Source organism: Pseudophryne corroboree, chromosome 6, assembly GCF_028390025.1.
Source record: "Pseudophryne corroboree isolate aPseCor3 chromosome 6, aPseCor3.hap2, whole genome shotgun sequence".
In the NCBI taxonomy this organism is placed as follows: domain Eukaryota; kingdom Metazoa; phylum Chordata; class Amphibia; order Anura; family Myobatrachidae; genus Pseudophryne; species Pseudophryne corroboree.
Genome location: NC_086449.1, coordinates 578,213,619 through 578,357,797, shown reverse-complemented (window position 1 = coordinate 578,357,797; position 144,179 = coordinate 578,213,619).

The window sequence follows — 144,179 nt, the reverse complement described above, 5'->3', positions numbered from 1 at the left end:
GAAATAGTCCCTGTTGGTCGGCATGCCGACCATCGGGAAAGTGAGCCGTTGGGCTCGTGGAGGAGGTCATGTGACTGTCGGTCAGCTGACTGGCGGTCACATGAATACCACCCCTCCAATATAGCTTCATCTCCACATATACTTAAAGCACCGGGCAGCCATACAAGTTCAGGTTTAGTCTGCACCTTTATTTTTTGTGCCACCATAGATAATTGGATGGAAAGTACATGATAGTAAAGGAGTATTAAATATCTTCTTGTAATGCCATTGCAAAGTGAGAACTAGAGCCAAGATTATAAATTTACATTTTTTTCATAGAAGCTAGCAATCCAAGCATGAACACACCAACTTCTATACATAATGGATTTACTGAAGAAACATATTCCTTTTTTAAAAATTGTACAGTAATTCAACATCATCATTGTAAGTGTTTCTTGCGTCTAGCAAATGGATCTTCCCCATGCTGCATGATTTAATGAGAATCCTGTTTTTATCCAAGTTCATCTGATAAATCTACAGATTCATTCTAAGAATTTGAGGAATTGTTTGTGTTTTCACAGAGATGAATGTGTCCTTTCATTTTTGAAACCAAAAGTTAAGACAGAAGGCAACTACATTTGATGCCCTATTGGTTCCTCAGATTTCTGATCCTGATGATTGTAGTAAGGGATGTTGACCATAGTACTTGTAGATGTGACATCCCTAGAATTGCTGGAGAGAGAGAAGAAACATTAGGGTTCCAACTGATAGGTCAACATGCATGGTTTCAACACCATATGGTCGATGTGCATTAGGTTGTCAAGATAAAAAGGTTGATCGGGTCAAAAGGTTGACAAGTAAAAGGTAGACAGTACTTAAGGTCAACAGGTTCAAAAGGTCGACAGGTTCAAAGGGTCAACATGACAATGGTCAACATACATATGGTCGAAACAAGTTTTTTGGGGAGTTTTGACATGTTTCAAAACTTTTGCTTGATTTACCATCCACATGGACTATGATTAGGGGTAGTAGCCTGTGGCAAGCACAGTGGTAGTGGAGCGAGCCACCTTGTCTGAAGCGTGGCTAGCTAAACAAGCCTGCGAGGGTACATGTTTACACTGATTATGGTCACATATGATGAAACATACAAAATAACACCCATAAAAACTTGTTTCGACTATTGTTGTGTTAACCATTGTCATGACGATCTTCTGACCCTGCTGACATTTTGTAACTGTCGACCTTACCCACTGACGGCCTTTTGACCCTGTCAACTGTTTGACCCTGTTGACCTAATGCATTTTGCCCATTAACTGTAGAACTTCTATATCACACCCAAAACATTCAACGTGATAGTTTCTGCTATTGTGACAAGAGACGTATGGTCTCTCCCAATAAGTATCAACAGTAATGAAGTCATTATAAGTACTTCTTATCCTGTAACTCATATGTGTTGATATTGCCATAGACATTGTGAGCCAGAGAGAACTTAGATCCATAAGAAAGAATGACTTAAGACACTTTTGCCTTCAGAGAACTAAAACCTAAACATTTTGCCAGACTTGCTTAATTACAAGTTCTCAGCACTCACAAAGTTAAATGGCATTACCTCTGACCTCTAACATGAGGCAAATACACCCTCAGCCATGATGGGGGGTATAAGTGCTGGGAGGTGACAAGAGGTCAGAACAATATTACTGTGCACAGGTCCCTGCTGTCTGAAGCCGCCACTGATCTGCAATCACCAATTTTTATATCAGTTTTTGGTCTGACAGTATGATAATATGTTCTACTTACCCAAAGGCAACTGCTTTAGAGTATTAAACATAAATCAAAGCTACCTCTGAATTCCCTTTTATCCATTTAATAACTTGATTAAATTATGTCAGACCTCTGATACTATTCTGCCAATGACTGCAATTATTTTCATACTTTCAGTTTAAAAAAAATCTGTGTTATTTCAAATATCATGTAAAATCATAATTTATTTCATTACAACATTTTTTTTTAATGTTATCAGAATTCCTGACAACTTGGGAAATGGACCCAGGAGCTGAAGGAGTGATCTGACAATTTCAGCACATTTTTTTCTTTTAGAGGTGGTGACAGCAATGACAGAAACATCTGTTTATCAGCAACTAAATCGTGCTTAATAGATTACTGTTCAGCAGTCCCTATGTTACACCCATCTATACATTTAATTTTACACTACGACACAAACACCAGCATTTGTCACTCTGCAGCTTACGCTATAAAGTTCTTACAACAAAGAGTTAAATGTGATTGATCTTGTTTTATGCTAATCAGACTCAATGTTCTCATATGATTGTCCTCCTTTACAAGTATCTATGAGCTTTGGACTGACACTGGTGTTTGTTGCATTTCTGTGTAATGTTCTGTTTACCATGGCCCTCATTCCGAGTCGTTCGCTCTGTAATTTTCATCGCATCGCAGTGAAATTCTGCTTAGTACGCATGCGCAATATTCGCACTGCGACTGCGCCAAGTAATTTTACAATGAAGATAGTATTTTTACTCACGGCTTTTTCTTCGCTCCGGCGAACGTAGTGTGATTGACAGGAAATGGGTGTTACTGGGCGGAAACACTGCGTTTTAGGGGCGTGTGGATAAAAACGCTACCGTTTCCGGAAAAAACGCAGGAGTGGCCGGAGAAACGGGGGAGTGTCTGGGCGAACGCTGGGTGTGTTTATGACGTCAAACCAGGAACGACAAGCACTGAACTGATCGCAGATGCCGAGTAAGTCTGAAGCTACTCTGAAACTGCTAAGTAGTTTGAAATCGCAATATTGCGAATACATCGGTCGCAATTTTAAGAAGCTAAGATACACTCCCAGTAGGCGTAGGCTTAGCGTGAGCAACTCTGCTAAATTCGCCTTGCGAGCGATCAACTTGGAATGAGGGCCCATGTTACATATGTACAGTAACTGCCACCAGCAAGGGTGAATTTAGTGGATACAGTGTTTTTTTGCCAGTTAGCCCTTCACTTCTACCTACAGTTATTAATATTCAAATAAAAATGTCACACACTTGTATGTAGCATGGGCCCCACAGTCTTCTAGGTTCATCAAAGCTTACAAATACAAAAATGTTTTAAACAATTACACATGCAGGTTATTTAGTTGTGCAAACCATGAAATAATAGGAAAGGAAATAATAAAATCACAATGTCACTTACACCGATGGTGAGATGCCACTGGTATGTAGAAGGCCACAAGAAGTTACACAGAGCAAGTCAGCATGGCAATGTCCTTCCATGAAATGCACAAGCAGCATTGCTCTGGGGGTCATTCCGAGTTGTTCGCTCGCAAGCTGCTTTTAGCAGCTTTGCACACGCTAAGCCGCCGCCTACTGGGAGTGAATCTTAGCTTATCAAAATTGCGAACGAAAGATTAGCAAAATAGCGAATAGACACTTCTTAGCAGTTTCTGAGTAGCTCCACACTTACTCGGCATCTGCGATCTGTTCAGTGTTTGTTGTTCCTGGTTTGACATCACAAACACACCCAGCGTTCGCCCAGACACTCCTCCATTTCTCCAGCCACTCCTGCGTTTTTCCCAGAAACGGTAGCGTTTTTTCGCACACACCCATAAAACGTCCTGTTTCCGCCCAGAAACACCCACTTCCTGTCAATCACATTACGATCACCAGAACGAAGAAAAAACCTCATAATGCCGTGAGTAAAATACCTAACTGCATAGCAAATTTACTTGGCGCAGTCGCACTGCGGACATTGCGCATGCGCATTAGCGACTAATCGCTCCGTTGCGAGAAAAAAATACAGAGCGAACAACTCGGAATGACCCCCTCTGTACGGTATTTTATTCCTGAGAAGGGGGCAACCCACAGCCCTTCTTTCTCTGGCTGGCTTCTATGATAAGATACAAATATACCAATAGGACATATCAACAGGTTATGGGGCCCTGGCACCATAGACGCCACAGTAACCTGCGTGTGAGGTACACAGTGAAATCTTGCATTTGGATGTACACTGCAGTAGCTAGCATGAGCTTCATAAAGCTGAGAGGTTCAGAGAACTATGCCACATGGAAGTTCACGATGGAGATACAGCTCAAGTGGGAAGGGCTGTGGAAGATGGAATCCAGGTGACAATACAAATACTTATGAAGTAAATAGAGCCATGGAAATTACAGTCCTAGGTGTACAGCAATATGTGTATTCCCTAATTCACAGAAAATTGTCAGCACAAGACAGGTGGATTGCCCTGCAGGCAGCATATGACGATAAAGGTCTCATGAGAAAAATAAACATGAGGTTCACACTGTACGGTACTAAATTGAGTGAATGCAGAGACATGAGTATATTGACAAGATGCTGCCCATATATCAGCAATTGACATCTATAGGAGTCCAAGTAGATGATGAGGAAGTCGCAATGGTGATGCTACAGAATTCAACACCTGAATTTGATTTCTTAGTAGTGGCATAAAAATCAAGTGTGACTAAGCTATCAACAGAGATTGTGAGAACTAAACTATTGGTGCACCATAAATGCAAACCAGTTGAGACAAATGCTGAGAACTCTGCATGGAATACCAAGCCCAAAAGGGCAAAGTACAGGTGAACGATACAAATACCACACAACAATAGAAACATGACAAGAAACATGAGTCAGCCTTATGGGGGGAAATTCAATTGTGAGTGAAGAGGGCACATTGCATTTAAACATCAGTAACATCAGCCCAAGTTTGCACCTTCGTCTGGCCCGATTCACACCCCTTTTATTCAACATTGCTTGCTACCTCATGGGGTAAGATGGTGAGTAGGTGTTGCATGGGCCCAGGTAATTAGTATCCACTTCCCTGGCACTGTGTCTACCTCTTTCTAATCCAATCTGTCCTCCAAGCTGCTGTCCGGTTCATCATCCTCTCAAAAAATACTACGTCTGCCTCCCCTTTCTACTAGTCCTTCATTGGCTCTACTACTCCTTCAGAACCCAATTAAAGCTTCTCACACTCACAAATTCATCACCCATTTCCTGTCTCATTTACATCTCTGACCTCATCTCCCTTTACACTCCCTCCCGCCCTCTTCACTCTTCATAGGAATGCCGTCACTCCAGCCAACTGATTACTTCCTCCCAGTCCCGCATCCAAAAATTTGGCTGAGGTATCTCTGGAACTCTCTCCTGGTCCCTATCAGACTGTCCACCCCTCTACAAAACTTCAAACGGGCTCTCAAGACCCACTTCGTCACCAAACCCAACAATCTCTCAGTCTAACCCCTTGTCCATGGCTTACTGTCTACCCCATCTGTGTCACCCCTGTCTGTCTACCACTCCCCTTTAGAATGTAAGTTCTCATGAGCAGGGCCCTCTTCCCTCATGTGCTTTAGCTTCCCTGCTAATACTATCATCTACTCCATGCTTCCTTCAATAGCACCTAACCATTGGTTTCTGCCACCATACTGCTTATTTTAGTGCTATTACCACTAGTGCAGCAATGTTTATAAACCATGTATTTGTTTTGCTTTGTCTTGTAATGTTATTCACTGTTTTCATGTGTTTAGGTATTTTGTTAGGTGCTGAGGAATCCTTGTGGTGCCATATAAATAAAGGCTAATAATAATAATAATAATAATAATAATAATAATAATAATGAGTGTTGTGCTTTGACAGCCTCTTATTGAAACCACTCTATTAAGCAATGGCATAGATGTCTAGGCCACCTAGAGTATGATAACATCCAGAAACTTGTTAATGGTATGGTGATTGGAATAACCGTAACTGACACAGAGAGACCGGAATGTTAACGTTGTGTAATGGGTTAAGCAAGCCTGCGGTCCCTGCCAAGATCAGCAACCAGAGCTGAGGCACCACTAGAATTGGTACATACAAACCTGTGCGACCCGATGGAAGTGAAATCGATAAGTGGATACCAATATTTCCGAATATTCATTGATGAATTCACAAAAAAGACACATAATTACATCATTACAGCAAAGGGTGAAATACTATGCGAAACTGCAGATTACAAGTGATCAGCAGAAACTCATACTGGTCAGAAGATGAAAATCTTACGATCTGACAATGGTGGAGAATACTAAAATAGAGAAATGGTAGCCTTCCAATAGAAGTATGGGACAGAGCATACACTAAACATTGCATATCTATCAGAACAAAATGGTGTCAGTGAGCGCGCCAGTCGCACAAACTGTGGAAGCATGGACTATGCTAAATGATGCTGACCTTTTTGCTAGTCTTAGCAACTACACTTTACAAATGTGTAATTTATTTAATAGACCCGGATGAAGTGGGTTTTGTACCTACGAGGAAATCATTGGACAACACAAGAAGAACAATAGGAACAATTACCCACATATATTAATTGAAACATCCCTTTGTGATCTTGGCACTAGATGCTGGGAAAGACTCTGATTATCCTGGGACTTCATGTTTCAAGCACTGAGTAACTTTTGAAAGTCCTCTATCATAAACCTATGGCTTCCGTACTGTTCAATGGTCCTGGTTTGTCAGTGTCCAGTTTGAGGTAGGTGCCGCTTGTCCGTCTGTCCGCCCCCTCTGCTATTTTTACTATTGCATAAAGTCCCTAGCTGCTCAGGTTAATTTGAATTCAGATATTCAGGCGTTTGCTATTTCTGAATCCCAATACAAGATTTCCCTTTTTGCGGATGATGTCCTCCTAATACTGCCATCACCTCAAATTTTATTACTCATCTAATTTGCATAATTAGCTTTTTATAGTATACTGTCAGGTTACAAAATTAGTAACACCAAATGGGAGCTAGTTTTCCACCTTTCATCTGCCTGAAAGAAAATTACTCCAGCTTAATTTTGATTTTCTCTGGAGGCCAGAGCCAGAATAACAATATGGCGTAAGAAGCTACAGTTCCAGGCCTCCACATAATAATTGTCCCACCTTCATGGCATCATGATGATGACTAGCTGTCTAGCTGGCCACACAGTAAGTCATTATTTATAAGTACTAAAATTGTAATTCTAGTTTTCTAAAACATTTTTTGCAATTTTTAACTTTTTTGATGTATTCAGAGAGACAGTAGAGCTGATAGTGTAGGCGTGTAGTCACCCACATGGCTCTGGCCACATCCACACAGCACTGGTCACAGTATAGGCCTTCTCAGTATAGGCCCTTGAATATTTTCTGCCCTAGGCCCATGTAGCCTTTAATCTGGGTCTGATGGAGGCCCCTGGCCACCGGATGCTTAACAATACAAACCACTAGATCACTTGACCAGCTTTTTCAGGACAACTATACCCCTTTATTAAACTTGATATAACAAGATCTGTCATCTTGGAGATCCTTATTTATTTAATGGAGTGGCAGAATAAATGCCATAAAAATAAATTATCTTCCTCAAGCTGCTGTACCTGTATCAAACCCTCCTAATTCAGCTGCCTACATCATAACTTAGACATTTGTAATCTATTTGTGGAAAGTTTATATGGAATGGAAACAATCTAATACTTAATATATCTTCTCTAACTAAATCAACAATTTATGTGGGGGAGGGGGAGAGGGGGTTGGGCCTACTCATATTTGAAAGATATTACCATACTGTACAGCTTAGCCCAGTTCTGTCCAGACATGTTAACCCAAACTCAAAAAATTAGTTGCCACCAAAATCATCTGTGTCTGGACAAGGAATAGAATTTTTACCCTGGCTCCCTGACGTACTCAGACCGGTCTCAGCTAATGTACTCTCATCAGTTAAATTCTCTCTTAAAATATGAGCTACAGTGACTAAACAATGAAATCTGTCCCAAAACTTTCAACACTCACCTGTATATACGATCAGGGAGGCGTATGATTGGGTCCAAATTTTATTCTGTAGCAGGACAACAATGATAAACATATAGCCAAACCCTCCAGAACTATCTTCAGCATAAATAAGGACCCTGGAAATTATGATATGGCTTCCACAGAGCCCTGATCTCAATCTCATCAAATTTGTCTGGGATTACATGAAGAGACAGAAAGATTTGAGCAAGCCTACATCTACAGAAGATCTGTGGTTAGTTCTCCAAGACGTTTGGAACAGTCTCCCTGCCAAGTTCCTGTGTGCAAGTGTACCCAGAAGAATTGATGCTGATTTGAAGGCAAAGGGTGGTCACACCAAATATTGATTTGATTTAGATTTCTGTTCTGTTCATTCACTTTGCATTTGTTAATTCATAAAAATAAACTATTAACACTTCTATTTTTGAAAGCATTATTACTTTGCAGCATTTTTATGCCACCCCTGCCTAAAACTTTTGCACAGTAATGTATATATAAAAATAAAATAATTTTATCATGGATTGTCACGAACATAACTTTTTTTGTTTTTTAACTCATGGCTATAGACAACTAAACTGTTGATTCTCTAGTCCTTTTTCAATTGCCCAGGTTAATAAATGCATATGGATGGATTAATGGGAGAATATATGTATAGTAATATTATATTTGCACAGGGTGGCACTATACCATGAGCCTATGGGTAAATGGGCCACTTGACTTACAACTATGGGGGTAATTCAAATCTAATCGCTGCTGTGCGTTTTCGCACAGCGAGCATTCACGTCCAAACTGCGCATGCGTATGCACCGCAATGCACAGGCGCGTCAGACAGCTACAACGGGCATCGCTGGTCAGCGACGAGATGGTGCAAAGGATCCATTTGCAAAGGCATATGCAAGGTGATTGACAGGAAGAGGCCATTTGTGGGTGGCAACTGACCGTTTACAGGGAGTGTCTGGAAGGACGCAGGCGTGTCCAAGCATTTGCAGGGAGGGTGTCTGACGTCAGCTCTGGCCCCGATCAGCAGGATTCAATCGCATTGGAAGAGTAAGTCCTGGGCTGCGCAGAGACTGCACAAACTGATTTTTAGCAGCGTTGTTAACACATAGGAACGCACACTTACACAGCGAAAATACACCCCCCCTGTAGGCGGCGACTGTCTGATCGCAGGACAGCAAAAAATGCCGCCCAGAGATCAGATCGTAATTACCCCCTATGTATCCAGAGTTTTGCATCCGGAGGGGGGGTGGTCTGTTTCTTTTCTCTACTGGCATAAAGGAAGGAGCCAGTCCCAGCATTGGTGTCCATCCTGGTGGCTGGCCTCTCCCCAGGGACCAGCAAATCTATCAAATGTCCTTCTGCAGGAACCCATTTCTATATCTTTCCTATTACCCCGCTTGGCATATTTGTACCAAATGGATTGGATTGAGTGCTCCCTTGATGTTGAATCCAGAGCTGTCTTTTTTTTTTTTTTTTTTTTTCTACACTATTTGGCTTCCATATCTTATCACTTTGCCAACACATATCAGGGACTATGTATGAAAGACAGTTGGGATGACAACATGGTTCAATATGGAGGTCATCTCTAGAGGGTTACCTCCGTTTTAAGTTTATTCCCCTTAAGGTTGGACAAGATGAATGTATAGTCCTTTTCCTTTCCATTCTATATTCATAGCCTTACTGAGGATTTTTATGAAATGGTATTTTCTATGGTTTTTATTATGTGTTATTGTCTGTAATCATTCTTGATGGTGTTCTGTATACGTTGCCCACCTACTATACTATTGGCAGGAGTGTAGCAGTGTACTTGACTGTTATATCTAATGTATACTATACCATGTATACTATTATTGTCTTGTATGACTTTCACAATAAACCGTTTAAAAAAAATGCTGCTGAAAGCGCACTGATCATCCCCCCACCTTCAGTTAGCTCCCTGTGTATTAGCCTAAGGCAGAAGGGGCACCATTAAGGAATGGTTGGATGTGCACCCTAACGCGCAAAGTACCAATGTTCAGTACTTTGCGCATGTGCAGGACCTGTTTGGTGGAGGAGAGGGGGTGGCGGTTACCTCCACTTGTAAAAATGGAAGCATGTTGCTTCCATTTAGGGGTCGTTGCATGGAGATTTCCTGGACTCTGCAACTGGCGGCTTGAGCATCACCATGGATGCTGCAAGCTGCCAGGGTGGTATGTGAGGGATCCAATGCCTGTGTCCTAGAAGTGTATTTGTTATAAACGCCTCCTGCTGCATTACCATTCAGAGCTCTCCCTGCTGCTTCCAAGGAAGTAGCAGTGACAGCATCTCCAACCTCTCTGAGTGTCCTTCAATGTGTAGACTGACGTGGGAGCATAGCCAGCCAGTAAGGACAGGAGGCCGATATGCTCTTATGCCATGATAGTCTGGCAAACTCCCATCCTATTCCTTCCCTTTGTCACTGCTACCCCTTGTTTCCTGCTTGCCAGCTTTCCCTTGATCCTTTAGTGTGTGGCAGTAGTATCGGACTGGGCAGGGCCGGCTCCAGGCCTACTAGCACCCTAAGCGAGAAAATGGAAAAGCGCCCCCCCCCCCCCCCCCCCATGCGCGCGCTCCCGGAAAAGTGGGTGTGGCCTCTGGAAAAGTGGGCGTGGACTCGTAATTTCATATCATCAAACTGTAAAAATATTTTCACACAATTAGCATCCTTACACATAGCCACAGTAGTGTTCCTTACACACAATGTCTCCAGTATAGTGCCAGATACACATAATGTGCAGTGCCAGATAGACATGACATGCCTCCCAGCAGTGCCAGATAGACATGACTTGCCTCCCAGCAGTGCCAGCTACACATGACATGCCCCGCAGCAGTGCCAGCTACACATGACATGCCCCCCAGCAGTGCCAGCTACACAGGATAGTGTTCACTTTTTAGGGCATGGTGCTGATCACAGGGAGGGCACATTTTTAAGTTAGGAGGGCAAAATGATGTACATACTGCTTGTTGTTCCCACACCTATATGTCAAAGCATGGACAGTGCGCGCCGAAGGCGCGCAGCAAAAATTAAGGGGAGTTACTTCGTGGGGAAGGTACGTGGCCACATAATAGTGGCAATTTGCAATTACACCACACAGTAGTGCAGCTAATACACACTGCACCAGGTAGAACCTCCTATACACTTTGCGCCAGGCACAGCACTGAGACACATTGCCTAGCCACAGACGCCTAGCGGGAACACTACATGACATGCCCCCAGCAGTGCCAGCTACACGTGACATGCCCCCCAGCAGTGCCAGCTACACGCGACATGCCCCACAGCAGTGCCAGCTACACGCGACATGCCCCCCCCAGCAGTGCCAGCTACACGCGACATGCCCCCCCCAGCAGTGCCAGCTACACGTGACATGCCCCCCAGCAGTGCCAGCTACATAAATGGCCACACAGTGCCAGATATGCACCCACAGTTCAGATACATAAATGCCCCCAAAGTGCCAGATACATAAGTGCCTCCACAGTGCAGATATGCCCCCCACAGTGCCAGATACATGATGCCCCCGCAGTGCCAGATACATAAGTGCCCAACACAGTGCCAGATATAAAAATGCCCACACAGTGCCAGATATGTCCCCACTGTGCCATATATAAAAATGCCCGCACAGTGCCAGATATGCCCCCACAGGGCCAGATACATAATGCCGCCCACAGTGCAGATATGCCCCCACAGTGCCAGATACATAATGCCTCCACAGTGCAGATATGCCCCCACAGTGCAAGAAACATAATGCCCCCACAGTGCAGATATGCCCCCACAGTGCCAGATATATAATGCCCCCACAGTGCCAGATACATAATGCCCCCACAGTGCAGATATGCCCCCACAGTGCCAGATACATAATGCCCCCACAGTGCAGATATGCCCCCACAGTGCAAGAAACATAATGCCCCCACAGTGCAGATATGCCCCCACAGTGCCAGATATATAATGCCCCCACAGTGCATGATACATAATGCCCCCACAGTGCAGATATGCCCCCACAGTGCCAGATACATAATGCCCCCACAGTGCAGATATGCCCCCACAGTGCAAGAAACATAATGCCCCCACAGTGCAGATATGCCCCCACAGTGCCAGATATATAATGCCCCCACAGTGCCAGATACATAATGCCCCCACAGTGCAGATATGCCCCCACAGTGCCAGATACATAATGCCCCCGCAGTGCCAGATACATAAGTGCCCACACAGTGCCAGATATAAAAATGCCCACACAGTGCCAGATATGTCCCCACTGTGCCATATATAAAAATGCCCGCACAGTGCCAGATATGCCCCCACAGGGCCAGATACATAATGCCCCCACAGTGCAGATATGCCCCCACAGTGCCAGATACATAATGCCCCCACAGTGCAGATATGCCCCCACAGTGCAAGAAACATAATGCCCCCACAGTGCAGATATGCCCCCACAGTGCCAGATATATAATGCCCCCACAGTGCCAGATACATAATGCCCCCACAGTGCAGATATGCCCCCACAGTGCCAGATACATAATGCCCCCACAGTGCAGATTATGCCCCCACAGTGCAAGAAACATAATGCCCCCACAGTGCAGATATGCCCCCACAGTGCCAGATATATAATGCCCCCACAGTGCCAGATACATAATGCCCCCACAGTGCAGATATGCCCCCACAGTGCCAGATACATAATGCCCCCACAGTGCAGATATGCCCCCACAGTGCAAGAAACATAATGCCCCCACAGTGCAGATATGCCCCCACAGTGCCAGATATATAATGCCCCCACAGTGCCAGATACATAATGCCCCCACAGTGCAGATATGCCCCCACAGTGCCAGATACACAATGCCCCTGCAGTGCCAGATACATAAGTGCCCACACAGTGCCAGATATAAAAATGCCCACACAGAGCCAGATATGTCCCCACTGTGCCATATATAAAAATGCCCGCACAGTGCCAGATATGCCCCCACAGGGCCAGATACATAATGCCCCCACAGTGCAGATATGCCCCCACAGTGCCAGATACATAATGCCCCCACAGTGCAAGAAACATAATGCCCCCACAGTGCAGATATGCCCCCACAGTGCCAGATATATAATGCCCCCACAGTGCCAGATACATAATGCCCCCACAGTGCAGATATGCCCCCACAGTGCCAGATACATAATGCCCCCACAGTGCAGATATGCCCCCACAGTGCAAGAAACATAATGCCCCCACAGTGCCGATATGCCCCCACAGTGCCAGATATATAATGCCCCCACAGTGCCAGATACATAATGCCCCCACAGTGCAGATATGCCCCCACAGTGCCAGATACATAATGCCCCCACAGTGCAGATATGCCCCCACAGTGCAAGAAACATAATGCCCCCACAGTGCAGCTATGCCCCCACAGTGCCAGATATATAATGCCCCCACAGTGCAGATATGCCCCCACAGTGCCAGATATATAATGCCCCCACAGTGCAGATATGCCCCCACAGTGCCAGATACATAATGCCCCCACAGTGCAGATATGCCCCCACAGTGCCAGATACATAATGCCCCCACAGTGCAGATATGCCCCCACAGTGCCAGATATATAATGCCCCCACAGTGCAGATATGCTCCCACAGTGCCAGATATATAATGCCCCCACAGTGCAGATATGCCCCCACAGTGCCAGATATATAATGCCCCCACAGTGCAGATATGCCCCCACAGTGCCAGATACATAATGCCCCCACAGTGCAGATATGCCCCCACAGTGCCAGATATATAATGCCCCCACAGTGCAGATATGCCCCCACAGTGCCAGATATATAATGCCCCCACAGTGCAGATATGCCCCCCACAGTGCCAGATATATAATGCCCCCACAGTGCAGATATGCCCCCCACAGTGCCAGATACATAATGCCCCCACAGTGCAGATATGCCCCCACAGTGCCAGATACATAATGCCCCCACAGTGCAGATATGCCCCCACAGTGCAAGAAACATAATGCCCCCACAGTGCAGCTATGCCCCCACAGTGCGTGCCAGATATATAATGCCCCCACAGTGCAGATTTTAACTTACATGGCATTGTCACTGCAGACTGCGGTGCTGGGAGCCGGGAGGGGGAGTACTGCTGTGGGCGCAGGCAGGCGGATAGGCAGGCGGGCGGGCGGCTGGACGGATGAACGATTCCGTCTGCGCTGCGCGGCGCCGGCGTCTAACGTCAGACGCCGGCGCCGCACAGCGCGCTGCGCACACACACACAGTTTGAAGGCTGGCTCCAGGCAGGAATATGGCGTCCGCAGCGTGCGGCGCCCTATAAGAGTGGCGCCCCGCGCGGCCGCTCCAGTCGAACATGCCTGGAGCCGGCCCTGGTACTGGGACATGAGTGGCCCACCAAGGGAATGCACTGGTAGCAGTCCATGCATATAGGTGTGCTAGGCCACCAGAGAAGGTGTGCCCAACCATCAAAGAGGCTTAGGTAACCGTTAGAGCAGAGGTTCCCAAACTGTGTGCCGTGGCTCCCTGGCGTGCCTCGGGACACTTGCAGGGGTGCCCTGGGTTAGTGGTTCAGGACCAATTCAAATTATTCATGGTCAATATAATAGGCAAAACCAGTGCAGGTGGCTGCCAGTCATAAAATATGTGGTCAAACAGAAGCAAATATTGTCCCTCACCACACAACTGACCCTAAGGATGACATATAAACGCGATCTACTTAATGTAATATTTCTTTCTAAATTTCTCAATAAGATATTTTTGGCCTAGTGGTGCCGTGAAAAAAATTCTGATATGCTAGGGCGCCATGATTCAAAAAAGTTTGGAATCCACTGCGTTAGAGCCATTGGAGAGCACATGGTCTTGGCTTCTTTCTAAATATATAGTAAATACTGATAGTACATGCAAAATAATGTCCCAGCCTGATAACAGTAATGGATGGTAGTGAATCCACCATAATCCTGGGAATGCAGTATTATTAAACATATGTATAATAAAAGTTAAGCAATATAACGATAGTAACAATTATGCACTGTACATGTCCTAAGGACAGTGTCTAAAACTCAATGAAAACTGCATCAGGTCCAGTAAAGAAGAAATACATCCAACTATGTATAGGTTCAACTATCTAAGCTCTTACAATTGGGATGTGGTAATGTGGGGTTAATTAAGAGAATGAGGCCTATTTATTATATATGTTTTAAATGCTTTAATGTCATGTATTGTTGGGTAGACGGGGGTTCCATTTATTGATTATCCAGCTGTGGTGTATATAGCATCTATAAACCTTTTCAAAATAGGGTCCAAACATGGTTGCTGCTTGGTCAGATCCTACAGAACTTAAGACACTAACACCAGCGGCAAGTAGTCAAAGCTGCAAGAGAAGTTAGGAGAGAGCAGCAATCTGTCAACTGTCCAAGTTCTCGCGTTGGAACGTTGTCCCGGGGGGGGGGGGGGCATTACAAGTAAAGATGCTACTACTGGGGGGGGCATTACGTATAAGGACGCTACTAGTACTGTGGGGGGGCATTACGTATAAGGACGCTACTACTACTAGGGGGGAATTACGTACAAGGACGCTTCTACTACTGGGGGTGCACTACGTATAAGGACGCTTCTACTACTGGGGGGGGCATTACGTATATAAGGACGCGTCTACTACTGGGGGTGCACTACGTATAAGGATGCTACTACTACTCTGGGTGCATTATGTATAAGGATGCTACTACTACTGGGGGGGCACTATGTATAAGGATGCTACTACTACTGGGGGCATTATGTATAAGGATGCTACTACTACTGTGAGTGCATTATGTATAAGGGTGCTACTACTACTGGGGTGCATTACATATAAGGACGCTACTACTACGGGTGGGGCATTACGTATAAGATTAATAAGATTGTGCTACATTGTGGCGTAATTTTAAATGGGGGTACTATTGTGTGGCCATGCCCCTTATTTGTGAGACCACACCCCTTTTCCCGGCACATGCCAATGGAATATGGGAGGGCGCAATTTTATAGTTTGCAGGGGGGCGCCGAACACCCTAGCACCGGCCCTGGCTAGAGCATCCACATCACATGCACCAAACCTGCACACAGGACAATGGGAGAATGGTCCCAGAGTATATGTGGCAAGGGGAGGATAAGGAGGGATTTTTCTTCACCATTCTCACATTGGGGCTTATTTATTATTATTTGCAATCTGCCCCTGAACATAACATTCCTTATCATCACAGTTCACGGCTATGATGTACCATTTGTGATTTACGGGGACTGGGGCACTGATAACAGCCTGTCCCAGTGATCACTGAGAAGTAATGTGATAGCATTGTGATCACATTACATCCTCCTTTGCCCCCTCAGCTGTGCTAATGCACATGCACCAAATCTGCAACGGCTAACCTGTAGGCTACTACAGGCTAATGCCATGTGGAGATGCTTCACATTTCAGAGCTTGGTAAATACAGTAGCACAGCAGCCCCCATAGAAACCTGGGGGGATTGCAGTTGCTGTTGAAAATGGATGTACAGCACAGATATCTCCTGTATCTTGGGAAAAGATTCCAATCCACCAATGTACTAAAATGAATAGGCCCCATTGTCACTTATCACCCAAATCCTCCTTGGGGGCAGGGGGAGGGATATGGTGTACACATTTTATTTTATTTTGAATATAAACTGTATGTGGTGAAGAACAGTGTCACGTCCACGACTACGCAACCTTACTGAGGATGCTGCAAAGGGGACAAAGCCACATGCGCCATTAAGTGCATAGCATCCCAGAGTGTCCTCAGGGCACTCCAGGGCGACTGCAAAGATTGGAGGTGCCTGCTAGGAGCACTCTGGCCAGCACTGCAGCAGAGATCTTGGCTGCAAGGTGCTATTCTAGTAACCCTGCTAGCAGTGGCGCAAGTCGTCCCAGATGCCCGGAGGCAAGAGAAATATTGGTGCCCCCCCCCCCCCCCACCTCTATATTTAGACAAATATATATATATATATATATATATGTATAGATAGATAGATAGATAGAGAGAGAGAGAGAGAGAGAGAGAGAGAGAGAGAGAGAGAGAGAGAAAGAAGGTTATAGGCGGCACCCAGGAGGTTGGGTAATTCAGTATTTTTTAAATGCATACAATGCATTATAGGGGTGGGGAGCACCAATAGTTATCCTGCCAACTATATTTATATCTCGCCATTCTTCGAAAGCATAACGGCATATGCTTGAAGAAAATTACAAAGGACAGTTCTTGCGGTAAGAGCTGTTCTTTGCGATGATAGGACTTCTGGGTTAATGACCCGAAATCCTATCTGCGCATGTGTGGGCTGACGCACGCCTCTGGCTGTTGCTGGAAGGGATCCAATTGGGCAATAGAACTTAGCAAAGGGGGGGCAGATGGAGCAAGGGATGAGGCAGAATGGGGTTTGTTGGTGACTAATGTGTGTATATATATATATATATATATATATATATACACACACACACACGGTATATCACAATGTAACTATTAGAATCTTTAATGACACCTTGTTCCCCACCTCCTGGTACCCCTTCTACTCTTCCCCTCCCTAATTACCAGAGACAGAGAGCAAATACAGTAGGGAGTGGTATCAGAGGCGAGCGCGGTTCTGCCTCTTCTAATAACAACATTGCCTCGCAGGGGTAAACGCTGGATTTTTAGGTGTGTGTGTGTGCATATGTATACAGTAAATTATATATATATATATATATATACACACACACACACACACACACACACACATATAGCGCCCATGCATATGCCCCCCCCCCCCCCCCCCCCACACACACACACACATGCACCTCACAAAATACAGGCTGGTGCAATCATAGCCTTCCCAGCAAACATTGGCTGTTGCAGTCATCAATTGTAAACCCCACCCCTCCATATACATACTTACCCACCCATCCCCCTCCTTCCCCTAGCAAATATTAGCTGCCACAATCATTTATAATAGATAACCCACACACACACATACAGTGAGAGCGCTGCCTTACCTGTGGACCAGCATGGAGGAAGAGAGTGTGTGAGTAGCACAAGTCTCAAAGCCCCATAGTAAGCAACTGCTGCTCGCTGCCGCTCCGGATCCCCCTGCCAGCTACATGAGGAGCTGCCGTTCATGCGCGGCAGCTCACTGGAGCTCTGTTTAAAAAAAAAAAATCGACTGTGGCTATGGATCGGCTGGCGGGCAGGGGGGGATTTCTAGGTACTCAGACTCCGCATGCGCATGCCTCCTCGCACGTGAGTGTGTCCCCCTGCAGCAGCATCCCCTCTTCCTAACACCTACAATCACTGCAACCACGCACAATAGGTGAGCGCTGGAGGGGCTTACAGGCATGAGTGAGTCTGACTCATTGCGGCCGGCACAGAACTGGAGACAATGGAGGTGAGGTGCCCCCTTGAGGCCAGGAGCCCGGCGGCAGCCGACTCCACTGCCTCCCGGAGTTCCGCCACTGCCTGCTAGCCAGGTGCAAGGGCCATTGTGCAGCGGCGAAGAAGCCAACAGTGCGATGGGCTCTGTGTGGAAGCCCTGCTTGCACACCCCTTGTTACAGCCTTGGGGAAGAGAGCTGTATTCCTAGTTATGCTTCTTACTAAATAACACAGCTGCAAAATGCACTCACAGCGTAATCTTATGTGAAAATCCACAAATGATTTTAGCCTAAAAAGAGAAATACTGTAAGTGGCACAATATTGGAACTGCCTGGATGACACAGCTATTTTTACTGCCCAACTATGTCTGGACATGTCTTCATCATTATCTTAAACAGGTGTTGGACACCAAAACAGGACCATCCAGTCTGTGAGAAGATTGTAGAGAAATCTATTGTTTCATGACAAGCTACGATTATCATGTCATTGGTGTTGTAAATTATGAGGGAGCAAATAGCGAGACAGGAGACAACCCAGCCAAATACCTTAGATTTACAATGTGGCAAAAGGAAGTACCTAGTTCACAATTCATTTTAGTAATCTCTTCTGGATGTCTAATGACTCCCCGAGTTCTTTAAATCATCAGGTACAGTATATTTGTAATGTTGCACCACCTACTTTTTACTTAGTTTAGGGACAGACAAGTAAGAGGAAAAAAAAAGTAAGTTTGGCACTTAGATATATGAAACGACAGGATATGTTCAATATAGTAACATGTTTAAATTAATTAGTAGTTGAATGGGATTTACAATGTGCCAAAGTAATGCCTTCTTTCAGGGATGTGCAGTCAGGGCATGCAGGGGGAGGCAGAGCCACCCCTGTCATACTCCAGAGTTTTTACTATAAAAATGATTACAAAGAAGAATAACTTACAAGTATCTTCTTTATATATTTCTGAACATTTTATAGTGAAATGTTGCAAATTTGCAGGAGGAGAGGCGAGGCAGTGACCAGCTCTGCCTCCCCTCCAATAGTCAAACAGTGCCCAGAGCTGGGGGTGGGGCTGTGCCGCACCCAGTAATGCTGCATAGAAAAAGGACCCCGGATGGGATGTACTAACATGGAAAATATGGGCAAAACCCACAAAATTTTGTGTTCAGACTTTGGCCGCATTTAACAGGTATACTAAGCACAAGAATGCAACGCATTCTGGGGCTGGGATGCTATGGGTAATGCCAGCTTTTAATATTAGCAGACATCGCTACACCCACTTTTTAAGCCATGCCCCTTTTACCGGGGCCCAGTGTGGCTCTCTACGCCCCTGAGTAGTTGAGAGGGCACTCTCTCTTACTGTTGCTCTGCTTAGTAGTACAGAAAGCTGCAGTGGGCTACCCAGCAGCTCAGAAGTTCTGGCATGATGTGTAATGGGGGCAAAGCCACCTACCCGATATGATGTGTAAAAAGGGCTTGGAGTACAGACATGCCCCCTGTGTGTGTGGCATAAGGCATATGCACAAAGTCCCAACCCCTGCCTTACAATGTTGAGAGGTGTGGTGTGCATAGAAATCAGCTCTGTGAGTGGTTGGGTATTTCATTCCTAATATTTGTGCTGATATTAACCATATCTAGTAATAAGCACCGAGAATTAGAGCAATCCTGTAGATGTGTAACAACAAAATCAGGACTATACTTGCAGCATCAGTGTAATACAGGTCTTTACTCAGCATGAATCAGACACCAAGTGGAAGTAACAGGAGACAAACAGGAAGTGAGTCACCTCTGAATAGATCAGCCGCAAGAATGCACCACGGAAGATCAGGAATGTCATGGAGCAGCATGGGAGCCTGCATGGCAGGTGTGGACGCAATGCATTGCAGGGTGCACAAAACGAGACAGCAGGTCAATGTCACCGTACATAGAGGGCCAGAACATGGTTTCTCGGGCCCTATGCTTGGTAGCCTCCAGGCTGGGATGGCCCTGGTGCATCTGCTGGGTGTAGAACTTCTGAAGGGCAGCCAGAATCACGAAGCGATGACCCCGCAGGATGACACCATCAGACACGGTGAGCTCATTTCTCATACAGTAGAAGGAGCGAAGGCAGTGCGGCAATTCCTTGGAAGAGGATGGCCAGCCGTTGAGAATTACAGCAGAGACGCTGGCAAAGATCATCCGCAAGTGTAGCAGCACTCAGCCCTTCCAGCCACTTGGTAGTGAGCACCTCGACAGCCATGACCTCATAGTCATCCTCAGCAGCGTTCATGTCAGTAGTCGAAAGGAAGGCTCGACACAGAGCATCAGCTATGTACATTTCTTTGCCTCACTTATATAGGACATCCAGGTTGTACTGCTGCAGCTTGAGCATCATGCCCTGAATACGGGAAGAAGCAGAGTGGATGGGCTTCTTCAGTATGGTGATGAGAGGCTGATGGTCGGTTTCCATCGTGACAGGACGGCGATAGATGAAGTCATGGAAACGGTTGCAGGCGAACATCAGTGCCAACAGTTCTTTCTCAATTTGTGCATACCTGGTTTCAGTGTCCGTGAGAGCCCTGGAAGCAAAAGCCACCAGTCTGCAGTGTTGGAGGCACACGGCCCCTAGACCACTCTGTGAAGCATCGGCAGAAAGGACTACCAGATCATACACGTTGAAGTATTGCAGGACCGGTGGATTTGTCAGCATGGTCTTCAATCGATCAACAGCAGCCGTGTGTGTGTCCAGCCAGCACCATTCTGAGTCCTGGTGGAGTAGCTGCCGCAAAGGTGCCGTGGTTTCACTGTATTGTGGAACAAATTTAGACAGGTAGTTGGTCAACCCCAGGAAGCGCTGCAGTGCCTGTTGGTCAGCCGGAAGCGGCATTTGCTGGATGGCAGTTATTTTATTCGGATCCGGTTTGATGCCTTGACTAGTGAGCACTTGGCCCATGTACGCCACTTCTGTAACTCTAAACTTGCATTTGTCTGGGTTGAGCTTGAGGTTCAAAGCACAGGCCCATTCAAGTACCTGGTACAGTCGCTGGTCGTGTTCTTCCTTGGTGCGGCCCCACACCAGGATGTCATAGACGATGATTTCACAGGGGTAGCCTGCAAACAGTTGCTCCGTGCAACGCTGAAAGACCTCACTGCCCGTAGTGATTCCATAGGGCATGCAAAGGAAGACATACTGCCCTATCGGGGTCATGAAAGCGGTGCGCAGGGACGAAGCTCTGTCCAAAGGGATTTGCCAGAATCCGCACTTTGCATCCAGGGTACTGAAAACTGTGGCACCTGGCATGTTAGCAATCACTTGCTCGATGGTGCGGAGAGGGTGATATGGACGCAGCAGTGCTTTGTTCAAGTGTACTGGATCAATACAAAGATGTACAGTCCCATCCTTTTTTGATGCGGCCACCATGGTGGACATCCACTAATTTGCTTCCTCTATGGGGGCAATGACATCCAATTGAGTCATTCTGTGGATCTCTTTAATGATTTTGTCTTACATTGCGATAGGAACCCTCAAGGGGGCACAGACAGTAGGTACAATGGAGTCATCCAGTCTTATATTGTACACAACAGGAAGCTTGCCAAGTGTACTGCAATCAAATAAATCCTGAAAGTCATTAATCTCTGGGACGGTCATCTGTATTGCGTGTACCTCAGGCCCCAATTTGAGAAGGCCTAGCTTTATACTGTCAGGGAGGCCTAGCAGTGGTTTAACCTTTTGATCCACAATGTGGAATAGTAAATCAGCATGGGTAAACTTTAGCTTTGTGGTACCCAGCATGGTGATGATCTGGCCGGGATGCAGTCAATTTACCTCCAATCAAAAACCCAATGGTCAAAATCCCGGCAGTAATTGACCGACGGTCAAAATCCCGACAAGGTCAAAATCCCAACATAGACAACAAACCGACAAGGTCAAAATGCCGACATGAGTTTTTAATTGAAACCGACTTGTTCATACTTTACCATCCCAGTGGACCTGGAGGGGGAATATAATAGTGTGCCGAGCTCAGTGAGGCACCATGCCCGAAGCATGGCGAGTGCAATGAGCCATGCGAGGGGACCCGGTACACTTATGTGGTGTCCATGTCGACCTATGTTGACACACACACACACACACACACACACACACACACAATGATAAACGCAGGTCAGTATTTTGACCTGTCGGCATTTTACATGTTGGTATTTTGACCTCATCGGTATTTTAAATGTCGGTATTTTGTCCATGTCGGGATTTTGACCGTCGGTCAATTGCTGTCGGGATTTCGACCGTCGGGATTTTGATTGGAGGTATTTCATACCGATACTATCTGGCCACCATAAGCTATCAAGTTGATCTTGTCTCGTGGGTTTATCTGTGCAGTTTGATCTATTTCATGTAGTTGTTTGTAGGATATGACATTGCATTTCGCTCCTGAGTCTGTTTTGACTATGGCCACCTTGTTCGGATTTTTTGTTCTCAGTTTGATAAATATTTCACCCTTTTCATCCAAGTGTTCTACACTATCACAAACTGTCATGCGAACCGATTCACACCCTGGCTCCGTTTCAACCTGGTTAATCCGCTGGGGTGAGCGGCTATAGCGCAACTCAGACTGTCACTTTATGGAAGTTTGATCTTTGGAGCGGCAGCACCTTACAAAGATCCCATTTGCCACATGCATTACATCGTTTATCATATGCGGGGCAGCTTTGTTTGTCAGGAGGGTGCTGTGCCGCGCAGTTCCCACACGTGGAGGATTGGCGTGGAACGGCTGCCATGACACACACCTCAGCGACCTTTCTTAGTTCCCTTGTGCCCTTTTCAGACTGCTCATTAACATACAGATATTTATGGCATTTTCTAATGTGAGGCCCTTCTCCCGCAGCAGCTGTGCACGTACCTTGTCGCTGCGTATGCCGCATACAATTCTGTCACGGATGAGCTCCTCTGTGAGGATACCAAAATAGCACTTCTTTGCCAGCAGCTTTTGCGTGGAGACGTAGGACTGTATAGTGTCATCACCCTTTTGGTTTGTGCTGTTGAAAACATGCCTGTCCATAATTACATTCTTTACTGGCATGCAGATCTCTTCAAATTTTGCAATTAGGATGTTAGGATCTTCTCTGTCTTCTCCGTCAGCGTATACAAAAGCATCTGATTGTCCACAGCATCGGTGCCTGCGAGGTTCAGCAGGGTGTATGCCTGGGCTTTTTTTGATTTGTCTGAAAGGTCCACTATGGAGTATACATGCCATTCCCTTTTAAACCTCAGCCAGTTGTCAGCCACGTTTTCATCAAATATTAGCGGATCCATTCTCCTGAGACCTTGCGCCATGGCATCCCAGTCCTGACACCATGTAGATGTGTAACAACAAAATCAGGACGACATTTGCAGCATCAGTGTAATACAGGTCTTTACTCGGCATGAGTCAGACACCAAGTGGAAGTAACAGGAGACAAACAGGAAGTGAGTCACCTCTGCATGACATCATCTCCCATGATGCACAGCATGCATTTACAATTCCAATTTTTAAAATGTGGCTCCTACTGTATGAACAGTCCTGGCAACAGTGGGGATGGGGAGGTATAAGAGGTATACATGTACTTTGGGAAGTTAGCTACTTCTTGAAGTCCTCGGGCTTAATGGAATAGCCTATGAGAAGCAGGAAGTGCAGGATTTTGGTGCAAGTCTGGACGGATTTTTCAAGTGCCAATCATTTACACGGCAAAACCAGATTGGCTATGCTGTGTAAATGATTGCCACTTTAAAAATCTGCCCAGACTCACACAAAATCCCGCAGGCTATTACGTTTAGCCCCTTGTCTTCATTGGTAATAGAGTTACATACTACTGTGAAGAGTGGATGCAGCTGCAGGGCAATCTCAGGCTTCTTACAGTTGTGGGAGAGTTAAAGACCAGGGTGAGGAGTGACCAGTGCTGGACAGCAGCATTGTGGTTTATACCCCTTTTCCACTAGCTCAAAAAACACGGGTAAATGCACGGGGGCACGCATTTACCAGTGTTTTCTGCTAGTGGAAACGACTCCCTTAGGAAAAACCCGGATCAAGTGACCTGGGAATCCTACTCGGGTAGCTACCTGGTTAGGACACGGGAATGATCCGAGTAAGGTGTAGTGTAAACGAAAGCCGTGTCGATGCAACGCGGCTCCCGTTTACACTGTATGGAAGGGCGGCGCTGGGAGATCATGTGATCTCCCAGCGCCGCCCCTGCCGTGTCACCAGCAGTGTCACCAACTCAGCAATATGCCGGGATGGTGACTGCTGATGGGAAAGGGGCCAATGCGGGTCACAGCCGGGTAGCACCCATGTCAGGCTCCCGGCTGCGACCCGCATCGTCAGATGGAAAAGGGGTATTATTCTCCTATGCCCACAACTTGGCCAGGTTACATCATCACAGTTGCTTACCTCTCCATCCTATAACCCTCTAATTCCTTGGCTCACTGTTATCAGTCCCCCACTTATTATAATGCTCATGACCCTCAGCCTGTCCCACTACCCCAACACTGTTGCACTAAGGGGTAAAGCCTTGGGGCGGATGTTTCAATCAAGACAATGAGGTCAAACCTCCAAAAACTTCAATTTTCAGAGGATTGTCTCATCACATATAGTTCACCATGTATATTAAAAGGGGACCGAAGCAGATTTCGAAGATATCCACTGTTGACCCATGGCAGAACAGTCCCCTTAGAAAATGTAAAAATTTCATGAGCTTGAGCATAATTAGTAATGCCACCTATAGAAGCCTACTGTATTCTTTCTGTAGAATTACCTGGAGATGGATCCAAAGGATTCCCTCCCCCCCCCCCGGCTTGCATAAATATTAACGCCGGTATGAATGACGAATGCGATAAGGAGCAGGATGAATTGCATAGATTATGTAATACATGATATAGCATGCCCTTGGAGAGAGATACAGTCCCAACATATCAGCTTCTGTCATTTTTCTAGCTCAGTCTGTAAAATGCAAGTTAGAAGCTGATTATTGTTACTTTGGATGGGATGCATCACTGGGTTTAAATCTACAAAAATGCTGCCTTCAGAGGTTGACCAATTCTCCAAGCTCTGGAGAGTAAAACTATAGAACTGTCATGGAGCGCATGCGCAGAAGGTCTGCCGGGTCATAATCCCGGAACTTGTTATATCACAAAGGACAGCACTTATTGGAAGATAAAGGGCCCCCCACCCCTTATTTCTCACCATTTTATCTTTCTGAGGTTTGATACATTTTGCCATTAGTAATCTGATTTGCATGCACTAGCAGAATTTACTATATATTTTTATCAAGGGGCCAAGACCATGCACTATCAAATGGTTAGACAAACCTCTGTGGTGGCTAACCACATCCCCTCTGGAGACTGGTCACACCCCTATCACTGCATTCCCCTGGTGGGCCCTTCATGCCCCAGTCCGACACTGCACATAAACCTCTCAATACCTGTGTTATCACCCTCAGTCTGTGCCTATCGCAGCACTCGGTTTGTCACCCTCTATCAAGTACCCCTCTTACTTTCTGAATCATCACCCCTTTCCCCACTAAACTGGGGGCACACTGTGGAATACAATATGAATTTGGGGCACTTGTGGCATACAATATAATATGTGAAATTAAGAAGACTATGTGGTCTATTCATGAAGCAGTGAAAAGTATGGAGAAGTAAGCCAGTGGAGAAGTTGCCTACGGCAGCCAATCAGCTGCTCTGTATAATTTTATAGTATGCAAATAAAAATGTTACTTCAATGCCGATTGGTTGCTATGGGCAACTTTCCACCGGCTCACTTCTTCACACTTTTCATTGCTTCATGAATAGACTCATATGAGGTCTATTCAAGAAGCACTGAAAAGTGTGCAGAAGTGAGCCGGTGGAGAAGTTGCCCATGGCAACCAATCAGCTGCTACCTATAATTTTATACAATGCACTTTATTAATGTTACCTCAACACTGATTGGTTGCCATGGGCAACTTCTTCACTGGTTCACTTCTCCACTCTTTTCACTGCTTCATGAATAGACCCCATATATTTAGTGCGCAGGGAGACATTTAATTCAGATTTGTATTTTAGGGGTCTATTCATGAAGCAGTGAAAACAGTGGATAAACAGACCAGTGGAGAAGTTGCCCATGGCAACCAATCAGCATCTCTCTTACATTTCATAAAATGTACTTGGTAAACGCTTCCTTCAAATCTGATTGGTTGCCATGGGCAACTTCTCCACTGGTCCGTTTCTCCACTCTATTCACTGCTTCATGAATAGACCCCTTAGTCTTCATAACCCCATTTTTTCCCTTACTTCAACAACCCACCCTATCAGGGACTGATTGCATACCTCCCAAAATTACCCTCTCCCGGAGGGACAAAATGCTCTGCTTCTGGCTTGTCTCTTAATGTATGATCGCTGGCACCTGAGTTGAACAGGTTAATGGATAAGAAAGGTGTTTCAACACAGGTGATGGCAGTCATGTATTAAGAGGGAAATCCAGGAGCAGTATATGATTGGAAGCCCCAAACACATTACTATACAAGATTTCTGTTGCCAGGTCAAACTATGACCATGCAAACACACAGTACACATCTAAAGTGAGCCCTTATTACTAGAGATGAGCGGGTTCGGTTCCTCGGAAACCGAACCCCCCCCGAACTTCACCCATTTTACACGGGTCCGAGGCATACTCGGATTCTCCCGTATGGCTCGGTTAACCTGAGCGCGCCCGAACGTCATCATCCCGCTGTCGGATTCTCGCGAGATTCGGATTCTATATAAGGAGCCGCGCGTCGCCTCCATTTTTCACTCGTGCATTGGAAATGATAGTGAGATGACGTGGCTGGCGTCCTCTCACTTTGTTTCAGGGGGCCGCATATCTTTATTCTGGGGACCAGCAGTATTATAGGAGGAGTATAGTGCAGAGTTTTGCTGACCAGTGACCACCAGTATTATACGTTGTCTGCCTGAAAAACGCTCCATATCTGTGCTCAGTGTGCTGCATATATCTGTGCTCACACTGCTTTATTGTGGGGACTGGGGACCAGCAGTATTATATATAGGAGGAGTACAGCGCAGAGTTTTGCTGACCAGTGACCACCAGTATACGTTGTCTGCCTGAAAAACGCTCCATATCTGTGCTCAGTGTGCTGCATATATCTGTGCTCACACTGCTTTATTGTGGGGACTGGGGACCAGCAGTATTATATAGGAGGAGTACAGTGCAGAGTTTTGCTGACCAGTGACCACCAGTATACGTTGTCTGCCTGAAAAACGCTCCATATCTGTGCTCAGTGTGCTGCATATATCTGTGCTCACACTGCTTTATTGTGGGGACGCTCCATATCTGTGCTGCATTGTAGTATATAGTAGGAGTACAGTGCATAATTTTGCTGACCACCAGTATATAATATATAGGAGTACGGTACAGAAGGCCACTGCTCTACCTACCTCTGTGTCGTCAAGTATACTATCCATCCATACCTGTGGTGCATTTCAGTTTTGCACAGTTTGCTGACCACCAGTATATAATATATAGCAGTACGGTACAGAAGGCCACTGCTCTACCTACCTCTGTGTCGTCAAGTATACTATCCATCCATACCTGTGGTGCATTTCAGTTTTGTACAGTTTGCTGACCACCAGTATATAATATATAGCAGTACGGTACAGAAGGCCACTGCTCTACCTACCTCTGTGTCGTCAAGTATGCTATCCATCCATACCTGTGGTGCATTTCAGTTTTGCACAGTTTGCTGACCACCAGTATATAATATATAGCAGTACGGCACAGTAGGCCACTGCTCTACCTACCTCTGTGTCGTCAAGTATACTATCCATCCATACCTGTGGTGCATTTCAGTTTTGCACAGTTTGCTGACCACCAGTATATAATATATAGCAGTACGGTACAGTAGGCCACTGCTCTACCTACCTCTGTGTCGTCAAGTATACTATCCATCCATACCTGTGGTGCATTTCAGTTTTGCACAGTTTGCTGACCACCAGTATATAATATATAGCAGTACGGTACAGAAGGCCACTTAGCTTAGTCACACAGCTACCTCATTGCGCCTCTTTTTTTCTTTGCATCATGTGCTGTATGGGGACTATTTTTTTGAAGTGCCATCCTGTCTGACACTGCAGTGCCACTCCTAGATGGGCCAGGTGTTTGTGTCGGCCACTTGGGTCGCTTAGCTTAGTCACATAGCTACCTCATTGCGCCTCTTTTTTTCTTTGCATCATGTGCTGTTTGGGGACTATTTTTTTGAAGTGCCATCCTGTCTGACACTGCAGTGCCACTCCTAGATGAGCCAGGTGTTTGTGTCGGCCACTTGGGTCGCTTAGCTTAGTCACACAGCTACCTCATAGCGCCTCTTTTTTTCTTTGCATCATGTGCTGTTTGGGGACTATTTTTTTGAAGTGCCATCCTGTCTGACACTGCAGTGCCACTCCTAGATGGGCCAGGTGTTTGTGTCGGCCACTTGGGTCGCTTAGCTTAGTCACACAGCTACCTCATTGCGCCTCTTTTCTTTGCATCATGTGCTGTTTGGGGACTATTTTTTTGAAGTGCCATCCTTTCTGACACTGCAGTGCCACTCCTAGATGGGCCAGGTGTTTGTGTCGGCCACTTGGGTCGCTTAGCTTAGTCATCCAGCGACCTCGGTGCAAATGTTAGGACTAAAAATAATATTGCGAGGTGTGAGGTGTTCAGAATAGACTGGAAATGAATGTAAATTATGGTTATTGAGGTTAATAATACTATGGGATCAAAATGACCCCCAAATTCTATGATTTAAGCTGTTTTTGAGGGTTTTTTGTAAAAAAAACACCCGAATCCAAAACACACCCGAATCCGACAAAAAATTTTCAGGGAGGTTTTGCCAAAACGCGTCCGAATCCAAAGCACGGCCGCGGAACCGAATCCAAAACCAAAACACAAAACCCGAAAAATGTCCGGTGCACATCACTACTTATTACTGTAGATTTGTTCCAGAAGCTCTTTTTACACTCATACTAGAGAAGAGATCTCAAACGTGGTCCTCAAGGCACCCCAACGGTCCAGGTTTTAAGTGTATTCATGCTTGGTGACTGGGGACTTAATTAGTACCTCAGTCAATTTGATTTAACCATCCTTGCTGAGCCATGGATATACTTAAAACCTGGACTGTTGGGGTGCCTTTGAGAACCTCTGTACTAGGGCCAATAGTACTAGGACAGCTCTTATTTCTAACAGTCAAAAAGTGTTACATATCAGAGATGAGGCAGATCTTTCAGAGAAAGTAAATGACATATATGATGCTACAATATTTAATTAAAGTACAATGTATTTCTATGTTATTCCATTGCTGTTTCATCTCATTATCCCGTATCCTGTGCAGTGTTTTGCTCTCTGTACTATTTGTATTAAAACAAATATTTTGTTTCCCATTTTGGAGTCTAAACACTGATTGTCTCCTTAGTTGCTTCTTTCATCTAGTATAATGAATGTACTAATTAATTTCTCTCCAAACAGATTGGCCTCATTTAAATGGAGCAGAGGGTTAATTAGCACACCTGAGCTACACTTCCTTATTCTAAGCGCAGTTCCTGTCGTGTTGTACATCTGCAGGCATCTGTCGTGTTATCAAATATTGTAAAAGGTAACACCTTGTTAATTAAAGCTTGACTGTGAAAACGGCTTATTTGCATAATTCTCCCTCTATGTAATTCAGAGAAGAAAAAGGAAGGTGACAATATTCTGTCATCTCACATTAAAATGCATTTTGGAGATAGAGGAATCCAATGTATTGTGAAGCTGAGTGCAAGATAAATTATCATATATAAAATATATATATATGATAATTGTAGCTGAGTATAATACAGTATGTGCGGTTGCTATCAATGTGGCATATAGATCAAGGTAACAATGATAAGTGAAAACAAATACTTGAAACCAAGTTTCTCCATATTTATATTTTACACAATTAGCCAACAAAAGATCATCAACAAAGATGCCATAAGTAGAGAACGATATTTGGTAATGGCTATTATATTATGTATTACAGGAGACCGTCATATAGATCGCCTCCCAACAGGATTAGTTACCAATGGGTGATATCAATGCATTGACAAGTGGGTTACTGATGTTAGGAGATAAGTATTTTAATGCTGTAGGTGTTGCGGGTACAAAAGATATGGAAAGGGGTAACACAACGGCTCTATTAGCCACAGAAAGGCTTTGCTGTTTATTTATACCTCTTTTACACCGCAATAAAAATCCTGGGTTTTTGCTCATGGAGGAGCAGCAACCAGGGATGTTGTGCAGTGTAAACACACATTGTTGAAATTACCCGGGTCAAGCGGGTAGCGGGGAGGGTTGCAGTGTAAACGGACAAGCTGAGTCGATGCAACAGGGGGCCCGTTCACTGTAATGGAGATCATCTGGTCATATTGCCTGGTTGGGCCGCCTGTCTGAATTAAAGATGTTGCACCAAGTTGCTCCCAGGAAAGGACCTGTGCACAAATCCCAGGTGCTGCTCGGTGTTTCAGTATAAAAGGGGTGCTACAGTTTTTCTCTATTTGTGAGTATTTTTGGCCATAATCACAATGAGAAGTGTGACAAAGCAGTGACAAGTGCTGACAGACAACCCATGACCAGATGGTCTTTATTTATTAAATGCAGCACAGGTGCACTGCTAATATGCACTTGATTTATGTGCAAGAAAGAAACATCTTCAATTTGCACGATGGGGTGTGAAAATGAACTAAGGAGAAGATTACACATTACAATGGGCATAACTGTTTCTGGGAGTATCCACGAGCCTGTAAAGGGCCACATAAATGACACCTACTGAAATTGACAACTGTTAGTACTACAGTGGAAAACCATCTGCTCCATTTAGTCACAATTTGCAATAGTGTATTTAAAAGTAAACATAAACTCATGTGTATAAACCATGTCAAACTGTGTCGCTTGAAGTAAACAAAAAAGGTTTTCAGCTGGTGTCAATAGGATAATCCTAGACTGCAGCCAAGGGAGAGATGGAGCTTCCACAAATGCCTCAAAGTCGTGTAGATTGGGCCTAATTCAAAGTTGATTGCAAAACAACATTTTACTCTAATGTGCAAAACCATGGGGGTAATTCCAAGTTGATCGCAGCAGGATTTTTGTTAGCAATTGGGCAAAACCATGTGCACTGCAGGGGAGGCAGATATAACATGTGCAGAGAGAGCTAGATTTGGGTGTGGTGTGTTCAATCTGCAATCTAATTTGCAGTGTAAAAATAAAGCAGCCAGTATTTACCCTGCACAGAAACAAAATAACCCACCCAAATCTAACTCTTTCTGCACGTTATATCTGCCTCCCCTGCAGTGCACATGGTTTTGCTCAATTGCTCTCAAAAATCCTGCTGCGATAAACTTGGAATTACCCCCCATGTTCACTGCAGGGGGGGCAGATATAACGTGCAGAGAGAGTTAGATTTGGGTGGGGTGTGTTCAAACTGAAATCTAAATTGCAGTGTAAAAATAAAGCAGCCAGTATTTACCCTGCACAGAAACAATATAACCCACCCAAATCTAACTCTCTCTGCACATGTTATATCTGCCCCACCTGCAGTGCACATGGTTTTGCCCATTAGAGCAAAATGTTGTTTTGCAATCAATCTTGAATTAGGCCCATAGACAATATGCTTCTCCAGCCCTGAATGGGGTTACAGGTTTCTGGGTGTAGGATATTAAATCCTTGTAAGATTCTGAGTTTGACGATCCCACCAGCATTGTGCTAGTAAATTATATCATTTCTATGTGCAACTTCAATAGCAAGATGGGTCAGTTCTTTATTTAATATAAATGATGAGCTTTAAGTATATATGAGTTTCCTACAATCTGTCATCATTAGTAGCACGTTCTGAGCAAGGCCTCAGCTGCTCAAGTGAAGTGTCTCAGATGTCCTGAGTTAAGAACGTATGCTCTTTGTGTTAACAGTAAATTTTCCCTATACACTCGCCCATGACATGTCTTCTTTCACTGACCTTGTTACCACCGCCATGGCTCACGCCAACCACACACCAACATTTCTCCTGCCTCTGCTCAGGTGCATGCGACAGATTAAGTGAACACAATGATCTCCATCGGACATTGCACTGAAGCTTTCACACATGTTCAGTAGGGCTTCCTTTGGAACTGCGCATGCATCAGGCTTTTTATCTCTCTCCACGGTTTGATTAATCTCCCACAATAGTCTTTCATAAGAAATGTATTAGAGTGCTAGAGCTTGACTGACTTCTTCATTAACGAGAGGTACATGCAATAGACAATCCAAGTATAGGACCCATAATTGTAAAAATAAAATCTGGAAGACCTATGTGAAGCTTTTTCCAGGCTACACAATTTACTACATTCTCCTTTAGGCCCCTAGTAAAGTAACACAGGAGCAGGAAGATATGCCCACATATCCTGTCAATTTGGGTGAATTACGAGAACATAAAGATTGTGTGTTAAATATTTTGAGTGGAAAAAGGGGGACTGTATAATGTTGTGTCCCAACCTCGGTCCTCAAGGTACACTAACAGTCCTGGTTTTATGGATAGCAATGCTTGAGCACAAGTGACTTCATTAGTACCTCAGTTATTTTAATTTAACCCTCTGTGCTCAACCATGGATTTCCTTATAACCTGGACTGTTAGTGTGTCTGGAGGACTAAGGTTGGGATACACTGGTTTAGGGAATGCCGGGACACATACAACAAAGGTTCACGATTAGGCACACCTGTGTATATCATAGGTCTCCCCGATTAGGCAGGCTTAATCTAGAGTGACCATATTATCCCTTTTACCTGGGACGCTCATGGATTACACAGGTTCTGTGGCTGGCTGAATTCAAGCCTACATTTCAGCTGGTAATCAGCCACAGAACCTGTGGAGCTGTCCCCACAGTCAGTAACACTGACATTTTGGTGGGGTGTTTTTGGCAGTTGGGAGAACTTCTCTCACCCGCTGCTCTGCTTAGAAGAGCAGCAGTGAATAGTCACTGTGTACATGGGAGAGAGGTACAGCAGCTCACAGAGCATTAGGCATGCCTCCACAGTGGCAAAAACAGGGGTATGGCCCGCGATCGCAGCCACGCACCATCATTTCAGCCACACAAATGACCCTCTCTAGACCATCAGGAAGATGGCAGGTGTGCCATAAGTCTCTAATGCAGCAGATATTTCCAATAACTCCTGCATTCCTGTAAGAAACAGTACAGTCTCTATACAATGTGGTTGTGCTATTTATCAAGCTCTGAAAGCTAAGCCTGTTCCTACCAATTGTAAGAGCGTCCAAACGTGCAGAGGGATCCATTTGGTTCCTTCTGTGTCCTCTGTCCCTCACAGTGTGCATGCGCAATCTAAGGACATGCTTCAACGGTAACACTGCTGGGATGGAAACATTTGCTGCTACTATTAATGGCAAAAGCATTTGTTTGTGGCAACAATGGGAAGCTGCTTATCGGAAATGATAAATTGAACCAGTTCTGAAATTGCTGCAAATAGCGGCGTGCTCACTGATATAATTGCTGTTGAGATAAATGAATCAATATTGCTAATAACCATGTAATTATTGTAACTTGTGAAAGGATAGACAGCATATGCAAAGAAGAGAAGGAAAAGTGGAACCCACCTGTGTGAAGCAACCTCACCATTTTCACATTTATTTGCAAATTCTCCTGGACCTACAGTTGAATAAAATCAGCTGCAACTGCCTGAAGGGCAGGGCTGCCAGGGTGCACATTCTCATCCCCAAGACAGCACAGCTTGTAGAGTGTCCCATAATTCCCAACATGTTCTCACCCCCACACATCCTCCATAGTAACAGGGGACTATAGATCTTCTGGCAGCCCTGACTAGTACGAATGCTGTTTGTACTAGTCAGGTGATATCCTCTTTAACAAATATATACAGTTTCTCTGTAGTTTATTACTGGAATGTTCCATTATTCATGGAATAATTGTGTTGCTGTCATTGTGAGCTCCATTTAAGAATGAGTCATACCCCCTTTGGGACTTGTTTTTAATGCTAAGAGGAGTTATGGGGTGGGATGTAGTGCCGCCTGAGTTTGGCGGCTGTGGGGGATGCCGCCACAAACTCAGACTTTTTTTTAAAGGGGCAATCACTTACAAGGCAAAACCATGCCAAACTTGGGCAGCATTACATCCCGCCCTACATATCAGTTCAATATTTAGCAAACAGAGGTACGGTAAGCTTAGTTTATGAAGAAATCCTTATGCCATCTATAGATAAGTGGTATAGTCCCCATTGACAGCACATTACTGCTAATGGGGAACCAGAAAGCCTTTCCGGCTTCAGTAAAGCTTTGCTGGGTTGAAGTATTACCTGGCAGTGATGATGGGCTACTGAAAAATATGCACACGCGTACTTGTCAGTAGCCCATCATCAGGGCAGGTGCTAGAACATTCGCCACCCCCCTGCAAACTATACATTTTTGCCCTCCCTCCCATAGTTAATAAAGGGATAGCCTTCAGCCCACGCCACAAAAAGGGGTGTAGTTTCACAAGGAAGGGGCATGGCCACAAAATAGTAGCCCCGATTCAAATTACACCACACAGTAGCACAATCTTATTCACATTACATCATAGTGTCCCTTATTCATGTTATGTCACATAGTAGTGGCCCTTATTCATGTTATGCTACACAGTAGTGCCCCTTATACACATTACACCACACAATAGTGCCCCTTATACACAATGCTACAGTAGTGCCCCTTATAGACATAACGCCCACAGTAGTAGTGCCCCTTACACATAATTCCCACAGTAGTAGTGCCCTTCACACATAATGCCCACAGTAGTAGTGCCTTTTACACATAATATCCACAGTGGTAGTGCTCCTTACATATAATGACCACACTAGTAGCCCCCCTTACACATAATGTCCACAGTAGTAGTGCCCCTTATAGACATAATGCCCACAGTAGTAGTGCCCCGTACACATAATTCCCACAGTAGTAGTGCCCTTCACACATAATGCCCACAGTAGTAGTGTCTTTTACACATAATGTCCACAGTGGTAGTGCTCCTTACATATAATGACCACACTAGTAGCCTCCCTTACACATAATGTCCACAGTAGTAGTTCCCTTCACACATAATGCCCACAGTAGTAGTACCCCTTACACATAATGTCCACAGTGTTACTGCTCCTTACATATAATGTCCACAGTAATAGTGCCACTTACACAAAATGCCCAGGGCCTGATGATCATAGGTCCTCTCCTTGTAACTTGTTGCCCACATAACTTGAGAACTGTTAGGAGGCCTGAAGCAGCACATCACTTTGATGCTGTACTCCAGTTGGTGGCCACCAGTCTCCAGCACCATCTGTGCGCCGCCAAGCTTAGTGGGTGCAAAGTGCTAAGGCTGAGCTGATAGCGGCAGAGTAGCCGAGCCAGGGCCGTCTTTTCGTATGGGCTCAATGGGCTCTTGACCAAGGGCCCCAGGAGTCTAAGGGCCCTATGCTGATAGCTGAGGGTCTCCTCTTTCCAGGGGTACCAGTTTTTTGAAAATCGGCCCTGGAGAACCGGAGATATCTGACTTCGAAGCAGTGGTCCCCATCCAAGACTGTTAATTGCTCTTCCCAGCCAGATATCTCTGGTTCTGTCTGACTTAGAGTTTTTTTGAGGGTATTCTCCAAAATATGGGACTCCCCCCTTTCAGTGGACTCTGGCAGCTTGTCTCTACTATGCCCAGAACCAGAGATATCAGCCTTCAAGCAGCTGGTCCCTGCTCCAGCTCCACACATCTGGTTTGCAGTTTTATACTTTTGCCGGTGCATTGCTTTGGCTCCTGAACTCTGATCCCCAAGTACCCAAAACTTCTTGAAAGGTGGGACTCTCTAGTTTTTTATTGCATTCAAAGCTAAGAAATATATTTCCAGGAACTGGAGATATCTGCAGTCAACCAAGCTGCCCTCCCACCAAAAATGATGAATATTAAGTCCACTCCACTATCCACCCCTCCCCTGCGTATTACACACCCCCTACCACCCTGGAAGTTATGTACCAGGGCCCCTTCATTCAGCCCAATGCCTCTTCTACAGTTTAGTGTTATCCCTCCCGCCACACCTTACACCATCTGTGCAGTAAAAGAGTAATTAGCAGAAATTACTACTCCAGGTCCTACATACTGAGTGGCAGATAGCACACCCCCTACTGCCCACGGGACATCAATGCTGCGGCTGATAGCACCCCCACCCCTACCGCTGGAGGATGGGTAGGGGGCCCAGTGCATTGCTGTGCCCAGGGGCCTACACTGCTGTTAAGACGGCCCTGAGCCGAGCACCTCTCCAGCCTGGATCCTCCCTGCTAAGCATACTCTGCTGAGCAGGTTACGCCAACCCTGACAGTCATTCAGCAGAGGGTGCTTTGGGGAAGGTACACGTCACCAGCTGGACCTCACCAGAGAGGTAAGTGATGTTAAATACTGAAGGTGTATTAGTAAGTACCACTGCGAGATGCAGTTAAACTTAATGAAATATGCTGCTGCCAATTAGCATCATCATTAAATGGAGCCCTATGTATGATGGATGCACTCCTATGGGTATATTTACTAAAGCGAACAATCAGATTTTCCTTATTATTTATCTAGCACCTACTAAAAGACAATAGCTAGAATCTGATTGGTTACTGCTGCCAACATCTCCGCACTTTAGAAAAATATACTCCTTAGAGATAGACTGATGTTCAGTGCCACTTGCAGCTGTCATCATTTTACAGTCCTTATTATTATAGCTGATTGTTTTTTTAACAAATTTCACTAAATATTCACAATTTTTTCTTTCAAAGTAAGTAACTTTTAAAGCAATCATTTTATCTTCTCACGGCAGGAGACCAATTAACACATCATTAAGTGCTTATTTCAGATAATTATATTTTCTCACTTTTGGAATGAGAACTGAGAGCAGGACTAGAATAGATGGAATGAGACTACTCCCGCAGTACTGGTGAGTCAAAGATATTTCACCGCAGGCCCAAGTTTCTGTGAAGAGATCTGTGAGCTGAGGAAACTGATGTACTATGCGTATACCTGTCATTTCATATGCTAATGCACGTCTGCTCATTCACTCTTCCACTATAATAAAATAAATATAACTCCAGAAATTGTTTATGAAAACAAACCATCAGTGGATGGCTGACAACTTGTGCTCTGAGCTTCAAGACAGAATAAGGGACCCATAGATACAAAGCAATACCTATATTTCTTGATAAATAAGTTATTACAGAAGGAATGCAGATCTAGACCATATGATTCTGTTGCAGTATCTTACTGCGGGTAAGCCATGATTTTAGCTTTTTGGCACAAAGATTTCTGCAACAATATGCTACAGTATAAGACGTTTCATGTTCTTATTTACAATAACTATGTACAACCGCAGTAAGGAGTCATAGTCATTTGCATTGCTCCTGTTTGATAGAGATAAGGCTGATAACCTCCTGCTCCCTTGCCAGCAGAGCCGGCCCTAGGCATAGGCAAACTAGGCAAATGCCTAGGGCATTTGGTATGCCTAGGGGCACAAGCAGCTTCTGCTGATTAAAATGATGCCTATATTCTGTGTCTGAATGTGCCATGCCTATATATTCTGTGCCATGCCTATATTCTGTGTCTGAATGCGGCTGTATCTGCATATGGAATGCTACGTTACAGTGTATTCCTGAAATCACAGTAACGTAGAATTTTGTATGCAGATACAGCAACAGTCTCACACAGAATATAGACATGCCACATGTCATTTTAATCAGCAGAAGCTCCTTGTGCATTTGAATTGGGGGTACTATTGTGTTTCCATGCCCCTTCCCAGCAAGAACACGGCCCTTTTTGAGCTGTGCGCTGATCATGCGCACTGTTCCTACACCAAAATGAGGACTGCTATGGGTGAGGGGTAATGGTGCTGGGAAAGGGGTGCAGGGTCAGAGGCGAAACTAGCGGCGCCAGGGGGCACCAGCCAAAATCTTGCCTAGGGCATCAAATTGGTTAGGGCCAGCTCTGCTTACCAGCATCCCTACAGGTCACGTGTAAAGGTGCATGTTTTCACATCTGTAAATAAACCAATATATTTAATAATATAGCTTTCACAAATGTTTCCCTTGAAACACTGAGTCCAATATTAAATTCACAAGTTAAATAAATCCTTTATGATAATTAGAGATGAGCTAACAATCTGCTAGTTACTTCTCAAAAATGATACATAAATCTAAAAATCTTGGTGTTGGACTGATAACATTTAGCTTATTCCTTTCCCATGATATAACATTGCTTGTAAGCAGTGCTGTAACTAGACATTTTGGTACCCTGTGCCAGAAAAAGAATTGGTACCGCCTCTCCCACCATATTTAAAACAGGGAAAGTGTGCGTGAAGGCACTCGCCCCAAAAATAGGGGCGTGGCTTTATGGGGAAGGTGCGTGTCCACAGAATAGCACCCTTTCACATTACGCGGCACTGTAGCGTAGTGTTCGTTATTCACATTACACGGCACAGTAGTACCCCTTACACACCTTACACCACAGTAGAGACCCTGGTACACATTATGCCAGCTAGAGCCCCGATACACATTATGCCAGGTAGAGCCCACATTATGCCAGATAGAGCCCCTGATACACATTATGCCAGGTACAGCTATTATGCCAGGTAGAGCTCCTAATATACATTATGCCAGGTAGAGTCCACATTATGCCAGATAGAGCCCCTGATACACATTATGCCAGGTAGAGGCATTATGCCAGGTAGAGACACTGATTTACATTATGCCAGGTAGAGTCCATATTATGCCAGGTAAAGCCCCATATACACATTATGCCAGGTAGAGCCCCTGATACACATTATACCAGGTAGAGTCCCTGATACACATTAGGCCATTATGCAATGAGGGTGAGTGTAGGGAACAGTAAGGGATGATTAGCGTGGAGCCGCTGAGCTCAGTGTTTGTTCCCTCCACCCGCTGTAACCTCCTCCTGCCTCTGTGACTCACCATACCATTGCCTCTGTCTGGTACTGCACTGGACTCTGCGCTGGACCCTCCTACACGTAGGCGCCAAGTGGAAAGCAAAGCTGTGGAGCTCTGCATGTAACAACTCTGACAGCTGATCTAACAGAAAGGACCCCCTTCAATGGAGACAGGCCAGCTGCAGGCAGCAGCAGCAATCGTGGTTTATGGGCGGCTTGCAATGGATGCGGGAGGTGGCCGCGCTGGGGGGAAGGCCGGTTCTCCGCACACAGTGCCTATACGCAGTGGGCTGAGCACATTCGGCACACATGTAGTTACGACCCTGCTTGTAAGTCTAAACAGCCTTATTATAACTGTTTAGTAATTTGTTGTACCCCTCTGGGAGTTGTTTGAAACAATTTTAGCTTATACACAGTAATGCAGGGGTTTTCAAACTTTTTTGAATCATGATGGCCTAGTGTATCAGCATTTTTTACACAGCTCCATAGGGCCAAAAGGTTATTACTGAGAGACTTATCAAAGCTTATTAAATTAAGTAAATTACACTTGACAGGTTGGGCTATTTTTTGTTGGCAGACACCAGCACTGGTTTTATCTATCACATTGACCAAAAATAATGTTATTTAGTACTGAATCACCCCAATGTGGCCCACTAGGGGACCATGGAATCTAGTTTGGGAACCACTAATGTATGCCATATGTCTTTATAATATGTTTCACGGTTTTAAATATCATGTTGTGTGTCTATCTATCTATCTATCTATCTATCTATCTATCTATCTATCTATCTATCTATCTATCTATCTATCTATCTATCTATCTCTCTCTCTCTCTCTCTCTCTCTCTATATATATATATATATATATAGAGAGATATATATAGATATAGATATACAGTGCATCCGGAAAGTATTCACATCGCTTCACTTTTTCCACATTTTGTTATGTTACAGCCTTATTCCAAAATGGAATAAATTAATTTTTGCCCTCAAAATTCTACACACAATACCCTATAATGACTACATGAAAAAAGTGTTTTTGAGATTTTTGCAACTTTATTAAAAATAAAAAACTAAGAAATCACATGTACATAAGTATTCACAGCCTTTGCTCAAAACTTTGTTGATGCACCTTTGGCAGCAATTACAGCCTCAAGTCTTTTTGAATATGATGCCACAAGCTTTGCACACCTATCTTTGGGCAGTTTCGCCCATTCCTCTTTGCAGCACCTCTCAAGCTCCATCAGGTTGGATGGGAAGCGTCGGTGCAGAGCCATTTTCAGATCTCTCCAGAGATGTTCAATTGGATTCAAGTCTGGGCTCTGGCTGGGCCACTCGAGGACAGTCACAGAGTCGTCCTGAAGTCAGGCTCTCTCCTCGGTGCTTCTCTTCCGATCGTAGCCGTCAGTCACTTCCTGGTCTTCAGTCACGTGACCGGGTGCCCGCAGTGTAAACACATATTTGGACATCTTTGTATCAAAAGGATTAGGATAAGCATCAGGAAAAGGAAAAGGAAGCCAGTGTGGTTCACAAAAGAAGTATCAACTCGTGTGAAAGCAAAAAAGATGGCTTTTAGGAAATACAAACAGACTCAAAATAATAACGACAAAACAAGAGGTGTATCTTAACAGATGGAAGGATGCTAAGAAAGTGATTAGATGTGCAATGGCAGAAGCTGAGGAGAAAATGGCCCAGTCAGTAGATAAAGTGAGCATTTGGTGGAGGAAGACAAGGCAATAGCAGATCACCTAAATAATTATTTTTGCTCAGTATTTACTACAGAAGAAGGGATGGGGCCACAGTTAAGTTGCAAGGACATTCATAAAAATAAGGCAGATGAAAGTACATTTACAGAGGAGAATGTCCTAACAGAACTTTCAAAACTAAAAGTGGATAAATCAATGGGACCAGATGGGATACACCCAAGGATACTCAAAGAGCTAAAAGAAGTGCTGGTTACACATTTAACAGAATTATTTAACCAGTCACTAAATACAGGTGCTATTCCAGAGGACTGGAAAATAGCAAATGTAGTTCCACTGCACAAAAGTGGAAGCAAGGAAGAAGCAAGTAACTACAGACCAGTAAGCCTTACATCAGTAGTAGGGAAAGTAATGGAAAAACTATTAAAAGAAAGAGTTGTGGAATATCTTAAATCAAACAACTTACAGGATCCAAAGCAGCATGGATTTACTGGTGGGAGATCATGCCAAACAAATCTTATTGACTTTTTTTGACTCTGTGACGAAAATAATAGATCAAGGGGGAGCTGTAGATGTAGCATATCAAGACTTTAGTAAGGCATTTGACACTGTCCCACATCGCAGACTGCTAAATAAACTTGAAAGCATGGGGGTGGATTATAAAACAGTTAAATGGATAAGAACCTGGTTGCAGGATAGGAAACAGACAGTTGTAGTTAATGGGGTGCAATCTATGGAGGGAAATGTTACCAGTGGAGTACCTCAGGGATCTGTACTTGGTCCAGATCTCTTTAATATCTTTGTTGGTGACATTGCAGATGGTATTGAAGGGAAGGTATGCCTTTTTGCAGATGATACAAAGATATGCAACAGGGTAGACACACCGGGAGGGGTAAAACAAATGATTGATGACCTAGGTAGGCTTGAGAAATGGTCAAGAACATGGAAACTACAGTTTAATGCTAAAAAATGCAAAATCATGCACTTGGGTCTCAAAAACCCAAAGCCTAAATATAGTATCAAGGGTACTATAATGGAAACTACTGAGGAGGAAAGGGATTTAGGAGTCACTATTTCAAGTGACTTTAAGACAGGAAAGCAATGCAACAAAGCAATGAGAAAGGCAAGTCAGATGCTTGGTTGCAGAGGGAGAGGAATCAGTAGCAGGAAAAAAGAAGTGAAAATGCCACTGTATAGGTCATTGGTGCGGCCCCATCTGGAATACTGTGTCCAGTTCTGGAGACCATATCTCCAGAAAGATATAAATACATTAGAGAGTGTACAAAGAAGGGCAACTAAAATGGTGCATGGCCTACATCACAAAATGTACCCGGAAAGGCTAAAAGATCTTAACATGTATAGTTTGGAGGAGAGAAGGGAAAGGGGGGACATGATAGAAACTTTCAAATATTTCAAGGGTCTTAACAAAGTTCAGGAGGGAAACATTCTTCAAAGGAAGAGAAGTATTAGAACTTGAGGACATACACTGAGACTGGAGGGGGGATTCAGGGGAAATTTAAGGAAAAATTAGTTCACAGAAAGGGTAGTGGATAAGTGGAATAGCCTCCCATCAGAGGTGGTAGAGGCTAAGACTGTAGAGCTATTTAAACATGCTTGGGATAGGCATATGAATATCCTTACAAAGAATTAAGGTTCAAAAGGGTTGAGATTGCCTAAAGGATAAAAAAAAGGGGCAGACTAGATGGGCCAAGTGGTTCTTATTTGCTGTCAAATTCTATGTTTCTATGAACCGTCGCCCCTGTCTGAGGTCAATGGTGCTCTGGAGCAGGTTTTCATCCAGGATGTCTCTGTACATTGCTGCATTCATCTTTCCCTCTATCCTGACTAGTCTCCCAGTTCCTGCTGCTGAAAACCATCCCCACAGCATGATACTGCCACCACCATGCTTCACTGTAGGGATGATATTGGCCTGGTTTCCTCCAAACATGACGCCTGGCATTCACACCAAAGAGTTCAATCTTTGTCTCATCAGACCAGACCAGAGAATTTTGTTTCTCATGGTCTGAGAGTCCTTCAGGTGCATTTTGGCAAACTCCAGGCGGGCTGCCATGTGCTTCCATCTGGTCACTCTACCATACAGTATACAAGGGGAAAGAGGTGCAGGTGCACTATAACACACTAGCTCAACCTGTAATAACCAAATACATTTAGCAGAATCCTTGCCAGGGCTGTGCTAAATGCCTTTGGTTATTACAGGTTGAGCTAGTGTGAGATAGTGCACTTGCACTTCTTTCCCCTTGTATACTGTATCAAGTCTCAAGCAGAGTAGCACCTCATTACTTAATTATGGTGTTCAAACTAGGGCCCCCCTTCCTTCACTCTACCATACAGGCCTGATTGGTGGATTGCTGCAGAGATGGTTGTCCTTCTGGAAGGTCTCCTCTCTCCACAGAGGAATGCTGTAGCTCTGACAGAGTGACCATTGGGTTCTTGGTCACCTCCCTGACTAGGGTCCTTCTTCTCGGATCGCTCAGTTTAGACGGCCGGCCAGCTCTAGAAAAAGTCCTGGTGGCTCTGAACTTCTTCCATTTACGGATGATGGAGGCCACTGTGCTCTTTGGGACCTTCAAAGCAGCAGATATTTTTCTGTACTCTTCCAAGATTTGTGCCTCGAGATGATCCTGTCTCAGATGTCTACAGACATTTCCTTTGACTTCATGCTTGGTTTGTGTTTAGACATACACTGTCAAGTGTGGGACCTTATAAAGAAAGGTGTCTGCCTTTCCAAATAATGTCCAATCAACTGCATTTACCACAGGTGGACTCCAGCTAAGCTGTAGGAACATCTCAAGGATGATCAGTGGAAACAGGATGCACCTGAGGTCAATTTTGAGCTTCATGGCAAAGGCTGTGAATACTTATGTACATGTGATCTCTTAGTTTTTTATTTGTAATAAATTTGCAAAAATCTCAAAAAAAATTATTTTCATGTTGTCATTATGGAGCATTGTGTGTAGAATTTTGAGGGAAATATTAATTTATTCCATTTTGGAATAAGTTTGTAACATAACAAAATGTAGAAAAAGTGACCCGCTGTGAATGCTTTCCAGATGCACTATATGTGTGTGTGTATATATATATATATATATATATATATATACTAACTGGAGTACCCGATGTTGCCTGGGATTTTAAGAATGCTTGTTTACAAAAATGAATTTAAATATTAAACACACAGTATAAATAACATAGTATAAAAAAGCATGTAAAGTGTTATGCACATCAATAAAATAAAAACTCAATGTGCTACTGGGGGACCATGCTACTTCCACTATATAACTCTCAGTGTGTGGGTTTGTGCTACCTCCATTCCCCTCCTCACATCATGTCACTGCCCCTGTCCCATGCAGCCCTGTCATCACTGACATATCATGCATGTCCTGATATACTCTGTGCTGCTGGCCCAACCCTAGGGGTGCTAGTGGTGTGTTACCCCCACAGTGTTTATTCCCAGAGTGTAAGTAATATGTGTAGCAAGTTTGGGGTAAATTGGTCCAGGCATTCCAGAGTTATGCTGTCTGCTAAAAAAACTCTGTACTGCTGCCTCAACCCTAGGGGTGCTAGGGTTGTCTTACCCCCATAGTGTTTTGTAAACGTCAGTCTACTTACAGGACTAATAAGCTTATACTTTAAACTTGATACACTTTAATATTGAGCTGCTGCGGCCGCTGTAATTAACCTTTCACCCTTATATTGTTCACATACCTTACGTACATAAGATCGTACAGTGTACGCACTCTGCGTACGTACGCCGAAAGGGCGTAGTGACTACACAGTTTGCGTACACAGGCCTATACGCTGTTAGCACAATGCAGCAGCCCGAGTGGCTGTAAATACACTTTAAACCTTATCAAGGAAATGGGACACGAAACCAATTGTAATTCAAAAGTAGGTTGGGGTCTAATCCACCAACGGTTCTTTACTTGCAGGGGGTTACAATATAAACAATACAATACAATACAATAGAAGAATGGCTACAATCAATGGTACATACTGTTTGGTTTCGCCTGCGCTTCCCAGTCTGGTCCTCAGTCATCAAGGTAGATGACCTTCAGAGTCTGTGTACTGGCCGGGCATGCAGCTGGCTCTTTTATACAATATTCCAAAACCTAACACAATGGATACTGTAATCTCTTTGTCCATTGGACACAGGGATGGTCATTTACAGTACAGGAGAGGTCATAGGTTGGTTTGAATAGGTGGGCGATGTCTGTTCCAGGTGCCCTTGCAGGTGGTCTCCTCTGGGTTCCCGCCGCATACCAAATGTACAGTAAACACAGTTAATAGTTATATTCTGCTCCTGCGCATAACTATTCGCTGGAGCGTGCGATCTTCTGCAAACCAACACCGGAATATTGCCCTTAAAATATCCTACAGCTGGATACCAAACACCACCTTATAACCTTGTTCTGTTCCCTCCTATCCTGTAAAGGTGAATCCCTTTGTTCTGATACCATTTAAACTGTTGTAACTTGCTGGTGTGATGCAGGGAGACTATGTGTACATTGTGCACTATTTGGATTAAATATGTAATGTGTTTTTTTGGCTTTTCTATGCGACTACAAACACTACCGTAAATACTCATACCACGCTCTAATACGCAGGACCGCGGGAGCGACCATACGCAAATTGCGAATATGTGCACACACAGCAGAATAAGTACGCGCACGGAGGCCATCTGTGTGTAGTTTGTACTTGATGTGTGTACTGCAATATTTTTTGACTTTGACAGTCCACCCTTTGGCAGTCACCAAATAACTGCCACTACTTAATCAATAAACAGAAAAATATCTATACAATATATACAAAAGTTAGGATGATCGGGGGAGAGTTGGAGGTGAGAAATGTATGACCTAGTGGGATAGTAAAAAGCATGTATGTATGAATCCATGTCTGAGAGGCATGTATCATCGTGCCGTATATGTTCTAAATAAGCTTCGAGGTATTGCGAAGTATACATTAAATCCTTCTCATCCCATATTAAGGGTCTGTAAATGGGCCAACAAACACTACCGAGCTCTTTTTGGCTTCTTGTTCCAACAAATGGGGTGCACATTTAGTTGATGATACATGGAGGGGGAACATATGTGAGTTCTAGTATATGTGGATATCACTTGTTGACTATGTGTGCCATTAACTGGAGGTTGAAGAGATGAAGGTAAGACACATATATAAAAATACATTCACATAAACATTTTGGGTAGGGCTGACGTCTTTTCCGGATGGATGTATCTGTGAGGGGGAGACAAAGAAAAACGGGTTAAAGAAACAGGCCATGAAATTCATTTGCAATCCTTATCATAACGCTGTCTCTATGGATGGATCATAAATTAAATCTGCTGCTGTAACAGCACCCTCGCTCCTTAGACTCATCAAATTTGTGCCGTGCTTGCGCCGCGTTAGAATTTGAACACACCTAAATATCAAACCAATAATTATGATGACTCCCAGTATACAAAGGAGAAACTTCCCCACACTCATAATGACATTTTGAGCCCACTCTCCTAAACCTGAAAACCATTTGCGTGGGTTCAACCATGAGACCCAGCCGGTCAGTTCATTACCCACAGTCGCTAAGGTAAGGTTGTGCTTCCTCCTGAACTCCCACTTCAACTGCAAGATCTCGTCCATCTTCTGATCGATGATCTCCGTGGGGTCATCAGTGCTGTTCGTAATATACGTACAGCACTTCACACCATATTGAGTTGCCAGAGTAACACAGTACCCACCTGTCACGGCTGTGACGTAATTAAGGACCATCCTGTGCTGGATCAGTTCCTTCTTGTAGGCTTGTAACACCCTTCCCATATACCTGAAGGTGTCATCATACATCTCAGTGATATTATCTATCAAGTTCGCTAGCGCATGGATATACTTATAATTTATAGTTCCTCTGGCAGTACGGGTGATGTCTAATGCGAGAAGGAACTGAATCCCGGTGGATTTGTGGATCAAATCAGAGGCTGCATGCTCTGTCCTATCTATGAGGTGTCTCTTGATGATGTGTTCGTAATGAGTATGAGTATAAGGAGCCTGAGCACTGCGGTGAACGTCTTTCATTTTATCATGGGTTATGGTCATGACCTCTGGTAGTACTCTCCCAATATAACACAATCCCTCTGAGCTCGGGGCAAGCCACTTGTACGCTTTCCTCCCACATATGAAATAGGCATCATCTGGGAGAACATAGGGGACAAAATGTAACATCATCATATTGCAAACTTTCCAAGTAAAGAAACCAATCCCTAGTTCTCCCATCTGCTCAGTACAAGTATCGGGCTGTATGATATGGGCACAATACCCTGACGATACTTTTCAACCCACATGGTCTTGCTTCCACGGGTATGGCGTACAAGTTCAGAGTCTATGGGTCTCCTATCCGCTCTGTGTGAAAAGGTAATTGTCTGGTTATTCCACGTAACTTCCCAATTTCCTGGTTTTTGGTAATTGGAAATATTAAAACACAATAAGGACCTGTCTACATGATATTGGTGGAGCTTCAAACTAGGGGGCCTAGAGATATTGAATTTCTTGTCCACCGGTCTCCCACCCCGTAATTCGAGTACCTCATCTATTGCTAAAGGGTATGGTACTAATCCTGACTTACTCTGACCTTGAGGTACCTGTGAGCACACCCAGCATTCTGTCTGGTTTAAGACCTTACCCACTAGTGAGTGGTAATCACTCAACGGATGGCTGTCCATGTCAATATTAAGGTTGGACTGACATCTCTGGATGCACCCATCCTCGACTATATTCTCGCAATTCCTACAAATGCAATGTTCATCAGACAATATCCCTTTAAAGGGGTGGTCTTCTGTATGCCGGCGGTCGGGCTCCCGGCACTCAGTATACCGGCGCCGGGAGCCCGACAGCCGGCATACCGACACTTATTTTCCCTCGTGGGGGTCCACGACCCCCATAGAGGGAGAATAAAATAGTGTGGCGCGCGTAGCGCGCCACCGTGCCCGTAGCGTGGCGAGCGCAGCGAGCCCGCAAGGGGCTCATTTGCGCTCGCCACGCTGTCTGTAAGCCGGCGGTCGGGCTCCCGGCGCCGGGATGCTGGTCGCCGGGAGCCCGACCGCCGGCCAGCCGTAGTGAACCCCTTTAAAGTGCCTCCGAGCTCCATGACTACCAGAGCGCTTACTGATACCAGCCTTTACTCGAGTGATGTGCTGCTCCTGAGATCCTACAAATTCGTACTCGCCATCAGAACCCATTCCAGATCCCTGCTCGATCTCTCTGGGACCCTCACCAAAACAAATTGTCCTGATCAAAAACAGAATTACTAGTAGAACCCGAAACGCAGTCTCTTGTGATAGATCCATTTCGTTAGGGGAAAGAAGGAAAATAAGAAGGAGAAAAGAAAGGAAAATGCAGGGGGAGTTGAAAAAAGAAAATGGTGCGACAACCGTCCTAGATCTTGTTGCTCTCCGTGCTCAGGTGCCTTTCGACAGTCCTGCTTCTCAACTTTCCCGGAACAAACACTCTAGTGTCTCTTTGCCTTGCTCTCAGACACACAGTTCACTTTGAACACACAGTTACCAAACTACTTTGTCACGAGTCTTCTCTGGGTCAGCGACCTTCTTGCAGTGGGACGAGTGTACCCAAGTCTCTCTTTCGATGACCTTCAGTGCTGTCGTGCTGGTTAACAAAACTTGATATGGTCCTTCCCATCTGTCTATGAGGCAACCTGAGCGTAAGAAATTTCAAATCATCACATAATCCCTAGGCTCAATGTCATGACAATTACTGTTCGGTAGGTCAGGAATCACCAGCTTTAGATTTCTTTGTTGATTTCTCAGCTGCTGGCTCATCTCAACCAAATATTTCAGTCACTTCATTATTACATTTCAAATCATCCTGGGGGTCTATCATTACATGAGGTTGTCGACCAAAAAGAATTTCAAAGGGTAATAAGTTAAGTGGAGACCTGGGAGTGGTTCTGATGCTGTACAACACTAGTGGCAAAGCTTCTGGCCACAACAATCCAGTTTCAGCCATTAATTTGCTCAGCTTGTTCTTAATAGTGCTGTTCACTCTCTCTACCTTTGCACTCGCCTGTGGCCGGTACGGAGTATGCAGCTTGCTTTTAATTCCCATCAGTTTGCACATGACCTGAAAGACTTCACCTGTAAAGTGGGTACCCCTATCACTTTCAATTACACTAGGGATACCATATCTACACACAAATTCCTGCACAATTTTCTTTGCAGTGAACGTAGCAGTATTTGTGGCAGCAGGGAACGCTTCTACCCAATTGGAAAATACATCAATTCAAACTAACACATATTTCAAATTCCTACAGGGTGGTAACTGTATGAAGTCGATTTGTATTACCTGAAAAGGTCCATCTGTCGGAGGGATATGGGATGGCTCTGTTGGTATTGTCTTACCAATATTCTTACTCAAGCAAGTAAAACATTTCTCTCTTACCTGCATGAGAAGAGAATCCTGGTGCACACCAGTAGGCTCTTACCAGCTTGCACATACCCTCTTTGCCTAGATGAGTCAGACCGTGTGCCACCTCAGCTAGACTTGGAAGATATGCTCTGGGGGCTAGTGGCTTACCGTGTTCACCTGTCCAAAGTCCTGAGGACTCATGGCCTTACCCTTTTGCCCTCCGGACTGCCTTTTCCTGTAGGGAACACAAATTTTTAATGTGTTCAACTGTTGTGTGTTATCAGTTGTGTGAAGTAAACCATTTCTGGATGAGAGGAGAGAGGTGAAAAATAGTAAATACAAAAAGAAAAATGTCAGGTTTGGAAATGTCAGGTTTGGCATTCACCAACAGGCTGTCACACCATCATGCATATCGGTGTCTGTACACAGTCTCCCTTCACCAGTATTCTCATTCTCCACCATTTGTGCATGACCAGGCACACTGCATAAATACTGGTGTCCTTGTGCTGGTGAGATATACTGGATTTGGGCTGAACACTGAAGGACCTAGTAGGCATGTGGCGTTTGAAATGTAATCGGGTCCATGTATTGTACCCTCCTGTCGGTGAACGTAAGAGATGAGGTGGAAACTTTGAAGAAAAACCACATAGAGGTTAGTAACAGATAAGTTTGTAGAGGCAAAGAGGATTTTATAAAATTTAACAACTGGATTGGGCACTATGGGGAATGATTCTCTACTGTCTCTACCCCTAAAAAAAATTCTATGTGTCATATCTCTACTGGGACTATCCCAGCCATCAATCCAGTGTCCTGTCAATCCTAAGTTCGTAGGGAACCCGGTATCTGTGAGATAATTTCCTCTACCTGTGATGGACATGCATCTAGAACAGTGAATTGCAATATTAGTCTTCGTGGGTATCCAACATACTTTGTGCTTCCTGGGCGGGAGCACGCTATATGTATACCATATCTAACAAAACTCCTGTTAAGTTAATCAAGGGCCATTTCTGCTAGAGAAAGAAGCAAAAGTTTAGAGGCCTCATCTTAACCCCAGCAAGTTTTGTCAAAAGGGTAAAGTTGCATTTATTCCGTTCTTCCCATTGACCGAATCTGTGTTTTCTATATGGCTAGTGATTCCTTACTATATGTCCCTTGGTCCCGTCTATGTGTTTAATAATGTGGCTTGTTTTCGCTGTCTAGGGGTCTATATTGACTATGTGTTCTACTCCTCCTACAGTCTCTGGCAAAATGCCCTTTATTTCTACAAATGTAACATATTATCAGTCTTTTCTTACCACCAGGATTTGGGGGTTTAAGCTGATGAGGCTCTGCTGCAAGAGCCTGTATATTTTCAGTCCTCAGCATCTCCTCCTGTTGTTCTCTGCGCCTAACAATATTCTTGTGGTGTTCCATTGCGCACTCTCTAAGACAAGCTACTGTGGCCCCTATCCAATTAGGCAAAGATGTTTGTAACCTGTCCCTTACTGTCTAATTGAGTCCGTCCATTAGCACAGAGACAGCCACTTCCCTGTAATTCGCATCGATCTCTGTATCTGATATCCCAATGTATCTATCCATTATTTGCAGGGCCCGATGGAAATATTCAGATGCCATTTCATTTTCCCTCTGTTTTATGGAGAAAATTCTTCTCCACTTAACAGTAGTGGGGAAATACAACTCTAGATGCCTGTTAATTCGTTCCACATTCTCCTGATTGTTTCCGTCAGTCATAGGACTATCCGACTCTAATCGACAATCAGTGATACATTTTTGGGTGTCAATATTAGGGGGTAGGCACGCTTTCAAAAATATCCGCCAATCTTTGTTAGCTGGTTCATGAGCATTACCCAGATCTCTGATAAACTTCTGACATCTGGCTAAATGCTTCCGGGGATCGGGGAATTGTGAAATGATTGACCGCAGCTCAGCTCAGGACCACGGGCAATACATTGCATTATTCCTGGTGAGAATTACTCCCTGACTATCGGTTCCCCCATTGGGAGTTACTATTTCCAAGACAGGATGTAATCCTGCCATCAGGGCCGGTGCAAGGTTTCTCGGCACCCTAGGCAAGACTTCAGCCTCCCCCCACCCCCCCACCATCACACCTATCAGCCACCACAGGATAAAATAAAACACATTGGCATCCACAGGAACAAATAATAACAAACACAATGACCCCTTTCAGGAAAAAAAGAAAAAAACACATTGGCTTCCACAGGGTAAAAGAAACACACATTTGCCCTGACAGGAAAAACCAAAACACAATGCTCCCCAGTACATAACTTGCATATAGCCCTTTATTATTGTCAGAACAGCAAATTAATGTGCTCCTGCTAAGTACAAAGGGAAAACGTGATGGCTTCTCCAACATATGTGCAAGGCCCTATCTTAGTATCAAAATTATTATTATTATTTACTTATATAGTGCCACTAATTTGTTCACAGAACATCAGAATTCATATCTCTCCCTGTTCCACTGGAATGGGAGTGATACTCTCTAAAATGCAAACACACACAGACAAATCCACATAACCTGACCATATGTTTTTGGAGTGTGGGAGGAAACAGGAATACCCAGAGGAAACCCATAGAAACATAAAAAGAACATGCAAACTCTACACAGACAGGCCATGACCAGGAATTGAACTCATGACCTGAGTGCTGTGAGGCAGTAATGCTTACCCTATGCTACTGTTCCGCCAATTGGATAATAACGTATCAAAAATGTTGCAGACTGTATAGAGAATACACCCTACAGCAGTTTGGGAAAGGGATCCTGACGCTTAGGATGCCGGTAGTCAGAAGAATGACAGCAGCATCCTGCTGCTTATAGGTGGTCATTCCGAGTTGATCACTCGCTAGCAGTTTTTAGCAGCCGTGCAAACGCTATGCCGCCGCCCACTGGGAGTGTATTTTAGCTTAGCAGAAGTGCGAACTAAAGGATCGCAGAGCGGCAGCAAAAACAAATTGTGCAGTTTCAGAGTAGCTTCAGACCTACTCAGCGCTTGCGATCACTTCAGACCATTCAGTTCCGGATTTGACGTCACAAACACACCCTGCGTTCTCCCAGCCACGCCTGCGTTTTTCCTGGAACGCCTGCGTTTTTTCGAACACTACCTGGAAACGGTCAGTTGACACCCAGAAACGCCCACTTCATGTCAATCACTCTGAGGCCGCCATTGCGACTGAAAAGCAACGCTAGACCTTGTGTGAAACTACATCGGCCATTGTGAAAGTACTTTGTGCATACGCATGCGCAGAAGTGCTGTTTTTTCACTTAATCGCAGCGCAGTGAACATTTTAATCTAGCGATCAACTCGGAATGACCCCCATAATCCCAACCCCTCGTAGGAAAGTATGCTAACCCCCTTCCCTCCCCTACCTGCCGCCTAACCCTCCCTTCCTGCAGTCTAACTCTAATTCCCCCCCCTGCAACCTAACCCTCCCCTGGTTCCTAACCCTAACCCCCTCCCCCCACAGCCTAACTGTAACCCTCCCCGGCATACTTACATTCAGTATGCTGACTCTTGGGATTCCGGCATCGGGATTCTGATCGTTGTCGGGCAGTTTATTTTTAGTGTGTGCAGTTAGATTTCAGTACTAATAAATGGTAAAAAAAATAGAACACGACAAACTGACAAATACGTTTTCTGAGCAGCAGGTACGGATGTCTTGTTCAGCCATACACTATATATCTTGTGATATACTATGTTGGTTCATTGACAGTTTTTATGTTGCAAATATAGGTGAAATGTGGCACCCCCAGCCAATGTGGAACTGCAAGTCCCAGCATATCCTGCCAAAAAAGAAGCAGGGCATACTGGACAATGTAGTTTCAAACCAGCTACAGCTGACGCATGGAAAAAAAACTCCACTACTTACTTGCAAGGAGGAGTAACCGTCAGACGGAGAAGCAATCAGTCGGCATCCATCACAGCCTATGGACCTACAGGTGTTCCGTAGCTCTGTAGGACAAAGTAAAAAAAAGTCTATAGTAGTATCACATGCTGGCGTTGGTCCCACAGTGACAGTTGGATCAGGCTGCAGATGCATAAACCACTGGTCCACTTTATGTAGATGAGGCGGACCAGGACATAAATGACGGAGCGGCCTGGGGCATATCCCCCCCCCCTCCCTCCAGTGCAGCACGCCTGTTGCTCGGGGGGGGCTCAGTGCTCAGTGCTGCCACTGAATCTGCCTATACTCTCAGCAACTGCAGGCCTTTTGTGATACAGTATGTGTGCAGGGAACTTCTTTAACTGGGTGTACTACGGTATGACAGTGCTAGGGATCCCAGCGCCCAGCATACCGTCGCTGGGATCCTGACCGCTGGTATACCGGCAGCGGGGCGAGCACAAAAGAGCCCCTTGCGGGCACAGTGGCGCTTGTTATTCTCCCTCCAGGGGGATCGTGGACACCCCAAGAGGGAAAATAGTTGTCGGTATGCCGGCTGTCGGGATTCCGGCGTCGGTATGCTGAGCGCTGGGATCCCGACAGCCGGCATATCAAATGCCACACCTTTAACAGAGTGTGAGGTATAGCATTACAGGTACTGGATGTTTCCCAGTGAGCCCTGTAACACATACACAACTACTCACACTGAGGCCCACACACACTCATACTGAGACACACACACACACACACACACACACACACACACACAGAGAGAGACACTCATACTGAGACACACACACAGTGACACTCATACTGAGACACACACACACTGACACTCATACTGGGACGGACACATAGTGGCACTCATACTGAGACACACAGTGACACTCACACTGAGACACACACACTGACACTCATACTGAGGTAGAGGCACATGTACACTCATACTGAGAAACACAATGACACTCAGGGGCGGATCCAGAACAAAATGACGGGGGGGGGGGGGGGCACCATGACAGAGGAAATGAGGGGGAGGTACTTTAGTGCGCACATAAGACGCACGTGCTCCAGAAAAGTGGGTTTGGCCTTGCAACAATGGTTGTGGCTTCAAAGAGAATGCCATATCCATGAGGCAGTGGGTGACGCCACAGAATGTGAGATTGTTTGTGACATAGTGGATGACGGGGAGAGATAGTGGGTGACAGGGAGAGGCAGACAGGAGGGAGAAGTGATGGGGTGAAATAGTGGGAGAAAGAAAGGCAGTGGGTGACAGGGAGAATGTGACGGGGAGAGGTAGTGGGTGATGTCAGGTAGAGAGTAAAAGGCAATGGGTGACAGGAGAGAAAAGTGATGGGGAGAGATAGTTGGAGACAGAAAGGCAGTGGGTGACAGGGAGAATGTGACGGGGAGAGGCAGTGGGTGATGTCAGGTTGAGAGTAGAAGGCAATGGGTAACGGGAGAAAAGTGATGGGGAGAGATAGCTGGAGACAGAAAGGCAGTAGGTGACAGGCAGTGGGATCTATATATGGGACACCGGCCTAGATGGAAATGGGGCAGAGAGATGGTGGTGGGAGGGGGAAACACTAGGCCGTAGAAGGGGATACACTGGGCTGAATGAGGGGATGTCCTTGCTGAGGGGCAGTGAGATGGGGGCAGGGGGCTGGGAGAGGGGAGACACTGGGCAGACAGGGTGGTAGATACTGGGATAAGGGAGTTAGTGAGATGGTGGGGGACACTGGGCTGGATTGGGGGGCCCAGGGCACTATGAGTGGGGAGGCACTTGGCAGGATGGGAAGAGGGCAGTGAAAGGGGTAACACTGGGCTGGTGAGGAGGGATCAGTATGTCTAGACTCACTGGGGGGTTCTAGATGGGAGAGCAGTGAGATGGGAACAGTGGGCTGGTTGGGGAGGGAAGGGGAAACATTGGGCTGGCAGGATGGGAGACACTGGGGCTAGGGGCAGTAAAGGTGGGGGCACCAGGCTGGAGAAGGGGGCAGACACTGAGAGAGCACTGTTTCTGTCTGGCCCTGCACATGCGAGTGCAGCACCGCACACTCACTCAGTAGCCCTTCCCGTGTCCCTGCACCCTACCTGCTTCCTCGGTCCCCAGCTCAGCTCAATCACCCCTGCACTGCCAACTCTGTGCAGGGATCTGTCTCCTGGTGGCGGGTCCGGCTGGCTCCATCAGGCGGCAGCTTGCTCCATCTTACAGGCGGCGGCATTGACGGCTCTCACTCCCCCGCAATCAGCGTACCGCGGAGCCCCTCCTCCCCCGTGTACTAGTGCAGCCAGGAAGAGGGTGACACTAAAGTCCGAATTAGGCCCAGCCCGCGAATCAGAATGCAGGAGGCGGAGCTGGGCTGTTCGTTCCTAGGTAAGCTGCTACAGGAAGGAGGGACCGACAGCCGGCGGCCTCATTGTGCAGTGCAGCATTAAAAAAAAAAACACCTCCTAAATGACAGGGGGAGCACGTGCCTTGGTGCCCCCCCCCTGAATCCGCGTATGATGACACTAATACTAAGTCAGAGACACACACACACACACACACACACACACACTGATACTGAGACACACACTCATACTGAGACACACACTGATACTGAGACACACACACACTCATACTGAGACACATACTGAGACAACAAACACACTGATACTGAGACACACACACACACACACACACACACACACACACACACACACACACACACTGATACTGACACACACACACACACACACACACACACACACACACACACTAGTTACCTCCAGCTTACAGTATATCACTGGAGCAAGTCTGAAAGAACAGGCAGCAGAGCCATAGAAAGACCGCCGAGGACCTAGCATACTCGGGGGGCGTGGCCTAATCACGGAGGTGTGGCCACGCCCCTTTTATAAAAAAAACCCACCAAAAAAAACCCCATCAAGCAGCAGGCTATGGAGCCGGCCCGGCAGGTGGGGGACACGGGACTGGCGAGGGGGAAACCAACTCTCTGCTCCCACTGCATAGCGGTGCGGCAGTGAATTGTCTAGCTGCCTGTCAGTCAGCTTAGCATCGTTGCAGGACTACCCGCAGCGCTGCTATGTGTCTCCCTTGCCGCCGGGTGCCTTGCTGCTGCTATTTCATGGGGGCTAGTAAAGGGCGAAGGGGGGAGAGCGGGTTGGCGGCTAACAGTCAAAACGACCAGGGCTCCTGACAGCCTCAACATACCGCCCCCTCAGGTCCTGGCGCCCATAGGCAGCTGCCTAAAGCTGCCTAATGGAAGCGCCGGCCCTGCCTGCCATTCCGTTCTTAATCTGTTTGCTGTAAGGTGTTGTTGTCTCTGTGCAATGACCCATCTCACACTTACCGGTAGCTGTGACCTCACCAGTTCTTTTAGTGGGGAATACTATTACTGCTCTAACTGGGTGGACAGGCCCCACCTGAGTTTCCTGCAAGGTGACTGCCTGAATGAGAGCTGCGATTTGGCTGGGTCCTTCATCTTCCTGTGACCTATAACCTTGAAGAGACTTAAAAACAGGATACATTTTGCCAAAATTAGGGTTAATTCATTTCTCTTGCATTCTACTATCATTCATAGATATACCATTCACTGTAGCCATCTATTCCCTCTCGACCTGTGTCGATAATGGTGTGTTTGTGTCCTCATTCCTGCTAGGTTTGGAACTTAAAAAACAAACAATTCCTGGCGCTGTGATTTATACAGATATGTATGCAGCTCTCTCAGGGGCAATTGGTTATTCAGCCCCTATATATGAAACTAAAGAAAAAACAACCAAGAGAGCGCTATTCACATCTGATGTGGATTTTTATTTAATATCTATGATAATTCAGCGCATTTTATACTTAATGCCGGCCGGCAATACATAAAAATACAATAAAAATCACAATGAACAACTAAAACAATTAATGATTATCTCCTTTTTTTTTTAAATAATTAACTACACATATGGATATATCCGCTCCCACTGTATTGAGATATCTCTTCTTATAACTTTAGATCTCAAGAGGAACAGATATTTGGCACATGAAACATATCCAACACTATTGCTCTCATCCGGAATAGCTGCACATGAGCTTTTTAGCCTCTGAATATCTCGCTATAATAATAATGTGTCCATGTATCAATTCATCTAGTCAAAGTCACATATATTGAAGAGAAAATTGGAAGCGACCCTCGGCTTGCAGCTTATTAATGATATTATTGAAGCAATTTATACGAAGCTGATTAGAAGCAACAGTTAGTAATGAGCAGACGTTAGTAATGTAACGTACAAGAGCCACTATTCAATCACAATGCATGTGATGATCCTCCTGGTTAATTAACCCACAAGTGAACTGTTTAAGGAGTGAAACATGTGTCCTGCTTTATACCACGGTAAACTTGCTCGTCCTCCCGGCAGATGTTCACACTTACGACCTTATCCGGAGTCCGTGGATGTGAAATGGTATGAAAGTTCCCTTGGTGCGGCAGTATAATATTGCCGACCAGCTGGTGAAAGTTCGTCTGCTGTAGTATATGGGCAGAAATACTGACAGACGCGTTTCTCCGCCTACTCGCAAGCATCGGCGGCTTCCTCAGTGTGACTTTCACACTGGTGGTATAAAGCAGGACACATGTTTCACTCCTTAAACAGTTCACTTATGGGTTAATTAACCAGGAGGATCATCACATGCATTGTGATTGAATAGTGGCTCTTGTACGTTACATTACTAACGTCTGCTCATTACTAACTGTTGCTTCTAATCAGCTTCGTATGAATTGCTTCAATAATATCATTAATAAGCTGCAAGCCGAGGGTCGCTCCCAATATTCTCTTCAATATATGTGACTTTGACTAGATGAATTGATACATGGACACATTATTATTATAGCGAGATATTCAGAGGCTAAAAAGCTCATGTGCAGCTATTCCGGATGAGAGCAATAGTGTTGGATATGTTTCATGTGCCAAATATCTGTTCCTCTTGAGATCTAAAGTTATAAGAAGAGATATCTCAATACAGTGGGAGCGGATATATCCATATGTGTAGTTAATTATTTAAAAAAAAAGGAGATAATCATTAATTGTTTTAGTTGTTCATTGTGATTTTTATTGTATTTTTATGTATTGCCGGCCGGCATTAAGTATAAAATGCGCTGAATTATCATAGATATTAAATAAAAATCCACATCAGATGTGAAAAGCGCTCTCTTGGTTGTTTTTTCTTTAGGTTTGGAACTTGCTTTGCGAGTTTGTTCCCTTTGCATCTCCCCCTCTTGTTGCCACAGTTTTAAACAATCTTTGCATCTCTTTAAATCAGAGGTTCTCAAACTCGGTCCTCGGGGGCACACACAGTGCATGTTTTGCAGGTATCCTCACAGAATCGCAAGTGAAATAATTAGCTCCACCTGTGGACCTTTTAAAATGTGTCAGTGAGTAATTAATACACCTGTGCACCTGCTGGGTTACCTGCAAAACATGCACTGTGTGTGCCCCCGAGGACCGAGTTTGAGAACCTCTGCTTTAAATTAATAAAAAGGAGTGCTTGTATAAACTAAACGCACATACCTGTAAAAAAGAATTTTTTAAAAATATTTTAATGTTACAGCTCTTTTTTGAAAAGTGCAGGAGGTGGGAATTGATGGTTTTAATAGTTGTGTCCGTCAAAGTTTGCAAAATCACTTTCCCTATTTTTCCCTACCTTGAGTGCCGGGTTTAGATGGTAATAAAGCTGGGCAGCCTGTACGGCTGCGGTGAGCGCAATTAGCGGCTGCGGCTGGCGGCTCCCATTCTCTGACAGCTCCGGCTGGTAATAGAAGCTATACAGCCTGTGCGGCTGTGGTGAGCACAATTAGCGGCTGCGGCTGGCGGCTCCCGTTATCTGACAGCTCCGGCTTACACTTCTCCATGCGGCTCACGGCTTTTTGCGTTTGTTTTCTGTTTCCAGGGATTTTGCCTCCACTCGAGTTGTTGATCCTAGAAACTTTCATTATGAACGCAAATCCAGTATTTCGATTGAAAGGGAGTCGTATAATAAGGTAAAAACAGAAGCACGGAAAGAAGAAAGATTAAATTATCAAGCGTTATTGAAGAATATAGAAAATCAAAAAGAGGCTGGGAATTCCACTTCAAGGTATGGAAAGAGATCTTATACCGCAGAAGAAGATGATGAAACTGAGGATGATTTTTTAGGAGAACTCCTGGAAGACGATCAACAACTCGAGTGGAGGCAAAATCCCTGGAAACAGAAAACAAAACGCACGGCCCTCTCACCAGGAGAAGGGGGGTCAGGGGTGGGAAGAACAAAAAATTAAAAAACAAGGACCCACAGAGTGATGGGATATTCAATTTAAGTCAAAAGACATTATCTACACATCAAATTTCCCTCTTAAGGAAAGGGCTAAAATTCTCGCCACACTTAAATGTGAAAAAGTTTGATCTGTTCATGGACACTCAGAAATTTATTAGAAAATTGTGTATAAAAAAATTATTTTCTGATCAAAAAGACATTCCTCAGACATCGGCTTCTCAAGATCCTTTCAGACATAGCAAGTTTAAACCGATGTCAACCTTCAATCCATCCCATATCAAAGGACCCCACATTGAAACTTTTCAGTGACTGGTAGAGAAGGATATTCAAAAACTCACAGGAGGAGAAAAGAAAAAGTACAATCTCACTAAGGACGAACAAAAAGCACTACAAGAACTGAAAGCAGACAAGTCAATCGTAATAAAACCTGCGGACAAAGGTGGAGGATTAGTTATTATGGACCAAGAGAAATATCAGGAGGAGGTTCAGAATCTGCTAAGTGATACAAGCACGTATAAAATCCTTCAAGGGGATCCTACAAAAGCGTATCAGAAAGAACTTAAAGATCTGTTGGAGGAAGGTTTGGAAATTGGAATTTTAACAGAAAAAGAATTTGCGTATATATTTGTAGACCATCCGAAAATTCCCACATTTTACCAATTTCCTAAGCTTCATAAAAATCCTGTTAATCCTCCGGGCCGCACTATAGTCTCAGGAATAGGTTCTTTTTCATCACAACTTTCAAAATATATTGATTCCTATTTGCAGGACCTAGTCCAGAATCAAAAGAGTTATTTGAAGGACACTTTACATGTCTTGCAGATTCTGGAGACATTAGACTGGCACGATCATTATATACTCTGCACTAGTGATGTTCGTTCGTTATATACCTGCATAGCACACGACATTGGCTGTGAAGCGAGTCGACATTTCCTTTCGAACTGTACACAATTGCCTAATTCTCATATAAACTTCATCATTGGTTGCATGCAATACATACTTAATAGAAATTATTTTTGGAATCAAGGACAATTTTACAATCAAATCAAGGGGACCGCTATGGGATCATCTTTTGCACCGAGCTACACAAATCTTTTCGTAGCTGAATGGGAGGAGGAAAGAATCTGGCAAGAAAACCCGTTTAAGAAACATCTTATACTTTGGAAAAGGTATATAGATGATTTGCTGTTCGTGTGGGGTGGACCAAAAGAAACATTGACTGAATATCTGGAATATATGATGAATAACGCCTATAGTTTAGAATTTACAACAGTTAGTGAAAAAATGGTCATATATTTAGACCTAGAGATCTTTATCCAGGATCAGAAAATTTGCACAAGAAGCCACACTAAGGAATGCAGCGGAAACAACATGTTAAGCCAGACAAGTAACCATCATGCCAATTGGCTTAGAAATATTCCCAGCGGTCAATTCAGAAGACTGAGACGAAATTGTACATATCAGGAAACATACCAGCAACAAAGTACGACTATGAAGAAAAATTTCTTGGACAAAGGCTATAAAGATGAAGTGTTACAAAAAGAAATTGAACGAATTTCATCCATGGAAAGACAAACATTACTCCAGTATAAACAAAGAACGAATGAAAATAACTTCAGTACAGCCTTTATAACGCAATTCAATAGTCAACACCTTCAGTTTGAATCCATTCTTAATAAACATTGGCATATTTTACAATTAGACAAACAACTGGTTCCACATATAAAGAAAAAACGCAAATCGTATGCAAAAAAGCAAGAAATTTTAAACAAAACCTTGTTAAGAGCTATTTAAACATGGATGCAGATAGACATGTGGAAGAAAAAGGAAGTTTCCACTGTTTAAACTGCAGAGCATGCAAATTAACTGGAAATAAGTCAACAAGGCCCATCACAGAATTTACATCGACGACAACAAAAAAAGTTTATAAAATAAAAGAAAGGATCACATGTAACTCAGAAGGGTTAATTTATCTGTTACAATGCCCATGTGGATATCTATATATTGTCCAGACTAAGAGAAAATTATGAATCAGAATTGCAGAGCATATATATAATATACAGCGGGGATTGGAAACTCACAGTGTCTCCAAACATTATAAAGATTGTCATAATAAAGACCCTACCAGTTTAAAATTTTTGGGCATACAAAAAGTATTGAATAATTGGAGGGGGGGTAATTTATGCCTCGAATTAAGGAAAAAAGAAACAAAGTGGATATACCACATGCAGACCCTCCAGCCAGATGGTTTAAATGTAGAAATTGACGTGAATGCCTTCTTATAGTATTTTATAAAATTAGTTCCTGTTTACTTACAACATTAGGGATATCATCTTAATGCTATATTAATTTTTAGAGTTAATAACTAATTAATACATAGTGAAAAAATATTTATTTATTACAACAGTTATTGACAGTTATATTTATCTATGAACGCCATACCTATAATTCAAGTTTTAATAAAAATAGATACGATTTTATTTTTGAATCCATAGGGTTTTATAGGCACATGGTTGCCGCTGTTTTATTAATTACATCCGTTTTTAACATTTCCTGTTTCAAAAAGGAATAATAAAGTTTTCTTATTATGAAAAGGAGAATAGGAAGTTAATCCATATCCTAGTAAAAGGGTGTATAGCCCGAAACGCGTTGGATACGGACACAGCAGGAGATTGGGAGGAACTCTATAAAAGGTTCAGAACACCAGCACTTCAAAAAGCCGTGAGCCGCACGGAGAAGTGTAAGCCGGAGCTGTCAGAGAACGGGAACCGCCAGCCGCAGCCGCTAATTGCGCTCACCACAGCCGCACAGGCTGTATAGCTTCTATTACCAGCCGGAGCTGTCAGAGAATGGGAGCCGCCAGCCGCAGCCGCTAGTTGCGCTCACCGCAGCCGTACAGGCTGCCCAGCTTTATTACCATCTGAACCCGGCACTCAAGGTAGGGAAAAATAGGGAAAGTGATTTTGCAAACTTTGACGGACACTTAACTATTAAAACCATCAATTCCCACCTCCTGCACTTTTCAAAAAAGAGCTGTAACATTAAAATATTTAAAAAAAAATCTTTTTTACAGGTATGTGCATTTAGTTTATACAAGCACTCCTTTTTATTAATTTAAATGGTCACAATTTTCATGGAGCTGCTACACATATTCATAGCGCAGTATTAATATTATATATAAAATCTTTGCATCTCCCCCTCTTGTTGCCACAGTTTTAAACAATCGTTATGTCTAATCCTTTGTTTTCTGGATTTAAGCAGACATATTTTACTGCCTACATTCTGCAGTACCTCTGGTTCAAAGCTGCCCACCCTAGGGAATGATACCCTATCGTTGTCAGTCATACGTACCCATTCGTCACAATAAACTTCAGCGTGTGGACCATATTTTCCACACATAATAAACCTCCCTGACCCCTTGGGCCACGGCTCTTCAACCTGAACCCTGGCTACCATACATCCCTTAGTTGAGCTACTGACTCCCATAATTGTGGGCCTTTTCCCACAAACACCAAAATACTCAATATAAGCCAACGGTGAAAGTTCTCCGAGCGCTTTCACCCACTCTCACCCATGTTGGCCGGTACTACCATACACTGTCGATAGCGAAGGTGATGTACCCAACTTAGGGCCCCTAATTGACCTATATTTACTGGAAGTTTTTAGGAGTAACTTACCCTTTCCAGTAAATATCTGTCATTGGAGATTTTCCCGAGAGAGACCAGCGAAAACTCCCTTTATGCACTTGTACACAAATCACGCTTGCGTATGCTCTATACAGCGCTAATGATACTGCAATTTTACGCAAAAGCTCGTAAAAAGGGTATCAAGTTGCGCTATGTATCGCACCCACAAACATGTGGTCCAATCGCACAGTGTATAGGTACTTGTTACCTATCCACCCTACGACCACTGGAATCGAATCACAAGCTGCGAAACCTCAGCCGGAGCGTATCAACAAAACTATATGGGTCACAAAGTTCACAATTCACAATTCCATACCATGCTCCTGTGTAAGTCTCCTCACGACTTACGTATTCCAAATCCTATACTAACGTGAGTCAGCCGCCTCACGCCGCCAAGCCTCCACTCACTTGGTGTACTGAACGACGGGATCTCGAATTCCGGGGTTCAACCCACTCACTCCCGCTTTCACTCACTCAAATACGCTTTGTTTTTCTGTACAGAAAATTTTCACTCGTTCTGATCGGCAGCTTTACCCCCAGAGGCACTACAGTTTAAACAAAAGTTTTCTACTAATCTGCTTTTGAAACCGGATAGTTATGAGCTATTGTAGTATGGCTACTGTCCCACCTTTTAAATGAACAACTATCGTGTGTTTTTTTTATGCGCACACAACCCTACGCAAGCTTGCGTAATTACGCACCCGTGCGTACCCCTATGCCATGTGTGCGGCCTTGCGCCACGTGCACATTTTTGTACGCTGTCCTCACATTCCGTACCACGTGTACCAATGTGCGTACGCAATAAAACAAATCACACAACTCTATAAATGTGAGCAATGCTAACTATACTCGCTCACAAGCACAACCGCTTGTTCTGTGTAATCTTTAATGACAGGGCCAGACCTGCGTGTTGTGCTTTATATTTACTCCCTTAAACACTTTTATTTCAAATTTAACTATATAGCAACAAATGTATCCAATTTCATACAGATCTAAACAAATCTAGCAATCTAAATCTTGCGGCAACAATGTGAGAGGGTATGCAAAGTATCGGTGCCCTTTGTGTACGCTTTTGGCGCCAAAAAAAATCACAGATTTTTAAATAGCTTTTTTCCTGTTTTACGGGTTCTATCAGCACCTCTGCAGACCAGATAGAGCAGACGCAATCTAACAGCACACAAATAGGGTTTTTAGCACATCCACCGACCAGGAAAAGGTTACGTAGGATAACTTTCCACCCTTTGCTGATAGATTAAGTCTGCTATGACCTGTTAGGCTGTGAGCATGTGAAAACCGGATCGAGCCCTCATTTGTAAACGTCAGTCTACTTACAGGATTAATCACAGGGAAAAGGGGAAGTGGCAAGTCTACTGCACTAGTATTGAAATATATAACAATTGCATACAAGATGCCCCAAATTATATTATGCCGTCTAATATCTGGTCACAGTTTGTGGGGGTGCTGCCACACCATATATTGTTGCCAATATATGAAACAAGTTTTGAAAGAAAGGAAAAAGATTGGACTTTTGGGTGGCGCACAAGAAGTAAATAATCATACAATAAAATATAACTTTTATTTTCATTAAATTAAAAGAGCCAATAACTGTGAAATATTAAAATTGCTAAAGACAGGTGCAGGACACAGTGCAACATATATTGTTAAAAAGCCACACTCCCTTAGTCCACTGTGCTGTGCAATGTCCAATGTAATCAGTGAAATAGTTTTAGATTCTATGACCTTATACATAAATTGAGTCAGTGCTGTCAGACTATAATTCCAGTAATCAATTGGGTTTATTAAGTGCGAACTCTAATATGGTAATCACATATGTGTTGTCTGAGGTTTTTAGATCTCAGGCAACTATCCTCTGATACATTAAGTGATCCGCAATGGGAAAAAATTAATAGACAGCTAGTGTTGCCACATATAAACTGTTAATATAAATGCTCTATGTTCCTTTATGAAAGATGTTCCCCAGTTGTGAAACAATTAAGAGATTTCCAGACATCACATATATTAATGGGTATAGCATAAAAGGTGCCTTTGTATGCCCAGCTGGTTGGCGCTCTCAGTCTATGCTGTCAGTGCCTATGAATGAGCATGCATCTATAACATGTATGTGTGAAATTAGCTGGTTAATGCCAATATTCAGACCATAATATTCATTAGGGTATTGGTAGACTATTTTGCATATAGTGTTGCTCAACGTTCTCAGTCTATGCTGTCAACGTATACAGAACCAGGGTGGTTCTGCATACGTTGACAGCATAGACTGAGAACGTTGAGCAACACTATATGCAAAATAGTCTACCAATACCCTAATGAATATTATGGTCTGAATATTGGCATTAACCAGCTAATTTCACACATACATGTTATAGATGCATGCTCATTCATAGGCGCTGACAGCATAGACTGAGAGCGCCAACCAGCTGGGCATACAAAGGCACCTTTTATGCTATACCCATTAATATATGTGATGTCTGGAAATCTCTTAATTGTTTCACAACTGGGGAACATCTTTCATAAAGGAACATAGAGCATTTATATTAAAAGTTTATATGTGGCAACACTAGCTGTCTATTAATTTTCTCCCATTGCGGATCACTTAATGTATCAGAGGATAGTTGCCTGAGATCTAAAAACCTCAGACAACACATATGTGATTACCATATTAGAGTTCGCACTTAATAAACCCAATTGATTACTGGAATTATAGTCTGACAGCACTGACTCAATTTATGTATAAGGTCATAGAACCTAAAACTATTTCACTGATTACATTGGACATTGCACAGCACAGTGGACTAAGGGAGTGTGGCTTTTTAACAATATATGTTGCACTGTGTCCTGCACCTGTCTTTAGCAATTTTAATATTTCACAGTTATTGGCTCTTTTAATTTAATGAAAATAAAAGTTATATTTTATTGTATGATTATTTACTTCTTGTGCGCCACCCAAAAGTCCAATCTTTTTCCTTTCTTTCAATACTTACAGGATTAACAAGCTTATAATTTAAACACACTTGATACACTTTAATATTGAGCCGCTGCGACCGCTGTAATTAACCTTTCACCCTTATATTGTTCACAAACCTTACGTACACAAGATCGTACAGTGTACGCACTCTGCGTACGTACGACGAAAGGGCGTAGTGACTACACAGTTTGCGTACACAGGCCAATACGCTGTTAGCACAATGCAGCAGCCCGAGTGGCTGTAAATACACTTTAAACCTTAGCAAGGAAATGGGACACAAAACCAATTGTAATTCAAAAGTAGGTTGGGGTCTAACCCACCAACAGTTCTTTACTTGCAGTGGGTTACAATATAAACAATACAATACAATACAATACAATACAATAGAAGAATGGCTACAATCAATGGTACATACGTGTTTGGTTTCGCCTGCACTTCCCAGTCTGGTCCTCAGTCATCAAGGTAGATGACCTTCAGAGTCTGTGTACTGGCCGGGCATGCAGCTGGCTCTTTTATACAATATTCCAAAACCTAACACAATGGATACTGTAATCTCTTTGTCCATTGGACACAGGGATGGTCATTTACAGTACAGGAGAGGTCATAGGTTGGTTTGAATAGGTGGGCGATGTCTGTTCCAGGTGCCCTTGCAGGTGGTCTCCTCTGGGTTCCCGCCGCATACCAAATGTACAGTAAACACAGTTAATATTTATATTCTGCTCCTGCGCATAACTATTCGCAGGAGCGTGCGATCTTCTGCAAACCAACACCGGAATACTGCCCTTAAAATATCCTACAGCTGGATACCAAACACCACCTTATAACCTTGTTCTGTCCCCTCCTATCCTGTAAAGGTGAATCCCTTTGTTCTGATACCATTTAAACTGTTGTAACTTGCTGGTGTGATGCAGGGAGGCTATGTGTACATTGTGCACTATTTGGATTAAATATTTAATGTGTTTTTATGGCTTTTCCATGCGACTACAAACACTACCGTAAATACTCATACCACACTCTAATACGCAGGACCGCGGGAGCGACCATACACAAATTACGAATATGTGCATGCACGGCAGAATAAGTACGCGCATGGAGGCCATCTGTGTGTAGTTTGTACTTGATGTGTATACTGCAATATTTTTCGACTTTGACAGTTTGTTCCCAGAGTGTAAGTAATATGTGTAGCAAGTTTGGTGTAAATTGCTCCAGGCATTCCAGAGTTATGCTGTCTGCTGAAAAACTCTGTGCTGCTTCCTCAGCCCTAGGGATGTCTTACCCCCACAGTGTTTGTTCCCAGCTTGTTAGTCATATGTTTAGCAAGTTTATTGTAAATTGGTCTATGCATTCTGGAATTATGCTGTCTCCTGAAATTTTCTGTGCTGCTGTCCCACCCCTAGTGGTGGTAGGGGTGTATAACCCCCACGGAGTTTGTTCCCAGATTGTAATTCAGATGTGTACCAAGTTTGGTGTAAATTGCTGCAGGCCTTCTACAGTAATGCTGTCTGCTGATGTACTCTGTGCTGCTGTCCCACCCCTAGGGGTGCTAGGGGTGTCTGACCCCCACATTGTTTGTTTCCCGAGTGTAAGTCATATGTGTACCCAGTTTGTTGTAAATTGGTCTAGCCATTCAGGAGTTATGCTGCCTCCTTAAATACTCTGTGCCACTGTCCCACCCCTTAAGGTGGTAGGGGTGTTTTCGAGATTGTAAGTCAAATGTGTATCAAGTTTGATGTAAATTGCGCCAGGCCTTCCACAGTTATGCTGTTTGCTGACATACTCTGTGCTGCTGTCCCAGCCCTAGGGGTGCTAGCGGTGTTTGTCCCCCACATTGTTTTTTCCCTAGTGTAAGTCATATGTGTACCCAGTTTGTTTTAAATTGGTCTAGCCATTCGGGATTTATGCTGTCTCCTGAAATACTCTGTGCTGCTGTGCCACCCCTAGGGGCGTGCAAGGGTTGCCTAACCCCCACAGAGTTTGTTCCCAGATTGTAAGTGAGATGTATACCAAGTTTGGTGTAAATTGCTCCAGGCCTTCCATAGTTTTGCTGTCTCCTAAAATACTCTGTGCTGCTGTCCCGCCCCTAGGGGTGATAGGAGTGTTTAACCCCCACAGAGTGTGTTCCAAGATTTAAAGTCAGAAGTGTACCAAGTTTGGTGTAAATTGCTCCAGGCCGTCCACAGTTTTGCTGGCTGCTGACATACTCTGTGCTGCTGTCCCACCCCTAGGGGTGCTCGGGGTGGCTGACCCCCATAGTGTTTGCTTCCAGAGTGTAAGTCATATGTGTACCAAATTTGTTGTAAATTGCTGTAGGCATTCCAGAGTTATGCTGTCTGTCGAAATACTCAGTGCTGCTGCCTCACCCTTAGGGGTGCTAGGGGTGTCTTCCTCCCACAGTGTTTGTTGGCAGATTGGAAGGCATATGTGTACTAATTTTTGAGTACATGGGTCCAGCAATTCTGGAGTTATGCTGTCTCCTGATATACTCTGTGCTGCTGTCTGCCCCCCTAGGGCAGAGCCGGATTAAGGCTCTGGGGGGCCCGGGGCACTTCAGAGAGTGAGGCCCCTAATTAAAAGGCAGGCAGCTGATATATATATATATATATATATATATATATTGTGCAAAAAGATAGTATAGCGCCACTTGTGAGGTGAAAATCTCAGTAAAACTGTATAAACAGATTGTAAAATTTCAATTAAAAAGCAATAACAAAAGGTAAAAGCCCACGTAACCTTGTAAAAATGGTGTCAGCCCAACCCTAAAAATACAACACTGATACTGTATTGTTAAAGGTATAAGAAATGGGGGGATAGGGGTACCGGCGACAAGTGTGGCTAAAAACAATGTTTTTATATGCTTTAAGAAAGGCCAAAAAATTGTTATAAAATTTATAAAAGTACGTTTTTAATATATACGAGAGTAAAAACAGTTTCAAAAAAATAGTATAATAATAATTTTTTTTTTAAAAAAGTACAAGGAACAATTTTCATATAAAATGAACATGAGAAAAAAGGATAAGAATTCAGACTTAACTTTAAGAATAGTGGGTGGTCAGTGTATTTTTTTTAAAATTTTTTATTATTATACTATTTTTTTTAAACAGTTTTTGCTCTCGTATATATTAAAAACGTACTTTTATAAATTTTATAACAATTTTTTGGCCTTTCTTAAAGCATATAAAAACATTGTTTTTAGCCACACTTGTCGCCGGTACCCCTATCCCCCCATTTCTTATATATATATATATATATATATAAATATAAACACACACACACGTATACTATACATACACATATAAATGCAAATACATATATACACACGCATATACAGTATGTTTACATATACTGTATATGCACACACAGATATATACACAGATACAGATATATACAGATATATATATATATATATATATACTAACAAACATTTATGCACATATGTATAGACAGACACAAACATGATGTGAGCCATAATAATACAGCCAGCCAGCCTTACTTTTACTGGCAGGCTGCTGTAGCATAGGAGACAGGAGAGTGAGTGTTCGTTCCTCTCCTTCTCCTTCTCCTCCAAACACCAGCTGCCATTCCCTACACTACAGCCTGCGCGCTCAGACGGTGACTGAGCCGCAGGCTGTTACATTACACACTATTGGACAGCTGAGCCGTCGCTCAGCTGTCCTGTACTGATAGGCGGCGCCGGCGCCTTGTCTCAGGTGTTAGGTTGCCAGGGCAACCAAACGGGAGCCGGGAATGCAGCGCAGCGCCGCAGATCGGAAGAGCTCCGATTTGTGGTGGGGGGCCCTTTTAGGAAGGGGGGCCTGGGGTACATACCCCCCGGGCCCCCCCTTAATCCGGCTCTGCCCTAGGGGGTTCTAGGGATTTCAAATTGTTTTCGTTTCGTCCGGCATGTTTTAATACAGTTGTATGTCAAATTTCACAATTTTCGCTTGTAAACTGTGGATTTGTATAGAAAAACAGACAGAAGGACAGAATGACAGATTTTCATTTTTATATAGTAGATATATATATATATATATACTGTATATATACATACTATATATATATATATATATATATATATATATATTTATATATATATATAAATATATGCAGGGCCGCTTCCCCACCTCCCCTGCTATCTCCATAGAAATGGAGGCGTGCCATGAGTCCACACCCCCCTGATTTGCAGCACGTCCATCGTCTTTAGTGCCCGACTGCCTCCGTACGTGGCGTGCCCCCTGCACGCACATGCCAGGACCGTTTTTGGTCCCCAGTCCATCCATGGTTACTTGTGATTACCTCATCACTGGAGCCAGTTTCAAACATCCCCAAAGGGATAATTTTTAAAGCATCAGATACTTTTAAAAACTGTTCATCTAAATTTGTCATATATTACATTACATATCCATGTAATCTATTTTATGTGGGCATGACTAGCAGAACGTTTAAAGAGAGGATGGCCCTTTATAAGTCCTCAATCAGTAAAGCTTTAGGGGTCTATTTATTAACATTATTTTTACTAAAATAATGTGAAAAAGGGTGTTTTCACACCCTTTTCACATTATTTTAGCATCACCTGAATGTATTAAAGGGCATTTGGACCAAACCCTTTAATTCACTTTTTTAGTAAGCCACATCGCATTCCTCATACTTATAATGGGAAATGTGATATGGCCAAATTTACTAAAAAAAAAATGTGAAAAAATATCGCAGTGTGCACTGTGATAATCTCGCCAGCTCAGGGTGGCGAGATCACAGGGCAGCACTGCGATGTGCACCCTTTTTCCCAGCTTTCTCTGCTCCTGGTAGAGAAAGATGATCGGGACCCGGCTCCAGTGATCAGCTATGTGTGTCCGATGGACACACAAGCTGATCAAAGTGTAAAAAGAAAAAAAAGAAAAAACCATACTGACCTGTCCAGGGAGCCTGTGTCCGCTGCTACGGTGAGCGCTGCCGGGCGCCGGGTCCCCCATGTGCTGCGCTGTGACCCCGGTGCAGTAAAGTGACACTGCAAAGCGGCAGCGCACTTTACAGCACCGGTGGTCACCGCAGCACACAGTATCCGGCGCCCGGCAGCCCAGCATAAGCAGCGCGGACCGGCTCCCTGGACTTGTAAGTATATTGATCTGCTGAGGGGGGGTCTGCGGCACGCGGGAGTAGTCGCAACAGGGGGGGGCGATCGGGTGGCGGTGGTAGCGGCGATGTCGGCAGGGGCGACGCATGCGCAGCAGCACATCAGGGTATTTTTTCCGAAAAATACCCCGATGATGCTGCGGAGTGTCATCGCAGGGACAGAGCTTGACTGCAAGCTCTGTCCCTGCATGTGATAATTGATACATCCCTGCAATGTAATCAATTATCGCAGTGCGAGTTTGGGCGATTTTATCACCTGTCATCCGCATCCTGGATGCGGATGGTGATAAATAGGCCCCTAAGTTGGTAAAGATATTGTACAACCTGTTGCATGGCATTTTAGACTCATGAAACACCCACTATCCAGGCTGCCATCAGAAATTGTGGGGCCCGGGACTGACAAAATAGACAACCCCCGCCCCCCCAAAAAAGTAAAGATTCTGCCACACCATTCCACCCTATGTGATGTCATACATTGAAGCGGACCTACAGGAATGATTCTCAGAGGGCATATATGCAGGGAAAGCTTGTTTTAAGAAGTCCTTCCTGTGTATCAGCCCGCTGTTGTTTCACAGCCTGGTGCAGCGCTTCAAGTATTGACAGTAGGAGCCATAGGTGGGCCCCCATCTCTGTATGGGCCTGGGACACCAGTCCCCACAGTCTCCACCCTGATGGCTGCCCTGCCCACTATCATCACATAAGTACTGAAAAATCGATCATGTGCCCCCCACCCCCACCACCACGCGCGCGCACGCACACACACACACACGCACGCACGCACACACACACACACACACACACACACACATCCCCCCCCCCCCTGTTGAGGAGATAGGAATCTGTCACTTCTCAAGTTACCTAAACACCCTGCAGCCAAGTGGACTGAATGAGTAGATAAATTAGAAAGCGTTCTAGCATGTACACATGTTCAGTTGTTCATTTGTGATAATGTCCCAGCTATAAAGGCCCATATAGATGGAAGAGATGTGTGCTGAGCGCAGGGGCGGATTGGGAACAAAAAGCGGCCCTGGAAAAATTTGTACTAGTGGCCCCACATAGGCAGCACCAGAGGTGTAAGGTCTAGCCATGGGCCATGGCAGCAGCACCCTCCCCCCAAGACTTTCCAGATAGTGGGCATGTCCAGCATCAAGGGGGAAGTTAAAAGGAAATAAAATTAAATATTATGAGCACATTATATGATACACCTTCAGAATTTAGGAAACTATATAATTCTTTAGAAAGATATATATTTTTGCTTATTACACCAACCGTGTCCCAATCACTATTCACTCAATCTTATATGTCAGCCAAGCAGGCAGACAGAGCATACACTAGATCAGTGGTTTCCAAACTTTTTTGAATCACGGCGCCCTAGAGTATTAGAATTTTTTTCACGGCACCCCTAGGCCAAAAATTTCTTAATGAGAAATTTAGAAAGAAATATTAATTTAGGTAAATTGTATTTATATGTCATCCTTAGGCTCAATTGTGTGGTGAGGGACAAGATTTGCTTCTGTTTGTCCCCATATTGTATGACTGGCAGCCACCAGCACTGGTTTTGCCTATTATATTGACCATAAATAATTTGAATTGGTCCTTGACCATCAACCCAGGGCACCCCTGCAAGTATCCTGAGGCAGCCCAGGGAGCCATGGCACACAGTTTGGGAACCAATGCACTCGATCATCTGCAATCACAGGCTAGGTGGCAAAGAAATTTTCATATATGCAAATTATTTTGCATCTTATTCATTATGTCTATAAATAGGACCACATGTCCTCAAACAAAACAGGCCCCACGGGTGCGCCGGCCCACCGGGGATCTTCCCTGTAAGCCCTATGGCCAATCCGCCTTTGACTGAGTGGTTTGCTCAGCACACATCTCTCCCCCCGCTCATCACAGCGCGATGTGTGCTGAGTGATGCGGGGGAGGACGGGGGGACGCTCATTTCACCCAGCTAGCACCGGCTCATTTCACCCAGCTAGCACCGGCGATAGCGATGCGCGCTATTGCTGTGAGGGGTACATACGAGTGATCTGTGCTTAAAATCTAAGCAATCTAGTCAGATTGCTTAGATTTTAAGCATGGATCTCTCCGTGAGTACCCCCCTTAAGACTTTAGGGACTCTTATGGAAACTATGCTATTTTTATCTAAACATGTTGATCTCATATGTATATATATATATATATATATATACTATCTAGTCGTCCTTTTGAACAGTTATCTTCTAATCTCTTTTATCTTTAATATATGTATATTTTGTTCTGCTTTTTTAGTAATTTTTTGTATGTATCTATCTATCTAGGTTCTTGGTTTATTTTATTTTATAGTATTAGCATTATTTAGACATTGTATCATATTATATTTCACTGTGTATCTACATGGTGTTTTCTTTGCGTACTCCCGAAGTACGAGGCAGCGTTGGGAGGTTGCCATGGCAACATCTCAATGCTCAGCACTGACATCACTGGGAATTGTCTAAGCGGGCAGAAGGGCACCTTCCTTTGAGGGGTATAAGATAAGCCTGTTTCTCTTTTTCTCTTTTAGTTTTTCACTCACAGCAGCCTGATGACATAGGGCCTAATTCAGACCTGATCACTCGCAAGCTATTTTTTGCAGCGCTGCGATCAGATAGTCGCCGCCTATAGGGGAGTGTATTTTTGCTTTGCAAGTGTGCGTACGCATGTGCAGCCGAGCACTACAAAAAAGTTTTGTGCAGTTTCTGAGTTGCCCAGAACTTACTCAGCTGCTGTGATCACTTCAGCCTGTCAGGTCCCGGAATTGTTGTCAGACACCCGCCCTGCAAACGCATGGACACGCCTGCGTTTTTTCAAACACTCCCAGAAAACGGTCAGTTGCCACTCACAAACGCCCTCTTCCTGTCAATCTCCTTGTGATCGGCTGTGCGAATGGATTCTTTGTAAAATCCATCTCACAGCAACGATCCGCTTTGCACCTGTACAACGCGCCTTCGTATTGCGGTGCATACGCATGCGCAGTTCTGACCTGATCGCAGCGCAGCCAAAAAATCTAGCATGCAATCAGGTCTGAATGATCCCCATGGTCCAGTGTGGGCCAGAAACGTTCCCTACCATAAAGCTGTTTGACTGAATACATAACTATTCTAAAACCAGTATCCGGTCTCTAGGTCGACAAGACTTAGGTCAACAGTGTCTATGTCGACCACTACTGGTCGACAGTAACTAGGTCGACAGGGTATCTAGGCCGACAAAACATAGGTCGAAAGTGTCTAGGTCGACCACTATTGGTCGACAGTAACTAGGTTGACAGGGTTTCTATGACGACAGGGTCTCTAGGTCGACATGTTCTAGATCAACAGGTCAAAAGGTCGACATGAGTTTTTTATTTTTTTTAACTTGATCCACGTGGACTATGATTGGGAATGGGAACGAGCGAAGCGAGCCATGTGAGGAGACGCAGTGCACTATTTGGGGTTCCCGGTCACTGTATGGCGAAAACGACACAAAAAAAATCTTTAAAAACTCATGTTGACCTTTCGACCTAGACCATGTCGATCTAGAGACCCTGTCGACTTAGAATCCCTGTTGACCTAGTTACTGTCGACCAATAGTGGTTGACCTAGACACTGTCGACCTAAGTGTGGTTGACTTTCAATACCACACCCACTAAAACCAGCAGTGCCATGTGTGGTATGATTTCTTCTTGCCTGGACATTATAATTCAAATGAGTTTTTTGCCTATTTGTTTTTTGGTATTTTTAAAGGACATTTCTGAGTTTTGTTTTGTTTTTCATCTAGAGGGACAGATGCAAGATGGGATTTAGCACAGGGGAATGCTGCTGACTGCATGGTATTCTACATTCAGTGATTTCACAGAGAGTCCACTTGCACTGGTATAGGAGACCCCTATACCAAATAAGACATTCAGCCAGGATGGCGTTTGGCATAAGGTGGGTACACACTGATAGATATATCTGCAGATATATCTATGAATGGATCGGGCAGTGTGCTGTGCATAGACACTGCCCGATCCGTCGGGGACTGACGTCATGAACTGGGCGGGCGTGTACACAAGCCCACCCAGTTCAGCTGTCAATCACCTGCCGGCCGCCGCAGCATGTGTATGGGCAGCCGGCTGGTCGCCCGTACACACACACAGCGATGCGCCAATATATCAGTAGATGTATTGGCCGTTGGCTGTGCTGCGGGCTGCACTGCGTGGCTGACGCGATATGTCTGTGAACGACGGAGTTCACAGACATATCGCCCGTACACACTGGCTGACGGACCCGCGATATATCAGCCGTTCAATAGAACGGCCGATATATCGGCCAGTGTGTACCCACCTTTAGACACTAGCTTCCACTAAGATAGAGATTCTGATATAGAAAAGATGAAACATCTGGAATATCCCTGGTAAGGAAAATATCATGCACTATATTTGCAGTGTTAACCAACAAATGTAGACTTTACACTTCTGTTAAACTTGATACAAAATGTTTATTTAACTGGGACACCTGTTTTCAATACAAATAAGAATAAACTTGGTTGCATTATATGACATTGAGATACATCTTATCTTCCAACTCATGCTGCATTATATAAATATTTCTGTGTATAAATGTCTTATAATTTAAGTATATGGGGAGGGAAGACACTCTGTTAAAGAATTTAGTAAGAGAACGGGACAGCACTCTCACAGTAAATATGTGATAGCCAGGAATATACAGTATATTTTCACTAAAAAGCTGCAACTACGGGAGGGGCTTGGAGCAGTATGGAGTAGCAGCAAGCAGGCTGCAGTTCCCAGGACCATCCTGACTCAATGCTTTGGATCCCTAGTGGTGAATTTTCAAAACTCACCGGGGGTCGAGCATTCCCGATGAGCTGGTCCGCTGCTCGGGGTCTATAGTGTCCTTTCCGGTTCTCTTGTGGGGGTGCCTGCGAGTGGGGCCGGCGGCTGGCGTGCTGGAAGAGACTGTGATGTGTGTTCCCGGCTGGGACTTGTGTTGGATGAGAGCGGCCATGACTCCTGTTGCCCTGTCTCTGAATATGCTGTGTGAGGCGGCTCTGAGCTCCGGTTAAAGCACAGGGGAGCTGGCTGCGGCTATTATTACCAGCCTGTTCTTCTGCCCTGTACCTGGTAGCCACTTGGGGGCCAGTGTGTGCAGAGGGTCCTGGGCTGCCCTGGTGATAATGCTGATTTATTCTTAGGAATGAAAGCTATACCTTAAACACACCTTAAATACACTTTACCATGGAGCCGCTGCAGCCGCTGTACTTAATACACACTCTACGTACTTTGTACACTATTAGTGTACAAAGTCCCGTACTGTGCACGGACTTAGCGTACAAACGCCACGCTGATGGTACAAAGTACTCACAGCGCGTACACACCCAGAGATACACTTTAAACCTTTTACAGCAATGAAATGCAATGATAATACACTTTAAACCTTAGCAGGGCAATGAAGACACGACACCAGATTGTAATTAAACCGCTGGGTTCCGAGACCACAGCGTATTATTGCTGAAAGGGGGTTACAATACAAATAATACAATACAATATAACAGAGTAAATGGCTACATTCAATGGTACATACGTGAGTGGATTCGCTTGCGCTACCCGGTCCGGTCCTCCATCATCTGATAGATAACGTTGTGAGTCTTGTGTCTGACCAGGCCTGCAGCAGGCTCTCTTTATACAATTCTTCCAAAAAGCAATACAATGGATACTGTAATCTCTTTGTCCATTGGACACAGGGATGCACATTTACAGGACAGCAGAGGTCATAGGTCGGTTTGAATAGGTAGGCGATGTCTGTTCCAACTGCTCTTGTGGGTGGTCTCCTCTGGATTCCCGCCGCATACATAATGTACAGTAAATACAGTTTATATCTATATTCTGCTACTGCACATAACTATCCGCAGGAACATGCGATCTTCCTCAAACCAACACCGGAATGTTACCCTTAAAATACCCTACAGCTGGATACCAAACACCACCTTATAACCTTGTTCTGTCCCCTCCTATCCTGTAAAGGTGAATCCCTTTGTTCTGTTACCATTTAAACTGCTGTTACTTTCTGATGTGGTGCAGGGATACTATGTGTACATTGTGCACTATTTGGATTAAATATGTAATGTGTTTTGATAGCCTTCCATGCATTCACAAACTCTACCGTAAATACTCATACCATGCGCTAATATGCAGGATCGAGGGAGCAACCATACGCAAATTGCGAATATGCACACGCACAGCAGAGCAAGTACGTGCACGGAGGCCATCTGTGCGTAGTTTGTACGTTATGTGTGTACTGCAATATTTTTCGACTTTGACAGTCCACCCTTTGGCAGTCACCAATAACTGCCACTATCTAATCACTAAACAGAAAAATATCAATACAATATCTACAGATGATCGGGGAGAGTTGTAGGTGTGGGATAGTAAAAAGCATATATATATGAATCCATGTCTGAGGGGCATGTATCATCGTGCCATATATGTTCTAAATAAGCTTCGAGGTATTGCGAAGTATACATTAAATCCTTCTTATCCCGTATTAAGGGTCTGTAAGTGGGCCAACAAACACTACCGAGCTCTTTTCGGCTTCTTGTTCCAACAAATGGGGTGTACATTTAGTTGATGATACATGGAGGGGGAAACATATGTGAGTGCTAGTATATGTGGATATCACCTGTCGACTATATGTGCCATTAACTGAAGGTTGCAGAGATGAAGATAAGACATATAAATAAAATACATTCACATAAACATTTTGGGTAGGGCTGATGTCTTTTTCCGGATGGATGTATCTGAGCAGAGGGGGAGACAAAAGAAAAACGGGTGAACAAAACAGGCCATGAAATTCATTTGCAATCCTCATCATATCACAGTCTCTATGAATGGGTCATAAACTAAATCTGCTGCATGGGTTATGGTCATGACCTCTGGTAGTACTCTCCCAATATAACACAATCCCTCTGAGCTCGGGGCAAGCCACTTGTACGCCTTCCTCCCACATATGAAATAGGCATCATCTGGGAGAACATAGGGGACAAAATATAACATCACCATATTACAAACTTTCCAAGTGAAGAAACCAATCCCTAGTTCTCCCATCTGCTCAGTACAAGTATCGGGCTGGATGATATGAGCACAATACCTTGGCGATACTTTTCCAACCCACATGGTCTTGCTTCCACGAGTATACCTATACCGAAAATACCTCCCACTGTTGGCTATTTGACGTACAAGTTCAGAGTCTATGGGTATCCTATCAGCTCTGTATGAAAAGGTCATTGTCTGGTTATTCCACGTCACTTCCCAATTTCCCGGTTTTCGGTAATTGGAAATATTAAAACACAATAAGGACCTGTCTACATGATACTGGTGGAGCTTCAAACTAGGGGGCCTAGAGATATTGAATTTCTTGTCCACCGGTCTCCCACCCCGTAATTCGAGTACCTCATCTATTGCTAAAGGGTACGGTACTAATCCTGACTTGCTCTGACCTTGAGGTACCTGTGAGCACACCCAACATTCTGTCTGGTTTAAGACCTTACCCACTAGTGAGTGGTAATCACTCAACGGATGACGGTCCATGTCGATATTAAGGTTGGACTGACATCTCTGGATGCACCCATCCTCAACTATATTCTCACAATTCCAACAAATACAATATTCATCAGACAATAACCCCTCACAGTGCCTCCGAGCTCCCTGACTACCAGAGCGCTTACTGATGCTAGCCTTTACTTGAGCGATGTGCCGCTCCTGAGTTTCTACAAATTCATACTTGCCATCAGAACCCATTCCAGATCCCTGCTCGACCTCTCTGGGACCCTCACCAAAACAAACTGTTCTTGATCAAAACCAGAATTACTAATAGAACCCTAAACGCAGTATCTTGTGATCGATCCATTTCGTTTAGGGAAAGGAGGAAAATAAGAAGGGGAAAAGACAGGAAAATGCAGGGGGAGGTGAAAAAAAAGAAGAAGAATGATACTACAACCGTTCTAGATATGTGCTCAGATGCCCTTCAACAGTCCTGCCTCTCAACCTTCCCGGAACAGACACTCCAGTGATACGAGGTTCTCTACACTCTGCTCTTTGTCACGAGTTCTCTCCGGGTCAGCGACCTTTCTGTAGGGAACATAAATCTTGCATTTCAATGTGTTTAACTGTTGTGTATTATCAGTTGTGTGAAGTAAACCATCTATGGAAAGTGAAAAGAGAAAGGAAATAATAAAAAGAAGATTTTTTTCAGATTTGCGTTCACCATCAGGCTGTCACGCCATCATGCATATCGGTGTCTATATACAGTCTCCTTTCACCCGTATTCCCATTCTCCACCCTTTGTGCATGACCAGGCACACTGATACTGGTGTCCCCATGCTGGTGAGATATACTGGATTTGGGCAGAACTCTGAAAGACCGAGTAGGCCTGTGGCGTCTGAACTGTAACCCTGTCGGTGAACGTAAGAGATGAAGAGGAAACTTTGAAGACAAATTACATAGAGTTTAGTAACAGATAAGTTGGTAGAGGCAAAGAAGATTTTACAAAGTTTGACATCAGGATTGGGCACTACGGGGAATGATTCTCTACTCGGTCTGCTCCCCCCAAAAAAATCTATGTGTGTTATATCTCTACTGGGACTATCCCAGCCATCAATCCAGTGTCCTGTCCATTCTAAGTTCATAGGGAACCCGGTATCTTTGAGATAATTTCCTCTACCTGTGATGGACATGTATCTAGAACAGCGAAATGCAACCTTAGTCTTCGTGGGTATCCAACATAATTCATACTTCCTGGGCGGGAGCACACTATATGTATACCATCTCTAACAAAACTTCTGTTAAATTAATTAGAGGTCACTTCTGCTAGAGAAAGAAGCAGAAGTTTAGAGACCTCCTCCTAACCCCAGTAAGTTCTGTCAAAAGGGTAAAGTTGCATTTATTCCATTCTTCCCATTAACCGAATCTGTGTTTTCTATATGGCTCGTGACTCCTTACTATATGTCCCTTGATCCCGTCTATGTGTTTAATAACGTGGCTTGTTTTCTCTGTCTAGGGGTCTATATTGGCTATGTGCTCTACTACTCTTGCAATCTCTAGCAAAATGTGCTTTATTTTTTTACAAATGTAACAATTTCTTGGTCTTTTCTTACCACCAGGGTTTTCGGGTTTAGGCTGATGAGACTCTGGTGTAAGAGCCTGTATACTTTCAATCCTCAGCTTCTCCTCCTGCAGTTCTCTACGCCTAGCAATATTCTTATGGTGTTCAATTGCGCACTGTCTAAGACAAGCTACTGTGACCCCTCTCCAATTAGGCAAAGATGTTTGTTACCCTGTCCCTTACTGTCTTATTGAGTCCGTCCATTAATACAGAAACAGCTACCTCCCTGTAATTTGCATTGTTCCCTGTATCTGATACCCCCATGTATCTATCTATTATTTGCAGGTCCTGATGGAAATATTCAGATGTCATTTTATTTTCCCTCTGTTCTATGGAGAAAATTCTTCTCCACTTAACAGTTGTGGGGAAATACAACTCTAGTTGCATGTTAATTTGCTCTAAGTTCTCCTGATTGTATTTTGTCAGTCATAAGACTATCCGACTCTAATCTACAATCAGTGATACATTTTTGGGTGTCAATATTAGGAGGTAGGCACGCCTTCAAAAATATCTGCCAGTGTTTGTTTGTCGGTTCATACGCATTACCCAGATCTCTGAAAAATTTCTGACATCTGGCTAAATGCTTCCGAGGGTCGGGGAATTCTGAAATGATTGATCGCAGCTCATCTCTGGGCCACGGGCAATACATTGCATTATTCCTGGTGAGGATCATTCCCTGACTATCGGTTCCCTCATTGGGGGTTACTATTTCCAAGACAGGGTGTAATTCTACCATTCCGTACCTAATCTGTTTAATGTGAGGTGTTGTTGTCTCTGTGCAATGAACTGTCTCACACTTACCGGTAGCTGTGACCTCACCAGTTCTTTCATTGGGGAATATTGTTACTGCTCTACCTGGTTGGACAGGCCCCACCTGAGTTTCCTGCAGCAAGGTGACTGCTTGGAGGAGAGCTGCGATTTGGCTGGATATATTTGTTATTAAAAAAAAGATATAGATTCAATATATATATTACAAAGTACAGTATACCTATAGTTACAACTCATACAGTAAGCAGTTAAAACATACAGTTACATACATTTACAGGCCAGCGATACAATTACCATTCCCTCCAATGCATCTTATGTCTCTCTCTCTCTCTCTGTGTAAATAAATACAGGAATTGATCTGACAGCAAGTCCATCATCCTCTTGTGACCTATAACCTTGAAAAGACTTCAAAAACAGGATACATCTTGCAAAAAATAATTAGGGGTAATACATCGTTTTTACATACTACTATATTTTACGGATATACCATTGACGGTAGTGGTGGTGATGCGGTTGCCATTGCTTTCCCGCTAGGTTTGGAACCTGCTGCACGAGCTAATTCTCTTTGTATATGCGCCTCCTGTTGCCATAAATTTAAACAATCTGTATGTTTAAACCTTTGTTTCTTCGATTTTATCAGACATACCCTTAACCTTAAGTTCTGTAATACCTCTGGTTCAAAGCTGCCCACCCTAGGGAATGGTACCCTATCCTTGTTAGTCATACGTACCCATGCAGACAAAAAGCCTTCCGTGTGTGGACCATATTTCCCACACATAACAAACCTCGCTAACCCCATGGGCCGCGGCTCTTCAACCTGAACTATGGTTACAAAACGTCCACTGCTTGTGCAATTGGATCCCATCACGGGCTTTTTCCTTTTACGCAATCCCCAATGCACAATACGAATGGACAGTGAAAGTTCTTAGAGCGCTTTCACTCACTCACCGCCCACGTTTGCCAGTACTACCATACACTGTCGATAGCAAAGGCAATGTACCCAACCTAGGGCCCTATCTGACCTATATTTACTGGAAGTTTTTTAGGAATAACTTACCCTTTCCAGTAAAGTATCGGCCGTTGGAGATGTTCCTGAGAGAGACCAGCGAAAACTCCCTATGCACTTTGTTATACACAATCACGCTTGCGCATGCTGTATGCAGCGCTAATGATACCGCGATTTTACGCAAAAGCTCGTAAAAAGGATATCAAGTTGCTCTATCTATCGCACCCACAAACGCGCGGTCCAATCGCACAGCATATAGGTACTTGTTACTTATCTGCCGTACGACCACGGGTCGTTGTACAAACTGGGACCCTCAGTCCGGAGCGTAATACCAAAAAAACCTTTTTACTTCAATACTTCGCAATACAATGCACTATCACGCTCCTCTACAAATCACCTCACGATTTGCGTATTTCAATCTATATTAACGTGAGTCAGCCACTTCACGCCACCAAGCCTCCTCTTACTTGATGTACCACGGGACCCGACTTCCGGGGTTCAGTTCCACTCACTCCTACGTTCGCTCTCTCAAGTACACTTTGTATTTTATGTACAGAAAATTTGGATTCATTCAGATAGGCAGCTTTACCCCAGAGGCAATACAGTTTTTTAAACTAAATTTAGAGTAACCTGCTTTTGAAATCTGATAGTTATGTGCTATTGTATTAAATGTCTACTATCCCACCTTTGAACTAAACGACACTATTGTATAATTTGTACTCAGCGCCCGCATTCTTACGCACTTTGCGTAAACATGCGACCGTGCGTGTCCCTTAGGCTGCGTGCGCAGTCCTTTACTTTGTCCGAGACACGTGTACAAAACCCTGCGTCCGCAATAAATCACACAGCTCTATAAATGTGAACAATACTTATTACTATTGCCCACTAGACACAACTTGTTCTGTATAAACTTTTATGCAGAACTGCGTTTGTGTCTTTACGCTTACTTCCTTAAAATACTGTTATTTCAAATTTACCTATAAATTTACCTATATAGCAACAAATGTATCCTATTTCACACAGATCTATAATGACTCTAGCAATACTCAATAATTGAAATTAGTGATGAGCGGGTTCGGTTTCTCGGAAACCGAACCCCCCCCCGAACTTCACCCTTTTTACACGGGTCCGAGCCATACTTGGATTCTCCCGTATGGCTCGGTTAACCCGAGCGCGCCCGAACGTCATCATCCCGCTGTCGGATTCTCGCGAGATTCGGATTCTATATAAGCAGCCGCACGTCGCCGCCATTTTCACTCGTGCATTGGAAATGTTAGGGAGAGGACGTGGCTGGCGTCCTCTCCGTTATTGTTGAACTTGATTGTGCATTATTGCTTAATTGTGGGGAGGGCTGGGGAGTAGCTGTATAATATAGGAGGAGTACAGTGCAGAGTTTTGCTGATCAGTGACCACCAGTTATCCGTTCTCTGCCTGAAAAAAACGCTCCATATCTGTGCTCAGTGTGCTGCATATATCTGTGCTCACACTGCTTAATTGTGGGGACTGGGGAGCAGCTGTATTATATAGCAGGAGTACAGTGCAGAGTTTTGCTGACAGTGACCACCAGTATACGTTGTCTGCCTGAAAAACACTCCATATCTGTGCTAAGTGTGCTGCTTTATTGTGGGGACTGGGGACCACCAGTATAATATTATATAGGAGGAGTACAGTGCAGAGTTTTGCTGACCAGTGACCACCAGTATATAATATATAGCATTACGGTACAGTAGGCCACTGCTGTACCTACCTCTGTGTCGTCATTAAGTATACTATCCATCTAGATTCTATACCTGTGGTGCATTTCAGTTGTGCAGTTTGCTGACACAGTGACCACCAGTATATATAGCAGTACGGTACGGAAGGCCACTGCTGTACCTACCTCTGTGTCGTCATTAAGTATACTATCCATCTACATTCTATACCTGTGGTGCATTTTAGTTTTGCAGTTTGCTGACACAGTGACCACCAGTATACTATATATAGCAGTACGGTACGGAAGGCCACTGCTGTACCTACCTCTGTGTCGTCATTAAGTATACTATCCATCTACATTCTATATCTGTGGTGCATTTTAGTTTTGCAGCTTGCTGACACAGTGACCACCAGTATACTATATATAGCAGTACGGCTATATATAGCAGTACGGTACAGAAGGCCACTGCTGTACCTACCTCTGTGTCGTCATTAAGTATACTATCCATCTACATTCTATACCTGTGGTGCATTTTAGTTTTGCAGTTTGCTGACACAGTGACCACCAGTATACTATTTATAGCAGTACGGTACGGAAGGCCACTGCTGTACCTACCTCTGTGTCGTCATTAAGTTTACTATCCATCTACATTCTATACCTGTGGTGCATTTTAGTTTTGCAGTTTGCTGACACAGTGACCACCAGTATACTATTTATAGCAGTACGGTACGGAAGGCCACTGCTGTACCTACCTCTGTGTCATCATAAAGTATACTATCCATCTAGATTCTATACCTGTGGTGTATTTTAGTTTTGCAGTTTGCTGACACAGTGACCACCAGTATATATAGCAGTACGGTACGGAAGGCCACTGCTCTACCTACCTCTGTGTCGTCAAGTATACTATCCATCTAGATTCTATACCTGTGGTGCATTTTAGTTTTGCAGTTTGCTGACAGTGACCACCAGTATATATAGCAGTACGGTACGGAAGGCCACTGCTCTACCTACCTCTGTGTCATCAAGTATACTATCCATCCATACCTGTGGTGCATTTCAGTTGTGCACAGTATATATAGTAGTAGGCCATTGCTATTGATACTGGCATATAATTCCACACATTAAAAAATGGAGAACAAAAATGTGGAGGTTAAAATAGGGAAAGATCAAGATCCACTTCCACCTCGTGCTGAAGCTGCTGCCACTAGTCATGGCCGAGACGATGAAATGCCATCAATGTCGTCTGCCAAGGCCGATGCCCAATGTCATAGTAGAGAGCATGTAAAATCCAAAAAACAAAAGTTCAGTAAAATGACCCAAAAATCAAAATTGAAAGCATCTGATGAGAAGCGTAAACTTGCCAATATGCCATTTACGACACGGAGTGGCAAGGAACGGCTGAGGCCATGGCCTATGTTCATGGCTAGTGGTTCAGATTCATATGAGGATGGAAGCACTCATCCTCTCGCTAGAAAAATTAAAAGACTTAAGCTGGCAAAAGCACAGCAAAGAACTGTGCGTTCTTCTAAATCACAAATCCCCAAGGAGAGTCCAATTGTGTCGGTTGCGATGCCTGACCTTCCCAACACTGGACGGGAAGAGCTTGCGCCTTCCACCATTTGCACGCCCCCTGCAAGTGCTGGAAGGAGCACCCGCAGTCCAGTTCCTGATAGTCAAATTGAAGATGTCACTGTTGAAGTACACCAGGATGAGGATATGGGTGTTGCTGGCGCTGGGGAGGAAATTGACAAGGAGGATTCTGATGGTGAGGTGGTTTTTTTAAGTCAGGCACCCGGGGAGACACCTGTTGTCTGTGGGACGAATATGGCCATTGACATGCCTGGTCAAAATACAAAAAAAATCAGCTCTTCGGTGTGGAATTATTTCAACACAAATACGAACAACAGGTGTCAAGCCGTGTGTTGCCTTTGTCAAGCTGTAATAAGTAGGGGTAAGGATGTTAACCACCTCGGAACATCCTCCCTTATACGTCACCTGCAGCGCATTCATCATAAGTCAGTGACAAGTTCAAAAACTTTGGGTGACAGCGGAAGCAGTCCACTGACCACTAAATCCCTTCCTCTTGTAACCAAGCTCCTGCAAACCACACCACCAACTCCCTCAGTGTCAATTTCCTCCTTACCCAGGAAAGCCAATAGTCCTGCAGGCCATGTCACTGGCAAGTCTGACGAGTCCTCTCCTGCCTGGGATTCCTCCAATGCATCCTTGAGTGTAACGCCTACTGCTGCTGGCGCTGCTGTTGTAGCTGCTGGGAGTCGATCGTCATCCCAGAGGGGAAGTCGGAAGACCACTTGTACTACTTCCAGTAAGCAATTGACTGTCCAACAGTCCTTTGCGAGGAAGATGAAATATCACAGCAGTCATCCTGCTGCAAAGCAGATAACTCAGGACTTGGCAGCCTGGGCGGTGAGAAACATGGTTCCGGTATCCACCGTTAATTCAGAGGCAACTAGAGACTTGATTGAGGTACTGTGTCCCTGGTACCAAATACCATCTAGGTTCCATTTCTCTAGGCAGGCGATACCGAAAATGTACACAGACCTCAGAAAACGAGTCACCAGTGTCCTAAAAAATGCAGTTGTACCCAATGTCCACTTAACCACGGACATGTGGACAAGTGGAGCAGGGCAGACTCAGGACTATATGACTGTGACAGCCCACTGGGTAGATGTATTGCCTCCCGCAGCAAGAACAGCAGCGGCGGCACCAGTAGCAGCATCTCGCAAACGCCAACTCATTCCTAGGCAGGCTACGCTTTGTATCACCGCTTTCGAGAAGAGGCACACAGCTGACAACCTCTTACGGAAACTGAGGAAGATCATCGCAGAATGGCTTACCCCAATTGGACTCTCCTGGGGATTTGTGACATCGGACAATGCCAGCAATATTGTGCGTGCATTACATCTGGGCAAATTCCAGCACGTCCCATGTTTTGCACATACATTGAATTTGGTGGTGCAGAATTATTTAAAAAACGACAGGGGCGTGCAAGAGATGCTGTCGGTGGCCCGAAGAATTGCGGGCCACTTTCGGCATTCAGCCACCGCGTACAGAAGACTGGAGCACCACCAAATAGTCCTGAACCTGCCCTGCCATCATCTGAAGCAAGAGGTGGTAACGAGGTGGAATTCAACCCTCTATATGCTTCAGAGGATGGAGGAGCAGCAAAAGGCCATTCAAGCCTATACATCTGGCCACGATATAGGCAAAGGAGGGGGAATGCACCTGACTCAAGCGCAGTGGAGAATGATTTCAACGTTGTGCAAGGTTCTGCAACCCTTTGAACTTGCCACACGTGAAGTCAGTTCAGACACTGCCAGCCTGAGTCAGGTCATTCCCCTCATCAGGCTTTTGCAGAAGAAGCTGGAGACATTGAAGGAGGAGCTAAAACAGAGCGATTCCGCTAGGCATGTGGGACTTGTGGATGGAGCCCTTAATTCGCTTAACCAGGATTCACGGGTGGTCAATCTGTTGAAATCAGAGCACTACATTTTGGCCACCGTGCTCGATCCTAGATTTAAAACCTACGTTGTATCTCTCTTTCCGGCAGACACAAGTCTGCAGAGGTTCAAAGACCTGCTGGTGACAAAATTGTCAAGTCAAGCGGAACGTGACCCGTCAACATCTCCTTCACATTCTCCCGCAACTGGGGGTGCGAGGAAAAGGCTAAGAATTCCGAGCCCACCCGCTGGCGGTGATGCAGGGCAGTCTGGAGCGAGTGCTGACATCTGGTCCGGAATGAAGGACCTGCCAACGATTACTGACATGTCGTCTACTGTCACTTCATATGATTCTCTCACCATTGAAAGAATGGTGGAGGATTATATGAGTGACCGCATCCAAGTAGGCACGTCAGACAGTCCATACGTATACTGGCAGGAAAAAGAGGCAATTTGGAGGCCCTTGCACAAACTGGCTTTATTCTACCTAAGTTGCCCTCCCTCCAGTGTGTACTCCGAAAGAGTGTTTAGTGCAGCCGCTCACCTTGTCAGCAATCGGCGTACGAGGTTACATCCAGAAAATGTGGAGAAGATGATGTTCATCAAAATGAATTATAATCAATTCCTCCGTGGAGACATTCACCAGCAGCAATTGCCTCCACAAAGTACACAGGGATCTGAGATGGTTTATTCCAGTGGGGACGAATTAATAATCTGTGAGGAGGGGGATGTACACAGTGAAAGGGGTGAGGAATCGGAGGATGATGATGAGGTGGACATCTTGCCTCTGTAGAGCCAGTTTGTGCAAGGAGAGATTGATTGCTTCTTTTTTTGGTGGGGGCCCAAACCAACCAGTCATTTCAGTCACAGTCGTGTGGCAGACCCTGTCGCTGAAATGATGGGTTTGTTAAAGTGTGCATGTCCTGTTTATACAACATAAGGGTGGGTGGGAGGGCCCAAGGACAATTCCATCTTGCACCTCTTTTTTCTTTCATTTTTCTTTGCATCATGTGCTGTTTGGGGACAATTGTTTTGAAGTGCCACCCTGCCTGACACTGCAGTGCCACTCCTAGATGGGCCAGGTGTTTGTGTCGGCCACTTGTGTCACTTAGCTTAGCCACACAGCGACCTTGGTGCGCCTCTTTTTTTCTTTGCATCATGTGCTGTTTGGAGACAATTTTTTTGAAGTGCCATCCTGCCTGACACTGCAGTGCCACTCCTAGATGGGCCAGGTGTTTGTGTCGGCCACTTGTGTCGCTTAGCTTAGTCACACACGACCTTGGTGCGCCTCTTTTTTTCTTTGCATCATGTGCTGTTTGGGGACTATTTTTTTGAAGTGCCATCCTGTCACGATCCGGGTATCTGGACGCCATTTCTTACCCATCAGATGCCTCCTAAGGCTGGCTCAGCGCTCCAGGACCGGATCCCATCTGTTATCCTAATGTTCACATTCCTGCATCCTCTCCTGTCTCTCTGAGACGCTGTCACAGTAACGCCTTATTACATCTGGCATGGCGTCTCCCGCGGCCTCCGCCGCCGTCCCTGAGCTTCTGCATGCAGAGTGTCAGAGTGGCGATTACGTCAGCCGCGGCCTCCGCTGTGTCCGCGTGGTTGGATGTGCACTTGTCAGCCTGGCGTCTCCTGTCTCCAGTGGCCGGCGCCGCCATTACTGTTTTCATTACCACATGGATTACAAACCAAACTTCCCTCCAAGTGTCTGCATGGGCGCAGCCATCTTGGATTCTGTCAGCTGATCATTTCCTCCAATCTGTTGTCAGTATTGTTAATCTGCATAATTGCCTAGCCAATCCCTTCCTTGCTGCAGGTATAAATACACTGTGCCTGAGCAAGGAAGGCGTCAGTGCTTTGGTTGTCAAACCTAGTTCCTGTTTGTCTCTCTCCTGTGATTGTCTTCCAGGTTCCAGCTCCTGTCTCAAGACTTCCACCATAGAGACCCGCACCAGCATTCCACCTGCGGTGTAGCCTGACTCTCCAATCCATTGTGGATTCATCTGTTTCCAGCTACAACATTACCTACTTCCAGCTCAGCTTCCAGCAGAGTACAGCTTCCCTTAAAGGGCCGGTGTCCTTTCTACTCTTTACCACTCTCCACCGGTATTATTATTTCTCCGCTCTCAAGTTCTACATTTAAGTTCATATTTCATCGCTCCCAAGTTCATTTATTATTTAACTGGTTCCAGCCAGTATCCACTCCGTGCTAACAACAGTCTGGTTCCGGCCAGTATCCACAGCAGCTGTTTTATCTTCAGCAACCCAGCTTTTCCTGGAACACCAGCTGGCACAATCCTGGGTTATCTCCATTGCTACAGTCGGGCCTGGTAAGGACTTTCTATCTAGAAGATCATAAGAACTATCTCACACTACCAGTGCCCTGTGGCTCCTGCCATCCTGTAGTACCCAGGAACTGTATTTATTCTTTGCTGACTTTTACGTTTTCTTTTACTGCTGCTGTGTTGCGGAGTTGTCATAAATAAACATCATTGACTTTTATTCCTGGTTGTCGTGGTCACACCTTCGGGCAATTCTTCTACATGTCTAGGGGTCTGATACAACCTGCCAGGTTCCATTACACCTCAGCCCCTACAAATGAGGCTGCCTCCCGTCAGCTCAGGCCCTCAGTTGTGACAGTCCCTACAACTGAGGCTGCCTCCCGTCAGCTCAGGCCCTCAGTTGTGACAGTAAGCACTGACCTAATGAATCCAGCCGGAGATCAGGATCAAGCGGCCAGGACGATGCAAGAACTGGCAGCCCGACTAGAACATCAGGAGGCTGCACAGGGCCACATCATCCGCTGTCTCCAGGATCTCTCTACTTGGCTGGATGGGATTCAGACAACTCTCCGTGGATCAGGCGCGTCTGGTGCGTCAACCACAGTGACTCCAGCTATAACCCCACCCACCTTACCCATTTCTGCTCCACGTCTTCATCTTCCAACGCCAGCAAAATTTGACGGATCTCCAAGATTCTGCAGGGGATTTCTCAACCAGTGTGAGATTCAGTTTGAGCTACAACCTGGCAATTTTCCCAGTGACCGTACAAAAATTGCCTACATTATCTCTCTTCTCAGTGGCTCAGCCCTTGATTGGGCATCACCGTTATGGGAGAGGTCCGACACCCTGCTATCCTCCTACACTACATTCGTGTCAACATTCAGGCGTATCTTCGACGAGCCAGGCCGGGTAACTTCAGCTTCATCTGAGATTCTCCGTTTTCGCCAGGGATCACGTACTGTAGGACAATATCTTATACAGTTCCAGATCCTGGCATCCGAACTGGCATGGAACGACGAGGCCCTGTATGCTGCATTCTGGCATGGCTTATCTGAGAGTATTAAAGATGAGTTAGCTACCAGAGACTTACCTTCCAAGTTAGATGAGCTAATCTCACTCTGCACGAAAGTTGATTTACGTTTCAGAGAGAGAGAGCAACTGAGCGTGTAAGATCATCTGCTCCAAAATCTTCTGCTCCTCCTCCTCGCCAACTGTCACCATCTAAAGATGAGTCCAGCCAAATTGGTCGTTCCCGTTTAACTCCTGCTGAGCGCCGAAGACGCCTCTCCAAGTCTCTCTGTCTTTATTGTGCAGCTCCGTCTCACACCATTAATGCTTGTCCCAAACGTCCAGGACTCCAGACCCTAGCTCGCCAAGGAGAGGGCCGGCTAGGAGTAATGATCTCCTCTCCATCTCCTCAAGATTGTAATCTCCCAGTCTCGCTTCAAGTTGCTCAACGTTATCGGAACGTCATTGCCCTCCTTGATTCCGGAGCAGCTGGGAACTTTATTACCGAAGCCTATGTTAAACGGTGGTCTCTACCCACCGAGAGACTTCCTTCGTCCATTTCTTTAACTGCCGTGGATGGCAGCAAAATTTTTGATGCAGTTATTTCTTTAAGGACTCTACCAGTTCGTCTGAGAGTGGGAGTTCTTCATTCCGAACTTATTTCTTTTTTAGTGATTCCAAGAGCCACACATCCTGTGGTCCTGGGCCTTCCATGGCTCCGTCTTCACAATCCTACAATTGATTGGACGACTACGCAAATCCTGGCATGGGGTTCCTCCTGTGCTGAGACATGTTTGTTTAAAGTATTGCCTGTCTGTTCTTCCTCCCCCAGGTCGTCTGATGTTCCACCTCCTCCATATCAAGATTTCACGGATGTGTTCAGTAAGGCTTCTGCTGATATCCTTCCTCCTCATAGAGAATGGGACTGCCCGATTGATCTCGTTCCAGGGAAGGTTCCACCTCGAGGCCGAACTTATCCGTTGTCTCTGCCTGAGACGCATTCTATGGAGGAATACATTAAAGAGAACCTAGCAAAGGGGTTCATTCGACCTTCTTCTTCTCCAGCCGGCGCAGGCTTCTTTTTTGTAAAGAAGAAAGATGGTGGTCTGCGGCCGTGCATCGACTACAGAGGTTTGAACGACATTACCATCAAGAACCGTTATCCTTTACCCCTGATTACTGAGCTCTTTGACAGAGTTAGCGGAGCTACCATCTTTACAAAGCTGGACTTGAGAGGTGCATACAATCTCATCCGGATCCGTGAGGGTGACGAGTGGAAGACCGCCTTTAACACCCGTGACGGACATTATGAGTACCTCGTCATGCCCTTCGGATTGAGCAATGCTCCAGCTGTCTTCCAGCATTTTGTCAATGAGATCTTCAGAGACATTCTATACCGTCATGTCGTGGTCTATCTAGACGATATCCTCATTTTTGCCAACGATTTAGAGGAACATCGTTTTTGGGTTAAAGAGGTTCTGTCCCGTCTCCGTGTCAATCATCTCTATTGCAAATTAGAGAAATGCGTCTTTGAAGTCAAGTCCATTCCGTTTCTAGGGTACATTGTGTCCGGTTCCGGACTAGAGATGGATCCTGAGAAACTACAAGCAATCCAAAATTGGCCGATACCCTTAACCCTCAAAGGGGTCCAGAGGTTCTTGGGGTTCGCCAACTATTACCGAAAGTTTATACGAGACTTTTCCACCATTGTGGCGCCTATTACTGCTTTCACTAAGAAGGGTGCTAACCCGTCCAAGTGGTCTGAAGAAGCCATGCAAGCATTTCATCTTTTAAAACAAAGGTTCATCTCTGCGCCTGTTCTGAAACAGCCTGACATCGACTCTCCTTTCATCTTAGAGGTGGATGCCTCCTCCGTTGGAGTAGGAGCGGTGTTATCTCAGAGGGCTAAAGATGGCCATTTACACCCTTGCAGTTTCTTCTCCCGGAAGTTCTCCCCAGCTGAGCGCAACTATGTCATTGGCGACCAGGAGTTGCTAGCCATCAAGCTCGCTCTAGAAGAGTGGAGGTATCTGTTGGAGGGAGCTTCTCATTCAATCACCATACTTACAGACCACAAGAACCTTTTATATCTGAAAGGCGCACAATGTCTAAACCCTCGTCAGGCCAGATGGGCACTTTTCTTTTCCAGGTTCGACTTTAAACTCCAGTTCTGTCCGGGCTCTCAGAATCGCAAGGCCGATGCCCTTTCCCGCCCATGGGAGCAAGAAAATGAGTCAGAGTCTTCAGACAAGCATCCTATTATAAATCCGTTGGCATTCTCCACGGTAGGGATGGACTCTACGCCCCCATCAGGGAAAAGTTTTGTGAAACCGATGCTAAGGAAGAAGCTCATGCATTGGGCCCATGCTTCCCGTTTTGCCGGACATACAGGTATCCAAAAAACCCTGGAGTTTATCTCTAGGTCCTATTGGTGGCCAACTCTGAAAAAGGACGTCTTGGAGTTTATTGCATCTTGCCCAAAGTGTGCTCAACATAAGGTATCCCGCCAGTCGCCTGCGGGGCAACTGGTTCCACTATCTGTTCCCCGTCGACCTTGGACCCATTTGTCGATGGATTTTATTACAGATTTACCCATGTGCAACAAGTTCAATACCATCTGGGTGGTAGTTGACCGGTTCACCAAGATGGCACACTTCATTCCTCTCACCGGTCTTCCGTCAGCTTCCAAGTTGGCTCAAGTATTCATACAAGAGATCTTCCGACTCCACGGTCTTCCTGAAGAAATTATCTCAGATCGAGGAGTTCAATTCACAGCCAAATTCTGGCGAAGTTTATGTCAAGTCCTTCAAGTCAAGCTAAAGTTTTCCACGGCTTACCATCCTCAGACCAATGGTCAAACCGAGAGGGTGAATCAGGACTTGGAGGCCTTCCTCCGCATCTATGTGTCCTCCTCTCAAGATGACTGGGTTCAATTACTTCCCTGGGCCGAGTTCTGTCATAACAACCAGTATCATTCTTCATCTGCTTCAACACCATTTTTCACTAACTTTGGATTCCACCCTAAAGTCCCTGAGTTCCAACCGCTTCCAGCAACTTCTGTTCCCGCAGTGGATATCACCTTGCATCAGTTTGCCAATATCTGGAAGAGCGTACGATCAGCTCTGCTCAAGGCATCGTTCAGGTACAAGAAGTTTGCGGATAAGAAGCGTCGAGCAGTTCCTGCTCTCAAGGTGGGTGATCGGGTATGGTTATCCACGAAGAATCTGAGGTTAAGAGTTCCCAGTATGAAGTTTGCACCTCGCTATATCGGTCCTTTCAAGATTGAACAAGTCATCAATCCTGTTGCTTACAGACTTCAGTTGCCTCCCTTCTTAAAAATACCCAGGACATTCCATGTTTCCCTGTTGAAACCGCTGATCTTGAATCGGTTTCATTCCTCACTTCCTCCAACTCCGAAAGTCCAAACTCAACGAGGCGTTGAGTATGAAGTGGCCAAGATCCTGGACTCACGTCACCGTTACGGTCAACTACAGTATCTTATTGACTGGAAGGGTTACGGCCCTGAGGAACGTTCATGGACCAATGCTTCTGATGTCCATGCTCCTGCCTTGGTCCGGAGATTCCATTCCAAGTTTCCTCAAAAGCCAAAGAAGTGTCCTGGGGCCACTCCTAAAGGGGGGGGGGTGCTGTCACGATCCGGGTATCTGGACGCCATTTCTTACCCATCAGATGCCTCCTAAGGCTGGCTCAGCGCTCCAGGACCGGATCCCATCTGTTATCCTAATGTTCACATTCCTGCATCCTCTCCTGTCTCTCTGAGACGCTGTCACAGTAACGCCTTATTACATCTGGCATGGCGTCTCCCGCGGCCTCCGCCGCCGTCCCTGAGCTTCTGCATGCAGAGTGTCAGAGTGGCGATTACGTCAGCCGCGGCCTCCGCTGTGTCCGCGTGGTTGGATGTGCACTTGTCAGCCTGGCGTCTCCTGTCTCCAGTGGCCGGCGCCGCCATTATTGTTTTCATTACCACATGGATTACAAACCAAACTTCCCTCCAAGTGTCTGCATGGGCGCAGCCATCTTGGATTCTGTCAGCTGATCATTTCCTCCAATCTGTTGTCAGTATTGTTAATCTGCATAATTGCCTAGCCAATCCCTTCCTTGCTGCAGGTATAAATACACTGTGCCTGAGCAAGGAAGGCGTCAGTGCTTTGGTTGTCAAACCTAGTTCCTGTTTGTCTCTCTCCTGTGATTGTCTTCCAGGTTCCAGCTCCTGTCTCAAGACTTCCACCATAGAGACCCGCACCAGCATTCCACCTGCGGTGTAGCCTGACTCTCCAATCCATTGTGGATTCATCTGTTTCCAGCTACAACATTACCTGCTTCCAGCTCAGCTTCCAGCAGAGTACAGCTTCCCTTAAAGGGCCGGTGTCCTTTCTACACTTTACCACTCTCCACCGGTATTATTATTTCTCCGCTCTCAAGTTCTACATTTCAGTTCATATTTCATCGCTCCCAAGTTCATTTATTATTTAACTGGTTCCAGCCAGTATCCACTCCGTGCTAACAACAGTCTGGTTCCGGCCAGTATCCACAGCAGCTGTTTTATCTTCAGCAACCCAGCTTTTCCTGGAACACCAGCTGGCACAATCCTGGGTTATCTCCATTGCTACAGTCGGGCCTGGTAAGGACTTTCCATCTAGAAGATCATAAGAACTATCTCACACTACCAGTGCCCTGTGGCTCCTGCCATCCTGTAGTACCCAGGAACTGTATTTATTCTTTGCTGACTTTTACGGTTTCTTTTACTGCTGCTGTGTTGCGGAGTTGTCATAAATAAACATCATTGACTTTTATTCCTGGTTGTCGTGGTCACGCCTTCGGGCAATTCTTCTACATGTCTAGGGGTCTGATACAACCTGCCAGGTTCCATTACACCTCAGCCCCTACAACTGAGGCTGCCTCCCGTCAGCTCAGGCCCTCAGTTGTGACAGTCCCTACAACTGAGGCTGCCTCCCGTCAGCTCAGGCCCTCAGTTGTGACACATCCTGCCTGACACTCAGTGCCACTCCTAGATGGGCCAGGTGTTTGTGTCGGCCACTTGTGTCGCTTTGTTATGCACACCAGTGCCTGCAGGAAAGTACTGGTGTCAGAACTGTTATGCACTCCAGTGCCTGCAGGAATGTACTGGTGTTTGAACTGTTATGCAAAACAAATGGACTCACAGACAGACTGGGGAATATGACATAACGTACACAGAAGGTGATAGGGTAACAAAATACACACAAAGTGAACAGAGAAGCCCAGAGGCTAAGGAACTGGGTATCTCCCTTGTATTAGAAATGCTCAGATGGGAAAAGCAAGATGTTGTGTTTTAATACGTAGAGAACCCGAAATGCTGTTGCTAAGGGCAACAGCAAAACCCTAAAGGGTTACCAACGGGTGTGGCAGTAAACTCCTTGGTCAGAGATGGAATGATAGACACAAGGAGAGTCTCCACAATCCTAATTCTCACTTGCAGTGCACAGGTTCAGCTTACTGCCACTAAACTGACCCCTGACACCTAGCACAGTGAGACAGGATTAGACAGGCAAGTCTTAGAATACAGCCGCAAACTTGCTAAGTTCACAGAGTAGTAACAGAACCCCAGCAAGCTAAACGACTGACTCCAGTCTTACTGCTAGGTCTGGATTGGCAGAGTGTAATACCAAATCCCCAGGCCTATTTGCAGTAAGCAACAAACAAATACAAAGCTACACAGTACTGGTTAACTTTCAGGAACTGACTAACCAACAAAGATTCAGCAGCATCTGCTTAACCTGAAAAGAGGCCTTATAAAGCAGGTGCTGTCCACGCCCCACTCAGACCTCACAGACTGTGAGCACAAAAACCAGCACCGGATCCCCTGCCGTGCACAGAGCCTATAACCACTGCACAGCAAAAGACCCGAACCGGAGTATCAGCTGCGCTCAGGTTACTCCGCTAGCACTTGTCTCCCGGTTGCCATGACGACGTGGCAGCACAGGGCAGGAGACCCTAACAGTACCCCCCCTCTGACGAGGGGTCAAAGAACCCCTACCACCGGGTTTGTCGGGGAACTGCGAGAAGAAAGAGCGTATCAGTCTGGGGGCATTAAGATCACAACTGCACACCCACGACCGCTCCTCCGGGCCATACCCCTTCCAGTGCACCAAAAATGACAGCCGACCCTGAACCACCTTGGAGTCAAGAATCTTTTCAACAACAAACTCCCTCTGGCCACGTATCAGAAGAGGGGAAGGTCTTCCACTGGAAGAAGGATTACTAATCGCCCGTTTTAAAAGGGAACAATGAAATGTTTTATTGATACCCAAAGAACGGGGCAGATCTAACTGAAATGCCACCGGATTGATAACCCTGGTGATCTTATAAGGGCCGATGAACCGGGGGCCTAACTTATGAGATGGCTGTCACAACTTCAAATTCTTGGTAGACAACCAGACGAAGTCTCCTAATTTGAAGCTGCAGGGTCTTTTCCGCTTATCAAAAACCCTTTTGGTCACTAATGACACAGACACAAGGGCTTTCTTCACTTTCCGACAAATACCTCTAAGGACCGAAACCACAGAGGAACCACCAGGCGTGGAGTCCAGGGGGTCAAAAGAATTGGCCTTAGGATGATGCCCATACACACAAAGGAAGGGAGAGATCCCTGTAGCAGAGTGAGCCGCGTTGTTATAGGCAAACTCCGCCATGGACAGATGAGCAACCCAGTCAGTCTGACACTTGGAGACATAACACCTGAGGAACTGCTCCAAGGACTGGTTCACCCTTTCAGTCTGCCCATTAGACTGCGGATGGTAGCCTGACGACAAGCTGACAGAAATCTGGAGATCGGAACAAAATGCCCTCCAGAATTTTGCCACAAACTGGGATCCGCGGTCAGAGACCACATCAAGTGGTAACCCGTGGAGACGCACAACATGCAGCATAAATAATTCAGACAGGCGTCTGGCCGATGGCAGCCCAACCAGTGGAATGAAGTGCGCCATCTTCGAAAACCTGTCAACGACAACCCAGATGGCTGTCATCCCCGAGGATTTGGGCAAGTCCACCACAAAATCCATTGAAATGTGGGTCCATGGCTTAGATGGGATAGAGAGTGGATGTAATGGGCCAACAGGAACCCCTCTAGGAGTCTTATTTCGGGCACAGATGTCACATGCCCGAACCCACTGATCCACATCCTTAGCCACCGAGGGCCACCACACCGCCCTAGATAGCAACTCCCGAGTTCTGGCAATACCCGGGTGACCTGCCGACTTCTTGGCATGGAATTCCAGGAACACTCGCTGTCTTAACCTAGGAGGCACAAACAAAAGACCTACCGGAAGGTCTGGAGGAGCCTGCTCCTGTGCTCTAAGGACTAATGATAAGAGGTCCTGGGTAATGCCCACTTTAATACATGATGGGGAAACAATGGGCAACGGCTCCTCGGTGGTCTCCTGGATTGGAGCAAAACTCAGCGAGAGCGCATTAGCCTTGATGTTTTTTGACCCAGGGCGATATGTTATCAAAAAATTAAAGCGAGCAAAAAACAAAGCCCATCGTGCCTGCCTGGCATTGAGACGCTTCGCTGACTCTAAATATGCCAGATTCTTATGGTCAGTGAGAATTGAGACCACAAACTTAGCCCCCTCAAGCCAGTGTCTCCACTCCTCGAGTGCATCCTTAATAGCCAACAATTCCCGGTTACCCACGTCATAATTCATCTCGGCAGGCGAAAATTTACGGGAAAAGTAAGCACAGGGATGAAGGCGATTATCAGACACTCCCATCTGAGAAAGCACTGCCCCAATACCCATCTCAGAGGCATCCACCTCCACCACAAAAGGACGCTCTGGATCTGGGTGTCGCAGCACCTTGGCTGAAACAAATGCCCTTTTGAGACGGGCAAAAGCCGCTTTAGCCTCACAAGACCAGTGAGCAACATCCGCCCCTTTCTTAGTGAGTGCCACCAAGGGTGCCACTATAGACGAAAATCCAGCGATAAATCGTCTATAAAAATTCGCAAAGCCCAGGAAACGCTGAAGCGCCTTCAAACTAGTGGGCTGCACCCAATCCAGGACTGCCTGTACCTTGGAACCCTCCATTTGGAAACCTTCTGGGGAGATAATATATCCTAGAAATGCGATTTTCTGAACTTCAAATTCGCACTTCTCCAGCTTTGCCCCAAGCCGGTGGTCCCTGAGTTTCTGGAGGACTAAGCGTACATGCTTCCGATGTTCCTCCAGGGAATGGGAGAAGATTAGGATGTCATCTAAGTATACAACTAAGAATCTATCCAAATATTCCCTGAGCACATCATTCATGAAATCCTGGAAGACTGCCGGGGCATTACAGAGCCCAAAAGGCATCACCAAATATTCATAATGCCCTGAGTGGGTATTAAAGGCAGTCTTCCATTCATCCCCCTCTCTTATTCGGATTAGATTGTACGCACCGCGTAGGTCAATCTTAGAAAAAATGGTGGCAGTACGAAGCTGGTCAAACAAGACCGAAATGAGAGGCAGTGGGTATGAGTTTTTAATCGTGATACGGTTCAATTCCCTGAAGTCGATGCAGGGTCGCAACGAACCGTCCTTTTTACCCACGAAGAAGAACCCCGACCCAACTGGAGACTGTGAAGGTCTGATAAATCCCTTAGCCAAGTTCTCCTGAATGTACTCTGCCATAGCCTGAGTCTCAGGACGTGACAGGGAGTACAACCTGCTCTTGGGAAGCTTAGCATTTGGCAACAAATCAATGGCACAGTCATAGGGGCGATGGGGAGGTAGTACCTCTGCAACTTTTTTGGAGAACACGTCCGCAAAATCTGCATAACACCCTGGCAATCCTGGCAAACTTAGCTGCGAGAGCCTGACTGGAAGGCTCAAGCAACTCCTGAAACAATCAGTACCCCAACTAAGAATCTCCCCAGAGACCCAGTCAAATTGAGGATTGTGGGCCCTTAACCAGGGTAACCCCAACACCAATGGGGCAAAAGTACAGACAGTCACATAAAAGGACAATTTTTCAGAGTGTGTGGCTCCAATAAACAAAGAAATCTGGCTAGTGCAAGAGGTAATTTTACCTTGGGATAATGGTTCCCCGTTTAACCCACAAATCTCAATTTCCGATGCCAAGGGTACTAAGGGAACAGAGTGTTTCAGGGCGAATTGGCGGTCCATAAAAACCCCGTCGGCCCCACTGTCCACAAAGGCCTCAGTCTTGACAGTTTGACCGAGGATCTTCAAGGTCACCGGAATGATAAAAGTCTTCTTGGGAAATTCTGACTACTGGCCTGACAGGATATTTCCCATCACCCTCAGGCCCTGAAGTTTTCCGGCTTTTCTGGGCATGATACTACCACATGACCTTTATTCCCACAGTACAAACACAACCCCTGCTGTCTCCTCCGCGTCTTCTCACGCGAGGAGAGGCGGGTAGCCCCAATCTGCATAGGCTCCTCGGAAAATTCCTCAGAGTCTGAGGTTCCCTTGGGAAGGAAGGAAATCTCAGTCTCCCTTTCAAGCCTACGCTCTCTCAGCCGTCTATCCACCCGGATGGATAACTGCATGAGCTGATCCAAGCTATCAGGCAAGGGATATTGTACCAGTTGGTCCTTTATCTGGTTAGAAAGACCTCTTCGGTACTGGTGTCTCAGGGCTGGGTCATTCCACTGGGTATCATGGGCCAACCTCCGAAACTCCGTACAGTAAACCTCAACTGGCCTTCGCCCTTGCTTAAGGATCGAAATCTGAGCCTCGGCTGAGGCCGTCTTGTCAGGGTCATCATACAACATGCCCAGTGCCGTAAAAAAAGCATCAACACTTTTAAGCGACGGACAGTCAGGCTGCAACCCATATGCCCAGACCTGTGGGTCTCCTTGTAGCAAGGAAATCACTATGCCCACCCGCTGAATCTCCGACCCAGAAGACTGAGGCCTAAGCCGGAAGTATAGCTTGCAGCTCTCCTTGAAACAAAAGAACTGCGAGCGATCTCCAGAAAAACGATCCGGGAGATTTACTTTCGGCTCCTTAACCCCTGCAGGTGCTGCTGCTGCGGGAGCTCCGCCAGCAGCCTGGGAGGTGTGCATTTTAATGGACAAATCATTAAATTGTCGAGTCAGGACCTGCACCTGATCGACCACCTGTTGCAACGTATTTTGAGAGGTATGCTCCATATTCCCACAAAATTTCAACAGGAGTATTGGGCTGCTGAATATGTTATGCACACCAGTGCCTGCAGGAAAGTACTGGTGTCAGAACTGTTATGCACTCCAGTGCCTGCAGGAATGTACTGGTGTTTGAACTGTTATGCAAAACAAATGGACTCACAGACAGACTGGGGAATATGACATAACGTACACAGAAGGTGATAGGGTAACAAAATACACACAAAGTGAACAGAGAAGCCCAGAGGCTAAGGAACTGGGTATCTCCCTTGTATTAGAAATGCTCAGATGGGAAAAGCAAGATGTTGTGTTTTAATACGTAGAGAACCCGAAATGCTGTTGCTAAGGGCAACAGCAAAACCCTAAAGGGTTACCAACGGGTGTGGCAGTAAACTCCTTGGTCAGAGATGGAATGATAGACACAAGGAGAGTCTCCACAATCCTAATTCTCACTTGCAGTGCACAGGTTCAGCTTACTGCCACTAAACTGACCCCTGACACCTAGCACAGTGAGACAGGATTAGACAGGCAAGTCTTAGAATAAAACTTGCTAAGTTCACAGAGTAGTAACAGAACCCCAGCAAGCTAAACGACTGACTCCAGTCTTACTGCTAGGTCTGGATTGGCAGAGTGTAATACCAAATCCCCAGGCCTATTTGCAGTAAGCAACAAACAAATACAAAGCTACACAGTACTGGTTAACTTTCAGGAACTGACTAACCAACAAAGATTCAGCAGCATCTGCTTAACCTGAAAAGAGGTCTTATAAAGCAGGTGCTGTCCACGCCCCACTCAGACCTCACAGACTGTGAGCACAAAAACCAGCACCGGATCCCCTGCCGTGCACAGAGCCTATAACCACTGCACAGCAAAAGACCCGAACCGGAGTATCAGCTGCGCTCAGGTTACTCCGCTAGCACTTGTCTCCCGGTTGCCATGACGACGTGGCAGCACAGGGCAGGAGACCCTAACACGCTTAGCTTAGCCATCCAGCGACCTCGGTGCGAATTTTAGGACTAAAAATAATATTGTGAGGTGTTCAGAATAGACTGGAAATGAGTGGAAATTATGGTTATTGAGGTTAATAATACTATGGGATCAAAATGACCCCAAAATTCTATGATTTAAGCTGTTTTTTAGTTTTTTTTGTAAAAAACACCAGAATCCAAAACACACCCGAATCCGCCAAAAAAAAATTCGGTGAGGTTTTGCCAAAACGCGTCCGAATCCAAAACACGGCCGCGGAACTGAATCCAAAACCAAAACATAAAACCCGAAAAATGTCCGGTGCACATCACTAATTTAAATGATATGATTCAGATTGGATAGCTATCCTGCAGAACATACACTGATATAAACACACACATAATTATAATAATACTATATATAATATACCATTCACTAGTCTCCTATGAGACACCTTACCCATTCAGTGCTACTAATTTGCATATCAACAGAGGTTCATATGCCTGTTCAAGAGGGTAGTGGGACAGGTAAACTAACATTTCAATGGCTATCCTAAACTAGCAAGCAGAGTTAACTGAATCCTAGAGGTAAAAGTAAAAAAAAAACTTTTTTTTATATCTGTGTGTAATTCTTACATCAAGTATTCATCTCACTATTAACTTTCACTAGGCCTAGCTGAAACTATTTGTAATTGACTATGGCATGGGTTAAATAAATGCATTGGTAACTCATAAATGGTGTTTGATGTGACCAAGGAAAGCTGATTATTCTGAGCAGTGAAAATCAGCCATTTAGAAAATGACCTTCCCAAAATGGTCGCTGCTCCTTCCCCTTCCACATGCATGAGGGTTACACAAAATGGTGGACAGGCCATGTGGTTAGTCCAAAATGGAGGACAGACCATGCGGCTTCCTTTGTCACAAAGAAATCACACATCATACAAGCATCAGAAGTTATTTTAGGCCTGAGTTAAAAATAAAACCTATATCAAGGCTATGCAGCAACTTTTAAATGTACTTTTAAACCTACTTAACAGATAAACAATCTAAACTGAATCAAACAGAATATGACTTATTTGAACCTTGTTTTGCAACAATAAAAATACATTTTAGCATCTTAAATATTATGAGAAACGCATTGTCCCTTGAATTTCATATCAGCAGCTTACTGATACCACAACAATACATTAACATGGATGTTAATTTCATCAGCTTCTCAATGCGTCCATTGGAGCCAGTCAATTACAGCCGCGTTTGTAATGTACAGTGCATCATTAAGAACGTGATATCCCGTGAGAACCCCCAATTGATAATGCTGATTTATCCTTAGGAATGAAAGCTATACCTTAAACACACCTTAAATACACTTTACCATGGAGCCGCTGCGGCCGCTGTACTTAATACACACTCTACGTACTTTGTACGCTATTAGTGTACAAAGTCCCGTACTGTGCACGGACTTAGCGTACAAACGCCGCACTGACGGTACAAAGTACTCACAGCGCGTACACACCCAGAGATACACTTTAAACCTTTTACAGCAATGAAATGCAATGATAATACACTTTAAACCTTAGCAGGGCAATGAAGACACGATACCAGATTGTAATTAAACCGCTGGGTTCCGAAACCACAGCGTATTATTGCTGAAAGGGGGTTACAATACAAATAATACAATACAATATAACAGAGTAAATGGCTACATTCAATGGTACATACGTGAGTGGATTCGCTTCCGCTACCCGGTCCGTTCCTCCATCATCTGATAGATAATGTTGTGAGTCTTGTGTCTGACCAGGCCTGCAGCAGGCTCTCTTTATACAATTCTTCCAAAAAGCAATACAATAGATACTGTAATCTCTTTGTCCATTGGACACAGGGATGCACATTTACAGTACAGGAGAGGTCATAGGTCGGTTTGAATAGGTAGGCGATGTCTGTTCCAACTGCTCTTGTGGGTGGTCTCCTCTGGATTCCCGCCGCATACATAATGTACAGTAAATACAGTTTATATCTATATTCTGCTACTGCACATAACTATCCGCAGGAACATGCGATCTTCCTCAAACCAACACTGGAATGTTACCCTTAAAATACCCTACAGCTGGATACCAAACACCACCTTATAACCTTGTTCTGTCCCCTCCTATCCTGTAAAGGTGAATCCCTTTGTTCTGTTACCATTTAAACTGCTGTTACTTTCTGATGTGGTGCAGGGATACTATGTGTACATTGTGCACTATTTGGATTAAATATGTAATGTGTTTTGATAGCCTTCCATGCATTCACAAACTCTACCGTAAATACTCATACCACGCGCTAATACGCAGGACCGAGGGAGCGACCATACGCAAATTGCGAATATGCGCACGCACAGCAGAGCAAGTACGCGCACGGAGGCCATCTGTGCGTAGTTTGTACGTTATGTGTGTACTGCAATATTTTTCGACTTTGACACTGGCTATACCAGGAGACGCTCCTGCTTGTTCTTGTGACTGTGTGGTTATGGCAATCCAGGAGGTGTAAGCTGAGGAATGTGCACCCTCTACTCCTGGTTGCTCGAGAATGCTTTAAAGTTCTGACATGACTGCCAGCTGACCAAGGTTACTTTAAGCTCTGATACTAGTGATAACGGGGCTGTTATAATAATAAGAACAATAATAATTTTATTTATATAGCGCTCTTTCTCCAATAGGACTCAAGGCGCTTTACACTACAGGAACCGGTGACAAGAGAACGGTGGGTCCAAGAAGTTGCAAAATATACACTAGGCTGGTAGAAGAGAGGCTGAAAATCAAGGCTTGTTTCCTGACTCCAGACTGTGCAATATGAGTTAGTGAGTATCAGGTAATACCTGCATATCTGACTGTATTTTACTGAACCGACTGAGCTAATATATTTTGGAGGGGAAGGAGCAGTTGTGGTATTCTGTTTAATTATTGGCAAGTTAATTTTCAGAATATATTTTGTTCTACATCCCCAGTTTGATCTTGGAAGCCAATTTAGCGTAAAATGTATTGAGGTCTCCTAGTGAAATCAAAGGGATTTGTGTCTTTGGATTTGGCCATAATATCCACGAACAACTATACATGATAAATAACAGAATGGGGAAAACAGGCGCTGCAGCGAATGCAGCAGCTAAGTTGGAAAAAAATGCCAGAAAATCACAATCTTCACGGGCTGCATCAAATCCTCCCTCCGCTTCAAAATCAGAACAGAGGACTGATGGTAGTAGCTATGCTGATTTTACTTAACAAATACTTAATGCCATAGCGGCCTCCGAACAGAGAGTTACAGAAAAAAATTAGCATGTACAAGTAAATGCATCTTTGCTTCACTAGGATCTACAATAGGGAGGGAGAGAGTTGGTGAAATGGAAAACAGAATATCAGACCTGGAGGATAAGTCAGTACCTATTAACAACAGAGTTGAGGAATTATCAAACCAAGTGGTCAAATTGTCCGACATGGAGGGACGACTGAGACATAATAACATACGACTGGTGGGACTGCCCGAAAGGGTGGAAGGTACAGCGCCTGAAAAATTTCTTGAGGACTGGCTAATTAGATTATTCACCAGGGAAGCCTTCAGCCCTCAATTCTCGGTGGAATGAGCTCATAGGGTGACTGCCAGACCTCCTATACCTGGGGCCCCGGCCAGGACTTTCATTGCCCGAATCTTGCATTTTAGGGACAGACACACTATCTTTATGCTAGTACAAAATAAAGGCTCAGTCCAGTTTGAGAATAACTCAGTATCTTTCTATCCGGATTTTGCTCAAGATGTACAATAAAGTCGCTATCATTTTCTACAAATCAAGCGTAAAATGCAGGAGAGAAATATACAGTACTCCATGCTGTATCCAATTTGCTTGAGAGTAGTACATAACAACACTACACATTTCTTTACTTCTTCTAAAGAAGCAGAGGACTGGCTGGAAAGGCAACCTAGGGCCCCTTGATATGATATGCTTGTTATGGTCAACTGTTTCTTTTTTCCATTGACGATACAATGCTGAATCTCTAATAGGGTGATGGTTAATTGTTAAAATAACTGTAAGCTACTTAATTGGCCTGGATTGTCAATGGTTTTTTTGGTACCTGTTCATTAGAGCAGTGGTTCCCAAACTGTGTGCCGTGGCACCCTGGGGTGCCGCGGGACACTTGCAGGGGTGCCTCGGATTGGTGGTCCAGAACCAATTCAAAATATTTATTATCCATGTAATAGGAAAAACTAGTACTTGTGGCTGGCAGTCATAAAATATGTGTACAGCAGAAGCAAATCTTGTCCCTCACCACATAACTGAACCTAAGTATGACATATAAACATAATTTACTTAATTTCATATTTTTTATAAATTTCCCAATTAGAAACTTTTGGACTAGGGGTGCCGTGATAAAAATTCTGATACTCTAGGGCGCCGTGATTCAAAAAAGTTTGGGAACCACTGCATTAGAGAATTAATTTCTGGTCAGGAGTATTTTGTTGCACATTGTTATAGGGTTTGTTAGCTTTCTGGAAAGTGATGTAAGATATGATTAATTTTTCCCTCCCCCCGAGGAATGGTTTATCGATATTGTGTTAACTTTTCGCTAGGGAATTAATCCTGGATTGGGAGTATTTATTCCAAGCCCCATATAGCTATAAACAGGGCCGGATTGGGCATTACATCCACCGGGGAGTTCCCCGTTGGGCCAGGCGGTGCGCGGGGCTGCCTGCCATCTGTGGCTCTGCCCCTCCCCCCCACACCTATCACCGTCACAGGTTTTCTACTAGTGCGGCCCCTAAGAAGAGGCCCGCGCTACCGAGGGAAAAGAGGTGCACGCGCTGCAAGCACCAATGACGTCACGCACCTCAAAGGAAGAGAGGGTGGTGCGTCCAGCAGCCTGCTCTCCGCTCCCTGGGCTGCTGTCAGCTGCATCCTGCCCTGCCAGCCTGTGGTGAGAGGAGGGGACATCGGGGCTGGTCAGGAGAACCAGTTAGTCTGCTTGCACTGTTGTTGGCATCTGCTGCAGTCAGTCTTTAAAACAAAAAAAAAATGTCCTGCAGCTTATAGGACTTTTTTTTTTTTTTTAAACTGATAGGGGGACAAGGATATCTGCATGGGAGGGGGTTGGGGAGAAGAGGAAGGAGGTGGTATTCCATAGGACGGCGAGGAAGGTTATTTAGTGCTGGGGAGATGATCTAACGGGGGATATTCTGTGCTAAGGACAGATGATCTGCAGGGGGTGAGGGGTGGGGTTGCTATTCTGTGCTAGGGAGAGATGATCTGTCTGAGGGGGCTATTGCCAAGGGTCATTGCTCGAAGTGGGCCAGTATACCGGCATTTCTTCAAGCACTGAGTTTGAAGAACCCCGCCACCGCATTGCGCTCTCGCTCCTTTTACCACTGCGCTACTATTTAAAATCTGCTGCGGACCGAAAGCCAATCAGGAGCAGCGGCGTGGCTGCTCCTGATTGGCTGCCGGTCCACGGCAGATTTGAAATAGTAGCGCTGCGGTCATAGGAGCCACAGTGCCGCACCAAAGGCCGCCGCCCTCAGCCTCCTCTGCCACCCCGCCGCCGCCCTCAGTCCTTCTTTGTCAACTCCTGCAGTCTCCTCTTCCGCACCATCTACAGATGTGTATTAAGATTGGGTAAAGTATGTTTGTACTGTTTTGAATACCTTGGGTTGTTTTTTTCTTCTCTCTTCCTCTCCCTTTTCTCGTCACCTGAGATCGCTCAGGGAAATGTCATAGAATCAGAGCGGTTGTGGGTCCTAGTATATATACGGTGAAGATTTGTCCGCATCACACTACTCTATTATACTTTTTTTTAGCCTGGGTGAGACTGATTTATAATCATTTTGATGATTAAGGAGAAGGAGGAAATAAGGATAATGGGCTGGAATGTTAGAGGAATTAACGATAATATTAAAAGGTCACTAGTTATGGCTCAATTTAAAAATATATATCATTTGTTTATCTGAAACACATTTAAGTGGCAATAAACAACTATCTTATAAAAAGCCCTGGATAGGACATATGTACCACTCAGCCTTCTCAAATAATGCTAGGGGAGTCTCTGTACTTACAAAAAAATCAGTAAGATTCGATCTGGAATCTAGTCTCATTGACCCAAGGGGGAGGTTAGTTTTCTTAAGGGCAAAGATTAATCAAAATTGAATGTATATATTAGAAATTTACATCCCCCCCTCCATTCAGTAACAAAGTATTGCTGCAGGCGGCGTTATTTGTCAACCAGTCACCAGATACCCCAGTAATAAGTATTGGGGATTTTAACAACATTATGGATAATAGCCTGGATAGGTGGTGGGAAAAGTCAGCCACAGGTGTAAGGCACTCCTCTAAAACCCTATTTGCAATATTAATAGAAGAGCTGGGTTGGTTGATATATGGTGGATATGTAATCCAACAGTTACTAAATACTTGTGTCAATCTGCAACTTACTACACTTTATCTTGTGTAGATTTTGCTCTGGTCTCTACTTGTCGCGACCCAAAGGTCAGAGAAGTGGGGTAATTGCCCGGGGGTATATCTGACCACTCCCCTGTGTATCTAACCATAAAGTTACCAAATAATAATGGGGGCTCCTTTTGGAAGCTAAACTCATATTGGGTGAATCAATTGGGTGTAGGTTCAGATTTGGTGGTGGAGTGGGAGCACTTTAGAGAGGAGAATTCATCCCACCCAAATCTCGTTATCCAACATGATGCCTTTAAGACGTATATGTGAGGAACTTTTATTAAAGAAATAGCTAGTATTAAGATGGAGAGTAGGAAACAGGAAACCCAATAGGAAGATAGATGTCAAAAGTTAGAGACTCAATACGTGGCTTCGGCTTCATCATGCATTAGGGAGGAGTGGTTGGACTATCTCCATGATAAAGCCAAGCGAAGGGTGCTGTTTACTAGGCACACACAATACTTCCAAGCTGAAGTAGGACAGAGATATATGGCTTTTTTAGCTAGAGAGGACAGCGATAATGGTGCGGTTCAGTATGTGTGCAACCTTCAGGGGCAGGGGTGCCTCTCAAAGTCAGAAATAGCAGGCGCCTTTAAGGAGTATTGTCTTTCCTTATATTGTACTAGGGCCCCATACAGTCTGGAGCAGCTATATAGTTACTTAAATCAGATAGGGATGCCTAAACTGTGATGGTTGATGCTCTTAAGGCCCCCTTTACGCTGGAGGAGGTCGAGACTGCAGTCTCCACTCTTCCATTGTCTAAAGCTCCGGGCTCCAACGGCATTCCGACGGAAGTTTATAAAAAATTCAGGGAATTTTTTTTCCCATATTTATTAGATTTATTTAACTCATTATATGAGTGGGGCTCGATTTCTCCCACTATGACAGAGGCAATTATTATGGTGTTGCCAAAGGCAGGGAAGGATCCTTCTTGTTTGGAGTCCTATAGACCTATTTCGCTCTTGACAACAGACGTAAAAATAATAGCAAATATTCTCGCGTTGAGGTTAAACTCAGCAATAACGTCAATCGTGCACCAAGACCAAACTGGCTTTATGGCAGGGAACTCAACAATACAGAACTTGCAAAGATTATTGTGTCATCTGCATGGAAGTGGTACAGCTGAGTCGGAGGCTGTGGTGGTATCATTGGATGCCGCAAAGGCCTGCGACTCAGTAGAGTGGGGCTACTTATAAGTGGTTTTAGAAAAGTTTGGATTTGGCTCTCGCTTTATAAGATGGATACAACTTATGTATGCTGAACCATCAGTAAATGGGTATGTATCAGACTAATTTCTTTTGACTAGGGGAAAGCAACAGGGCTGCCCATTGTCCCCAGCACTGTTTGCTCTCGCCATTGAACTGCTTCCCTGCCTACTTCAAGTGGATCCAACTATTCGTGGCTTGCGGTTAGGCCAGAGGGAAGATATTATCTCATTGTACGCTGTTATTTCTTGAGGATCCAGAGCACTCAGTAGGGAAAATGTTGAGAATCGTTGACGCTTTTGAGAGTTTTTCAGGTATATTTATAAATTGGGAAACATCATATTTATTTCCAGTTTCAGGGCGCATCACAGAGGGGGATGCGAAATGGACATTGCTTGCAATAAACACTTAGATTCAAGTATTTGGGTATATGAATTACACCGTAGGTCACAGATTATGTAATGCACAACACTGATCCAGTTACAGCTAAATTTAAAAATAAGGCTCATGTTTGGAAAAAAAAACCTACCTTTGTCTGTACTGGGACGGATAAATCTTTTAAAAATTAGTATTCTTCCTAAGTATTTGTATGTATTGCTGCAATCCCCGATCCCCGTTATACATACCCAATAAGGTATTTACATCGATAGAAAGTATAATTTTATCCTATATATGGGGGCCAGATCAGCCAGAGAGGCAATAAAAACTTTATATAGGGATAAGAACCTGGGAGGGTTGAGTCTACCTAATTTGAGGATCTACCATATGGCAGCACAGGTGGTCCAACTATCCAGCTGGATAATGAATCCAGAGGGATCAATATTACAAGATTTGATTGCCGAGGCAATGGTATTTTATGCTACACCATTAATGTTCTTATTTACTAGGACAGCTGGGAAAAACTTGCCTTATATGCTAAGGCAGGCATCGATGGTGTGGAGATATGCAAATACTATTTATGGATGGCAGGATATAGAGAAAGAAACCCCAATATAGTTCAATAATGCCTTCCCAGAGTTGGTAAAAATATCACAAGATAATATATGGGCCTTAAAGGGAGTTTGCTCCTTTGGACAATTGTATAGGGAGGATATTTTTAAATAATTTCAACAACTACAGGAAGAATTTAATATCCCTAATAGTGCCTTTTTCAGATATTTTCAATTACGCCATGCTATACAGGCCCAGTTGAGCAAAAAGTGCCCATAATATCATCCAGTCAAAATTTTACTGTCTAAACTTGGCCATAAGACTCGGATGTCATCAGTATATTCTTTATTAAACAACAGCTTTGTTATAACCATTAGAGAATCTTAACTGAAATGGGAAAGAGATCTGGGTAGAATTTCAGGCGAGCAATGGAACCGGGTGCTAGGCACAGTTAATGAGGCTACGGCATGTGTTAGATATCAATAGATACACCTTTTTGTTTTTAGCAGATTATATCATACGCCGCTATCTATGTACAGAGTGGGATTGAGAGATAACTCCCTATGTTCAAGGTGTAAACTGGAAGGGGCAGGATTCTGGCATCTGATGCGGGAATGTCCATTGGTATATTCCTTCTGGGAACAATTATGGAGAGATGTAGGGTCCACAATTCCATCATTATCTACGCTGGACCGCGTATCTGTATACTCGATCTTGGACTAAATGGAATATATACATATTAGAGATACAGTATAGTTATATAGTTAGCCTTATTATGGTTGCCAAAGTTATTATTGCTCCTGAATGGATGTAAGATAATTCTCCGGAAGCAGTTTAGTGGAGGGTATTTATAAATGATATTATAAGACATGAGAGAATTATGTATGCCTCTCGAAATGCCACGGGTACATTTCACGAGAAATGGGATTGCTGGGGAAACTCTAGGCTGGGAGTAATGCAGGATGATAATATGGGCCTTCCTGAACCTTAATAGAAAAGGAAAACATAGATAAGTGGAAAATAATAGAATGGAAACTGGATAAGGATCCAGCATGAACTAGTAATTCTGCTAATAAGATGTGGCGATCTTGGTGTGTGTGTGCATGTGTGTGTGTTTGGGGGGGGGGGGGGGAGGGTAGAGAGAGAGAAATATATATTTTTATTTTTTATTAAAAAAATATTATCTTCTTGTTTCTCTCCTGTTTCTGCATGGCCTTCTTTCTTTGACTCTTCCCCCTGCCGTATGGCCCTGGAGAGAGGGTACATTAGTGAAGTACAGTAATAGTCAGGGGTGGTTAACTGGTTGGATATAGTTAGAAATTAAGAAAAATTACGAGGTTATTATTGTAAACAAGGTATGAATCATAAAAATGTCTCCCTTTTGAGGTCTAGGTATTATAGTTTAGTTTGGTAAACACTTTAGTCACATATCACTAAGAATATATGTGGTTATAGAGTATTACTCAAATATGAAATTGATCTCAGGTAATTGTAACATAGTATGCACAGGTTTTGAATGCTGGCTTATCACTATGCACCTAATAAGTCAGTTAGCCGGTATGTACACTGAAATCAGCTAGTATTAAGGTAATAAGTATTTGATATTGTAAACGAGCACTTTAATTATTCCACAGGTTTTTGTATTTAACTGGTGTGTACTGAGTTAATTATTAACTTGCCCCACCAGTATCTTATTGTTATACAAACTGTGCATGGGGAAGAGGGTTTATGGCAGGTTAGATATTAGGGAAGAGGGTTATAAATCCTGGTAATTTTGTGAGGAAGGAAGGATAATACCATGTTTAATTATAATGCATTTCAGGATCAGTATATTACTTCTGTCTAGAAATATCTTCAGGGGGCTGGGAGAGAGGAGGCCAGGGAAGATGGAGTTTTTTGTAATGTTTGCTGGGAAGGGTAGGGGTATTTGAAAGGAAATGTTTGTAATCCTGACTATATTAACGTTTGGCTGTGTGTATACTTAATCTTTGTATGGTATAAAAAATGGACAATCTAATAAAGAAATACTTAATTAAAAGTTCTATATGCAAAGCTGCAATTATTGCAACTTGTGTGCTGGTAGCTCTTGTAATATATAGACTCAGTTTATGGCAGGCATACTGCAGGTCACAAACATTTACACCCGTTTTGTTACCGAATACATATTCACTAATAGGTTTCAAATAAAAAACAAAAACCCTCAGTGGTCTTTCACAATCAGCCAATAAGAAGAGGTTAGCTATTGATGGCAACCATTATAAAAATCCTGATGAATTTGCACCTGCCATCAAGCACCCATAAAGGATACGGCATTCCAAGCATATATGTGTCTCTCAGCCTATGGTAGTCCACCCAATCCCTTATACTTTACTAATGCAGTAGTTTAAAAAAAAAAAATCTTTATTTGAGGCTTCAGTTCAAAAGAAAATTCAAAAAGTGGTGCAAGAGGGCTGGAGCCCTGGAGAGGCTGAAAAAGAGTGGTTTTAGCCCCCCTGCCTAGTATCTTCCTTAAAATGTCCATTCCCTGGTTAATAAGTTGGATGAATTGCTGCTCAGGGTCTTTGGCAGTCACTGCTGAGACTTGGCTTACTCCTATTATTATGGATCATGGTGTTCAAATCCCAGAAAGAACTTTATTTAGGGCTGATAGATCTGTTGATTCTGGAAAGTCTAAATGCTGGGGATTGTGCATTTATATTAACAACAATTACTGTACTAACTCCATGGCCTTGGAAAGTCCTTATTCTCCAGAGCTGGAATTTTTAATGGTGAAATATAGGCCATATTATCTAAAATGAGAGATTTCTGCTGTTATTGTTACTGCAATTTATATTCCACCTCAAGCTGACTCTAAGGTTGCCCTGGAAATCCTGTACAATGTTATTTCTAAGAGGCACTTGGCCTACCCAGATGGGTTGTTCATGGTTGCCGGGGATTTTAATAAAGCCAATTAAAAGTCATTTTTTCCAAAATTTTATTGAAGATCAGTAACTTAGTTTTAAATCTGGAAAAAAAGAAACCTAGAATGATAACCATCGATTTCAGATGGCAGAGTAGGTCCGAGCTGGTACCCTTAAATGTTGACAACTTGGTGGTTGAAAGAGTTAAAGATTTTAAACTCTTGGGCACTGTTATTTCAGTTGATCTGACATGGACTGCTATCTATTTTGAGGAGGGCCCAGCAGCGCCTATTCTTGCTGCAAATTTATCAAAGGTAAATTTGGTTAGGTTTTATCGCTGTGTTATTGAAAGCGCGTTGACATATTGCATTACAGTTTGGTAAGGTAACAGCACCAAGGGCGATTGTAAGCTCTTGGAGCGTGTTGTACGCACAGCTGTGGGTATTACTGGCAGTGAGCTACCGTCAATTTATTATATTTACTTTGAAAACTGCAGTCGTAAAGGAAACGACATTGTGCATAATTGTTATTCTAAGCATTGTAAAAATATCTATCTATCTATCTATCTATCTATCTATCTATCTATCTATCTATCTATCTATCTATCTATCTATCTATCTATCTACAGTGCCCCCAGGTCATATTATGCCACACAATAGTGCCTCCACTTCATATTGTGCCAAATTACAGTGCACCAGTTCATATTATGTAACAATTTAATGCCCTCCACTTGATTTTATACCACATTACAAAGAGCAGGTCCAAGGCAAAAGTTTGTAAGGGCCCCCCTATGTATCTACTAATGTGAAACATGTACTGTATATAACACATGTAACTTAGACAGGGAGCGCGGGCCCCATAGAAGCTGCACTCCCTACACCTATGGTAGCTACGTCCTGGGCTATAGCTCTGATTCCCTTTAACTGGAACATCTGCTTTATCTGAATTGTTATGTAAAAGGATAGATAATTATATTTTTCAGATGTCTGGTAAAAATGGAACATCAAATTTGCAATGTAGACAGTGTTTTATCCCAACTTGGTACATAGGATGTACACAAACCTTGAAGACGTTGGAAAAGTAAACTTATATTGATGCAAAATGGGATGTAGTTATATAAGACAGTCATTCTTATCATTCTTTAATAAACCACCTTGGTGCACTGTTATGTTTATTTATTGTGGCTTTGTACTTATAATGTACAAATGTTCAGTATGTTAGTAGACATTACAGGTAATATACTAACAGCACAATATGTGAGTCCACAATACATTTTTGTTACCGTATATACTCGAGTATAAGTCGACCCGAATATAAGCCGAGGCACCTAATTTTACCACAAAAAACTGGGAAAACTTATTGACTCGAGTATAAGCCTAGGGTGGGAAATGCAGATCTAGCCGTACACATCCATTCGCACAGCGAGCACGTTGATGCGCAAGAAAAGATTTATATATATACACGTACACACACAAACATATAATATGCACACACACACGTAACTGCATGTATGCAGTATTTGGCGGCTCCAGCATCTGATACAACACTACATACACATGTACAATTGCAGCCCTGTTTGAGGAGTAACTTGCCGCCCACTGTGCCCCAGGCATGGAGGGGTCTAACATACATGCCAGCAGCCCCCGGCCAGGGCACATCAACTCTTTGCTGCTTGTACATTATTCAGGACACTACCAAATTGCATAGATAAACTGGTGGTACCTGAAACACAGCTCAGGATCCCAAACGACACTCAGCATGGTCCTAACATCCGGGAGTCGGGAGGACGTTCTTTTTACTTCTAGTGGTTGTTCAGCCTCAGCGGTGCCAGCCGCTGATTGGATGGTTCCGCCATCAGCCATCAAAAAGTGAGAGGGCTGTATTTGGGGCGGCTGTTTGGCTGCAGCTGCTGTCATTCAGGCCAGCTGGGAGGGAGGAACGACTATTGGTGCTGCTGTCCTGCAGAGCTATCAGCCGTCACTGGGAAGTTAAGCAGCCGGGCCATGAGATACTGCACTGCCGCTGCTGATGCTCACCGCAGCCGCACTTTACATGCACAGATCGGGAAAGGCTGAGCTGTGTGCCTTTGAAGCTGTGTGTGTTAGCAGCAACGAAGGTGAGGTCCGGCCGGGTGACTGTTCAGCAAGAGCAGCAGCGGCGGCAGTGCAGCGCGTATCTCACTTGCTGAACAGTCACCCGGCCGGACCTCACCGCCGTTGCCGCTAACACACACAGCTTCAAAGTCACACAGCTCAGCCTTTTCTGATCTGTGCATGTAAAGTGCGGCTGCGGTGATGTCACTGAGAACGGGCCGTGGCTGCTAATAAGAAAGGGATCCTGTCCAGCAAGACTCCAGCCCAATACACCGCTGGCGGGTGGCATGCGACCCGGGCCCTCCACTCGCTGTCAGAGAGGCCGGGCCCGGGACAGTTGTGGCCCCAGCACCCCCTTGATGGCGGCCCTGGCCGCTCACCCGGAAGCAGGTACTTTTCATTGTGGTCCTGGAGCATCACTCGAGTATAAGCCGAGGGGGGGCTTTTTCAGCACAAAAAATGTGCTGAAAAACTCGGCTTATACTCGAGTATATACGGTATGTCTCTTATGTGCATTGCAAGAAACAAAATACTCAGCATACCACAATTTTTGTAGATTTGCAATTAACAAAAGTGTCTTATAAAGCTCAATCTTCCTACCGTTGTAATATCACATACTTTAGCCAATTCAGTATTTACACTTTTCTCTTAAAATTCTACTTGATTTATCCTCTTTAGGGGTATATTCAATTAGGGTCGAAAACTGTAGTCTGTCGGCAGTTTTTGACTTTTTAAGGTCTAATAGTGATTCAACCTATTCAATCCCATCAGTTTTTATTCGACAAGTCGGGGATTCCAACTTGTCGAATAGTACGTGAATCGGCGGTATAGCTGCCGATTCACGTACTTTTGAGTGAAACGGGGCCAAATTCGACAGGATTTGGCCCCGTTTACGACCATCTCAGTCCGACATAAAAAAATGTCAGACTGAGATGTGGGACCCAGAGTAGGAGGGGGGGGCACGGGGAGAAGGGGGACAGCCGCGGGCATACAGGGGAGAGAACCGCTACAGCACAGCGCTGCAGGAGGACGTGTCACAGCCGCCCCGCTCACGGCAGCGTCCACCCGGCTCCAGCAAGTGAGGTCACACTTGCTGGAGCCGGGTGGACACTGCCATGAGGTCTGGCGGCTGTGAGACAACCTCCTGCAGCGCTACTGTAGCACTGCTCTCCTCCATCTGCCCGTGGCTTTCCCTGCTGGTCTCCCCGCGGCTCCCTCCCCCCTCTCCTCCTCTGCGTCCCTCATCTCAATTCGACTTTTTAAAAGTCGAATTGAGATGAGATTGAATAAGGGTTGTCAGATCCATTCCGACAAATGCATGTTGGAATGGATCTGACCCTAATTGAATATACCCCTTAGGGGTACATTTACTAAGCAGTGATAAATATATATATATTATATAATTTATAAATAAATAAATGTATAATAAATTTATATATTTTAACATGGATCAGTTTTATTAGAGATACTACAGCTGCAGTGTATTTACCAATCAGTGAGGTATAAAATGGCTCTTAGGGACTCTGAGATTTACTTCTGAGGAAGCTGAGCGACCTAGCTCAGGGAAACGCGTTAAGACAACACTGTGGAACCTAAATCTACACCATTTTGAGATTGATCCAGATAAGGACTTTTCCATATTTCCAAATTGGATGCAAGAAATAGGAAACAACCCTCTCCTGTGCTTCTATACCCAGCAATTTATGGAAACACCTTGAACTCTCTACACAGATGAACAACTACCATCCTTCTGTGGAACTGTGTATGAGGTAACATCAGGTTATTACCAGCTGACTGTGCAACTGCTATACAAGGAGGAGGGAATCCTTATGCATACAAAGTCCGGGATCACAAATTAATGGTTTGGTTCCTACCAGCAAAATAATTACTAAAATCTCAGATCCAATGTTTTATGAATTATTTAGATTTGATGTATATATGTATTAACTGAATGTTTAGTCTCATGCAGCTTTTTTACATTAAAAATTAATTTTTATTAACTGATCCAAGTAATTTATTGAATTGGCAATACAACTCTTAGCGCTGGTAATCCTTTTTTATTGTGTATATAATTTTGAGGGGTCTGACAAACCCCTTCCAGCTGCTGTGGTGAATAAGCGGGTATTTTCTATTTCCCCATCAACCAATCAGCAGTTCAGTATCCTTTTATAGCATGCAAATTATAGATGTTACTTCAGTGCTGATTGGTTGATTGGGCAACTTCTCCAATGGCTCACTTCTCCGCTCTTATCACTGCTTAGTAAATGTACCCCTTAATGTCTTAAACTATTCTTGAGAGTGAGCGGGCATTGGGGCTATATAATGTGTTACTGTTGTGTGTTTGAATGTTTTTATTAGATTTGTTGGAATGCACCGTCCAAGATGACTGGCACCTGGAAGGTACAAAATGTTTCCCATTCATAGTACTGTATAGCTTGAGGCCTGGATTCCACCACCTCATTGCCAGAGTCATATCCTTTTGAGTAGCTGAAAATGCACTATGGTCCCTACTACTACACAAGAAATGCCCAAAAGAGTCTTTTCCAACTCTTTCATCTGATTTAAAAAATCACATTCTGAAACAAAATCTAATTTTACATATAGCTATGTTAGCAACTGCATTCATCCCATAGATTGTAAGCTTGCGAGCAGGGCCTTTCTACCTCTATGTCTGTCTGTTTTTACCCAGTTTTGTTCTATTACTGTTGTTCTAATTGTAAAATGCAACGGAATATGCTGCGTTATATGAGAAACTGTTAATAATAATAATAATAATAATAATAATAATAATTCATGAGACCATACTATATCCCATTTAACATCATCTTGCACAGCAAATGTATGTGTTCTCCAGTATGTGTGCGTATTTGTGTGTGAAATCTCTTAATGGAATTTATACAATGAGTTGGCACATATTCACTTGTGTAAAATTATTTTTTAGAAAAACAGTACTCATTATATTATGATTGTTCTGGAAACCCTTAGAAACAGAGATACAGTATGTAGCGTTGTTTGCTGGGAGCATTTCAATGCTTATTCAACGACTGAAAACTTCATCCCAGCATGCCCAAGAATCACGACCACTTACAAAGAGTTTTTTTTTTAATTATTATTATTATTATTATTATTATTATTGAGAAAAGTTCACATAGTGATACGCGTTTAAAATAAAATTAGAAAATTCAGGGAGAGAAATCACAAAATAAAAAGAAATATCAATATTGGGAACAACAGAGGCTTGGGATTGAGTAATCACATGAAAAAAGAAAACGGTAAAAAAAATGCATAAAGGGAAAATAAACTCTATAACAATAACAGAGAATACAAAGGGGGGCGGTAGCTGAGGAGGATGGGGGTGGTAACACAAGAATCAGAATGTATGACTGAAGAAAAAGTAGTCAAATTATCCATTTCTATTATTAAAAGCATATTTTCGAAGCGGATGAGTTGGGTGACCTAAAAAGAACCAGGATCACGGCTTTTGCTGCATTGTTAAGGTGTCTAAGGAGGGATTTCTTTTAAATGCTGGAAGGAGCATGAGAAAGATTAAGAAGCCAGAATTCCTTGTTAATCAGTACTGCTCCCCCCAAACTTAAACCTGCACTCTTAAAAATGGAATTCCAAAAAGACCTTGGGCAGTTCTACGAAATGTAGAGAAAGCTTCCAGTAGCTGTGTTACTTCTCCAACACCTGTCAGAGATCCCAGGGTACATTTTATGGAATAGGCTTGGGTAACATAGAAACATAGAATTTGACAGCAGAAAAGAACCACTTGGCCAATCTAGTCTGCCCCTTTTTTTTACCATATTTTTACCTCAAACCTTATTTGATATTTATTTATATGTAAGGATATCCTCATGTCTATCCTATACATGTTAAAATTGCTATACTATCTTAGCCTCTACCACCTCTGATGGGAGGCTATTCCACTTGTCCACTACCCTTTCTGTGAAGTAATTTTTCCTCATATTTTCCCTGAACCTACCTCCCTCCAGCTTCAGTGCATGTTCCTGTGTTCTAATACTTCTCTTCTTATGAAGAATGTTACCCTCCTGGACTTTGTTAAAACCATTGATATATTTGAAAGTTTCTATTATGTTCCCCCTTTCCCTTCTCTGCTCCAAACTATACATATTGAGATTGTTTTAGTCTTTCTGGGTATGATTTGTGATGTAGGCCATGCACCATTTTAGTTGCCCTTCTTTGTCTAGTCTCTAATGTACTAATATCTTTCTGAAGATATGGCCTCCAGAATTGAACACAGTATTCTAGATGAGGCGTACCAATGACCTATACAGTGGGTGGCATTATTACTTACTTCTTTCTGCTTCTGATTCATCTCCCTATACAACCAAGCATTTAACTAGCCTTCCCCATTGCTTACCTGCCTTAGTGACTCCTAGATCCCTTTCCAGTATAGTGCCATTAATACTATATTTAGCTATGGATTTCTGAGACCCAAGTGCCTGATTTTGCATTTTTTTGCATTAAACTGTAATTGTAATGCTCTTGACTATTCCTCTAGTCTACCTAGAACCTCTATCATTTGTTTTACCTCTGCTGATGTGTCTACCCTGTTGCATACCTTTGTGTCATCTGCAAAAAGACATACTTTCCTTTCAATGTCATTTGTAATGTCGCCAATAAAGATATTAAAAACCACTGGGCCAAGTACAGAACCCTGGGGTACTCCACTGGTAACATTTCCCTCCCGTGAATGCACTCCGGTTACTACAACTCTCTGTTTTCTATCCTGCAACCAAGATCTTATCCATTAAATCATTTTAGTATTCAATCCCATGCTTTCAAGTTTATTTAGCAGTCTGTCATGTGGGACAGTGTCAAAGACCTTACTAAAGTCTAGATAAGCCCCACCTTTATTACTTTAGTCAAAAAGTCAACAAAGTCAATAAGGTTTATTTGACATGATCTCCCCCCAGTGAATCCATGCTGCTTGGGATCCTGTAAATTGCTGGATTTGAGATAATTTATAGAACCGAAATAATATTTTATACAGAGCTTTAAAGGGGGCAGAACTTAAGGGGTATTTCGAAAGATTTTTACCAGTCGGAGGAGCTGACCATACCAGGTAAATCTCTCTCCCACGTTAGCTAAAAGGCAGGTAATGTGCAAAAAAGATTTTCAATTAACAATGTATTCAATGTATATGTATATACACAATGTATATATTGTAGAGATAGTGTGGGAGGAGGCTCGGGTAGGGACCAGAGGGCCTCAAAAGAAGTAAGAGCCCTGTGAATGTCTGCATGGCTAAATTAGGTCATAAAGGGACAGACTTGCCAATATTTACAGAATTCTGAATGTGGTAAGTCCCAGGATAGATAGATATCCAAATAGAGATGTACCTCTGATGAGCACATAACTGGTCAGAGCCTAAACACTCCCCTTCTCCTCCCAAACTCTGAAGTATGGGAAATGGAGACCTGATGAGAATTAAACAGAAAGGGCATTAAAGGGAAGATTGGAGAGGAGATATGAGGCAAAAAATCCTCCGTTTCTTCCTGTTTTATTCAAGCAATGTAGGGGTAATGGTGGGGCGGTAAAAGGTTGGTAATGTCTGTAACCAAGGAACCGATTCAGTTGGAGAAAGGAAACATTCTAATGAAACTCAAGGCTTGGTATCCTTAGCATATGTCCACAACGGCACCCTATTTAATTATACAGCATGGAAATAACTAGTGAGGTGGGGGCGTTGTAAACATCTTAGGTGTTTTCAACAATATAGAATATCATGCTGAGTTTGATTCCACATAAACCTACGGATGACAGGCTCGATTGCTTGGAACCAGGAAGGGGGAATGTGTATTAACAGGATATGGAGTAAGAATAGACTTTTGGGGAGAGAGTTCATTTTTACAACGTTTATTCTTCCTACCCAAGATAGGCACTTTCATTGCCACTTGCTCTTTTCAGTGGTATGATCTTCAACCAGTGGGACAAAATGAGTAGAAAAAAGCTGTAAAAGTTCCCTAGTGATCTTGACTCCTAAATACTTGAGGTGAATTTCTGAAAGCAAAGGTGGAAACTAGTGATGAGCGGGTTCGGATCCTCGGGATCCGAACCCCCCCGAACTTCACCCATTTTACACGGGTCCGAGGCAGACTCGGATCCTCCCGCCTTGCTCGGTTAACCGGAGCGCGCCCGAACGTCATCATCCAGCGGTCGGATTCTCGCGAGATTCGTATTCTATATAAGGAGCCACTCGTCGCCGCCATTTTTCACTCGTGCATTGGAGATGATCGTGAGAGGACGTGGCTGGCGTCCTCTCAGTTTCTGTGTTCAGTGGGCTGCAAATTGTGCTGCAAATATCTGTGCTCAGTGTGCTAATTGCTTTATTGTGGGGACTGGGGACTAGCAGTATTATATAGTAGGAGGACAGTGCAGAGTTTTGTTGACCAGTGACCACCTGTATTATACGTTCTCTGCCTGAAAAACGCTCCATATCTGTGCTGCATTGTAGTATATAGTAGGAGGACAGTGCAGAATTTTGCTGACCACCAGTATAACTATATGTATAGCAGTACGGTACAGTAGTCCACTGCTCTGCCTACCTCTGTGTCGTCAAGTATACTATCCATCCATACCTGTGGTGCGTTTCAGTTTTGCACAGTTTGCTGACCACCAGTATAACTATATATATAGCAGTACGGTACAGTAGTCCACTGCTCTACCTACCTATCTGTCGTCAAGTATACTATCAATCCATCCCTGTGGTGCATTTCAGTTTTGCACAGTTTGCTGACCACCAGTATATACTATATAGCAGTACGGTACAGACGGCCACTGCTCTACCTACCTCTGTGTCATCAAGTATACTATCCATCCATACCTGTGGTGCATTTCAGTTTTGCACAGTTTGCTGCCCACCAGTATAACTATATATATAGCAGTACGGTACAGTAGTCCACTGCTCTACCTACCTCTGTGTCGTCAAGTATACTATCCATCCATACCAGTGGTGCATTTCAGTTTTGCACAGTTTGCTGACCACCAGTATATAATATATAGCAGTACGGTACAGTAGGCCACTGCTCTACCTAGCTCTGTGTCGTCAAGTATACTATCAATCCATACCTGTGGTGCATTTCAGTTTTGCACAGTTTGCTGACCACCAGTATATACTATATAGCAGTACGGTACAGTAGGCCACTGCTCTACCTACCTCTGTGTCGTCAAGTATACTATCAATCCATACCTGTGGTGCATTTCAGTTTTGCACAGTTTGCTGACCACCAGTATATACTATATAGCAGTACGGTACAGAAGGCCACTGCTCTACCTACCTCTGTGTGATCAAGTATACTATCCATCCATACCTGTGGTGCATTTCAGTTTTGCACAGTTTGCTGACCACCAGTATAACTATATATATAGCAGTACGGTACAGTAGTCCACTGCTCTACCTACCTCTGTATCGTCAAGTATACTATCCATCCATACCTGTGGTGCATTTCAGTTTTGCACAGCTTGCTGACCACCAGTATATAATAGATAGTAGAGATGAGCGGGTTCGGTTTCTCTGAATCCGAACCCGCCCGAACTTCATGTTTTTTTACACGGGCCCGAGCGACTCGGATCTTCCCGCCTTGCTCGGTTAACCCGAGCGCGCCCGAACGTCATCATCACGCTGTCGGATTCTCGCGAGGCTCGGATTCTATCGCGAGACTCGGATTCTATATAAGGAGCCGCGCGTCGCGGCCATTTTCACACGTGCATTGAGATTGATAGGGAGAGGACGTGGCTGGCATCCTCTCCGTTTAGAAATTAAAATAGATAGGAGAGTGAGAGTGAGACACTTCATTTACTTACTGGAGCTTAGGAGGAGTTATACTAGTGACTGATGACCAGTGACCTGACCACCAGTGCAGTTTTATAATTTATTATTATTTAATAATCCGTTCTGTTCTTGTTCTCTGCCTGAAAAAAACGATACACAGTGACTCAGTCACACTCACATACCATATCTGTGCTCAGCCCAGTGTGCTGCATCATCTATGTATAATATCTGACTGTGCTCACACAGCTTAATTGTGGGGGAGACTGGGGAGCAGTTATAGGTTATAGCAGGAGCCAGGAGTACATATTAAACAGTGCACACTTTTGCTGCCAGAGTGCCACTGCCAGTGTGACTGACCACTGACCACTGTGACCAGTGACCTGACCACACTGACCACCAGTATAGTATATTGTGATTGTCTGCCTGAAAAAGTACACTCGTCGTGTGACTTGTGTGGTGTTTTTTTATTCTATAAAAATTAAAAAAACTCATTCTGCTGACAGACAGTGTCCAGCAGGTCCGTCATTATATAATATATACCTGTCCGGCTGCAGTAGTGATATATATATATTTTTATATAATTATTTATCATCCAGTCTATACTAGCAGCAGACACAGTACGGTAGTTCACGGCTGTAGCTACCTCTGTGTCGGCACTCGGAAGTCCATCCATAATTGTATACCACCTACCCGTGGTTTTTTTTTTCTTTCTTCTTTATACATACTACATCTCATTATCATCCAGTCTATATTAGCAGCAGACACAGTACAGTACGGTAGTCCACGGCTGTAGCTACCTCTGTGTCGGCACTCGGCAGTCCATCCATAATTGTATACCACCTACCCGTGTTTTTTTTTTTCTTTCTTCTTTATACATACTACATCTCATTATCATCCAGTCTATATTAGCAGCAGACACAGTACGGTAGTCCACGGCTGTAGCTACCTCTGTGTCGGCACTCGGCAGTCCATCCATAATTGTATACCACCTACCCGTGGTTTTTTTTTTCTTTCTTCTTTATGCATTACATACTACATCTCATTATCATCCAGTCTATATTAGCAGCAGACACAGTACGGTAGTCCACGGCTGTAGCTACCTCTGTGTCGGCACTCGGCAGTCCATCCATAATTGTATACCACCTACCCGTGTTTTTTTTTTTCTTTCTTCTTTATACATACTATATCTCATTATCATCCAGTCTATATTAGCAGCAGACACAGTACAGTACGGTAGTCCACGGCTGTAGCTACCTCTGTGTCGGCACTCGGCAGTCCATCCATAATTGTATACCACCTACCCGTGGTTTTTTTTCTTTCTTCTTTATACATACTACATATCATTATCATCCAGTCTATATTAGCAGCAGACACAGTACAGTACGGTAGTCCACGGCTGTAGCTACCTCTGTGTCGGCACTCGGCAGTCCATCCATAATTGTATACCACCTACCCGTGTTTTTTTTTTTCTTTCTTCTTTATACATACTACATCTCATTATCATCCAGTCTATATTAGCAGCAGACACAGTACGGTAGTCCACGGCTGTAGCTACCTCTGTGTCGGCACTCGGCAGTCCATCCATAATTGTATACCACCTACCCGTGGTTTTTTTGTCTTTCTTCTTTATACATACTACATCTCATTATCAACCAGTCTATATTAGCAGCAGACACAGTACGGTAGTCCACGGCTGTAGCTACCTCTGTGTCGGCACTCGGCAGTCCATCCATAATTGTATACCACCTACCCGTGGTTTTTTTTTCTTTCTTCTTTATACATTACATACTACATCTCATTATCATCCAGTCTATATTAGCAGCAGACACAGTACGGTAGTCCACGGCTGTAGCTACCTCTGTGTCGGCACTCGGCAGTCCATCCATAATTGTATACCACCTACCCGTGGTTCTTTTTTCTTTCTTCTTTATACATACTACATCTCATTATCATCCAGTCTATATTAGCAGCAGACACAGTACAGTACGGTAGTCCACGGCTGTAGCTACCTCTGTGTCGGCACTCGGCAGTCCATCCATAATTGTATACCACCTACCCGTGGTTTTTTTTTCTTTCTTCTTTATACATACTACATCTCATTATCATCCAGTCTATATTAGCAGCAGACACAGTACAGTACGGTAGTCCACGGCTGTAGCTACCTCTGTGTCGGCACTCGGCAGTCCATCCATAATTGTATACCACCTACCCGTGGTTTTTTTTTTCTTTCTTCTTTATACATACTACATCTCATTATCATCCAGTCTATATTAGCAGCAGACACAGTACGGTAGTCCACGGCTGTAGCTACCTCTGTGTCGGCACTCGGCAGTCCATCCATAATTGTATACCACCTACCCGTGGTTTTTTCTTTTCTTTCTTCTTTATACATACTACATCTCATTATCATCCAGTCTATATTAGCAGCAGACACAGTACAGTACGGTAGTCCACGGCTGTAGCTACCTCTGTGTCGGCACTCGGCAGTCCATCCATAATTGTATACCACCTACCCGTGGTTTTTTTTTTCTTTCTTCTTTATACATACTACATCTCATTATCATCCAGTCTATATTAGCAGCAGACACAGTACAGTACGGTAGTCCACGGCTGTAGCTACCTCTGTGTCGGTACTCGGCAGTCCATCCATAATTGTATACCACCTACCCGTGGTTTTTTTTTTCTTTCTTCTTTATACATACTACATCTCATTATCATCCAGTCTATATTAGCAGCAGACACAGTACAGTACGGTAGTCCACGGCTGTAGCTACCTCTGTGTCGGCACTCGGCAGTCCATCCATAATTGTATACCACCTACCCGTGGTTTTTTTTTTTTTTCTTCTTTATACATACTACATCTCATTATCATCCAGTCTATATTAGCAGCAGACACAGTACAGTACGGTAGTCCACGGCTGTAGCTACCTCTGTGTCGGCACTCGGCAGTCCATCCATAATTGTATACTAGTATCCATCCATCTCCATTGTTTACCTGAGGTGCCTTTTAGTTGTGCCTATTAAAATATGGAGAACAAAAATGTTGAGGTTCCAAAATTAGGGAAAGATCAAGATCCACTTCCACCTCGTGCTGAAGCTGCTGCCACTAGTCATGGCCGAGACGATGAAATGCCAGCAACGTCGTCTGCCAAGGCCGATGCCCAATGGCATAGTACAGAGCATGTCAAATCCAAAACACCAAATATCAGTAAAAAGAGGACTCCAAAACCTAAAATAAAATTGTCGGAGGAGAAGCGTAAACTTGCCAATATGCCATTTACCACACGGAGTGGCAAGGAACGGCTGAGGCCCTGGCCTATGTTCATGGCTAGTGGTTCAGCTTCACATGAGGATGGAAGCACTCAGCCTCTCGCTAGAAAAATAAAAAGACTCAAGCTGGCAAAAGCAGTAGCACCGCAAAGAACTGTGCGTTCTTCGAAATCCCAAATCCACAAGGAGAGTCCAATTGTGTCGGTTGCGATGCCTGACCTTCCCAAAACTGGACGTGAAGAGCATGCGCCTTCCACCATTTGCACGCCCCCTGCAAGTGCTGGAAGGAGCACCCGCAGTCCAGTTCCTGATAGTCAGATTGAAGATGTCAGTGTTGAAGTACACCAGGATGAGGAGGATATGGGTGTTGCTGGCGCTGGGGAGGAAATTGACCAGGAGGATTCTGATGGTGAGGTGGTTTGTTTAAGTCAGGCACCCGGGGAGACACCTGTTGTCCGTGGGAGGAATATGGCCACTGACATGCCTGGTCAAAATACAAAAAAAATCAGCTCTTCGGTGTGGAAGTATTTCAACAGAAATGCGGACAACAGGTGTCAAGCCGTGTGTTGCCTTTGTCAAGCTGTAATAAGTAGGGGTAAGGACGTTAACCACCTCGGAACATCCTCCCTTATACGTCACCTGCAGCGCATTCATAATAAGTCAGTGACAAGTTCAAAAACTTTGGGCGACAGCGGAAGCAGTCCACTGACCAGTAAATCCCTTCCTCTTGTAACCAAGCTCACGCAAACCACCCCACCAACTCCCTCAGCGTCAATTTCCTCCTTCCCCAGGAATGCCAATAGTCCTGCAGGCCATGTCACTGGCAATTCTGATGATTCCTCTCCTGCCTGGGATTCCTCCGATGCATCCTTGCGTGTAACGCCTACTGCTGCTGGCGCTGCTGTTGTTGCTGCTGGGAGTCGATGGTCATCCCAGAGGGGAAGTCGTAAGCCCACTTGTACTACTTCCAGTAAGCAATTGACTGTTCAACAGTCCTTTGCGAGGAAGATGAAATATCACAGCAGTCATCCTGCTGCAAAGCGGATAACTGAGGCCTTGACAACTATGTTGGTGTTAGACGTGCGTCCGGTATCCGCCGTTAGTTCACAGGGAACTAGACAATTTATTGAGGCAGTGTGCCCCCGTTACCAAATACCATCTAGGTTCCACTTCTCTAGGCAGGCGATACCGAGAATGTACACGGACGTCAGGAAAAGACTCACCAGTGTCCTAAAAAATGCAGTTGTACCCAATGTCCACTTAACCACGGACATGTGGACAAGTGGAGCAGGGCAGGGTCAGGACTATATGACTGTGACAGCCCACTGGGTAGATGTATGGACTCCCGCCGCAAGAACAGCAGCGGCGGCACCAGTAGCAGCATCTCGCAAACGCCAACTCTTTCCTAGGCAGGCTACGCTTTGTATCACCGGTTTCCAGAATACGCACACAGCTGAAAACCTCTTACGGCAACTGAGGAAGATCATCGCGGATTGGCTTACCCCAATTGGACTCTCCTGTGGATTTGTGGCATCGGACAACGCCAGCAATATTGTGTGTGCATTAAATATGGGCAAATTCCAGCACGTCCCATGTTTTGCACATACCTTGAATTTGGTGGTGCAGAATTTTTTAAAAAACGACAGGGGCGTGCAAGAGATGCTGTCGGTGGCCAGAAGAATTGCGGGACACTTTCGGCGTACAGGCACCACGTACAGAAGACTGGAGCACCACCAAAAACTACTGAACCTGCCCTGCCATCATCTGAAGCAAGAAGTGGTAACGAGGTGGAATTCAACCCTCTATATGCTTCAGAGGTTGGAGGAGCAGCAAAAGGCCATTCAAGCCTATACAATTGAGCACGATATAGGAGGTGGAATGCACCTGTCTCAAGCGCAGTGGAGAATGATTTCAACGTTGTGCAAGGTTCTGATGCCCTTTGAACTTGCCACACGTGAAGTCAGTTCAGACACTGCCAGCCTGAGTCAGGTCATTCCCCTCATCAGGCTTTTGCAGAAGAAGCTGGAAACATTGAAGGAGGAGCTAACACGGAGCGATTCCGCTAGTCATGTGGGACTTGTGGATGGAGCCCTTAATTCGCTTAACAAGGATTCACGGGTGGTCAATCTGTTGAAATCAGAGCACTACATTTTGGCCACCGTGCTCGATCCTAGATTTAAAGCCTACGTTGGATCTCTCTTTCCGGCAGACACAAGTCTGCTGGGGTTGAAAGACCTGCTGGTGACAAAATTGTCAAGTCAAGCGGAACGCGACCTGTCAACATCTCCTCCTTCACATTCTCCCGCAACTGGGGGTGCGAGGAAAAGGCTCAGAATTCCGAGCCCACCCGCTGGCGGTGATGCAGGGCAGTCTGGAGCGACTGCTGATGCTGACATCTGGTCCGGACTGAAGGACCTGACAACGATTACGGACATGTCGTCTACTGTCACTGCATATGATTCTCTCAACATTGAAAGAATGGTGGAGGATTATATGAGTGACCGCATCCAAGTAGGCACGTCACACAGTCCGTACTTATACTGGCAGGAAAAAGAGGCAATTTGGAGGCCCTTGCACAAACTGGCTTTATTCTACCTAAGTTGCCCTCCCACAAGTGTGTACTCCGAAAGAGTGTTTAGTGCCGCCGCTCACCTTGTCAGCAATCGGCGTACGAGGTTACATCCATAAAATGTGGAGAAGATGATGTTCATTAAAATGAATTATAATCAATTCCTCCGCGGAGACATTGACCAGCAGCAATTGCCTCCACAAAGTACACAGGGAGCTGAGATGGTGGATTCCAGTGGGGACGAATTGATAATCTGTGAGGAGGGGGATGTACACAGTGATATATCGGAGGATGATGATGAGGTGGACATCTTGCCTCTGTAGAGCCAGTTTGTGCAAGGAGAGATTAATTGCTTCTTTTTTGGTGGGGGTCCAAACCAACCCGTCATATCAGTCACAGTCGTGTGGCAGACCCTGTCACTGAAATGATGGGTTGGTTAAAGTGTGCATGTCCTGTTTATACAACATAAGGGTGGGTGGGAGGGCCCAAGGACAATTCCATCTTGCACCTCTTTTTTCTTTAATTTTTCTTTGCGTCATGTGCTGTTTGTGGAGGGTTTTTTGGAAGGGCCATCCTGCGTGACACTGCAGTGCCACTCCTAGATGGGCCCGGTGTTTGTGTCGGCCACTAGGGTCGCTTATCTTACTCACACTGCTACCTCATTGCGCCTCTTTTTTTCTTTGCGTCATGTGCTGTTTGGGGAGGGTTTTTTGGAAGGGCCATCCTGCGTGACACTGCAGTGCCACTCCTAGATGGGCCCGGTGTTTGTGTCGGCCACTAGGGTCGCTTATCTTACTCACACAGCTACCTCATTGCGCCTCTTTTTTTCTTTGCATCATGTGCTGTTTGGGGAGGGTTTTTTGGAAGGGCCATCCTGCGTGACACTGCAGTGCCACTACTAGATGGGCCCGGTGTTTGTGTCGGCCACTAGGGTCGCTTATCTTACTCACACAGCTACCTCATTGCGCCTCTTTTTTTCTTTGCGTCATGTGCTGTTTGGGGAGGGTTTTTTGGAAGGGACATCCTGCGTGACACTGCAGTGACACTCCTAGATGGGCCCGGTGTTTGTGTCGGCCACTAGGGTCGCTTATCTTACTCACACAGCTACCTCATTGCGCCTCTTTTTTTCTTTGCGTCATGTGCTGTTTGGGGAGGGTTTTTTGGAAGGGCCATCCTGCGTGACACTGCAGTGCCACTCCTAGATGGGCCCGGTGTTTGTGTCGGCCACTAGGGTCGCTTATCTTACTCACACAGCTACCTCATTGCGCCTCTTTTTTTCTTTGCGTCATGTGCTGTTTGGGGAGGGTTTTTTGGAAGGGACATCCTGCGTGACACTGCAGTGACACTCCTAGATGGGCCCGGTGTTTGAGTCGGCCACTAGGGTCGCTTATCTTACTCACACAGCTACCTCATTGCGCCTCTTTTTTTCTTTGCGTCATGTGCTGTTTGGGGAGGGTTTTTTGGAAGGGACATCCTGCGTGACACTGCAGTGACACTCCTAGATGGGCCCGGTGTTTGTGTCGGCCACTAGGGTCGCTTATCTTACTCACACAGCTACCTCATTGCGCCTCTTTTTTTCTTTGCGTCATGTGCTGTTTGGGGAGGGTTTTTTGGAAGGGCCATCCTGCGTGACACTGCAGTGCCACTCCTAGATGGGCCCGGTGTTTGTGTCGGCCACTAGGGTCGCTTATCTTACTCACACAGCTACCTCATTGCGCCTCTTTTTTTCTTTGCGTCATGTGCTGTTTGGGGAGGGTTTTTTGGAAGGGCCATCCTGCGTGACACTGCAGTGCCACTCCTAGATGGGCCCGGTGTTTGTGTCGGCCACTAGGGTCGCTTATCTTACTCACACAGCTACCTCATTGCGCCTCTTTTTTTCTTTGCGTCATGTGCTGTTTGGGGAGGGTTTTTTGGAAGGGACATCCTGCGTGACACTGCAGTGACACTCCTAGATGGGCCCGGTGTTTGTGTCGGCCACTAGGGTCGCTTATCTTACTCACACAGCTACCTCATTGCGCCTCTTTTTTTCTTTGCGTCATGTGCTGTTTGGGGAGGGTTTTTTGGAAGGGACATCCTGCGTGACACTGCAGTGACACTCCTAGATGGGCCCGGTGTTTGTGTCGGCCACTAGGGTCGCTTATCTTACTCACACAGCTACCTCATTGCGCCTCTTTTTTTCTTTGCGTCATGTGCTGTTTGGGGAGGGTTTTTTGGAAGGGCCATCCTGCGTGACACTGCAGTGCCACTCCTAGATGGGCCCGGTGTTTGTGTCGGCCACTAGGGTCGCTTATCTTACTCACACAGCTACCTCATTGCGCCTCTTTTTTTCTTTGCGTCATGTGCTGTTTGGGGAGGGTTTTTTGGAAGGGCCATCCTGCGTGACACTGCAGTGCCACTCCTAGATGGGCCCGGTGTTTGTGTCGGCCACTAGGGTCGCTTATCTTACTCACACAGCTACCTCATTGCGCCTCTTTTTTTCTTTGCGTCATGTGCTGTTTGGGGAGGGTTTTTTGGAAGGGCCATCCTGCGTGACACTGCAGTGCCACTCCTAGATGGGCCCGGTGTTTGTGTCGGCCACTAGGGTCGCTTATCTTACTCACACAGCTACCTCATTGCGCCTCTTTTTTTCTTTGCGTCATGTGCTGTTTGGGGAGGGTTTTTTTTAAGGGACATCCTGCGTGACACTGCAGTGCCACTCCTAGATGGGCCCGGTGTTTGTGTCGGCCACTAGGGTCGCTTATCTTACTCACACAGCTACCTCATTGCGCCTCTTTTTTTCTTTGCGTCATGTGCTGTTTGGGGAGGGTTTTTTGGAAGGGACATCCTGCGTGACACTGTAGTGCCACTCCTAGATGGGCCCGGTGTTTGTGTCGGCCACTAGGGTCGCTTATCTTACTCACACAGCTACCTCATTGCGCCTCTTTTTTTCTTTGCGTCATGTGCTGTTTGGGGAGGGTTTTTTGGAAGGGCCATCCTGCGTGACACTGCAGTGCCACTCCTAGATGGGCCCGGTGTTTGTGTCGGCCACTAAGGTCGCTTATCTTACTCACACAGCTACCTCATTGCGCCTCTTTTTTTCTTTGCGTCATGTGCTGTTTGGGGAGGGTTTTTTGGAAGGGACATCCTGCGTGACACTGCAGTGCCACTCCTAGATGGGCCCGGTGTTTGTGTCGGCCACTAGGGTCGCTTATCTTACTCACACAGCTACCTCATTGCGCCTCTTTTTTTCTTTGCTTCATGTGCTGTTTGGGGAGGGTTTTTTGGAAGGGACATCCTGCGTGACACTGCAGTGCCACTCCTAGATGGGCCCGGTGTTTGTGTCGGCCACTAGGGTCGCTTATCTTACTCACACAGCTACCTCATTGCGCCTCTTTTTTTCTTTGCGTCATGTGCTGTTTGGGGAGGGTTTTTTGGAAGGGACATCCTGCGTGACACTGCAGTGCCACTACTAGATGGGCCCGGTGTTTGTGTCGGCCACTAGGGTCGCTTATCTTACTCACACAGCTACCTCATTGCGCCTCTTTTTTTCTTTGCGTCATGTGCTGTTTGGGGAGGGTTTTTTGGAAGGGACATCCTGCGTGACACTGCAGTGCCACTCCTAGATGGGCCCGGTGTTTGTGTCGGCCACTAGGGTCGCTTATCTTACTCACACAGCTACCTCATTGCGCCTCTTTTTTTCTTTGCGTCATGTGCTGTTTGGGGAGGGTTTTTTGGAAGGGACATCCTGCGTGACACTGCAGTGCCACTCCTAGATGGGCCAGGTGTTTGTGTCGGCCACTAGGGTCGCTTAGCTTAGTCATCCAGCGACCTCGGTGCAAATTTTAGGACTAAAAATAATATTGTGAGGTGTGAGGTATTCAGAATAGACTGAAAATGAGTGGAAATGATGGTTTTTGAGGTTAATAATACTTTGGGATCAAAATGACCCCCAAATTCTATGATTTAAACCAAAACACAAAACCCGAAAAATTTCCGGTGCTCATCTCTAATAGATAGCAGTACGGTACAGTAGGCCACTGCTCTACCTACCTGTGTCGTCAAGTATACTATCAATCCATACCTGTGGTGCATTTCAGTTTTGCACAGTTTGCTGACCACCAGTATATCAGGGACGTGCAGTCAGGGGAGGCAGGGGAGGCAGTGCCTCCCCTGTGATTCATTATTAAAATAATAAAAAGAAGATACTTATGACACATATTCTGTGTCATAAGTATCTTCTTTATTGAATCCTACTAATTTTACTGCTTTAAAGCAGTTTGGGAGGCACTGACAGCAGGTGCCTCCCGTGGATAATGGGAACGGGACAGTGCGGGGGGCGGAGCCTAGCACTGGGCTGTAAAAGCCCATGAAAAAACATGGGGAAAGCGGCACTGTTCCAAGTGCCTCGCTGACAGGGATACCACCCCCATGTCAGCGAGGCACCTGTGATTGGACAGCGGATCCAGGGCTGGATCCGCTTGTCCAATCACCCACATGCGGCGCTGCAGGCGGCGGGTCCCGGCGTGAGTAGCGATGGCCAGTGTGTCTGCGGCTTCCCCCCTTCCCGTCCTCCTGCTCCGGCTCCCGCTCACCTTGCCAGCGGCGGAGGCGGTCCTGAGGAGTGTGCAGCTCTCCCCCCCGTCCTCCCCCGTCTGGCTCCGTCCTCCCGGCTCCCGACCACCTGACAGCTAGCAGCGGCTTGTGCAGCTCTCCCCCCGTCCTCCCCCGTCTGGCTCCGTCCTCCCGGCTCCCGATCACCTGACAGCTAGCAGCGGCTTGTGCAGCTCTCCCCCCGTCCTCCCCCGTCTGGCTCCGTCCTCCCGGCTCCCGATCACCTGACAGCCAGCAGCGGCTTGTGCGGCTGTCCTCCTCCGCCGGCTCCAGCAGCAGCAGGTTAGTTTGGTTTTTTTTTGTTCTCGTTCTCTCTCTCGTTCTCTCTCTCTCTCTCTCGTTCTCTCTCTCTCTCTCTCTCTCTCCTGTGGATCATATGTAAGTATAATGTTCATTTTTACAGGTACCCCTTTGGATTCTACTGGACAAGTGGACGTGACCGGCGTGGGATGTAGGTAAGTATGTGTGAGTGTGTAAGTGTGTATTAATAAAATTTTACTGTCACGGTGTGTGTGTTTGTGTTTTTATTTGGGTATTTTTGTTGTTGTAGAACTACAGGTACCAGCGAGCCCGTTATTTCCCCGCCTGCTGGTACTTGAGGTTCTCCAAGTACCAGCAAGCGGGGGAGGCTTGCTGGGCCTTGTAGTTCCACAACAAAAAACAATATTCTTTTTTTACACACATGGCTATCAGCCTGGCACCCACCGCCCAGGGGTGCTGGGGACAGCCTCGGGCTTCACCCCTGGCCCTTGGGTGCCTGGAGGGGGGGGGGACCCCTTGATTTAAGGGGTCCCCACTCCTCCAGGGAACCCCGGCCAGAGGTGACTAGTTGGGGGGGGTAATGCCACGGCCGCAGGCACCTACATAAATGTGTCCCCCGGCTGTGGCATTATGTCCCTGGCTAGTGGAGCCCGGTGCTGGTTTTAAAAATACGGGGGACCCCTACATCTTTTGTCCCCCATATTTTTGGAACCAGGACCGGACTAAGAGCCCGGTGCTGGTTGTCTAAATACGGGGAACCCCTGTCCAATTTTTTCCCAGTATTTAAACAACCAGGACTGGCTCAAAGAGCCCGAGGCTGGTTATAATTAGGAGGGGGGACCCAACGCATTTTTTTTTTAACCCATTCAGACCCTTCTCCATTAAGTTAATGGAAGCCCTGGACAACAAAATTGCATTCATGTCCTCCTCCCACTCCCTTCCCAGTCCCAAACACTAATTTTATTTATTTTTTCTATAAAAATGTACACTATAGGGGGGCGTGGCTAGTATCCTGACTGGAAAGACGTGTCCCAGGGGAGCTCCTGCCAGATTAAACCCTTTTACCCCCTTTTGGCTGTCCTGCCCTTGTTTGTCCCCCTCCTGCAGCTTCCTATTGCAGCCCTTGCTGCTTTGTGTACATTGGGGGTGAGCTGCGGAGCCGGAGCACAGGCTTGTCCTGTGCTTGCAGGTTGCGGCCTTCCCCTCGTGCTGCAGCCGGGACCTCGATTTGGAACCCTCCCCCCGCCCGAGATCGGACGAAAACCGGCCGTCACGAGCCGCTGCACGGCTTGCCCCACTGCACCTCTCCTACCTGGGGGTCCCCGCCGAGCAGTGGAAGCGGCGAGAAGAGCCCCTGGAGCTGCGGGTCCGGCGCTGAACCGAGCGGCGGCGGCCATCTTGGGTGAGGCAGTGAGTGCAGCGCGAGCGCTGCGCTTATACGAGCGGCCCACCCGACGCACACACACACCAGGGGGGTCTTACTAAAGACAGTGGGGGTGACGGCTGGTCCCTACCCCTGCCAACGTTTATTATAAAATAATCCACTGAAGGGACATACTAAATTTTACTGACGGCGGCCATCTTGGAGGAGGCAAAGCAGCTTCCCTATACTGTGCTGTCCCTTTTGTGCTTATAAAGGAAACAGCTCTCTATTTCAGCAGGGAATAATTCTAGCACATCTGCTCTGCGCAAATAACTACCTGCATTCACTCCTCTTTTTACTGTATATACAGTGCACCCTGCAGAACCTGTCTCTCAGAGCCCCCTGCTGGTATTCGTTATACTACATCTCACCTACTCCAGGACGCTCTCCTGTGGATCCCTGTCACTGTTTTAACAGTTTATTGGGGCCCTGACCCCTTGAATGATGTAAACACACAAGTGCCTGACTTCCCCCCCACCCAAATCATCTGATGAGCCCGCAACATTTTGGTGGATCTTTCTTGTAATAACTTCCTAAACGGGCACTTCTATCTCATCAGATACTATGAGCAGAGCGAACACCCGAGCAAAAAAAACGGGAACTTCACAAGATATTGCACAACACTTCTCACGCCGGGAAAAGCCAGCTGAAATTCCATCCCCGTCCTCTCGGCTGTCCACCCCTACCATGGATCCGACGGAGTCACCCTCAACCAAAGCGGATATTCAATCCCTCCAGAATATGATTTTGGACCTTAAGAGTTCTTTTACCTCCGCTCTCCAGTCAGCGATTGGTGAATTGAAATCCGACCTGGCGGCTCTGGATTCCCGCACCAGCTCACTGGAATCACAAATGGAAAAACAACAGGATTTCCGCAAACAAGTGGGTGAGGACATGAGCTACCTATCCGGCGAATTGGAATTCCTTAAGGATAAGGTTGAGGATAGCGAAAATCGCGAGAGGCGGAATAATTTACGCATTCGCAATATACCTGAATCTGTGTCGGCCTCCGAATTGGAACCTTACCTCAAACGTCTGTTTCTTTACTTGGTCCCGTCGCTCTCGGAATCTGCTATCTTGATAGAGAGAGCTCATCGTGCCCTGAGGCCTAAACCAAAGGACTCTGATCCTCCCCGCGATGTTATCCTCCGGTTTTTGTCTTTCAAGATTAAGAACAGTATTACAATGGCATGCAGAAATTCGACTTCCATTCTGTTCGAAGATTCCCGGATTCAGATCTACCAAGACTTGTCGCCAGTGACCATTGCTAAACGGCGTGACCTGCGCTCTGTTACCTCTACACTGCGCAATAATGGTTACGAATACCGCTGGGGTTTTCCTTTTCGCCTCATTGTGGAAATTAATGGCAAAGTTCATATCATTCGCTCTCCTGAGGACGGGGACAAGCTGCTTCGAAAACTTCACCTGTCCCCCGATGCTACATCTCAGATGTGAAGCTCCCCATGTTTAAAATGTAACTTTTACCAACGTTTAGTTTAAATAATTTTGTTCTCACTCTTGCTCAGATGTTCTGTTGACTTTATAATAGATACTGTTTCATATACGAAAGCCCATTTACCTTATCTTCGAACCGTTTTTTAATTTACTTTTATTTTAATTATTTTTTTTTCCTCAGATATATGTACTCTTTGTATCGCTATGTTTTTATCTCGCTGTTCTGGTCGGTGGCTCGGAGGCACTGCCCTATGGATGGGACATGGGAATAGATCCCTACTCCGAGACACCGTGGGGCCTGCCTCTGGCTATCGATCTGCTCTGCGACTTTGCCATTTGATTTATTAATGTTACTTTTTTGATACTGTTTGCTATCTGATCGAAGGTCCGCCCTCTTTATTACAGATTAGTTTTGGGTGGGGGGTGTCAGCGCCTTGGCTTGACACTTCCTCCCCCAGTATCTAGGGATTAGAGATATTACCAAAAATATTGGGTCCACACCCTCATCTGTTCCATTGTATTTGTGTCCCACCAGTGAGCTCTTCCCTTTTCTTTTTTTTAGAGCTCTATTTTAGCAGTCCGGTATCCTGCCTTGTGGATACTACGTCTGCTTTTCTCATTTTGTTTATTATCACTCTCCTCCCTTTCTAGATTCTTGCTACAGTTTGAGTGCAAGTTGACGCATCTGCATTCACAGTTTGATATATCCATTTATTTTATACAGTTGTTTGTGTGTTGAATTGTAAATTATTATTTTTTCTCTTCTCTCTCTCTCTCCCTCCCCTCACTCTCATTCACTTTAGCAGAGTCCGGGGCCCTATCGGTTTCCAGTAGCTTCTTCGTTCTTCAATTATGCCGCTAACGTGCCTGTCCATCAATGTTAAGGGGCTGAACACCCCCCAGAAACGCTCTCATCTCCACAGGTCTCTTAAAACTTTAAAAGGCGACGTGATTTTTTTACAGGAGACACACTTAAAATCGGCCTCCCATCCCTCCCTGACATCTAAACAATTTCCAATGGCATGGCACTCCAATAATGCTGCAAAAAGAAATGGGGTAGCGATCTTAGTTAGAGGATCCGTTCCTTTCCAGTTCCTAGACTGTAAATGCGACACTGAAGGTCGTTATGTAATGGTGAGAGGAAAAATTGGACACGAGGAGGTTACTTTGGCTAATCTGTACTCTCCAAACACGGCCCAATCTAAATTCTTCCGCAAGTTTTTCCACGACCTTTATTCATATAGACGAGGTAAGACACTTGTCGGTGGAGACTTCAATATGGCTCTCACGTACATGGATAGATCCGGTCCCTTACGTAGTGGCCGAACCCCAAACTCTTCAGTACTACACAGGGGTATGGCCGAGGCTGGTTTGTTTGATGTATGGCGTTTTCTTAATCCGACCACCAGGGACTACACTTTTTATTCCAATCCGCATGATGTGTACTCCCGCATTGATATGTTCTTGAGCTGTGCACCTCTCTCCCGGACGGCACGCGCTTCCTTGATAGTCCCACTTACTTGGACTGACCACGCGGCTTTAGCTGCGACATTTGACATATTTGATAACCCTGACGGTAGACCGACATGGAGACTTAACGAAACCCTATTGAAGATCCCTAAGTTTCAGGACTTAATTAAAACTAAGCTTCAGGAATATTTTGACATTAATGTAGAAGACGACTGCAGTATAGCTACGATATGGGAAGCCCATAAGGCGGTGGTTCGAGGATCCATTATTCAATTTGCGTCCCGCCGTAAGAGAAGCCAGGAAACTCAAATTGCTCTGTTAACAGACACCATTGCAACGCTAGATCGGGAACACAAACGCACACACTCTAAGAAAACACTAGCCGAACTTTCTAAGGCTCGTGATGATCTACAATCTCTTTTGGCGGAAAATATTGAGCGCTCACTTCGATGGGCTAATCAATAGTTTTACGACAAAAGCAACAAGGCTCATACTTTGTTGGCTAATCGCTTACGTGCCAAGAAGGCTAACCAATGCATCCATATTATTAAAGAACCCTCAGGCAACGTTACCTATGACCCCAAGAAAATTAATGGTATCTTTTCTGATTATTATAGAGCACTCTATAACCTTGACCCCCCGTCCGACCCCTTGACACATGCCGACCAGGCTCAACATTATCTAGATTCGTGCGCTCTTCCTCGTTTAGACGAGGCAACTAATTCTGCTCTCAATGCTAATATTTCTGCTGAAGAAATTGAAGCTGCACTAAAAACCCAGAAACCTTCTAAGGCCCCAGGCCCGGATGGCTACCCGATGATATACTACAAAACTTTCGCCCCTCAGCTCATTCCTCATATGGTCATCTTGTTTAACAAAATAATGCAAGGCACTCCTTTTCACACTGACTCCACGAACTCCCGTATTATAGTAATCCCGAAACCCGGAAAGGATCCCTCGTATTGCTCAAATTATAGACCCATCTCTTTGATAAATACTGATCTCAAGCTTTTTGCCAAAGTACTGGCGACTCGCCTAAATGCTGTGTTGCCGTCATTAATTGACCCTGATCAAGTGGGATTTATTCCCGGCCGCCAGGCCTCGGACAACACCAGACGTATTGTTAACTTAATTCATCATATAAACTCGACGAAAACATCAGCGATTGCCTTGGCGCTTGATGCCGAAAAGGCGTTTGATCGCATCTCTTGGCCTTTTATGTTTTCTACATTATCTACGTTTGGCCTCCATGGTCATTTCATCACTGCAATAGCGGCCCTCTATTCTAACCCCTCATCTACGGTCCTGACTAATGGATTAAGCTCACCTCGGTTTAGTTTAAAGAATGGCACTCGACAGGGCTGCCCTCTCTCACCCCTACTTTTTGCTTTATGTATTGAACCTCTCGCAGCCCGTATTAGGCTCAACGCTGATATTAGGGGTGTTACTGTGGGACAGAGCTCGTATAAAATATCTCTGTTTGCGGATGACGTCCTCTTGACTCTTTCTAACCCTCTGATCTCTCTTCCTAATTTACAGAAAGAACTACTTTTGTATGGTTCCCTTTCTGGTTATAAAATAAATCATACCAAATCTGAGGCCCTCGCGTTTAATGTTTCATCCCATACTAATTTGATTTTAACCTCCTCTTTCCCCTTTCTCTGGAGACCCTCTGCTATCAAATACCTTGGCATATTTATCACTAAATCCTACTCTAGCCTCTATCAGGCTAATTATGTTCCTATAATTAAAACTCTCACTCAAGACCTAGATAAATGGGATCGGTTATACATTTCATGGATTGGGCGGATTAACGCCCTAAAAATGAATTTCCTTCCCCGTATTCTTTATCTGTTCCAGACCATTCCGATAATGGTGCCCCGAAAGACTTTGGCTTCCCTGCAGACCCTGTGCAACAAATTTATTTGGGCTCATCGTAAATCTCGATTAAGACGAACCTTGTTGACCAAGAGTACAACTTCTGGCGGCTTGGGATATCCTAATCTTCAGGCTTATTTTAACGCCTGTCACCTTAACCACGTAGTGTCCTGGCATTCCCCCCGAGGGATTAGAAAATGGGTCGATATTGAGAACTCAATATATCAGGGTATTCCCCTCGACTCTCTTCTGTGGCTCCCCAGGTCCTGCAGACCAGCCTCGGCCTATTCAGTCCCCACAATTAAATTCACCCTTGGATTGTGGGACAAACTCCGCACCACTTATAATCTTTCTTCATACCCCTCACCTCTGTCACCTATCTGGGGTCACCCTGCCTTCCCCCCAGGCAGCGAACGAAATATAGCAGCCCCATGGCAATCTCAGGGTGTCACGAGATTTATCCATGTTAAAGGCCACGCAGCACCGACCTCTTTTGGAGATTTTCAAGAGCGCCTCGGTATTCCATCCTCGTGTCATTACCATTACATTCAAATTATTAGCTTTCTTAAATCTCAGCTTAAAACTGCCCCTTTGAGATCACCCACCTCCTTTGAACATATGTGTATACTTTCGATTGGCAGAAAGGGGAATATCTCAACAATATACAACTCTATTTTGACTCCAGATCCTCCTGCCCGTGAACCCCATGAACTAGCCTGGGAATCAGATCTCTCCCATCCGTTGGAAGATGATCAATGGGAAGAAATTAGATTGCGCACTGCTAAAGCTTCTATTAGTGTGGCAATTAGGGAGACATGTTACAAAGTTTATACCAGATGGTATTTAGTCCCCTCCAGACTTCATTCCATTTTCCCCGCAACCTCGAATTTATGCTGGAGACTTTGTGGAGAAGAGGGCACCTTTTTCCATGTATGGTGGACCTGCCCCTCTATTCGCCCCCTCTGGAACACAGTTGGAGCGCTCATCGCCCAAACTTGCGGACATAACGTGGATCTCTCTCCTGAAATCGCTTTACTTCATGCCCCCATATCGTCACTACCCAAAATCCAAGATAAGCTTGCTATGCAAATCTGCATGGCGGCAAAATCTCTGATTGCTAAATGTTGGAAGGACCATAAACCGCCCTCCAAGGCATTACTGATGGCTAGGATTAATTATATAGCCAATATGGAATATATTACCAGTCTGAGGAATAACACAGTGGCCCAATTCCACAACATTTGGTCCCCATGGTACCTCGCGCGTTCTTTATTAATACCCGGACTCTGCTAATACCTCTAACACCTCTGCTATTTCCTCTTCTATTATCTTTGCATTCACTCTTGTACTTTTTCTTACTCTTTCCTGTTTTTTATTTCTTCTTCTTTCTCTTTTTTGTTTTTTACTTTTAATAAGTTTTTTCTCTGTTTTGGTATAGGTCCTATACTATAAATGAAAAATAAAATGAGACTGATCATGTACATGCTTGAATTTACACAGGGTACATACTGCTATTACTTGATAGCCTGTATTGTCATGGAACTGTATATTCCACTCTAATGCAGCCTGTAAAATCTTTTATAAGCATGTTCAATATCTTGACCTGTACAACTTCGATATTGTTTTGGTTATTGATCAATCTCAATAAAAACCCTAACTTTAAAAAAAAAAAATGTACACTATAAAAATGTACACTACACTACAAGTATGATGAGCAGGCAGCGGGAATTGGCGGCATCGGACTGAGATAAAAATTAGTGGCGGAGGGCTGAGTCAGTTGATTGTGGGCGAGTTTGTAAGCCTTTGGCGGTGGCAGTGGGTACCGGCTCAGAGGCAGTAGCGTGCATTGGCTTGGCGGTGGTAGGGGTCATCGACAGGATTCGGCGGACATTATGGCTGCAGTGCCTCACCAGCCACTGACCTCACCGCACGCCACTGCAGTATATACTATATAGCAGTACGGTACAGTAGGCCACTGCTCTACCTACCTCTGTGTCGTCAAGTATACTATCTATCCATACCTGTGATGCATTTCAGTTTTGCACAGTTTGCTGACCACCAGTATATACTATATAGCAGTACAGTACAGTAGACCACTGCTCTACCTACCTCTGTGTCATCAAGTATACTATCCATCCATACCTGTGGTGCATTTCAGTTTTGCACAGTTTGCTGACCAACAGTATATACTATATAGCAGTATGGTACAGTAGGCCACTGCTCTACCTACCTCTGTGTCGTCAAGTATACTATCCATCCATACCTGTAGTGCATTACAGTTTTGCACAGTTTGCTGACCACCAGTATATACTATATAGCAGTACGGTACAGAAGGCCACTGCTCTACCTACCTCTGTGTCGTCAAGTATACTATCCATCCATACCTGTGGTGCATTTCAGTTTTGCACAGTTTGCTGACCACCAGTATATACTATATAGCAGTACGGTACAGTAGGCCACTGCTCTGCCTACCTCTGTGTCGTCAAGTATACTATCCATCCATACCTGTGGTGCATTTCAGTTTTGCACAGTTTGCTGACCAACAGTATATACTATATAGCAGTACGGTACAGTAGGCCACTGCTCTACCTACCTCTGTGTCGTCAAGTATACTATCCATCCATACCTGTGGTGCATTTCAGTTTTGCACAGTTTGCTGACCACCAGTATATAATATATAGCAGTACGGTACAGTAGGCCACTGCTCTACCTACCTCTGTGTCGTCAAGTATACTATCCATCGATACCTGTGGTGCATTTCAGTTGTGCGCAGTATATATAGTAGTAGGCCATTGCTATTGATATATTACTGGCATATAATACCACACATTAAAAAATGGAGAACAAAAATGTGGAGGGTAAAATAGGGAAAGATCAAGATCCACTTCCACCTCGTGCTGAAGTTGCTGCCACTAGTCATGGCCGAGACGATGAAATGCCATCAACGTCGTCTGCCAAGGCCGATGCCCAATGTCATAGTAGAGAGCATGTAAAATCCAAAAAAATAAAGCTCAGTAAAATGACCCAAAAATCTAAATCAAAATCGTCTGAGGAGAAGCGTAAACTTGCCAATGTGCCATTTACAACACGGAGTGGCAAGGAACGGCTGAGGGCCTGGCCTATGTTCAAGGCTAGTGGTTCAGCTTCACACGAGGATGGAAGCACTCATCCTCCTGCTAGAAAACTTAAAAGAGTTAAGATGGCAAAAGCACAGCAAAGAACTGTGCGTTCTTCTAAATCACAAATCCCCAAGGAGAGTCCAATTGTGTCGGTTGCGATGCCTGCACCTCTTTTTTCTTTCATTTTTATTTGCATCATGTGCTGTTTGGGGACTATTTTTGGAAGTGCCATCCTGTCTGACACTGCAGTGCCACTCCTAGATGGGCCAGGTGTTTGTGTCGGCCACTTGGGTTGCTTAGCTTAGTCACACAGCTATCTCATTGCGCCTCTTTTTTTCTTTGCATCATGTGCTGTTTGGGGACTATTTTTTTGAAGTGTCATCCTGTCTGACACTGCAGTGCCACTCCTAGATGGGCCAGGTGTTTGTGTCGGCCACTTGTGTCGCTTAGCTTAGTCACACAGCTACCTCATTGCGCCTCTTTTTTTCTTTGCATCATGTGCTGTTTGGGGACTATTTTTTTGAAGTGCCATCCTGTCTGACACTGCAGTGCCACTCCTAGATGGGCCAGGTGTTTGTGTCGGCCACTTGGGTCGCTTAGCTTAGTCACACAGCTACTTCATTGCGCCTCTTTTTTTCTTTGCATCATGTGCTGTTTGGGGACTATTTTTTTGAAGTGCCATCCTGTCTGACACTGCAGTGCCACTCCTAGATGGGCCAGGTGTTTGTGTCGGCCACTAGGGTCGCTTAGCTTAGTCATCCAGCGACCTCGGTGCACATTTTAGGACTAAAAATAATATTGTGGGGTGTGGGGTGTTCAGAATAGACTGGAAATGAGTGGAAATTATGGTTATTGAGGTTAATAATACTATGGGATAAAAGTGACCCCCAAATTCTATGATTTAAGCTGTTTTTGATGGTTTTTTGTAAAAAAACACCCGAATCCAAAACACACCGGAATCCGACAAAAAAATTTCAGGGAGGTTTTGCCAAAACGCGTCTGAATCCAAAACACGGCCGCGGAACCGAATCCAAAACCAAAA